At 42.8% G+C, this 144,179-nt stretch overlaps 1 protein-coding gene across 1 annotated transcript; it reads left to right on the plus strand.

The window, feature by feature from the left end:
• The first annotated feature begins 489 nt into the window (after positions 1–489).
• HS3ST3A1 (heparan sulfate-glucosamine 3-sulfotransferase 3A1) lies at positions 490–90,673 on the plus strand. Its single transcript, XM_019944127.3, has 2 exons — positions 490–1,103; positions 87,911–90,673. The coding sequence occupies exons 1-2, from the start codon at positions 505–507 to the stop codon at positions 88,530–88,532; spliced, it is 1,221 nt and encodes a 406-aa protein (XP_019799686.1). The 5' UTR covers positions 490–504; the 3' UTR covers positions 88,533–90,673.
• The last annotated feature ends 53,506 nt before the right edge of the window (positions 90,674–144,179 follow it).

Consider the following 144,179-nt stretch of genomic DNA (forward strand, 5'->3'; position numbering starts at 1 on the left):
GGAGGCACAGTCCCCGCCGCGGTCTGCAGCGCACGGAGCTCAGCGGCCTCGGAGCCGCACGTCCCCTCACCGGGACCGAGCGAGGGATGCGCGATCACTGAGCTGGGACTCCCGCCGAGAGGCCGTTTCGGCCCGGGTTTGAGACGCACGCCTTCGCCACCGCCGCCGACACCCCCATTCCGGCGACTCTCGGGGACCGGGGGCGCCGAGCGCGGCCCCGGGCTCAGGACTTGGGCGATTCTCAGACGATGGTTTCTTAAGCACGGCACCACGTCCCCCTTCCCGCCCCCTCGACCGGAGGCTGGGATCCAGCGCGGGGCTCCGGGGGCTCCGTCTCCCCGAGGAGCCTCGGCTGCCGCCGCCCGGGCAGCTCGCACGGCCGCAGGGGCGCAGGGCGATGTGGCCTCCGGCCAGCGCGCCGGCCCCCCCGGAGGATGCCACGGCACCTGGCGAAGTCCCGGCCTAGCATGGCCAGCGCGCTGCCCGACGTCGCCTCCGGCTAGGATGGCCCCTCCGGCCCCGGCCGGCTCCCACCCCACCTCGACCGAGCCGCTGTCCCGCAGCATCTTCCGGAAGTTCTTGCTGATGCTCTGCTCCCTGCTCACATCCCTCTACGTCTTCTACTGCCTGGCCGAGCGCTGCCAGACCCTGTCGGGCCCCGTCGTGGGGCGGTCGGGCGGTGGCAAGGAGGCGGGGGCCCCGGGTCGCGGCGTCCTGGCGGGAGGCGCGGGGGAGCCGGTGGCGTGGCCCGCGGTCGCGCGAAGGAAGCGCCTCCTGCAAGTGCAGCCGTGGCCGAGGCGCCGGCCGCCCGCGCTGCGGGACGACGGCGAGGTGGCGGCCTGGGAAGAGGAGACCCCTGGCCTGGCGGGGAGTCCCGGCGGCTCCGGGGCCGGGAGCAGCGTGGCCGAGACGCCGCCGGGGACCCTGGCCCTGCTGCTGGACGAAGGCAGCAAGCAGCTGCCGCAGGCCATCATCATCGGCGTGAAGAAGGGCGGCACGCGGGCGCTGCTCGAGTTCCTGCGCGTGCACCCCGACGTGCGCGCCGTGGGCGCCGAGCCCCACTTCTTCGACCGCAGCTACGACAAGGGCCTCGCCTGGTACCGGTGAGCTGGGGCCGGACAAGGCGGGCAGGCGGGGGCGGCCAGAGCCCGGGGTAGGGGCTTGAGGAGCCCGTGGTGACGCCCACCCAGTTCATCGCCCTCCCCGGCTTCATGCAGAGGGCAGAGGGTCATCGGTAGTTGTCCTTAAGATGAGGGGTTTCCTTCCCCACCCTGCCTTCTCCCGGGGAAGAGGGAGCGGGTCGGAGGGAAATTTTGGCCTTGCAGATTTTGTCTTTAGTTCTTGGAATTCCCTTTTCCCCAAATAGCCAATCTCATCATTTTCTCCTGCTTTGTGAAAGTTTCCCTGTGCGTAGCTAAAGAGAGAAAAAAAAAGAAACATGTGTCTTCCAAGTTAGAAACCTGTTCACCAATTACTAGATACGTGACCTAGTGGATCCCTTTCCCAAGGAAGCCTGTTTTTATTTCTTCTTCATCTTCTGGGCGATTCCCTGCGGTTAACGCAGGCTTTGCCATCGCCTGTTTATTTATTTACCTTAACTCTTTGCCTAATTGTCCTAGGTAGTAAGTAATATAGACACTGAGTTAAAGTGTCAAGAACTAGACTCTAGGTTTTGGGGAGATATATGTGAGAGCAGCGTGCTTTAAAGATGGCTTCGTTGGCAATAACTTTTGTTTGGGGCTAGGAATGACTTCGTATAAAATGCTTTCTGTATTTGTAGGGAAGAGTACCTTTTGATTCTGGACTGGCAGAAACTTTTCTAAAGATCTCCAAACAATTCCCTTTAAAAATGAGGTAGACAAAATTTTTTGAAAGGAAGAAACGTGGGGAAAAACAGAGATCCTGGTTACATTGTGAAAAACCCTCCTAATACAGTGTAGGAAACAAGTCTGATTTAGGTCTTAATCTTAAACTTACCAGTCTTCTCAAATTCAAACCACCTTTAATAATAGAATAAGCCAAACTCTAATAAATCTTAGTGTCACCTGGATTTTGTTTGCCATAAAATATTGGCCTTTTTTTCTTTCCTCTGAGTATATGGAAAAATAGGCCAGAATTTTCCATTTTATAAAGTTTTATCTTGTTCATTAAATTTGCAATCTCCTTGTTATCTTGACTGAAATCATAGGACAAAAGTTACAATACCATTTAAATATATTTCAAAAGCCCACTCAATTAACCATTCATCCCCAAAAGAGAAATGGATGTGATTTGACAAGTTTATTTACTCGAGGGTCAAGCACAGGAAGCAAATTTACAGTAACCCAACTCATGAGAAAACATTTGGTCCTAAAAGTCGAACTAGAACATTAAACATGTTTAAAACAGTAACTTTCCATTTGTTGGAGAGGAAGACAAAACAACCTTCCCTTACTATAGAATATAGATCATTTAAAATCATCAGCCACTTAAAAAATCCCCTTGTGTTTCTGTCATTTATGTTGTATCCTCTGGGAAGTTCTTATAAAAATGACCTGTTGAATCTGGAAACAACAGGTCCTTCTTCTTAGCACAAAGGCAGCTCTGTTTTTTCCATCAAGGACACAAGAAAGAAGTGATTAAAGACCCCTAAAACTCTTATCTATAGCAGTTTGCATTGTATGTGGCCTGGTACAGGGCTATAAGTGAACACATTTCAAGCCGACTGCCCAAAAACATCTAAGACAATGTTGGACTCAGAGGTGCTATTAAATATGGTGAAACATTTAGTACTAAAACCCTTTATTTTCATTTTGCTATATAGCCTTTATTTCCACAAAGTAGGACTGTTTCTTCCTCTTCCAGAAATGAGTATTTGGGGGCACAGTATATCCACAGAGCTGGATCTTATTTTCCGTTGACCTTTCTGAGCTTGTGTAAGAGAAGGAAGGTTTCAAGGTAACTAGAAACACAAGTATTTAAAAAAAAAAAAAAAGGAAAGGAAAAAAAGAAGAAAAAGTCATGAACTTTGAGGCTGCTGTCTCGTTTGGAAACTGGAGGCATGCTATAAAGTAAATATCTCCTTGGACTGTTTACTTCGGTAGAGGAGTTTTATAAAGCAGTTTATGGTGGTTACAAAAATAACTGCACAGTAGACTTCATGGTTTGGTGAATTTAATTTTCCAAGTGTTGGAGCAGTGTCTTTGTTTTACCATTTGCAGTGGTCTTTTATTGGACGCATAAATTTAAGTTTAAATCAATTACATGGAAAACTATTTAAGAAGTCCAACCTATGGGGCCTGGATTATGAGATTATTTAATGAAACTTTGCTACAGTTCTCTTTCATCTCGGCCCTGAACTTGGAGTTAGATGTTTGTGAAAAAGACTGAAGACTTACTTACCAATGACAAAAAATCACACAGAATGCCATTTAACTATTAGGCACGTTTTAGCTGCTTGTGTTTAGCCAGTATTTTAGGTAAAGGGATTCGGTAAGACCTTCTTGAGTCAGCCCCAAAATTGTAATATAGGGTTTCTAACACACATTTATGACCAGACACACACACACACACACACGAACAGAAAGAAAACCCTAGTATTTGAACCCTGAAGTGAATTATAGAAGAGAAAAAAATTTGTACAATATTTTTTACAATAATTTAAAAAAAAATTTGTACAATATTTTCTCTCATTGACATGGGAGAATCATGATGTCTAGCCTTGTTTTTTCGCCCAGTGAAAATTCTCTCAATTTGTCGTAATAGTTTGTTGTGGCAGCGCCCCCTACCGTCCTGACAACGGGACAGATCTGTTGCTGCTGCGAAGTTGGGAGAAAATCTCTTGGAAACTGAGTTTGAGAGTTAAAAATGCCCGTTGTTAGGATGTGTCAATAAATTTCTCTCTCTGGGAAAAAAATTAAAAGTACTTTATAAACTACATCCCAAGAACAGTGTAATCAATGGTTTCTTCGTTTGGACAAATGTGTAGTAAAGGCCAAGAAAACGAATTTATTTAAAATCTCTAAAAAGGAAGTTATTCTTATTGATTTAAAAATGTCCTAATATTATTCTAAAATAAATGAAATAAATGAACATTTTAATATGCCGGGAAATTTGTTGATGATAATTTAGGACACTTCAGTGGACTTTTCCGGATATGAAACTCCGCTCTGATGGGGTTTAAAAAAACATTCCACATTACTTAATTTAGCTGACATGATATCAGGACAACAAATGTCTGTGGCTACGTGTCACAGGAAAGCAATCCTTCACTGTGAGCGGTTTCCATTTCCATCGGATGTGTGATGGGTTCCTCAAGAAAAGGGGGGAATTGTTTCATTACCTTCAGAACTTTGAGATCTTTTCTGGAAGTTAAGACCAAATGCGTGTGCTGTGGTTCAAGAGCAGGTGACCTTGGAATTCTAAAAGAAGCCCCCTCCCCTACTCTGCCTGTATATCTGCACCAGCTGGAGGCCATGGTTATTTTTCTCCTAAGACAAAAGATAACTGTTTATAAAGTACTTAAAGATATGTGTGTGCTTATATATACTATGTACATATATATATATTTATATATGTATATGAATATAAACGTTTGGATTCTGTAACACTTCAGTCTTTTATTTGGGGACAAGATAGTAAGTGTTCATCATCTAATCTCCTGTGCTAGCACGTATCTTTCCTATATTTTGACTCATTTTCTTTAGTGAGACTGGGTGATTTCCCCAGAGAAGAATGTCGCTAAACTTATTTTACTCTGTAGCATCCAGAAAGATCAAAGATTACTCAGCTTGCAGTTTAGGAGTTGGTCCTTTCCGTGGCTTCATCAGAATGTGAAGTTTTCTGGCCCTTCCTGATCACTGCCTTGTTTATCAAGTCCACGGGAGAGGCAGGCTGAGCAGAGGCACTTCCGGTTCCTATCGGGGGTGATCGGCATCTTGGAGCAGCTGGGAGCAGCTGCAGAGTACCTCCGTGCGTACTTTCCCACCCTCCTGAGCCACCAGCCCTTCTACATGAAGGGTTGGAAGTGAAATTCGAGCCAAGGGAGTCTGGCCACCCATGCAAGGTCCTGGGGACTGACATCCAAAGGGGCTCTGTGTCCTCAGAGGGAAGCCAAGGACCTTGGAAGGGATAAGAGGTGGGGAGGGCGGATCGTGAAGAAGCAGCTTTGGGCCCTGAGTCTAGGGTACATGTCTGTGGTGGGGGGAGGGGAGGGCCCAATTTCTTTCATGCATTTGCTCCCTGGAGCCCTCAGTGACTGGACACTCTCCATCAACTGTGAGGTTGCAAAGAACCCCTTTGAGAAGCTACAAGCTGCCATTTTGTTTGCCCCGGGTTCATCTCCCCAGTAGACCAACCCAGCAGGACCAGTCCAACAGTCTCATTTCTGTGTGTGTGTGTGGCTCACGAGGTTCACGCATGAACCCATACACACATGTATGCAAGAGCAGGTACCCAGTAGGTGGGGAAAGTGATAGAATTGATCACAGAAAAGTTATTTAGTGGTTGGGGAACTTCTGAGCAGCATCAGACACCCAGGGGGAGCAAGGTCTAGGATTATTTAGTCCAGGCATTAAAAACAACAATAGCAAAACCATGTTTGGTGTAGCCTGGAACTGGAATACCTTGTGTGAGTGATTATGCCCTTGTAGTGATGAGGTTTATCAGGTGCTGATGTAGTGTGTGTGGAATGCATGGCCAAGTTGGAGCGAAAGCCCTCCACAATATTGGAATCTTCTGCCTTCCTCTTAAAAAAAATCAAGAAACGCTCTGGCCCAAATATTTGTCTCATAGAATTTCTGTTGATTGGCCCAGAAAGAGTACGTGCCAAATCTGTATTCTGGAGGGGTCATGAGAACAAAATAAGCCTGTGCAATTAATGGCAACAGGGGCTGACCTTACACAGACCAGATGCTCACATCATAGTAGGAGAGTGTCACGGAGCAAACAGACTGACTTGGTATAAACAGCAAAGGCCTGCTATCTCTACGGGATGCATTTGAAGGACTGCACATCACCATTACCATCAGCCACATTGCTGCGCTGGGTTGGGAACTTGATAGACGTAGCGATTTCCCTCAGGGGCACGTCTTCCTCCCCCAAGGAACAGGAACTGGGCTGATAAAGAGCATCCTTTCTCCGTGTGCTTCCCAATGATATTAGACTCGAAGCTTTTAGAAAGTTTGTTTTTCCTTAAGTGATGAATCATAATTGTGGAAATGAGGTTTCTTATTAAAACATATGCCTTTGATGTGTTACCAGAGGAAATTGCACCTAAGTAATATTTTAGCTCCCTAGTCTTTGCATTTTTAAGAATGTCTTAAAAATGTTCGGAAGCACTTTAGAATCCTTGCTCATTTGATACAGTTTAAAAAATCTATTTGGAGGGGGAATATTGATATAGTTAATAAATAAACTTGAGTGAAATGAACTTATGTGAAAGCAGAACGTAGAAACTGAGGAAATGCTGAGTTCAGAGAATTGAAACATCTTCCCAGCTGCTTGCCTCCAATGATGCAACTGCTGATTTTATATATCACTCATGTGGTCATGACCCTTACGCCTCTAACATTTACATTTATTCTGTGATTCCTTGAAAGCTGGATTCCAGAAGTTCAGATTTGCTCAGTTTCAGAAGCTGTCAGATGGCAGTAAATGTGAAAAAGAAAAGGGGAACTGCTTAGTAAGAAGGAAGTTTAGTACTTGCAGTTAGTTTAGTACTTGTGATATTCTCACAAAGGTTAAAAAAAGAAAATCCTCTTCCTGGTCTCTTTTGAGAGCAGCCACTTTGAATGTGACCTGTAGCGCCACCTAGTGGGAGGGAGAGTCAGCAAGGAACTCAAAAGGGTGGACTTTGAAAACCTCATCATGATCAGAGTATATTTGGTCTCACTTTAAAAAAAAAAAGTCATCCTGGGTAGCACTTACAGCCCCTCTGCCTGAGCCGGCTCTTTCAGGCAGGGAGGTTATCCTTTGGAGAGAAATAGAAAAGACCTGCCTTGACAATAAACCTGAAAAAGAAGAGAGAAGTGATTAGGAGATTTATATTAGGAATGTGCGTGCCTGAAAGGAATGCCATATGCCCAGATTAGTTTTGTTAGTGTGTTTTGCCTCTGCTTCTGAAAGCCAGCTTCACGTGAAAACACTCCCAGATGATTTTATTTCAACATCAGTAATGCAGTCTTATTTCTATCCCCGCGTGGTATAGGCTCCGGAAGAGGGTCCCAGGGTTCTTAACAGGCAGCACCCAGAAGCCTGTTTAACCCTTAACACACCTGAGATAAACTTTGGGAAGGTCCACCACGTGGGACAGTTTTATAGGAAGGTGTTTTCGGAGTTCCAACGGGAGACTGTTTCCTGTGACTTTGGTCCAGGGCCTGGCGAGGGAGGGTGAGCAGGTACGCACTACTATATATAGGATAGATCACCAGCAAGGACCTACTGTAGAGCGCAGGGAACTCTACTCAATATTGTGTAATAACCTATAAGGGAGAGAAATCTGAAAAGATTAGGTAGATATGTGTTTATATCTGAATCACTTTGCTGTACACCTGAAACTAATATAACATTGTAAATCAACTATAATTCAATTTAAAAAAAAAAGTAAGGAAGGGGGAAAGGGGAACATGGGAACGCTATGGTGGAGGAACCTGGCGGACCCCACTGAACCAAGTACTGAGGGTGACGTTCCCTAGTTGCCGTGTTGAGATCTTGTATCCCCTGGTTTAAGGCAGGGAGGAGGGCTTCACCTGTGGGGTTTTCTTCCCGTAAATCCTTGACCCCCATCTATCATGAGAAAACGTTAGACCAGCATGAGTGGACGGTACAGCCGCAGAATACCTGACCAGCATTCTTCACAAATGGTGAGATCATGAATGACAAAATAAGACCGATAAACTGTCACCCTGGGAGGGGAAAAAAGAGGCTAATTGCTAATGCATAAATACAGTCTGGTACCGTCGACGGGATCCTGGAGCATAAAAAGGGCATTGGTGGAAAACTGAGGAAATGTGACTGATGTGTGTGGTTTAGTTCACAGTGTCACACCAAGGTTGATTTCTTGGTTTTGATCCTTTACCGGGGTTATGGAAGATGACAACCTCAGGGGAAACTGTCTGGCTGAAGGGGTCTCTGAGATTTTTCTGTACTGCTTTTTTTTTTTTTTTAAACAGTTTTCTTGTCTAGAATGATTCCAAAACCAAAGGGAAAAGAAGACCATTAACAAAGAAGGCAGAGAGTGTGAGGGGTCATCCCGAAACTCTCCACCCAGCCAGCCCTTGACTCCTCTCCTCCCCAAGGCCCCCAGCACCAGCCCGCTGGCTCCCTCCACGCCAGCACCTGTTGCTCCAGGCATGCTGACCTCCCCCTCAGCTTATTGCATAATACCATTGGCTCAGGGCCCCCCTCCTACTCTCTTGTCTCTGAAACACGGACAGAGACTGTTTTGTCTTTCTTTCTCTTCTTTGTGGTTGGCAAGTGTCAAGTCGAGAAGGTATAAAAAGTCACCCAGCCCTGACTGAATCCCTCTCTGCCTGGAGAGAAAACACTTTGACGGCGGTGGCAAGTTCTTGAGAACACAGAGAACTGAAGTAGGGGTCAGAGGAAAATCTGACGTGGGCATCTGGCTTTTTTGCCTCCAGTGTAGGAGGGGCAGTTGTCAGGGCTGGGGAAGCTGGGGAAGCTGGCGATGCGGTGACGCGATGGGGCCGTGCCTGGGGACACTCCTTACAGCTAAGATGACAACACAGTCTGGGTCTTCTGGGTCAGCTTAAATGTTCTACCTGCTTACTTGCCCTTGTGCTTTAACCTTTGGTTTAGACCCTGGCTTATGGGATCTGCCACGGGAACGAAGCGGACCTGGAGCAATCACGGGGTTGAAGGAGAGGGTGGAAGGGAGAACATCCAACCTCCAGAGCGCTGGAGGACAGGACCTGGGCATCCTGGGGGCTCTTCCTGCTGCAGCAGCTAGGCCTGGGACGCCAGCATTATCAGTCTCAGAGTCCCTGTCCAGGTAGCGTGCTGGCATTTTCGGCCTCTGTTGTGCATCAGAGGCTCGGGTTTAATAGAGTCATGACAGTCTGCCTCAAAACATTTCCTTTGCTAGTTTTAAGAACTGTCAAAATTAAAATCAGGGCTTCCCTGGTGGCGCAGTGGTTGAGAGTCCGCCTGCCGATGCCAGGGACACGGGTTCGTGCCCCGGTCCGGGAAGATCCCACATGCCGCGGAGCGGCTGGGCCCGTGAGCCATGGCCGCTGAGCCTGCGCGTCCGGAGCCTGTGCTCCGCAGCGGGAGAGGCCACAACAGTGAGAGGCCCGCGTACCGCAAAAAAAAAAAAAAAAAAAATTAAAATCTTATTTTTACTTAAGCAAAACAAAACAATACCTGGTACGTCTTGAGACTCAGAGAAATTAACAGTACTTCCTCTTAATCGTTGGCTCACTTACCTTGGTCGCATCTGTCTTATGAACCTGTATCGTGCAAAGGACAGGCTACTAAATGCTTATGTAGATAAAAATAATTTCCGTGATTTAATGCCATTCTGGGCTTGTTGTTTGACATTTTCCCATCTTAGTTGGTATAATGCTTTTCTTCATGCATGTTGAAACTTTTTAAAAATAGCAAAATATTTGAACCCTGCAAAGTACATTTGACGAAATCTGTCATTTTAGTTTCTGTTTCATTTATTTTCACTCTGATTTTTGTTATTGCTTTCCTTCTTCTAACTGTGGGCTTGGATTGCTCTTCTTTTTCTGGTTCCTTAATGGGTAGAGTTAGGTTGCTTATTTGAGATTTTCTTTTTGCTTAATGTAGGCATTTGTCACTATGAACCTCCCTCTTAGAACTGCTTTTGCTGCATCCCATAAGTTTTGGTGTGTTCGGATTCCATTTTTGTTTGTCTCAAGATATTTTCTGATTTACTTTTTATTTTATTTATTTATTTTTGAGGTACGCAGCCCTCTCACTGTTGTGGCCTCTCCTGTTGCAGAGCACAGGCTCCGGACGCACAGGCGCTGAGCTGCCATGGCTCACGGGCCCAGCCGCTCCGCGGCATGTGGGATCCTCCCGGACCGGGGCACGAACCCGTGTCCCCTGCATCGGCAGGCGGACTCTCAACCACTGCGCCACCAGGGAAGCCCCTGATTTACTTTTTGATTTCTTCTTTGGCTCATTGGTTTTAAGTAGGATGTTGTTCAACATCCACATATTTGTGAATTTTCCAGTTTTCGGCTTGTTACTGATTTCTAGCTTCATACCATTGTGTTCAGAAAATATACTTGATATGATCTCCGTCTTCTTAAATGTGTTAAGACTAGATTCGTGGCCAAGCATATGATCCACCGTGGAGAACGTTCTGTGTGCATCCTGCTGCTGTTGTATGGAATGTTCTGTATACGTCTGTTAGGTCTATCCGGTCCTAACTATTGAGCATATAGTTCAAATCCAATGCTTCCTCACTGGTTTCCTGTCTGAATGGTCTATCTGTCATTTTAGATGTAAGGTAATAATAGCTGCATCTGTTGAGCCCACACTGGGTGTTGCTAGATTTTACTGCATGACCTGCTGCATGTAGTCTGGATACTTTTTTAATATGACTAATATCATTAGGTAGGTCCTATTATTTACTACTTTTATAGCTCAAGAAACTGGGGCTCAAAAAGATGAAGTAACTTGCCCAGGGTCATATAGTCAAGTAAATAGTAGAACTAGTGCTGAATCCAAGTCCACCCACCTTATACCAATGCTTCACCGCTGGGAAGCATCATGTTCTCAGATGGAATTGCCCATGTGTGGTTCCTGCCTAGATATCCAGCCATCAGTGGCTCAAAGATGGTAGGGATTGAAAGCCTGTCCCATGTGATAGAAGGACTTGGACATGTTTGATTCTGGGCCTTAGACGTTTAGTTAAAAACTAGGCAACATATCAACATAGAGTTGACAAAGCGAATTTTTAAGTCTTTAAATATCCTTGTGAGTATATTGGCCTATCTGGAATAACTAAAACCACCTCTACTTTTTGTGTAATTCTTTTTTTTAAGAAATAATATAATCTGATCACAGAGCTCATCTTATTGATCATATCAGAAATCCTGAGCCATTCAATTGATTTTTCACCCACCCATTGAAAAATAATCACCGTGAAAAGAACCTCTTTGTTTAGTGGTCCAAATGAGCAAGTTTCCTCCTTCTAAATGGCTGCATGGGGAAGCCAAGATATTGTCAGAGACATATGAGAAGGTGGCTGGCTGCTCCTGGAAGTGGGGCAAGGTGAGTTGGTGGTTGTACCCATTCCCTGGTGTCTTCAACTTTGTAGGAAACCCCCAACCAGCCATGGCTGAGTCATGCCAAAGTCCATCTTTCTCACTCTTTTCTGTATTTGCCCTTTATTTTTTAACTTTTTATTTTATATTGGAGTATAGCCAATTAACAATGTTGTGATAGTTTCAGGTGCACAGCAAAGTGACTCAGTCATCCACATGTACTTGCACTTTCTGATAGACACTTTTTTTCTTTAGAAATGTTAATATTCCCAATCAGGCCATAGCCCAATTTTTAGCCCCAGGCACTCTTCTATCTTCATTATTATTGTTATTAATAATTTTTATCTAATTATCCTGCCAACTGGTCATTAATAATGCCAAGCTCTTTACTGTACTGGTCGGATCATTGCCAAATAAGGCATGGTTGTTGATTTGAACTTTTCTGGCTCTAACCAGACAGAATCATAAACCGTAAAGGAAGTTGGAATTAGAAAGTATCTCAGAGATTGTCTTCTGCCTATGAGAAAACGGTGCCTTGCCCAAGGTTAAGCTAAAAGACAAGAGCTTAGAACTTCCATTTTTCAGGGTAAAATTCTGGAGACTACAATTGGGAAACCATTGCATGCTCTAAATTACATAAATATCATTTTGGAGGATTTGTATCGATGGCAGAATTATTCCAGAGAATGGAACAATTGATAGCATTATTCTTTCTCCTCCCAGAACTGGTGAATTAAAGTATTGAATTGAATTTGGTCAGTGATCAATTCATCTTTAAATTGGTGGTTTTCATCTCAGATGTTTTCCCCAGTATTTTGATGCTTATGGACTTTGGAACCCAGCTAGCATGATTGGCCTGTGGATCCTTGTAAGTAATTTGTGTTTTACGGTTGTTACCTGATTGTAAAAGATTAGTGGGAGAAATCCAACTACAGACAGAAAAAAAGTTTGCTTTTTCTCTCTCGAGTGTTCAGAGTAGGAAGTAATCAATCAAATTATGGGAATAAAATTCCTTTTCCCTTTTTCAGAGTTCTTACTTGGATTAGAGCTCTCCTTTCAATAGGAAATATCAAAGTTGCCAGGCTGGTTTGAATGACAAATTCAAAAGTGGTGTGTTTGTTACGGTCGTAAATCTTTGCAGATTCTCCTTAAGCTCAGGTATTTAAAAAGGGAACTGAATTAAGCCGCAACGAAAGTTACATTCCCAGGGCTAACTGCTGCGCCCCTGGTCACCTTTCTTAACTGAAGCCATGTTTGCTTGCAATCGATGTTTTGAAAAGTTCTGGCGGTAAGAAAAGGCTGCAGTGATGAAGTGATTTCGTTTTACAAACAAAGCTTTTGAGTAAACAAAAACTGCCATCTGGGTTTTTTCTTAATTTTCTGGTGGACTTTAATTATTGTAGTTTCTTTCATCAAATGTTGTGGGTTCTTCTTAAATAAAGGCCGCTTGTTTTTCTTTCTAATGAGGCCTTTCTGTTTCTTCTTGGTGTAGGAGGACTTGAGATTACAACAGTATCTGTTAAAAAGGCTTTCCCCAAAGCCAGAGGGTCTACTAGAATGCCTTGCTAGGGTTTAATGATGGAAAGAAAACACATTGGATCTGTTTTATATTTATATGGGGCGGGGGGAGTTCATGGGGAGCTAATGCTTGTGATGAAAATTCTTGGGATTTTCAGGTGCATTTGCCCTGTGGCAGAGGGTGGCAAGTTGGAAGCAGACATTGGAGAAACCATTTCTCAGCTCCAGCTGACAGTTACCAAGAAAGAAAGTAGACTCATGATTGCCCTGCCCTCTGATTTTTCTAAAGAATCTCGGGATACTGATTTTTTAAAAAACATATTGAGAAATAATTAACATATTAAAAACCAAAACTAACACAAACCAAAATTCTGCATAGAGGGAGTAAATCAATTTCATCTGGAGGAGAGGGGCTGCTAGTTTATAACCTTTGGCTTACAGTGAAGATCAGAGTTAGCAACAAAAAGCTGGTGTGTATTAAGAGATTTTCAAACTGTGAATCCCAAGACATTAGTGTATAATAAAACCAATTACTATTTTTTTAATGGAAGGGGCTATAACAGGATAAAATAAGAGAGCGAATCCCAGGTAGTAAGCTGGGCAGATATTATCTTGACAAGCTTGGTTCAGGTATGTACATACATAAATAGATCAGTGTGTGCTGAAAGATTGGATGTAAACGTAATTGTTATTAGTGGATTTCAATAGAAAAAAGTTTGAAAAACACTGGCGGGTGTGAGCAGAAGTCCTGTGTGAAGAGACTAAAGTGAACGTGCTTCAGGGTCCCTCGAGAAACTAACCTTGGTCTTTTTCAACTTTGTATCTCTGAGCCCTGGAACTGTACCTGTCACAGAAGAGATTCACTCTTTGTTTAATAAAAAAAAAATGATGCCTTAGGCCATGGCTCAGTGATTTTTTTCTGGAAAGGGCCAATAGTAAATGTTTTAGGTTTCGTGGGTCATATGGTCTCCGTCACAGCTATTCAACTCTACTTTTTAGCAGGAAAGCAGCCTTAGACAATATGTAAATGAATGGGTGTGGCTATGTTCCAATAAAAACGTTGTTGACCAAAACAGGCCTTTGGCTCACTGGCCTGGTTTGCAGACTTCTAGGATAGGCTAAAAGCTTCAGATATGTCCCTGGACCTTCCCTTACTTTACTTAGCATGTGAGTATCCACCACGAACATTCATGGGAGGTGCTGAGGGTGTAGCTGAGGGACCCCTATGCGAGGTGCCGCTCAGAAATAACAGCTCCTCGAGGCTGGATGAAGCTAGAAGTGTCCATCCCAGGCAGTGACCAGTGGGAACTTTTTGAAATATGCAGACTTGTTCAGCAGGTGGCATTCCATGTAAAGGTGATTCCTATGCTCAATGACAAACGTTCTACTTTGGAAGAGACATCATATAAACACAAATCGGCAGTCTTTGGTCATTGTTTTTGCAAAAGCTTAATAATGCATTTTGCGGATTCCTGGACTTTGTCTCGAGTACCTGTTTAGTTTACATGAGCTTCCCCTGCTTCTCCATTCTTCCGTCTGTCTTTTGGACGCTTGGGCATCCTGTGATGGGGTCACCTGACCTCTGTCCTGAGAAGCAATCCCACCCAGCAGTTTCAGCCAACAGTCTGAGTTTGCAGCTGAAGAGTGAGGTCTCACGTTGGGATCAAAGTGTCAGAAAAGATTTTTGAGACCATTCAGTAACATGTTTAGGGAGTTTGGACTTTATTCTAGATCAGCGTTGTCCAAAAGAAATGTAACGGGAACCGCATATGTCCTTTTAAATGTTCTGGTAACTTCTTTAAAAAAGTAGGAATGGGGCTTCCCTGGTGGTGCAGTGGTTGGGAGTCCGCCTGCCGATGCAGGGGACACAGGTTCGTGCCCCGGTCCGGAAAGATCCCACATGCCGCGGAGCGGCTGGGCCCGTGAGTCATGGCCGCTGAGCCTGCGTGTCCGGAGCCTGTTGCTCTGCAACGGGAGAGGCCACAGCAGTGAGAGGCCCGCGTACCACAAAAAAAAAAAAAAAAAAAAAAAAAAAGTAGTAATGAAGAGGCAATGTTCATTCTAATAATATTTTGATTGAAGCCAAGTTGTCTGAAATATTATAATTTCACCATGTAATCAACAATAAAACATTATCAATGAGACATTTTGCATTTTTCGTCCAAAATCTTCCAAATCTCATACGCATTTTGTTTTATTTTTTGTTTTTTTTTTGTTTTTTTTTTTTTGTTTTGTTTTGTTTTTTTAATTTTTTTAACACTTTATTTTATTTTTATTTTTTGGCCGTGCCACACAGCATGTGGGATCTTAGTTCCCTGACCAGGGTTCGAACCTGTGCCCCCTGCCTTGGAAGCATGGAGTCTTAAGCACTGGATCGCCAGGGAAGTCCCTCATATGCACTTTATGCTTGCGGCATTTCTCAATTCCGAGTACCCACATTTCGAGTATTCAGTAGCTCCCTGAGGCCAGTGGCTACCATATTGGGTAATTACGGCTCTTGAGGCAGGGCCGGGGAGGGGTTTTGAACGCTTTCCATAGAGAGCTGATTCCGTAGACGTCCTCTGATTCTGCCCAGGAAACCCAGTCCGAGGTGGCATGGGAAGGGCGGGGATGCACACCAAGCCCCTGGTTGTTGAGTCTCAAGGACAGAGATGGAGGCTTGAACTAGAACAGGGCCATGGCCATGGGAAGTGGTGGGAAGGAGATTTGCTGGACGTTTTGGTGGAAGGAATCATAAAACTTTGTGTGGGATGCTAGCAAGGAGGAAAGGGGGAGAAACTGGAGAAGACTGGAAGATTTCCAGCTCAGGGATATTTATGATTAACTGTGACTGTCATAGGGAGGGACACAGAAGGAGTTAACAGGTACCAAGGGGAACAGACAACTTTGTTTTGGCACATGAAGCGGATGGAGCCTCAAGGTGGGCTGGAGCACACAAATAAGGTCAGGCTTGGGACCCCCGTAGGCCTGGTGGCTGAGGCCGTGCCAGCGTCACTGTAGCCGAGATACGAAACTGTGCAGCAAGGACACAGGGGAGGGAGGGAAGGGCAGGAGCAGGAAGACATGGTTATGTTCTTGCCCCAAAGAAGGACCGTTTCTACAGTTTATGCTGTGCACATGCAAGTGTTTAGAGGGAAAGGTACTGATGTTTGCTTTGAAACACATTCAGAAGGATGAGATGAATTGATGGATGGGTAGACGGATGTGTAGATATGTGATAGTAAAAGTGCAGAAAAATCCCTATTTAGAATCTAGTTGGTGGGTAGATGGGTGTTTGGTTGTACAATTCTTACCAATTTTTGCCACGTTTAAAATTTTCATAAGAAAATGTTGGCAGTAGCAGGGAGGAGACGTTTTCAAGGTCAGTGGTATGAAATGCTACAGAAGGTGTGAATAGAGGTCCGAGACCAAAGAATGTTTGTCTCGTCAACTAGGAAGTTATTGGTGACCCTGAGACCAGGTGGGCTATGGCGTGTGACAAAGCAGGCAGTGTGTTGATGGGTAAAAGAAAGCTACTCGGAAGAGGCAGAGAGTGTGATGAACTTCATCCATGTGTCTGCCTGATCTTTGCTGTCTCCCCCTTTTTCCTGGATTGAGTTGGCCAGTGGGGTCCTCCTGCTTGCTTTGTGACCATTATGGCTGGTCATCCGTGTACATAAAACTTCCCTATATAGAAAGGAGGTTTTTACAGTGTGTTTAGTACGTTTCTGTCCTGGTTACTGCATTTGTGTGTCCTGTTTTCTGCGTGGATGTCGTTACTTAGGCCTGGTGGCTTGATCAGCAGTTCCTTTATCACAAGGTCTTAGGAAAAAGCCTTTTTTTTTAAATTGCAGACTGTGCTCTTTGGCTGGATGCTTAAAACTTCCTGCGTTAGTTACTGAGCACAAGTAGCATCTGATAGACCTGTTTAAGTTTCTTGAACATTCTGGTGAAAGTGTAGTGGCTAACTTTCAAGGTAGTGCTGTACCAGCCTATTCTAAACTCCATTGCAAGGCCGGGCAGCAAAAGAAACTTGCTTTAAGAATCTCCTTGAAAACTCACTTGAAAATTCCCTGAAAGAATGAGGACTTGTGAATGCTTTGTGTTTTCTCTCACCAACACTGAAATTTAAAGTTTCAACCATGGATATTCTTTCACTGGTGACATCTTTTTTTTTTTTAAGATTGATTTTTATTTATTTGTTTATTTATTGAGGCTGCACCGGGTCTTAGTTGCGGCACGAGAGCTCTTAGTTACGGCATGTGTGCGGGATCTAGTTAGTTCCCCTACCAGGGATCGAAGCTGGGCCCCTGCACTGGGAGTGCGGAGTCCCACCCACTGGACCACCAGGGAAGTCCCCATTGGTGACATCTTATTTCTTCTCTAGGAATACCAAATTGAAGACATTCTTTGTAATGCTTCTAATATTTTCCTTTCTTTTCCCTGGAAATTTTGCTGCTGCTGAGAAAGCATTAAAAAAAAAAAAAGAAAAAAAGGAAAAAGGAAAAACCTGAGAAAACCAAACCAACTTATTCCTACTGTCTGACTCACAGATCTATTGCTTATGGGGGAAAAAAATTGTTTTTGTAGTGTTTGTTTCTCACTTAAGTCAATGGCAGTCATTTCTCTCTGATTCATAGAGGCTCTTAGGGAAAGGACGTGAAGGACATTTCAAGTTGAAAATTGCTTAAAATAAGGGGACTCGCGTACCTAAAGTTCAGAAACTATTTTCATGGCATCTCTCTAGGTTTAGTCTTGGAGTATTGCAAATAATTCATCTATTTCACCATGATGGTCCTTTCTAGTCCACTCAGAAATTGAGGGTGGACCTTTAAACAGCCTGGTGGTGAGATTTGGAAAGTATAAGGGAGGAGGGAAGGGGGGGGTGAGACGTCCAGAGAACCGAGGAACTCAAAAGCTCGAGGGTTTAAGTGTAAACAAATGACTGCGTGAAATCTTCACTCATCTAATATCCTGATTAAAATGAAGCAGGCCACCGTGTCGCCCTTTGCATTTGTGTGACAGAACTGGAGAACTTTTCATTGCGTGGCCAGAGGGCTGCATAATTGCAGCAGTGGCGAAAATAGAAAACTAGAAGGGGAAAAGAAAGAGAGGCACTGCTGAGCTAATGCTTCAGAGGCCACCAGTAAAGGGGCCGAGAGACCCACGAGGAGGGGCGTGGGGTGGGCAAGCGGGTTCAGACCTGGCTCGGATCTGGCGCTCTTGATGTTTTCGGTAGATACCTCTGGGGACTTCTGTGAGTCCTGAAATTCTCAGATGTGGAAATGTTCGCACCTGCCCCTCCTTGTGTGTCTCCCCGTCCACAATCCTTCCTGTGGCCATCGGTTTCCAGTAAAGGTCCTCATTATTCTGTCCACTTGATCTTTCTCGAAAAAGAGCATCTCCCCACATTCGCGGAGACTGAACGGCTATGTGCCTTCACAGGAATTCACATCATCTGCGTCTACAAAATTAACGCGTGTCTGAACCTTGTGAACTGTGCAGTCTGCTTGCGTATCATCAGTGTGTCTGCTGGGGGTTACTATCTACGACAAACAAAGAGGATTTCAGAAAAATATGACAGTATTTCAAATATAGTTTCTTGAATAGATTATCGATTTCTTGGGGAGAGGAAACAGGAAAATCATGAGTCACATGATACAATGTATGAACAGGGGTATGCAGATGTAAAAGATGATTATTATGAAATACTTGGAAATCTGTTGGACGTGAAGTGTCTCATTCCATGGCCAATCCCGTGATGGTTCATCAAACTACATCAAGGGTTAGATTATATATATATATATTTTTTTTTTTATATATATATGTGGGTTTTTTTATTGACATATAGTTGATTTACAATGTTGTGTTAGTTTCTGCTGCACAGCACAGTGACTCAGTTATACATATGTATACACTCTTTTTCCTATGCTTTTCCGTTATGGTTTATCCCAGGACATTGAATTTAGTTCCCTGTGCTCTACAGCAGGACCTCGTGTGTCCGTTCAGATAGATTATATTTTGACTCTCTTCTTTCAGGCATTGTTTCCCCTTCCTTCATAAAAGAAAGCAAATAAATAATAGTTTATGTAAACAGCTCCATTAGTACATTGGCTTGAACATGGGATGTATGTGTACCTATTGTCATGATCTGCAGCACAGTTTTAAAGGTTTGGGTGAAATCGTTGCCCTTCAAAACAGTAAGTTCTTGAAATTGCATAATAACTAAATATGTAAACAATTTCAATGTATTGATGTGGGCGTCTGATTTCTGAGTGCCTCTTATCAGAATTTTGTAGAATGCTAGCTCCGTTTTGAAAGCGTGGGCAAAATCATTTTCCTTAAATAAAGAAAATTCTTTTCCTTACTCCCAAGGCCTTAAAAATCTGAACTGTTGAACCCAGCTTTGAGTAATGATGTGCTATACTTTGCCAACTGAGTCGTTTCCCCTTTTATCACATCCATCAGAAAAAGGAAGTGTTCTGTTGGACAAACTGTGTCCCAGGAAGGCCTTTTTGTGCGTGTGTTTGTTTGCTTAAGTCAAGGTAAGTTTAAAATCAGAGGAAAATTTCATATTGTTCTCAGGGGATATTTACAAGTTTGAGTCTGTGGGTTGTATTCTGTCGGCACAGAAATGCTAAGACAGTAGTTAAAGGAAAGAGGAATCCGTAATCAGAGGAAAGTAATGTGGACTGTTTAATAGTGTATGTTCACATAACAGTGATGGAAATAAGACAGATTTGCAGGTTTTTTAAGACACAGCCACAACAAAATGTAAAATGTATCAAAAACAGTTTTTGAAAACTTGAACTATTTAGGCTCAGAACAGTGTGACCGTATTTACTTTTATGATATTCAATTCCTGTTTGAGTTTCACGGACTTTGTACTAAATCTCAATTCTCTCGGCACTGAACTTGCTTGTTCTCACCCCCAAATAAATTATCTAATTATTAAGAAATAAGTACACTATCATAAAATCTCACTATTAGCATTAGAAATGACCTCCAGGTCATCTGGCCCAATACTTATCTGACAGACCAAAGTATATTAAATGAGTCCCATAGCTGCTCTAGTCAACAAATAATCTTCTGATACGTCTTCAAACACTGACGTAACCTGACTTATTTGAAGGGTAAACTATTTAGTCAGTTCTTGGCTTCTTTTGCTTACTGGTTGCCAAGCAGAATCTCATCTATTTATTCTTTATTCACGTGACTAGTTGTTTTGAGAGAGTGCAGAGGGTGTAGACCACTTTAGAAAGAGGATTTTAGTAGCTCATATTCACGTTTATTTATTTATTAGAAAGATGATACAGCAGTTCTGCTAGAGTGATTGTTTCGAACACGTTGAGTTTGTTCCAGTGGAATTCATAGTTTAGGAAAGCGTTTGCGTATACTGCCAGTTTTAGATTTGTACGTTTGTAGCTCGTGTACATTTTCATCAGCAAGAAACACTAGATGAATGCAGAAAACTGCACTCAGCTGAAGTGAGTCGTGTAAGAACACACACACGTGCACACATTTGCACACATGTGCCTCAACTGTCCACCAGCCACCTCAGCTCAGAGCCAGTTCTGAGTTACATTCATCTACATCTGCTGAACAGTCCCATTTTTGATAACCTGCTTTCCACCACTTCGCAATAACTCCCAAGCTGCAACGCTCCCAACGCGCGATTCCACTAGAAAACTTCAGGGCTTTTTCAAGGTCAAGTGTCATGTGTTTATGAATCACTTAACCAGTTGAAGTGTGAAAACTGGGGTACTGTTATTATTGGTTCCTACCTTTCAAAAAATGTGCCACTGATAGATTTTGAGAGTGTTGTAGCTTAAGTCCATTTTCCCCATAAGCTCTGTGGTTTTTATTGTGTGATTTTACGTAGTGGAGGGATTTTAGGAATGCATATGTTGGAGTTATAGCACAGCTGACTGGATACCATTACAGAAAATGTAGCAAATGCAGTACAGACAAGCCTTGTAACCAATGTGATGTATTTCCTCTCAGGCCTTTTACTATGTGTCACATATTTTTTAAATTTGTTAATCTAATTAGGCTCAGGGCACATGTACAATTTGTTAGAAATTTTATCATTGAGGAATATCATATAAACATTTTCTAACTATATTGTTAGACCTTTTATAAATATTGTAATGACTTCTAAATCCCCTTTTAAGAATGTATCATAATTTACTGATCATTTGGGCTTTAGGCACTTTTTAATTTGGGGCTCTTATTCACAGTGCTTTGATGCATATCTTTGTAACGCGTTTTTTTATGTTGAATGCAAGTTGCTTGGAATGCTCTGCCAGAAATAGAGTCACAAGGTCAGAGGCTGTGAATATTTGATACCTATCGCTGAATTGATTTCCAGAAGGCTTGTGTGAATTTCTACTCCCAGCAGTATTGTACAGGTAGAAGTGTGATCAAGTTTCTCTGTTTCTGGGGTTCTAAAACAACAGAGAGACAATTTCATTGGACTGGGAAAATGTGAGCCCTGTATCCACAGAATCAGCTGCTCTGCTGCTCACATGTTGCCTCTGCTGGCTCTTGCCTTGTCCTTAGCACCCTGGCTTCTTTTAAACCTCCTTCTAAAATGTCCAGATGTGTTGGTTTTCTAATCCTTTCAAGGAATGTCCATAATACAGAGGTCCAACTGTCCATCTCCTAGGAAGGAAAGTGTCACAATGGGATCTGGAAACTGGAGACGTACTCCTGAACCCACCAGGTGATGACTTGATTTGGGACAAGTCTGTTCCCCTTGGTAGGACCTCAGTTTTGTTTTCTTAAAAACTGGGTTTGACTCAGTGTTTTCTGAACATATTTGGTCATCTTTAGAGATGTGTTCTCAAGGAATCGTAGAGGTGAGGAAGACACGGTGAGGGGGTGAGGTGAAGAGAGATAAAGGCGGGTGAAAAAAAATCTATCCAGCAGCATTCTGTTACTTAGGAGAACACTAATCTTCAAAACAGCATTTTGTTATGAAATATTTCAGTATATAGTAAAGTTGAAAGACTTTTGCAGTAAACACCCATCTGCTCACTACCTCGAGTCTGTTCTTAGAATTTTATTGTGCTCATTTTATCACATAGTTTTCCATCGATGTGTCCTCTGTGCACTGTGGACTCTCTTCTGTTTGCACGGTCCCTTAGGGCATGGTGACTCTCCTCAGACAGGGCCTCAGGGCCCTGGGAAGGTTGGGGTAAGTTGCCAGTTAGTCACTGAGACCACTGGAGTCAGCAGATTGGTACCCAGCGCCATCTTGGATGTCCTCTGAGGGAGAGTTTCTTCCTGCAGCTTCACAGAAAAGAGCTTTTGCTGAAATGATGCATCAACTGCACAATATAAAATATAAGAATAAGGAGACTGAATATAAAAAGGCACAGGATCTGTAGATCCAGATGAGCAGAGTTCATCAAAGCAGTCTCCAGTGGAGGCTATATGCCTCCTTCAGTGTTGCCATCACCCAGAGTATTTGGGGGGATTTTTTCTTTTGGAATTCCCCTCAGGACTATACAGCTCATAAGAAAACTGGCTTTCTTGCTCGGAACAGACAGACGCAGGTTAGACTAGTGACGCTACTCCTCCAAGCCACCCTTCGTCCCCCTTTCTCCCTCTAATCCCATCTGTGGCTACTGTTCTCAGCACCCATGAGCTTGTGCGGGCTGAGTTTCCTGTGTTTGCAGACATCTAAGGAGAGAGCTTTCATGACAGCAAGCTTCTCTTGTCTCTCTGTGACGCTGAGCAGCTCGCCACCAAATAAACGCTTGTGCTTGTTTCTTTCTCTGTAAAATATGGCCAAGAATTTTCACCAGGCTCAAGTGGGAGGGTGGTTGTGATGAAAAAAAAAAATGAGATACTTAGGAACCCCAAGCTCCTGTAAATACATGAAAAACACATGGGGTAAAATGATTTTAAGTATCATTTTATGATATTGAAATAAAAGTCATAAGGAAAAAAAAAAAAGACTGAAAGGAGATCCAGTAAAATGCCAGCATGCTAGAATTAGGGACCAGCGATAATTTCCTCTTCCTGTTTTCCAAAATTGTTTATACGGTGGTACTCCCTTTATCATGAAAAAGTGTATTAGGACTAAGCATCTGTTGTTCTCATCATTTTAGGACAAAAAGCAAGAAATGACTTTTGTAGTAGGTAGTGGAAGAAGGAAGCAATCCGTCATTTGGGGGAGAAACTGAAATCTCGCAGAAACGGACCTTCTTTGCCTACGAGTAGTACTGACTGCTGATCTATACCTTCTGTAGCCTAAGAACATTTGTTTACTTTGCATCCCTGGATAACAGCTGGGGTCTCACAAATGTGTGGAGAAGATTTGACTGTCAATGATTCTAGAAGATTTTATCACTTGGAGCTGTGAGAAGACTTTGAGAGGTTAGATTAACCGTTGGCTAACCTGCGAACTCCTGTCTTCCGCACTGTGCCACTTCCCAGGCGGGATTAGTGGCACCCGGAATAGAATTCCCAGGGCCCAGCTTCCGTGAGCAGGAAGGTGGGAGGAGCGAGGGACAGCTCAAGCCCCGTTTTAGGTTTTTAAGCAGAGAATGCGAACACCAGCGAGGTCGCGAGGGCAGGCGTCCTGGAAGTTCTTGGGTGCGCTCTTCAGAAGTTCTGTTTTGCCCTTTTCTTCCCCCCACTGTCTTTCCCAAGGGAAAGGGATCTGCATCAGAATTTTACTTCCAGTCTAGTTTCCTGCATTAAAATTTCAGAGGCTGCTAGTTGTGAGAAATGGACATCTTAAAAGTCATGGCTGGTTGTACAGAGAAAGAGGAACCGGAAGAGTTGGCAGGACGCGGCCTGGGAACAGGAGTGATGACTCATCGAATTCATTCTTGGGTCCTCTGTGAGCATCAGGCTTTGGGCAGGTGTTGCATTTCAGGGTCGTCTCCTTCGGAGGGCTCCTGTGCTGTATGCATCTGCCGTGTGTTCCTGCAATGCACGGAGATGCTGTACGCTTAGCCTCTCCGCTCGTGAGATGTGGGACTAATATAGCCTCACCATGAGAACCTTTATTTATCTCAGAAACACTTCCAGTGATGAGAAGGACTGAGCTGGGGAAAGATATGATCCCCTTCCCACCTCCCTTGGCCACTAACAATAAATACACAGGAATGTTGCAGAAAATATCACAACCACCACAACAAAAACAAGTACCCCCAGCCAGAGTCCAAAGGCAGGGAATTCTCCTGCCAGAGCAATGCAGGCCGAGGCTGTGGTACCCACAGAGGATGCCCAGGAGGGAGGGCCCACAGGCAGAAGGCCGGGGTTCTGGGATGCGGCCTGTGTTTGCCAGGAGAGACAAAACGGTGGCCCCTACATCTGCCAAATGCCGTGACAAATGCCCTGCTCTCTGTCCTCGTGGCTCACCTATCAAGCTCAGGAGAATGTGGCCAGGAGGCTTGCCTTCTCAACAGGTTTTTGGACAAAAGAAAAAATCACCCACAAAAACTTAAAACCGCAGTTCTGTATGTTGGCATGTGGTCTGAGTTTATACTTCCTGTGAAGTATAAACTGAGAAGTATAAACTGTGATTTCACACACTGAGAAATCAACATAAAAACTGGTCTCAGGGCCATTGAAACCCCTGGTATCTTTGGCAGACCAAAAAAAAAAAAACTGCTTTGGATTTTTTATAACTTGGTTCCCAGGAGAATTCCCCAGAATGAGCAGCCAGGATGGAGGATGAGGCCACCATTAGCAATTTCAATCACTTGAGAAAAGAAATCAACCATGAGTGAGAAACAGGGGACTCAGCAAACCCCAGAAAGACCTCAGAGGCACAGCACTTTGAAAGGTGTTTATAACTCGTTTTAAATTATTAGAGAAATTTTAAAATATATAAAAGTCACAATGAAAAATTACAACAGCATAAAAAAGATTTGGAAAAGAACCAAAGAGAATGTGAAAAGAACAGTAGAGTTGAAATTAAAAACTCAATGGATAGGCTAAGCTGCAGATTAAAATAGCAGAAACAAACTTAGTAATAACTAAGAGATCAGTCTGATAGGTTTACCAAACAGCAGAACCAAGCAGCTGGAAAATATTAATAACTAAAAGGTTTGATGAAATTACCAAAGAGATAAAGAGGCAGAGAACTAGAAGAGGGTGGTTTCTAGGCACAGAGAATAGACTAACCTAGGTCCAAGGTACATTTAGTAAGACATCCAGAGAAGAGAACGTGGAGAACTTTCAGATAAATAAAGAGTTAACTACACACAGGCTTTCACTGAAACAACTACTAAATGATATACGTTAGCAAGAAAGACTGAATCCGTAAGGAAAGCATGATGTAATAAAAGCCGTGTAGAGCCAAGAATTGGGTAAACATGCTATAGTACATCTAAATGAGCAAGGATATAAAATTAATAAAAGGCATAAATTTGTTGGATTGTTAATGAGAATGAGGTGAAGGGTAGTGTTGATAGTGAGAAGGAGAGTGATATTCACTTTAGATTTTCTTAAGTTAACCATCATGCAAACCATTTGCATGTAACCACTAAAAGAATAAAAATAACTTCAAACTGGAGCGATGGTAAAACAGTATAAATAAACTCAGTCAACCCAATAGAAGTCAACAAAGTAGCAAAAAAAAACCCCATAGAATAGGAACAAGAAAACATAGGAATAGACGTAGAATCTAGAAAGCATCAAATAAGATGGCAGAAAAGAAGTCCAAATTTATAAGTAATCAAAATAAATGTAAATGGATTAAACTCAGACATCGAAAGATTCTCGGATTGGATAATTTTCTCAGAAACATAAGTCTCTGTCAGAAAGAACCTGGATCTTTGGAGAAAATTTCTACTCCTTTCAAACTTCCGCAGTACACCGCACTTCTAGTATCTTCTACACCAAGGCATTAAAATACACGTCGCTGTGCACAGGCTGAATAAAGATCAGTGTGTAGAAAAAATATCATTAACACGTGTCCTGAGGTGCCGCTGATGGAAGAATGGCTTTTCTTGGATTAACATTAAAAGTTTCCTAAAATCAAACCTAAACTCTATAGTTTCCTACAGAGCAGTGGTGATGCAGCTTTTTGGTCAGGGCGACCCGTCCACGTGTTTCATTGTGTACCAGTACATTGGGCCATGCATTCAACAGTAATTGAGGAAAACTGTACGCCCAGCACCAGTGCTAATAGTTGCAATTTTGTGATTTTTCACTTGCCCTCTCTCAGTTGATGAAAAGCATTTTAAGAGTTCAGAGACATCTGCTCAAGACAGGAAGGAGCTCCAGCCATGTTCTTTGGGGACACATTTCCATAGCCAGAAAGAGAGAGGACAGAGCCTCGAGTCCGGCATGGAACCCGTGTCTTGGAGGAAGGTCATTTTGTGATGCTTTGCTGAGCCAAACGCCTTTGTATTAGTGATTCCTAGAGGTAGAGCTTGAAAGAACCTTCTGAGTTTCCAACCCGCCAAGCTGCTATAGACATGAACAAGCTAAATGCTCCCTGCGCTGGGATCGGCAGATGAGCTGGACATCTGTGCCATTCACAGTTTGCCCCAGATTCTGACTTCTAGATTACCTACACAGATCCTCCTCCGGTTGCCCTGGTTCCAGCTGACGTAACGTCCTCCTGCATCGCGATCCGAACACAACACTGGTACCAGCACACAGACCCTTCAGGTGCCTCAGAGCGCAGAGAATTCGCCATCCTGTTTCAGTAGCGTCAGTGCCCTTCTAACCCCTCCACTTCCCTGGGCCCCACCGTTAGTGTCTTTCAGTACCATTGCCCCCCTGAACAGATGACCTGTGATCTCACTTTTCCCAGGGTTCTGGTGGCCCGTCCGAAAGGTTCATCACTTACTTTCCGAATGGGATCCATGCATCCCTGGAGGGAGGAGGGTCTGGTACTCGTTTGGGGAAGATGGGTTCCCCTTCCCCTGCCTTCCGTCTGCACTGTACATCACAGGTTGTATCTTTCCCACGTCCAGTGCAGCCCTGAGGATCTCGGGGGTCTTGTCGTGGGTCGCATGGGGTTGATTTGACTCCTTTACCCCTACCAAGCGAGCAGCAACAGCGGGCCCACTGAGCTTCGCAGGCTGTGTACCCACTCCTCATACACAATCCCCTTGTAGAAGAAGCTCAGGCCTTCCAGGCAGCCGAAGTTAGACAAAAATCACCTTTTCTGTGAGCTCAAATACAGTCCTGTCATAGTAAATCTAAGGTGGTTTGCGGTCGCAGGGCACGTCGGCTGGCTTCATAAAGCCTGGGTCCTGGAGCCCAGCTGGCTGCCTTGATGTTTGACTCTGGATGGAGTTTGGCCCATGGAAGTGTTGCCAGCAGTTTCCATCGATGTAGAAAAACAGGACTTACAGCCCATAAATTCTCTGCCTGACCGGGGCTGGGGTGTAGGGCGGCGATGGAGGGGCCTGGGGGGAGGATGGTAAAGCACTTCCTTCGGGGTCATGTTTCTCCAGTTTTTGAATCTGTCTTTCACACTGGACATTTTTATAGGGCCATTTGATCCCAGGATGTAAGAGAGATCAGAGGGGGTGGCAGGGGGCGGCAGTGTCAGGAATCGGATAGGGTTACGGTCCGTGAGTCCCCGGCCACCACACTGGTGACGGGATGTGCAGTGCTCACAGAAGGGCTTGGGGTGTCCGTCAGAGGCAGCTGGGCGTGTCCCTGCCTTCTGCAGAGGGAGTTACCCTGGACTCCTCCGGGCCAGGTCTGTGTCTCATCTGCTGGCACGCGGTACGCCTGCAGGCGGCTGGGCACCCCCTGTAACAGCGAAGGGTCTTTCTTTCACTTTAACATTTGCTTCCCGTTGCTTTTGTTCACTGAAAGGATACTGTCTCTATATACATAACGGCCTGCCTCGGGGCACCCTGTCCTTCTGCCTGAATGTTACACTAAAGTGCCTTTGTTCAGGGACACATCTGGACCCTGTCCACCTGTGGATGGCTGCAAGGAAGAAGAAATTAACATATCCCCTCGCTGAGGCTGGCCATTCCAGGGGATATTTGCGAAACGTATGGCCTTTTTACTTTACTTCCTCATCTCCTTCCCCTCTCTGTGCTATAAAAGAAACTGGCATCCAAACCCCCTGAAGGTCGTTTTTCGGAGACGCTAGTCTGCCATCTTCTCTGTCTGCGGGCCAGTCACCTCACCTCCGATTCATTGGCCTGTCGTGTGGCCAGCAGAGCTGGAGACACAGCCAAAGACACTGCTGGTCTCAGCCACGCAGGACAGGGCTGGAAGGCCTCGGGTGGAGGGCAAGGGGGCGGAGTCCGATCCGTCGTCGGTTCCCATTTTTAGGTTTTTGGAGACAGGCTGAACAGACTGCTGGTTGGTCTCTGCTTGAGGAGCCAGCTGTCCATAAGGGTGGACCTTGCACCCTGCTTTGGCAAGTGTGGGGTCCTCCTGCCGCCGAGCTCGCCAGCGCAGTGAGAACCCCATCACGGCCAAAAGCTTATCCGCGGAAGCTGCCTTCAGCACAGACCAGCACACAGCGTTGCCACTTTGCTTCGGGAGCCTCCTCTTGTCACCCCTGTGATGGGGACCTTCGCTCTTGCAAAATGCACAGCGTTCTGGGTGCTTCTGTGAGCGAAGGGCTGCTGCCTGCTGCTGGGCCCGCCTACTGGTGGGATTCCTCGGTGCCTCGAGCTCGCTGGGAGGTCTGTGGCCAGTGCGTTTAGGGATGCTTCTGGGCTGGCAGCATCTCAGGGAGAATGCCTGGGAGAGAGTCAGCAGTGGGGAGAGAAAAAATGCAGACTAGCATTACCTCCTAAGACGAGAAACTTCCCACTTGTGGGAAGTGGACAAAAGTGCCTGGCTGCAGCTAATGTCCAGGCTGCCGTCCCTCCAGGGCACTGGGTCCTGGGGCTGGCCACTTTCTAGCGCCCCCTGGGCAGCTGGTACTACTGATGCCCCGGCTCTCCGATCTAATTGGTCTGAGCTGGACGCCAAAGCATCTGGGCGTCCTGTAAATGGTCCCAGGATGATTCTAATGTGCGTGAAGGGTGGGGCTTCTGTTTGGATGTGTTAGTTACAGGAAGGAGGGAGAGGGAAACATGTGTTTCTGGTCTTCTGCGACTCTTCTACGGCCACATCCCCCCACAGGCTGAGCATTTAAGTTCTCTTGCTTTGCTGGATGACGCTGCTGGAATTTGTCTGAATTTCACCAGCCTTTTCTCAGCCGGTGAACTTGAGGAATGCCACTTTAATTTCCCAAACTTTGGTGTATTTATCATTTAAAAGAAGAAAACATTGAAAAGAGTTCTCTTGAAGCGCTGAGTACTTTAGTTCAAAATCAGTTTCTCTATTAGATACCTGTATCGCAGTTTACTTTGAGTGAAATAGAGTTGTGGTATTGAATCATTTAGAGAGATTTATCCTTTGAGCAAGGGAGCTATATTGTTTTGCCCTGGAAGAGGTCAGCTCACTTTAGCATAAGCATAATCAGCAAAGGTATCCAGACTAATGGAGACCTTATGTTCTAAACCAAAAATCGAGACACGTTGTGACCAAAAAAGAAAAAAAAAAAAAAAAAAGCCTTAATGTTAAACGTCCTGAGCGTGGCAACTGTATTCTGATTATTTAGGAGAATGACTTTTGTTCTTAGGAGATATATGTGGAAGCATCTAGGGATGAGGTGTCACTATGCCTGCAACTAACTCTGTTATAGTTCATCAAAAGAATATATACATTTGCACACACAGGAGCACATGTGGCAAAAAGCAAAAACAGTTGGTGATTCTAGGTGAAGAATTTAATGGGCAATTCACTCCGACTATTGTTGTAACTCTCCTAGAACTCTGACGTTTTTCAAAATAAAAGCTTATGGAATCAAAGAATTGACTAAAAATAAGTCGGTGGCCCAACTATAAATGAACTCCTTGAAAAATGAATATTGTTAATTGCACAACCTAAACAAAAAAAAATCAAAATCTGTATTTGCCTGTTGTTCATCAGTTTCCTCAGTTATCTTAAGGCTGGTGTGTGCTGACATTCTGTGCCTAGAACGTGTCTAAGGAAATGCTGGTCCCTGTCAGCTGTTCGTTGAAGCTATCTACGGTCACAGTGTGTTCATTTCCAGAATTTTATAAAGGGGAAGGATACCATAAACATAATAAATTGCTTAAAACCTTTTTGCGTATACTGTAGCTATATAGAGATATGGGTAATATATATGTTAATCTCTCTTTAGCTGTAAGTGTAGTCTAGAACTAAAGTTTGGATATACAGTTGTTTGAGTTCCTAGATATTTGGGGGAGGGACCGTCCACTAATATGAAATGACCTTCCCCAGCTTTGCTCGGTGCTGGTACCCAGCTGAGGGGCTGGGGTGCTGAGACAAAGATGCTCACGGCTGGTGATGCCACACTGAGCATCCTGACCCGGGGCTGCAGCACCCAAGGATGGGGCGCTTTTCCACATCTGCATCAAGGTGCCATATGGGCAACAAAGAGGTTTTGACTGTTACCATTATTCAGTGCATTTGCCCTTAAACTCTGATTTATTTGGTGTCGCTCTCCTACTTAATTTGTTTATTCATTGTTGCTTGTTCAAGTTCTTTGCCTTAATTTTACTTTTTAAAACCATTTGATGCCACCTTGTTTTAGGTATATCTCTTCAGAGCAAATCGTTGCTGGGTTTTTTACAATACGTGTAACAGTCTGATAGGCTGAACCCACTTTTGTTCATTGATGAACAAATGCATGAATGAACATTCATTCATGTATCTGTTCATATAAGCATATCGTATGTTTGGACAAACGATCATCCCATTTCATGCGTTTTGTTGTCATTGTTACTTATTTTTAAACTCTTCTTTTTCTACACAGACTGTTTTTTGTTTTTTTTTTTAAAGAAGATGTTGGGGGTAGGAGTTTATTAATTAATTAATTTATTTTTGCTGTGTTGGGTCTTCGTTTCTGTGCGAGGGCTTTCTCCAGTTGTGGCAAGCGGGGGCCACTCGTCATCGCTGTGCGCGGGCCTCTCACTGTCGCGGCCTCTCTTGTTGCGGAGCACAGGCTCCAGACGCGCAGGCTCAGTAGTTGTGGCTCACGGGTCTAGTTGCTCCGCAGCATGTGGGATCTTCCCAGACCAGGGCTCAAACCCGTGTCCCCTGCATTAGCAGGCAGATTCTCAACCACTGCACCACCAGGGAAGCCCAGACTATGTTTTTTATTAACTTGGCTGAAGTTTATCGTATTCTTAATTCTGCTAATTTTATCATTAATTTTTTAAAAATTGAAACTATATTTCTCTTATAATGAGAATATGGAGAGAGAAAGTACCGATTTACTTTCTGAAAGATGAACTGATATTCTTGCTTTTATTTCCTGCAACACTTTTTCCACCCTGTCCCATTTTTTGTTTTAATAATACTGGTAATAGCTAATATTAATTCAGAATCCATATGTTCTAGGCTCTAGGATGAGAGATTTGTAATTGTTGTTTCACATAATTGTTACAGTTATCCTTGGAGGCAGATATCACTGTGAACCTTGTAAGACAAAGGGAGAAACTGATTCAGAGAGGTGCTGCAATTTTCCTAAAGTCACACAGCCATTAGGTGCTGGAGTCAGGCTCGGAACACAGATCAGTGTTATCCCCGAACTCAGACCTCAAACCGCTAATATTATATCCCCTGGCATCTTATTATTACTTTTCATTAACCTTGTCATTTTTTCAAGAGCTATTTTTGACCTTGGCATTTTATAAACTTCTTTATGACAATTATTTAGACTTCTGTATTTAGCTTATTTGATGATAAAGCCTTTTATTCTCTGATCTCTCCTTTATTCAGTTATTTTTTAACGGACATATACAATGTCAAGCATAGAAATAATACAGTTGATCTCTCATGTACCAGACCTGACCTTTTTCCATATTTGCTTCAGACATAGGTAGAGATGGATATAGATGTTTTTCAAAGATATAAACTGGTGTCGTTTCATGTCAGTTTCCTTGTGTCCCTGTTTGATTCCAGCCCCTATACTCTGTCCCTTGTGGTTATCTTTTTTTAAAATCATTCAGTTGTATATTTTTATTTTTATTACTGACGCATACCATAAATAACTGCTCTCTTTTGTTTTTAAAATTTATGTAAGATATTTGAACATTTTATTTCCATTTATCCATGTATTCATTGTAGTACTTTAATATTTCAGCATTTCATTATGATTCTTTGCATGTCCAATATAAAAAAAAATCTTCTCTTAAATGAAATCTTGGTAAATGTTAGCTTTCCTGAGTCACAGATATTTCCCCCCACCAAATTCCGCAGAAGCTGATTTCTGCTTTTATGGTATTTCATGCTGTGAAAGAGATGCCTTAGGCAACTGTTGTCTTGCTTTTAGGTAACTTGTATGATTCTGTCTTTATTCTTAAAATTCAAACTGTTTACCTGGGTACATCATATGTTTGCCCCTTTTCAGTAGTCGTCCTTGTCCATGGTAAACCCTTTCTGTCTCAAGATTCAGGGTCATGAGAGCTTCATCTGGAGCAGCCCATCCCCACATCGTGAAGCCCTGGTCTCTGTTTGCCCTTCCCCCTTTTCTGTCCTTTTCTCTCCACAACTTTTCTCTGCAGCCTAAGAGGACACAGAGTCACCTTTGGCCTCCACAGTGATGATGAACTTTTCTACCTTTGTATTTTTCGTGTCTTTTAATGATTGTCCTGTTTCCCTTCCCATTTCTGTTACCTTTCAACCCACTCCTTTTTGTAACTTTTTTTTTTTTATCGAAATATAGTTGATTTACAATGTTGTGTTTCTGCTGTACAGCAAAGTTCCATTATGGTTTATTATAGGAGATTGGATCTAGTTCCCTGTGCTCTACAGTAGGACCTCGTTGTTTACCCACTCTATATATAATAGCTTGCATCTGCTAATCCCAAACTCCCAATCCATCCCTCTCCCACCCTCTCCCCCTTGGCAACCACAAGTCTGTTCTGTACGTCTGTGAGTCTGTTTCTGTTATGTAGGTAAGTTCATTTGTGTCATATTTTAGATTCCATATGTAAGTAATATCATATGGTATTTGTCTTTGTCTGACTTACTTCACTTAGTGTGATCATCTCCAGGTCCATCCGTGTTGCTGCAAATGGCATTATTTCATTCTTTTTTTCTGGCTGAGTAGTATTCCATTGTATATGTGTACCACATCTTCCTTATCCATTCCTCTGTCGACGGACTTTTAGGTTGCTTGGCTATCGCGAGTAGCGCTGCTGTGGACGTAGGGGTGCACGTGTCTTTTTGAATTAGAGTTTTGTCCAGATCGATGCCCAGGAGTGGGATTGCCGGATTGTACGGCAACTCTTTTCATCCACTCGCTCTTTCTGAGCCTCTCTTTATCCTTACTATTTCACAATTTATCTCTGTTTCCGTAAGGTCCATATTTAAGTTTTGTGGGCATATCGGGCTAATACCTGTTAAAATTTACTTCGGGTTTTGTTTATTTGTTGTAAATTTTTTTTTCTCTCCAAAATGTACCTTTGTAGTCCCTTTCTATTTAGGGCTTTGTTCCTTTAACTTTGTGGCTCCTCTTTCTAGAGCTGATGTCTGTTGTTATCTGTTGACTCGTACTTGAACGCTCAAGGTTTTATTCAGGCTTTTCATTTGCGTGAAAAATAGAGTGTGTGAATCACCCCAGATAAACAGGAGGGTCAGCTAATGAAAAATCCAGTCTCATTAAGTGATTCGGCAACTGTGAGCCGGAGGGAGGAGGTGGCGTCTCACAGGCCCTGCCAGGGAAACGTTCCAGCCTGTCCCCCAGCCCCTGTTCATTTTGTGACCCTGCTGAGCTGCGTGGCTGCTTCTGACGTGGGCTTTGGCTTCTCGGGACTTTGCTGTTTTTGTCTGTTTTCAGCAGAAGCATGCTCACGCGGTTTGCCTACAAGGAGGTCACTTACGAGGACATCACATAGTTTAGTTTACAGATAAGAAGGCACGGAGGGCGGACAGATGCTGGAGGGAGGTGACATCTGTGGCGGGGACAGCGTCTTTCCCCACCTCAGCAGGTCTGGAAAACCTCGATGAACTTTTCCTCTTCCTGCTTGAAAAACAAAGCCTTTGCCTTCTCTCTCTTTTGGAAGAAGGCTGAGTGCGCTGCTAACTAGGTCGCCCTCATAGGGTTGGGTCATGACAGTCCCTGAATCACTGGCACTCAGCGCGGTCAGGGCTGTGCAGTGACCCCTGAGCGCCCGGCGGGTGGCCGCATCCCAGGGACATCAGTGCCACGTGGGGCCTTGAGCAGTCAGATGGCGGCTCTGGTCACGGCTGTGTCTGGAAAAACTTCGCGGATTTGCCATTCCCCTTGGAGCACTTTTATTTCTCATTTTTATTTTTTAATAAGCCTGATGCATTGCTAATTTACTACTAAAATTGGAACCAGTAGAGCAATAACTGGCAATTACCGCTTTGAGAACTTCGAATTTCCCTGCTGCTTTGCTGCAGTCCGTGGAGGGCTCCAGGCCGCTTCAACTGCTGGACTTGGGCCGTGGGCTTTGCAGCTGGACCTGCGAAGCTCTGAGCCTCAGTCCTGCCTGGAGCACAGGCTGGCAACTCGATAGAAGCTCTCAGAAACAAAGCAAAAGAAAACAAACAAGCAAGAAAACCCCAAGGAATAAACCTGTGATCTGTCGAATGGATAAGATGTCTCGTTTATGTGGCAGGAAGTGTCCCCAACGCTGGTTAATTTACCGAGAAGGTTCTTTTTTGTTTGAATCTCTGATTTTCCTTGGGGTCTCCAGCCCCCATACTTGCTGGCGATCATATCAGAGGCTCCGTTTCCTTATCTCAGTGTCTACTTTCCGTTGTAGATTCCTGCCTGGAGTTTTCGTAGGAAAATTATTAGATCATCCCTTGCTCTGAAGTCTCTATCTGTAAGGGCTTCCAAAAGAGTAAGATTCCTCCTGGGTATCATTTTAAGGGAAATTTGATAAAGATGTGAGGGGTTAGGCCAAGATGGTTACAGTTTTAAAAGGAAGTACCTGAAAGGGTAAGGGGAGGAGGTTAGGGATGATGAACTTAAAAAGTATATATATTTTGGGAAATCAACACTATTTCATGTGCCTGGGAAAAATGCCAGAGCGTTCAGAAAGTAGTATAGCAGCCGGCCAGGGGCACTTCAGGCGAAATACCCCTTTTTTAAAGCAAGGAGTGCTGTGGATGGCAACTTGATCGGTGAGGCATCATCTCAGAGATGCTTAGGGAGATCTGAACTGCTGTTTAGAATTTCAGTACCTGGATCGTTTCTTTAGAACGTCATCTGATCTGGACAAGTCGTGAGGACCCTGAAGGAACCACAGGTAGAAAAGATCTTTGTTTTTTTCAATGAAGAGAGAAAACATAGTATCATCAGCAGAGAAATCCGTATCAGCGCACTCGGAACCTGCAGTGATGCCTCAGGACGGCTCCTGCCGTGAGAGCTGCTTCTTCCCACAGGCAGCTTCTCTTGCACGGGGTCCAGGAGGTGCTCTCCCGGGTTTCCACCCACCCGCTACACCTGCTCAGGCAGCATCAAGTTTCCCATCGTGTGAACTCACAGCACCCCAACTCTCTCCTGTCTCCCCACCCCTGCACGCTTAGTGTCCGCGTGGAGCTGGAGGGGGCACTGGCACCAGTCTCTACTCAGCCTTGAAGACACAAGCCAACCCCTTGTTCATAGGGCTCTGGATTTCGTGTGTGCCTTTGGGCCACAGTGATGCTTACTGAGTTGACTCTGCTCTGTGGGAAGAAAGAAAAAAGGAATTTAAATTAAATCGATCATAGATAGTTAGGGAGATTGGGATTGACATGTACACACTGCTATATTTAAAATGGATAACCAGGGGACTTCCCTAGTGGTGCAGTGGTTAAGAATCCGCCTGCCAATGCAGGGGACACGGGTTCGAGCCCTGGTCGGGGAAAATCCCACATGCCGCAGAGCAACTAAGCCCGTGCGCTACAACTGCTGAGCCTGCGCTCTAGAGCCCGCGAGCCACAACTACTGAAGTCCGCGTGCCCAGACCCCGTGCTCCGCAACAAGGGAAACCACCGCAATGAGAAGCCCGCGCACCGCAACAAAGAGTAGCCGCTGCTCACCACAGCTAGAGAAAGCCGGAGCGCAGCAATGAAGAACCAGTGCAGCCAAATATAAATAAATAAATAAATTTATATATTAAAAAAAAAAAAGGATAACCAACAAGGACCTACTGCATAGCACAGGGAACTCTGCTCAATATTATGTAACAACCTAAACGGGAAAAGAATTTGAAGAAGAACAGATACATGTATATGTATAAATGAATCACTTTGCTGTACACCTGAAGCTATCAGAACATTGTTAATCAGCACTACTCCCATATAAAATAAAAAGTTTTTTTTTAAAAAGTTACTTAATCATGGAAAAAGCCAGCATGCCTTAGTCCCAGGGGAACCAAATGTCCAAATGACACCAAAAGGCCACCTCTCTAAGCAATTGATTTCAATCCTCTCTCTGCTAAAGGGGAAGCAGTATTAGTCAGTAACCAAATAATCTGAACGGGGTTACTGGAGGTTCTGATTATTTGCTTTTGCCGCAGAAAGATTAGATGTGGGAAGCTCTTTACCCTACTCTGCAGCTTCCATTCCCCCTTCTCAAGTTCAAGGGCTGGAGAAGAGGCTGGAAGAGGGAATGTTTTATTTTTTATTTATTTATTTTTTTTTAAATTTTTATATATTTTTTAACATCTTTATTAGAGTATAATTGCTTTACCATGGTGTGTTAGTTTCTGCTTTATAACAAAGTGAATCAGTTATACATATACATATGTTCCCATATCTCTTCCCTCTTGCGTCTCCCTCCCTCCCACCCTCCCTATCCCACCCCTCTAGGCGGTCACAAAGCACCGAGCTGATCTCCCTGTGCTATGCGGGTGCTTCCCACTAGCTATCTACCTTATGTTTGGTAGTGTATATATGTCCATGCCACTCTCTCACTTTGTCCCAGCTTACCCTTCCCCCTCCCCATATCCTCAAGTCCATTCTCCAGTAGGTCTGTGTCTTTATTCCTGTCTTATCCCTAGGTTCTTCATGACATTTTTTTTCTTCTGAAATTCCATATATATGTGTTAGCATACGGTATTTGTCTTTCTCTTTCTGACTGACTTCACTCTGTATGACAGACTCTAGGTCCATCCACCTCACTACAAATAACTCAATTTCGTTTCTTTTTATGGCTGAGTAATATTCCATTGTATATATGTGTCACATCTTCTTTATCCATTCGTCTGATGATGGACACTTAGGTTGCTTCCATGTCCTGGCTGTTGTAAATAGAGCTGCAGTGAACATTTTGGTACATGACTCTTTTTGAATTATGGTTTTCTCAGGATATATGCCCAGTAGTGGAATTGCTGGGTCGTATGGTAGTTTTGCTTATAGTTTTTTACCTTTCTTTGCCTTAATTTGCACTTGAAAAAGTCCCCCAGACCTGCCAGAAAAGTTACTAACAAATGCAGTACTGAATCATCATGATGCTGAAGGTCGATTGGGGCACTGCCGCTCCAGCCAGTGGGCAGAGTTTGGAGACAAACACATTTCAGTACAGATGGGAACTCTTTGTACAAATAAGATTACAAATGAGGTGTCAGAGCCAAAGCCATCCACCTAAGAAGAGACAGAAAGGACCCCCTTCCCACCCTCCCCACATCCCCTTTCCGTACACCCTTGAGGATGCTTTCACAGGGAGGCTGTATCGATCAGTGTCGCAATCGTATTTTGCCCTGACGTACCTTGGCACTTGGATTGTAAGTACCGTGGTCAGCCAAGGGAAAATTAAAGTGTTCAAAACCAAAACCAGCAGTTGCCGGTCAGACAGCCATAAACTCAGGCCTAAATCAAATCAGTTAAGTGCCTGTCAGTCGGATAAGACAGAACTTCCTTCACTTTCACAAAGCGTACAGCTTAGTTGAATAAAGTAGACTCAGCCCTACAAAGTTGAATAGTAATTCTTGGGTTAAGTCATATATGAAAAACAGAAAAGGAAATGCAGGAGGCAAAGAGGTCGTTATGAGAAAGTTGCATGAAGGAGATGATTGGATCTTAATGGAGAGGGTTTGGTAAAGAGTGAAAATTTAAGAATGGGAAAAAGTTTAAGCACAGCATCAAGACAGAAGTGAATAGTGAAGATAGAAGTGAAGTTTGTTTGTTTGTTTTTCAGAGACAGAAATTCATCAAAGCACGGAAAATAGTTGGAGCCTGAGAGCGAAGGGCGCTGGCTCAGGAGTTTACAGTTATCTGTGGTCCTCTGAACAGGGCAGGGTGAGGTCCAAGCTGTTCTTTAGGACAGTTCGTTGGTGCTGTGTGCATGGTAGAGGGTGGAAACCTATCAAATTAGGAGAGGACGCTGCTGGAGCAAATGAACGGTGATCCTGCCTTTATTTAAAAGGTTGCTCATTTGTTTGTGATCGATATTTTTTGCATCAGTTCTGATTTCTTAAAATATTGCATTAACATCTTATTTATCTTGATGACTGAATTTTTTGTGCCCCCTTAAATTGCATACCAGAGGAAAATCTCTCACTCATGTCACCCTAGTCCTGTCTTTGAATAAATCCCCCGATCTGAGCTTCTCTGTAAACAAAAGTTGAGAGTAAGGACCAGCTACCGTCAGAAAAGGACCAATGGATGTGGTTCACTGTGAGGAATCAGTGTTAGGGGCATCCCCTGAGGCCATAAGATGGTTGGATGGTGATTCATCTGGTACTTTTTAAGTTATTGGGCTGGATGCTCTGGGTGATGCAGACAGATCAGGAGACGGTCACGTCCAGGACCGGGGTCTCTTCCATGACCTCACGGACACGGTGATGCAGCTCCAGGTCCAGGATCCACATTCACGTTCATCCGTGTCCGGAGCACAGTTGGCTTATTTCAGAGGCCACGTGACCACGGAAATTGGGCCCATTGGAGTGGGATAGAAAACATGAAAACTTCTTTCGTGAGGAGAGATGCTTAGCCCCCAAGACTAGAAAGGAAAGAAAAGCTTTCTGGGGTGGTGATGGCAAACCAAGGGGAGAGGAAAATCCAGAAATGAAAGCCTGATGATAAGCAAACCCTGGGATGGGTTACTGGGGGAGTTGCTCCCTGGAGCGAGCAGAGGGTCGATGTCTCCATGCCTTGTCCCCGACCCCTCATGCCACTCTCATTACCTGGACACTCTCTGGTGTCACTAAGATATCAGCATTACTTAGGCGTATCAGCATTGGCAGGTTAATGATGTCTGGGGAAGACGCCAGTGTTTATTCACGGGTGATCTTGGGCAGTTGTCAGACTCCAGCCTGGAGATAAAGATGCGGGCACTGAGGAAGGCTACCCCTCCTGGCTGCCACTTGACACACGCGAGCCGGCTATTACCAAACTGATTATTGCCATCATTAATAACCCATCCATCAGCCTCGTTTACCCGAGATGGCCACATACATTCATCTCGTCATAAACAATTATCTGACAAGGGCACCGAGAATTGATGTTCTAGAGGGAATTGCCCGACTTGGTCCGCCACGAGATGCAGCAGGCTGTGCGCCCCCCCCCCGCCCCCACCGTTAACACTGTCCTTTCATTAATCAGATTAGAACAACAGCCCGCGGAGGGAGCATCGTGTCAGAAAACAGTGTCCAGTCAGGGGTCCCTTTGTGTTGCCCAGCTCCGAGGCTGCATTTCTTTTTTAGAGGATGAGGCTTTCAGGTCCCCTTGGAAAACCCCCGTCTTTGCTCCTCCAGTCACCCGCCCATTTATAATAATTACTCGTGTTCCGAGGAGCCGGGTGCACGGAGGGGCTGGGGTAGTGTAGGCGCCATCTGCTCCCTGTCGCTCACCTGAGTCACAGTTTCCTGACCTCTCTTCTCCACGGCAGCAGGAGCCAAGGGGAGCCAGGAAAGAGGCAGGGGCTGTGCCGGACGTCCAGGGCCTGAGGAGTGATGGATGAAAGCATGGGAGACAGCAGATCTGCTCCCGGGCAGACGGCCCTTTCCTCCAAAGGGTGACTCACAGGAAAGGCAGTTTTGCCCGAGTTACAAAGGTCATCCCAGACCTTACCATGAAGGACTGACATTTCTTTCTCTCCATCTACAGCTGATACAGATCCCATTACACCTATTTTGGAAAACAGAACCCTCTGTCCAAGTTCACCTCTGCTTTTTCTTCCTCTTCTGATGTAATACAAAAGTTTAGGGTTTGGTTTGTAAAGGAGTCTAGATGATTGCCTTTTCAATAAACACTTTCAAAAATAAATGTTTATATTTTTAAAGCAAGCCCAGAGCAAAAAAAAAAAAAAAATCGTCATGGATACCAAATCCACAGATGCTGAAGTCCCATACCCAGCCCTGCTTATCCTCGTTTCCACGTCCATGGATTCAACCAGCCGAGGATCAGGTAATACTTACTGAAAAAAATCTTCAAGAACCCCACAGTTCAAACCTGTGCTGTTCAAGGGCCAACTGTATATAGACGCAGGCAGGAGGCTGCAGGTAAAGATTCATCTGATAGTTTTTAAGTGTTTGTGCTGATGCTCTGGGTGAGGCCGACAGGAGCATACCTCGGAGATACTGCGGGTTTGGTTCCAGACCATCACAACAAGGCGAGTGTTGCAGTAAAGCAAGTCGTGTGGGTGTTTTGGCACATAAAAGTTATGTTCACACTGTACTGTGGTCTATCAAGTGTGCAAGAGCATTATGTCTAAAAAGCAATGCACATACCTTACTTAAAAAATACTTCATTGCTAAAAATGCCAACCAGCATCTGAGCCTTCAGCAAATGATCATCTTTTTGTGACAGTAACATCAAAGATCACTGATCACAGAACACCCTAAAAATGTAATAATAATGAAAAAGTTTGAAATACTGTGGGGATTACAAAAGTGTAACACAGAGACTTGAAGTGAGCAGATGCTCTTGGGAAAACGGCGCCGTTAGGCTTGCCTGAGGAAGAGTCGCCACAGACCTTCAACTTGTAAAAAGTGCAAATCGGTGAAGCGCGATAAAGCTTCGTAGATACAATGAAATGAGGTGCGCCTGATGGCCCGAAAAACATGTGGTGGTGGTGATGGTGATTAGTTTTTCCCATTCATATCGTGCTTCACTAATAGTCTTTTTTGATTCTCACAACAATGGTACTTGCTCTAAAAAAAGGTTTTGGAAACTGAGATGAAGAGATGTTATGCAGCTTGCCAAGATCATGATCTGGTTAGTGGTCAACTTTGATGAGAGGTCTCCTTAGTCCTACTTATACCACTTAACGTCATCATAGACTCATAGTAGTCTGACATTCTACATGATGCTTCAGAATCCTGACAGATGATTGTTTTGTGAAGGGATCTCATTTCTCTCTGTATATAGCTCATTCTTCTTTTGAATAGCTTTAGCCACTAAAACTTCTTTTTTATAATTGAGCCCAAATCTTTAGCTTTATAATTCTAGCAGATTCTGGATTTCCTCCTAGGTACACAGAGAAAAAAATTAGATTCTCTGTGTAGCAGCCCCTCACATAAAGACAGTCCTAATGTCTCCTGGAAACTAATCTTTATGCTGATTTCCAGGTCTTGCGGTTATATGGTACTGTATTAGTCTGCTAGGACTACCGTAATAAAATACCACAGGCTAGGTGGCTTAAATAAGAGAAATTAATTTTCTCACAGTTTGGGAGGCTGCAAGGCCAAGATCAAGGTATCAGCAGGGCTGGTTTCTCGTAAGACCTCTTTCCTGGCTGCAGATGGCCACCTTTTCTCTGTGTCCTCAAGGGGCCTTTCCTCTGCACGTGCATCCTTGTTGTCTCTGTCTCGTCTTATAAAGACACCAGTCCTTTTAGATTAAGGCTCACCCTTATGACTACATTTAACCTTAATTACTTCCTTAAAGGCCCTGTTTCTGAATACAGTCACTTAGGGGTTAAAGCTTCAACACACAGACTTTAAGGAGCCGCACTGAGCGCATAAACAGGTACAGTTAGGTCAAGGTTTTCATTTCTTCAGCATACTTTATTACATATACCGAGAACAGAGAAAACCAGCACCATCCACAGATGGAGAAAGGCCTGCACCTCCCTCATTTGAACAGCCTTCGGAATTCGTGTGCACCGAACGAGTGCCGTGTCAACAGCCAACAGAGAGCCGTCTGGCCGTGATGCTCGAAGACTCAACCTAAATCAACGCTGAAAATAATCAAGCTTAGGACTCCACCGAGAGAGGAGAGTTCTCCCGGAGCACGAGTCTCTTGGAACTGGCTGTTCTGTTATAGCACAGGATGTAAAATCGGAAGAATCAGCCTCTCAAATCTCAAAGAAACCGGACTCAGGCCTTGATTCCTTATAATATGTTTGGGAAGGTGGAGAGGGTAATTATACACACCGGCCCTTCCATTCCCAACATGTATACCAGGAGTGAGTGAGACAGTGATGAATTACCCAGGGTGAGGTTAGAATAATTTAATAAGAAGAGGTGGAAATGTGGTCTTTAATTGCTAACCTTTTGAGCTGTGGCTAAAATCCATTAATAGAACATGGATTAAGAAGTCCAGAGTGAGATCACTCAGCATCTCCCCCAACAGTGCCTCACACTGGCACTTGGGTCAGAATTAACATCTGAGAATTCTTTCAAACTCTATGGCTGGATCTTTGTTTCATTTTTATTTTCTCCTGGCGTGATTTCTTTTGTCGTCTTAGGCTCTTTAGCCCAGAGATAGGAAATGTTGGGCATCCGTTCAACACTCACTCAAACTACAGGGTAGAGCTATGAAGGAGGCCTTTGGGGATAGGCAGGGTCAGTCTAAATAGTTCATATCGTAGATTTCCGTAGAAAAGAGTTCTTTTGCAGCATCGGTAGGGAGAACTACATCACAATATTTAAGTAGATTTAGCAAGATGTACAAATCCACATGTGTTTCTTTAAGCGTAGTTTTCAAATACTTGGTGACCTTAGAACTCTGGGTTCAACTGAAATTTTACACTGAGGTAAAATAGAACAGTACTGGTAAGAGCAAGGTGCTCTGCCTGAAGAAAGGATGTGAAGTCGCAGAGACCCAACGGAAACGAACGCCAGGATCTTCCAAGATAGATCGAATGCCTTTTCTCTGGGAGGTTCTCATTCTACAGTGAATTTCTCCTGGACCACAGAGCATGTGGGAGTGGAAGCTGATCGTTAAGTAGTAAATCACACCTCTCCTTAAGTTTTGAAAACTATTTTGAAAATGATATGTGGTCTTCCAACATAAATGTAGGGATTGAAAGAATCAGATTTTCCCCACAGCAGGAGCTTTTAAAACTCTTTGACTCTTTAAAGCAAACTGCTGAAACAAGGTATATTTTATCAATTGACCATGCATTTTTTAATCCATCAAATCGATAGTGTTGAAGATGGCAGGGACCCTAGAAATTGAAATCAAATGAGATAATGACATAAAAGTGCTTTGTAACCTGTAAAACACTTTGCAAGAATAAGTGTTGATGATGATGTTTACTCCTTTTCTTTAACATTCCTTTGATGACCAGCCACTGAACCCCTTAACTGGAGCTCAGAGAATGGAAAAATATCTTGCCCGATGTTGAGAAGCTAGTCGGTGACACAGATAACACTAGAACAGTATGGATTGTTGCCTGAGGACGATTTGATCTATCAGAAAAGCTCGGTAATCAGAGGCAATCAGAAATTTAAAAGAAACCATTTACTTTCTTTGTACAAAATTGCATTTCATCTGTACCGGAGATGTATCGCAAGGAGCTAATTTCTGCTGGAACTCTAAAGATGAGTCTGTCAGTCTCACCAGCAAGGCTCAGATGTTTTCGTGGAGGGAATTTGGGTTTATTTACCTGAGCCCAGACTCGGGAGCGGGGCGGGTACCCTTTCTTTATAGCTCTTCTGTGGTAAGTTTGGAACGTGTAGAGTGGAATCTCATCTTATATGATTCGTGCTGAGCTTTTGATATCAGTGAGCTACAAAATCAAAATGGTCTCTGAGAATCCTTTAGACCCATAGAAGCCCAAAGACAAATCATATATTATTTTTCTTCCTGGACATTTGGCTGAGATATTCTTTTTCCTGTGTTGTTGGAAGCCAAGGTCTCTTTTGAACTAAGCAGGGCAGCATAAATATATTATACATTTCGTTCTCTTTCTTTTTAAAATTTTATTGGAGTGTAGTTGATTTACAATGTTGTGTTAGCTTCAGGTGTACAGCAAAGTGATTCAGTTATACGTATACATGTATCCATTCTTTTTTTTATTTAAACCTCATCAGTCTGTTTATTCATAGCACTCTTACAAACTTGTCGTTTTATTTATATTTTTTTGAATTTTATTTTATTTAGTGTTTTATACAGCAGGTTCTTATTAGTTATCCATTTTATACATATTATTGTATATATGTCAATCCCAATCTCCCAATTTTCCATTCTTTTTTAGAATGTTTCATTCTCTTTGAGAGTGATTAGTTGAGTACGTTGAGGAATTGCATGGGATCTGATTCCACTATACAAGTTTCCTACTTTATCCACAAATTGACTCCTAGTGATAGCACTGATGTGTAACTCAAATAAACTTGAAGTGAGGATATAATAGCAAGTATGCGGTGTTGTTTAAGGGAAAAGGTGTTCTTTGGCAATGCGTCTAACCTGTGAAGCGAAATCATAGAGAATGACCACAAATTCCCCCAGCTGACCTTTAGTACCCTCCCCTAAGCTAGGACCTCGGACTAGAAGAACACTGGGGGTTGGTCTGGGGTTGTTTCCAACAATGGCCACAGACAGCTCCTCCCATCCATATTTGTTCATCCATTTCTCCCATCAAGAGGTGGAATCTAATTATTTCTTCTCCCCTTGCATCTGAGCTGGCCATGTGACTTGCAGGGGCCAGTAGAGGGAGGCAGAAGTGATGCCATGCCAGTTCCAGGCTTAGCCATGCAAGGAGCTGACGGCTTCTGCTTTTGCTCTCTTGGCGCCCTGAGCCGCCGTACAAGGAGTCCAACCCTGCTGGAGAAAGAGGCTAGCCAGCCCCCAGCTCTTCAGTCTCTGCAGCTGAGGACCCAGACGTGTGATGGAAGCTATGTTGGTCATTCTAGCCCCAGCTGAGCTCCAAGATGAATAAAGCTAAATGAGTCCAAATGACATCATGTAGAGCAGAAGAACCACCTAGCCAAGCTCTTCTTAAAACACAAAATGCTTTGCGTCACTCTAAGCATCGAGTGCTTTGTTAAGCAGCAGTAGCGAGCTGAGACAACTGGCCGGGAGATTGCTGATGGACTCTGGTTGATAGACGCTTCCCTTCCTTCTGATAGACTCTTCTGCTCTTTTGTCTTCTGATGCTGCCCAGACTCTAGGTGAAGAAAAGCGAAACAAAAACAAAACATCTGGGACTTCTCAGTGTTAGACCCTGCAGAACTTCCCTTCCACCCAAATGGGGCTGAAGGATGGGGCTGGAGGACCTGGCCCCAGTGTCCTGATGTGACTCCCAGCTTCGTAGGAGTGGTCACCAGTGCGGGTCACAGTTTTATGAATTTCACATTCCATGTTATTTTACTGGTGCTTTGTGTTCAATTCTCATGGCAAAGGAAGACAGTGACAGGTGACACACACTTTCTTAAGAATACAAACCCTCAGGGAGAAGGGGGTAGTGATAAGGACCAGAAATGGGAAATTAGACACTTATAAGGTAAGGTGGTGGGGGGATGAATTTCAAGGAAAAGAAAGTGCTACCATCAAAATATCAAGAGACAACTTCGGTGGACTCGGAAAATGGTGAGTCCATGTCTCCTGGGCTACTCAGTGGCCAATCCAGGTGGTTGGAGGTGAATCACTGAGCCATTTCAGGGAACAGTAAAAGAAGTTTGATAAACAACAAAAAGGTGGAATCACCGTCTGTAAACACAAAGGGTGACTTAGCTATGCAGTACCACAGTGAGCTTCATTGCATGAAATTGTTGCTGGTTGTCTGACGATTAAGTGGTCAGACATGTCACTTCTGTTGGATAGAAAAACACTATAAAATTTATGTGTCACTTGAAATACACAAATGTAGCACTTACAGGCCAAACAGATATTTTTTGGTAGAAAACACTCTTTAAAACCTTGGCAGGGCAAAGCAATCTGCTAAAGAATGTTTATTGCATTTGTTGAAAACTCAGTTAAATTTGGCGATGTCACCTAAGTAAACACTGAAGTCCAGATTTTCATGTTACTGAAATGTTGATGGCATAGAGCGGAGGCTGAAGAAATAGAGGATTCTTATTACTTTCAGTACCTCAGGATAACCTTCTACCTGTGAACCACAGGAGAATGCTTTCCCGCTGTCTCGTCTCCTCTCCCCTCCCCCCATCCCTGTCTGGTACAAGAGGCATCTCTACCCTCAGTTGACAAGTGTCTGGTGGAAGTTTTATAAGATTTTTCAGCGAGGCATAAGTCGTCTTTAATACTTGAAAGGGAATTGAAGGGAAGGATTCAATTACTCATGTGAAAAATGAACCTTCCACCCAAGGTTTGGCCGCTGCTGGTGTGCTTGTTTTAAAGCTGAATTATAGGTGCAACGATACGTTTGCCAGAGACACGGGCATTAATTTTTCTCAAGCCGTTCAAGATGCGGAGGACAGAAGCGGGGGGGAGCAGAGAGAAAATGAGATAGTAAGAGTTTCACGCTGATTTATTCACCTTTGTGCAGAGTAATGGGGACAGGCAGGGGACCACTCCAGGAGCTGTGGAGGGAAGGATTGCAGGGCAGCCGGCCAAACAGAAAGTCATGTATTGTTGTTCTTAGATGATATAACGTTGCTTTATTTCTCTAGCTGCTTTATAAAAATACATACGCATAAAATATGCCACCGATGCAGTCATATGAGGGCCGTGCTATTTATCCAGGAAACAATTGTATCCCTAACCTGCCTGTCTGTTAGCTCATTCTTTTAATAAAGTTAAACTGGGTCTGTGCAGAGCAGAGTGGAGGCTGTGATTCCAGTGCGTTCGAGTCGGGCAGTGCAGAGAGATTGGTTCACAGCCCGCCCTGGGCAGATGGATGGATGGGTGGATAGATGGATGGATGGGTGGACAGATGAGTGAACGGATGGATGGATGGACAGATGAATGAACGGATGGATGGATGGGTTCTTGGGGCACAAAATTGATGCCACGTGTCTGTGTAGGTGAGCTGTCCCATGGACCTCAGGTGTGGTGACTGTCCAGATGGGAGGAGCACTGGACCAGGGATCTGGGGAGTTCTCCCTCAGTCAGTAATTAGCTCCGTGCAGGACCAGGTGCGTACCTTACGGGGCGCAATGCAGAGTGAGAATGGAGGGGTCCTTGTTAAAAAGTTATTGCGAAGTTTTAGGTGCAGCAGCAGAGCACTGAGCAGGGAGTGGAGCCCTTCTGAGCGTGCACCCTGTGGGGTGGTGGGTCTGATGCCCGCAAAGCTCATCCCGACCCGGTGACGAGTCTGAGACGAGAAGCTTTTGCTCATCTTGAGGTTTCGGTTTTCATGCCTTGAATGGTTTGGACGTGACTGTCAGCTTTCACCTTGGCCGGGGGGAGCATCGGTGGGATGAGTTAGCAACACTATTATTAAGTAGGATCTTCTCTCGAAGAAGAGAAGAAATTCAAACCTTAAGTCCGAAGGGCCTCTCCCTATTCTGTTCTGCAAACCATGCATCTGTGCAGAGAGGTCTGTGGACCCTCGTGGGTACCCAGAAGGTGGGGAGCAGAAAGCTTGTGGCCGTTGTCTTGTAGAGCAAAGGAGAACTTAAGTTAAAAAAGAATGTATTTTCTCATATCTACAAAATGAAACCAAGTCCATTCAGTTGCATTAAAAATTAGCCTAAAAGTTAGCCTAAAAAATTAGTTTTTTTTTAAAAAACAACTTAAACCTCTTTTTTGGTCCCCAAGCAGAAGTTTTAAAAACTAGCATAAGCTGATTTATCTTGGAATAGACTTTGCAGCCGACTTTGGCAGGTTTATCTATTTGGAAAGAGACCTTGAAACCCGAGCGCCTTCTTTAAAGCTTGTGCTCTGAAGTTGAACTTCTGGGTTATTGACAAATGAGAATGGGATGAGGTATAACTTTTCTGGCTTGAACCATGAAAGGGTCACTGAACCTGAGCGTACAGGTTTGGTGTGTGAGCTCCGAGGAACAGCACTCTGCACGCCGCAGCCGCACAGTGGGTGACTCTGGGGTTCTCTGCGTTCTTTAGAGAAGGTTCTGGAGTCAGAAAAACATGCTGATATTTCCGTTTTTGGTCTTGATGAGAGAATCTAAAATAATTCTGTAGATCTGTTCTTTTCTCCCTTTTTATGCCCCAGAGAATAGATAGTGGGTCAGTACATTCATTTATTAGCATAGGGAAAGCAATTTGACATCAACGTGCCATTTCGTATGAATGAGTGTGTTTCTGACCTAAAGATGTTTTGCTTTTTTTTTTTTTTTTTTTTTTTTGTAAGAGCAGAAAACCTAATTTGGAAGAAGCCCTGCAATGCAGTTGGCCTGCTTTTTACAGGTTTTTCATTTCACTTTCTATTCATCCACTTAATAAATACAGTGGACCTTTGTTATTCACAGATTTGTGTTTGTGAATTCGCCTACTTGCTAAAATTTATTTGCAATCCCCCAGTTTTCACTTGCAGCGCTTTCGGGGTCATTTTTGGACACGGGCAGAGCACAGAAAACTTAAGTCGCCCTGTGTGTGTGTTCCCACCTGAGATCACAAAAAAGCAACGCCTTGCCCTCCCGTTTCAGCTCAGACTGTGAACAGATGTCCTTCTGGGGATCTGTTTAGTGCCATGCTTTTCTCATTTTCGTGCTTTTTGTTGGTGATTTCACTCTTTAAAGTGGCCCCGAAGCGTAGAACTGAAGGGCTGTCCAGTGTTCCTGAGGCTGCGAGGTGCCCTATGGAGAAAATCCGTGTGTTAGGTGAGCTTCGTTCAGGCCTGAGTTAGAGCATGGCTGGCTGCAAGCTCAACATTAATGAATCAACAGGATATATTAAGTGAGGTGTCTTTAAACAGAAACACACATAAGACAAGGCGATGTACTGATTGATTGATGAAAATGTTGTGACCAGAGGCTCATGGGAGCCTAACCCTGCGTTTCCCCTAGGAGCATGATTCAGTATTTTCTGATTCAGTGTTTGTGGGATGTTGTAAAGTGCCTGGAATAAGGAGAATAGACTGTGTGGTTGAGAGCCCACCTGTTCAGGGGAAGGATGCAAAGTGCAGTAGAACACATCGCATCCTCAAGGAGTGTTTAATGACAGCACCGACCATTCGTGACTCCTCATTCCAAGTACCTTAAATATATCATCTTTAGATTCTCTCAGCAGCGCTGCAGATAGGGCATTAAACCATTTATAGGAGCAAAGACTCCGGCTGGCACAGCTACGAAGTGGCACTCACAGATGTCACTGAAAATAACCTGTTACGTCTCCTCCGTTTTCATCATGAGTCAAAGCAAATACGGCCACCCTATTGCTTACCAGTTGCAAGTATTTCTTGGGCATGTTCAATGCCATCACGGTTATAAGGCCACGGAATCTGCCTCCGGCATACGCTGCTTTTCGATGTTCTTATCCTCTGCTGCCCAGATGTCCCAAATCCCACACTTTTGTCCGAGGACCGTGGAGAATGGTGGTCTTTCCCCATCTTGAGTATCCCATCATCAGAGAGCCAAGAATCCCTTAATTCTCTCGTGAAGTCTGGCTCTCCAGATTCCTTTTCTCCCTTGATCTCTACTTTGTTCCCCTTCTTTTCTGACCCCTCAGGCTTTGGATTCTCCTAGAAATCTCACTTTCGCACCATCTTGCCTCTGTCTCCTCGGTGCCAGGACTTCTCCTTGCTCCGGAAGTGTAGCCTTCTTGTCCTGATTTGGGGAGCTATGGCTTCTTCTTCTGGAACTTGCTTCTGACCCCCGACAGCCTCGGGACCATGCCTTTGCCAAGTTGAAGTCTGAACTTCTGAGCGCTCCGTTTGGTCTTTGTTTTGTTCCTCTGAGAACTACAAGAGTCCATGTTGGTCCCCCTGTTACAGGACAACCAGGTCTTTTGCAAATATGATCGTAAGTGAACACATGGGCAGGGAACACTTGAGCTTGCACGGAGATCTCTCGCACGCAGGAGCCCACCTTCGGCTGCCCCTCCTCTGTCCTGGAGAGCAGTGGCCGGGGAAGTCAGTCGCTCACTGGTGAGCTGGGCCTCCTCCGCCACAGAGGGGGCTGTGTCAGCTCATCTGGCTGTACGGCTGATTGTGTTTGCAGAGAGGCTTTTCAACTCTAATTACAGCCGCTAATTCAGGCCTGGCCTTCTGATCATTCATCTTTTAAGTGTTCAGCTTCTGAATCCCATTTGGTTCCCTGTCCCCCCTGTCCCCCCCCCCCCCCCCCCCCCCCCCGCTTTCCTCCCAACTCCCCTTGATGTGGTCAGAATAGTTAACTCAGACAATTAGTAAGTGCTGAATCATTGAGTCAGTGAATGAAGCGAGTGTCTGTGTGAGGTATACAACTTCCTGAGTGGGTCTAACGGAAGCCTAAAGAGATTTTCCACAGATTCATGGGTTTTCAAAGGAGAAATTTGCATATTAATAAGAAGCTGTTCAGACTGATTCGCTTAATGTGTTTGAAGTAAGTATAATTAAATGTCAAGGGAGATATATCATGAAGTAATGGAGCTGAAGCCAATTTATCAAAAATAAGGCCTAGGGAGAGACATTTCAAATAATAAACAGTTCTCCAACCTTCCTTTTTAAGGTGATTTGCTTAGTCTGGGCCAAGATTTACATGTTTTTTGAGACTCGAACAGAGTGGGGTGTGGGGAAGAAGAATGGACATTTTTTTCTCTTGAAGTTTATAACATTCAAGGCGGTCTCTCCTGCCTGAAACATTTTAAGGGAACAAAACCTATTTATTTTTTCGCTCCGATATTGGGATGTGGGTGGGACCAACACCCCCACGCCGCCCTCACAAGCGCTGCCACTTGCAAACTCCTGTTCTGATGAGAGGGGATGTCACGCGCGGGGGTAGGTGATCACCCAGGAATTGCACTGATGACGAAAACTGGTTGAAAATGGAAAATGCAACCGTGGGTTCTAGATTTTGAAGGCGAGCTATTTACTAATGAGTGTGTCTAAGGAGCTGGCCATTCTTTGAACAAACTCAATCCATGCTTTGCTTTGAATGCACTTGGGAGAGAAGCCATGATAAAATTACACAGCCGTCTTTTGGTGCTTTCCTCCCTAAGTGTTTGATTGAATGAGTCAAGACATCCAGACTTGGGCAGTAGATGGATTCTCTCGAATTCTGGGCGACACCAAGTTGACGTCGGGAAGAGCTGCCTGACTGGCTCAAGTGGAAATGGGTCTTGATTCTGTTTATCAGAATAGGTGGCCAGTGGGCTCGTTCCTGGGCAGGCTGGAGTGAGCACACACTCACTGGCCCTCCTCAAAGAGATAGGGAAGAGAAGGCCTTGACTCAATGCTCTAAAACCACTGGGTGGAAGAGAGGAAATGCCCGCCTCATCCTCGTCACATTTACAAAGCTTTAAATGCGTGTCCGCGTGCAATGACTGCACATTGTACCGAGCGTAGCCGCTGGCAAGTTCAAGCAGAGGAAGCCATGATTCAGGGATATAAGCTGTTTGAGCACCATTTAAATTTTGGTGGGTAGCAGTTGCCTCCAAGTTCCACAAAGCGAGCTCCCCTTGAGGATCCTTGAGAATAACCTGTTTTGTCCTGTATCTGAACAGATGCGTTACTTAGGGCCTTTTAAAGTTGCTTAATGTGACCCACTGCCTTTGTAACAGCACTGCCGATCTGGGGTTCAAGTCCCAACACTCCTTCTTACCCCCAGGTAACTTGGGACAAGTTGTTGAATCTCTGCACACTTCAGTTTCGCCATCCGGGAAGTTGGAGACCATAGAGATAGTGTATGTGAACTATCTTGTTATTATTGTTGTGATTTTTGTCATTTGACCCATGACCTCATGAAGCCATCATTTCTGGACCCATCATTTGTAAACATCCTTTGCACTTAAAGTGACTGGAGACATTGGACCCGGCAATTTCCTCTTATTTTCAAAGCCGAAAATAAGAGCTGTATTTTGGGTGGGATTGTGGGTATCTAACCAGGAGAATCCCCTGGGAACTTCATGTTGCATTTATTCAGAGCAATAAAGAGGAGGGCATTTCTTCCCCTGCCATCAAGCCCCTGGTCGTGTCCCTTTTCCTAATGACAGATTTACCTTCCAGTGTGTGCATGTTGATAGATAGATTACAGTTCTGGTTTCAAATGTTCGTACAAACCTCCTGCCACCTCTTAGTCTATAAAAGAATCCGTGCTGACTGAATGAGGGAGGGCGGGTGTCCAGAACCCACCTGCTTGACCCACCCTCTCACCTAGTAGGGTGTCCCTAACACATTTCCAAGAAGCCTGGAGGTTTGTGTTCAGCCTAGTTTGAATGAACAGTTCATTGGCTTGCATTTTCTCTAGCTGTGTGGGACAGATTTGCATCATTTTTTAATAATGTGCAATTTTGATCACATCACCGAGACTTCAGGGGAACACAGGAATATTGCCCTGGGGTCACAAACCCTAAGACAACTCTATACAAACGTTCCTTAATTTTGCAGAATAGGAAGTTCGTTCAATAGATGATTGTTTGGCAGCTCAGCAAACCATAGGCCTGGAGCTTCTCATTTATACCTTCAGTGTGTGCTTCCAGCTTAGAGCTTTTCTTTTGACCACAGAAACAGTAAATTTAATATTCCCCATCCCACCTTTCACTGGACCTTCCACACCATGACCGGTTGGAAGGACCATGCACATACCTGGTTGGGAGTGAAACCCCTTTAACTTTACCTTGAGTCCTGAGGCACCAAGTTCAAGAATAAAAGATGGGATTTTGTGAAAGCGATGGTGTTGTTCACTACTGTCACGTTTCGATAGCAAATGCTTTTGAAATCCTCAAAGTCAGCCTGCAAAATGTATTCCCTATAATGTCACTTCTGTAGTGTCTGTGGGTGTCATGAGGGCAGGAAGATTTTGTGGTCAGATATGAATGGGAAATGGATTCAGCAGACTTAAATGGTGGTCTTTTAAGGGTTTTCCCATGGTGGACTTCTAAGAGCTGTGTTTCTAAGGTTCAATATGACAAGTAAATGGGATTTGTCATGCACAGTGTCTCCCTCATGACAGTGAAAACCCAAAGGACTGTGTGTTCCTTGGAACAAAGTTTGGGAAATGCTGTTTTGTTTTTATTACAGCAAATTGTGATTTATAAAATGAAAACTTTGTTAGGACGGATGAACTTCAGTGTCAGAATTTGATAACGGTCGTAAGGAAGTTATTTTGAGACCCAGGGGGCAGGTCCTTTTTTTCTCCTGAATAACTAAAAAGGGATCGGAGTATTAACTGCCCCTGAAAACACGGGCCTAGAGACTGAATTCTCCCTGATAGATCGATGTTACGATATGATTGATTTTGCCGTAACGTGGGACAAGCAATTCATTTCCTCGCTGACAAAGAGCTGGTGGTCTTCGTTCAAGGAAGCCACCTACACAGAGGTAAAATATCTTTTTTTTAGGGCTGTCGAAAGTACTGTGCTATGGAATTTCCCGTATTTTATTGCTTTGGGTAGCTCGTTCTTCTCCCAGGGTTCCCGGTTCCCTATGTCAGAGTCTACAAACCAGTGGCTGTATGTACGGGGCTTTTGTGACAGCTCTATATCTTGGGTCCCGTGTTTTCCAGCCTTACCTTTCCGGCCCACCCTCCGGCCACCACCGCTGCACACACGGAATACTCCATTTCCAGGCACTGCCCGTGGTCCCACGTCCTATATATTTATATCGTTGTGCCTTTGTGCACGCATCCATCCCTCTGCTTGCAAGGCCGATTTTCTTCTTTTTCTACCCACTCATTCTTCAAAGGCGACCTCGAATGCCACTTCCTTCGTGACCGTGCTTTCCCCCATGGTTGGAATCATGGCATCCTTTCCTGAGTTTTATGCCATTTTGTTTACAGCTCATTCCCCATCACCCTTTGGGTTCTCCTTCTCCGGGAAGCAGATCCTGAGAAGGAGTTAGGTGTATAAAAGATGTCTTGGAGAGAGGCCACCTGCGGAGGAAAAGGGAAGGAATCTGGGTTGGGCAGACCCAGTGTAGACCTGACAGTCTCTGCCAGCCGCAGTGGGAGACCCAGAGCAAAGATCAGTCATCAGAGGCGTCCCAACTTGGGCAGACAGGGCTGAGCCCCCAGGCTGCCTCCTTGTCCAGGCTTTGACGGAGAGACCCCGGGAGCAGAGCCTGTGCTTCGCAGTAAGATGGACCCTAAGGGCTCAAACGACTGGGACCTGGCAGCTGGTCACACAGCCAGGCTGCAGGTCCTTGCATGAAAGGGGATCAGAGTAGTTCATCTCTGTGTCTTCCATCTTTTTTGCTGCTAATCAGAGTTTTTACTCTTTGACCTACATATACCCAGAATATGAGGACCGGAAAGGGCCTTTAAGGGTCGTGCACTGGAGCCCCTGCATTTTACAGACGAGGAAGTGGAGACACCGTCTTATGACTTCCTTCATTCTAGGGTCCATTCTGAACTGCATCTCAATCAGAATCTACTAGATCAATCCACCCACTCCCATTCCTGTTCCTTCATTCCAGTGACATTCAAGCATCCATTTATCTGGCCGCCCCGGGAGGCACCGCCTTTTCCTGGGGGCCAAGGAAATGAATACTGCTGGACGTCAGGGAAGGAAATGAGGAAATTACTTGCGATATCGGCACTAGGCCCAGTGGTCCAGTTACACATTAAAAAACCAAAACAAAACTGTATTGACACTTCAAATATTAGGCTTTTGTGACTTGAAGTCCCCAAACAATTAGAGGTCATAAGGGGAGCTGAACCCACAAAGACACGTGAGCCGCAGCAAGAGCTGGGAGTCTGTGGGCAGCTGTTTGTTTGTAAAAGGAGGAAGATCAGTGACAGAATGGGAGTCGATTGTGGCAGAGTCCCGTCCTATTTGTCAGTTGCTCTTCCTAGAAGCTGCTGGGCTCCGAGGCCTTAGGTGCACTTGTGCTTGGGGGCTGGGGGCTGGGGGCTGTGCACTGGCGGTGGGCACAGCCCCACCTTCCCCTCCCAAGGGGTCTGCCCCACTCTTGGGTGACAATTGCGCCTTAATTACCAAGCCCAAAGCAGGTGATGTCTGTCTCCTTGGTCCTGAGGGCTCTTGATGACTGAACTCCCTCAAAGGAAACACTTTCCACATCAATAATTAAACAGAGCAATTAGGGGAGTTTAAAAAGTATAATTAGGCAGAATCCACTCTGTGTCTCTCGAGCATCCTCTCTCTTTATCGTGCCCCATTCCCTCCCTCCCTCCCCCTAAAGTGTCACTTTGTGGACATAGAAAGCCTTTGTTTCGTATTTTTTTAAAGCCCAGGCAGAAAAGGGAAAAAAAAAAACAAGCAGTTGGAAAGGATGGACGTGAGCAGTGGTAGGTGAGGGCAGACCCAGACTGCCGGTCTCAGCTCTCTCTTTACAGCTCCTGGGGCTTGAGGAGTGGAAACGGGCAGGTTGTTTGGGGTGGACACATGCAGAGGGGCAGGAAGTCCCTGGGGATGGGGCCCTGGTCCCCAGAACAGTGAAGCATCCAGCCAGAAGCCCAGTGTGGTGGAGGTTCCCCAAGGGGCCCCCGTAGGAAACCACCTCTGTCCGTGACCTTTCCTTCACTCCCTTCTTGTCCGTCACGTGTCCTCCGGTGAAGGAAATGAATGTGCTCAGGACACTTGCCTGAGCCTGCAGTTGGGCAAAACCATCTAACTCAAAGCCTACTTGATAACAAAGTGTTGAACGTCTCCTATAATGGGTTGAGGTGAAAAGCAGAACGGTTGTCTGGGTCCACGATGGCTGTTAAGCGTATGGGTGGTTCACCCTTGTGATCTCGGGGCTGGCTGGGAACTATGGCTGCCCTGCCCAACGTCATGAGAGGGCATCGTACCTCCTGTCGCTCCACTCCCTTGGGGAAAGATCCACATTCAAAATTCCAAGTGCGGGGACCTCCCCGGCAGTCCAGTGGTTAGGACTCTGCACTTCTACTGCAGGGGAGCACGAGTTTGATCCCTGGTCGGGGAACTAAGAGCCTGCATGCCACATGGTGTGGCCAAAAAAAAAAAAAAAATTCCAAGTACAGTTTCCACTGAGTGTATATTGCTTTTGCAGGATCTAAAGTTGAAAAATCGTAGGCTGAAGCATCATAAATCACAGACCATCTATATCCCTGAAATATATAATCTACTGAAAGACACAAGTCACCAAAACTGTCTGCAGGAAACACGAAGGACATCAGTTATTGAAAGGCAATCCAAAGTAAATTAAAAACAACCAAAGAAAAGCAGACAAAATCTTACTGAGAGAAAACTGTTAGAGGTTTCTCCATGGAAAAGTATGCTCCTCTGTTATCATTATCCAAGGCACGGAAAATACCAGCCTCACCATGGGGAGTTGTGGAGGGCGTACTTTCCCTGGGTAACAGAGGTACACCATGTTGTCCAGTCCACCAGCCCTCACACCATCCTTACCCACATCTTTGCAGCATTTGATTTTTGACATTGTTGGTCAGGACTGCTTTTTAAAAGGTTTTCCTCCGTCCCCTGTTTCGTTTTTCATCGACACTACCCTCTTGCTCCCCTGCTTTGTCCCATCAATTGTTATATTCTTTGTTTCAATCACCAGATCCTGTTTCCTTCTCAAGAAACTAACCAGATTCTTTTTGTCTTTTCCTTCTTTTACCCACTTTCTGCACAACTACACGGCCAGATCTTGACATCACTTTTTTCTAGAAAGGAACTAATGTCAGAGGAAAGTGGACAAAACTTCTCTTGATCTTCTGCTTGATTCTAGAGTCTCAGATGACTCTACAGTCTTCGATGCTTAACCCTTGAGATCTAGTTCCTCCTCTCTCCTTTATGAACCTGTTGGCTTGTATAATGTCTCACTTTTGACCTTACCTCTTGCCTCTGGTTCCTATCTTGACCCACTTCTGATTCATTTCCAAACACTCAGCATTTCTGCCTCATTCCAGATGTCTATTTCAGCTTGAGAACGTGCTCTGCCACCGCCTACAAAACTTCACTTGTGTGTTCTGTGGTGATGTGGCCCAAACTGGGAGTAATATGTTCTTCTGTGCTCACTGTTTTTGTTTTTGGTGAATCTATGAAGCTTGACTCATAACAGCTTTGGTTTGTGAAAGATTATTTTACCACTGCATACTTGCTTCAGTTTTTATGTGTTTACGTCAGGCATCCCTAAAGAGCAGATATCATTTCTTGTATGACTTGATATTCACCGACTAACTGTGTGATCTGCCTGCAAAGTTAGACTTAAAGAAACATCGTTTAATGCATGGTCTCCTAAAACAGATGATAAACCCTGAAATGGCAGCGTTTGGATTCACACATTTTCTTTCAGCCCATAGTCAAGACTCCCTAATCTGCTGGATGACCCACAATGTTTTGTTTTGATAATTTTGTAAATCTAGAGTGGAGATAAATCAGCACAATTGTCTTAGTAAGGTAGAAGACAGAGTGCCCATTTGTTGTTGAAATAAAGCCATGTTAAATTAAAAAGAACCCAGTAAAAAACATGCAATAAATTTTTGAAGAAAAATTAGAGATTTTTAAGTGGGAGACTAATACCCATCTCCTAGCAGAAGCACAGATAAGTAATTGTTTTTGTGAGGGTCAAGATACTCTATCAGCATTTTTCACTTTTTTTTTTTTTTACCATGACCCACGTTATTTACGTGCATATACATACAAACAAAATGTGAAATACATGTTCAAGAAGGAATGCTTTTGGACTTCCCTGGCGGTCCAGTGATTAAGACTCTGCACTTCCAATGCAGGGGGCGCAGGTTCGATCCCTGGTCAGGGAACTAAGATCCCACGTGCCGCGCGGCACAGCCCAAAAATAAAAAATAAATAAATAAAAATAAAACAATAAAACAAGCGCTTTTCAAAAAAAAAAAAAAGAATTCTTCTGTGATGCTGTCTGGTGATCTCTATCCTTCCTATTCTATTGAGGTCTGTTCTTTTGAATGCAGGTGGCAATCTTCCAAAGCAGTGGTTCTCAGCAGGGGGAGATTTCGCTCCCCCAGGGGATATTTGGCAATGGCGGGAGACATCTCTGTTTGTTGTCCTGCCGCAGGGGCTGGGGGGAGGGTGCTACTGGCATCTCGTGGGTAGAGGCCAGGGGTGCTGCTCACGTGCTACACAACCCGGGTAAGCCCACCACAAAGAATTATCCATCCTGAAATGTCAGTCGTGTTGAGGCTGAGAAGTGCTGATCTGAAGCTTTGTGCCCTCAGATCTAAAAACACTTCTCTGCTAGGGTTACCAAGAAGGGGGAACACTGCCCCTAATAATATGCCAAGGTTCTTCCAAGGGGAATAAGAAGTACAATTTTTGCCTTTAAGGGCACCCCACAGAATAGACCCATTTTTCCTTACTTTAGTGCGTGGCGTACTCTTTCTTCAAGTGTAGGTCAGCTAGTGAGACTTAGGTCTTCAAGGCCACACAGGGCACTTTGAGGTTAAAACACTAATGAATGCTTCTCTAAGCGTCCATGGAAGCTGATTCAGCACTCAGGGTGATTAGCAGGGTCGGGTTAGAGCTAATGAGCTTCGGGTGCCCGTAGTTGGTATTTGAGCTTAGTGGGGCATTAAGACCCAACAGCCCTCAACTTCTTTCTGACCTGCTTGGGCCTCTATTACTTCAAAACCCAAGAGGGAGAAAACTGCTGAAATGGCGGTTTCTTCCCCATCAGGCTAATTACTTCCTTTCCCAAGATGAAGACTATATTTGGAAGGGCTAAGACATCTGAAAGCAGAGGACATCCTGCCCACTGGGGCAAGGAAGCAAAGGCCCTTTTTGTGCCCCTCAAAAGAAACAGGCGCTTAGCAAAGAATCTGAAAGCAGAACCCAAAGTGGAGAGACTTGGAATGTAGTCTGTAGACCAACCCGGCCAAGAAGCAGGTTGTGACTGAAACTCAGAGGCCTGGATTTGGGAAGGGTGCCTCTGCAGACAGCTGCTCTTGAGTAGGAAGGAAAGATGCCAGTGGGACCAGAGAAGTTCAGCAGGATGCGTGTGAAAGATGGAGAATTTGGAAGGAAGCTGATGAAGTTGCTTTGGGTGGAGGGTTTAGGGTGGTCTCACCAAGCCCTCATCAAACTCAGCATACAGGATGCGGTTCTGGTTTTTCTATGAATAAGCGATGCCTTTTATTTATCTAGATGGAAATATGTTGCCTGTCCTTCAGCATTCTTAGCTATAATCACTGTGGATTGGCTCCACAGACGTGCACTGGTTAGGAAATATTCTAGAGGTTGCTCTGGCCTGCAGTCTTAGACTTCTGTTCCTATTTGGTTAGTAGAATGTTGGGCAAATTATTTTGCATCTCCCAGCCAGGCTTTTGTAATATTTAAATGTGTGGTTGGACTGGTGTCATCTATAAAGCTTTGTTTCCCCTTGAACTTACTATGGACTTAAGAGAGTTGGATAATGATAGAACTGGTCTATTACGGCAGATTCTACGTATCTCCACCCAAGCAGAATTAGAAAATAAAAGCATACCACGGAAGGGGAGTTAGTAACGAATTAAAACTTCCCGATTCTAAGAATTATGGAGAGTGTCAGTAGCAGTGGTATGTAAACCAGCTCTGCCTTCATTGATCCTTTGCAGGCTTCTTACTGTTAGGAAGGCGGAAGTGGGGAGATGGTGGCAAATGACTGAGTTTGACTTTTACGGTGGGGCACTGACTGTTTCCATTAAGTGGAGGAAGAGACTGAGACAGAAAGTAAGACACTTACGGGTCAGATAATTGTTAGGAAATGGAACCAGATGCTTCTGGTTTAGTCCCCAAACTTGACCCGTTTTTACACCATTTCCCCATCTTACTACCTCTGCATTCTGTACTTCACACCAGGGGATGGTCCTCTGATATTTTGGATTTTAGTTACTGTAAATGCCTTACAGGCAGTTAACAGTATTTGTTGAAGCTTAATGTGGGGAGGAAAAATCCAACCACATCCTATGAGTCTGTAGTGACTTTCTCTTCTTCTGGACTTGGTCACGTTTAAACAATAGCCGTATCGTCTCCCAGACAGGCGGCATGAAGGAATGAAACAACTATGCACACCAGTAGCCGGTATTTAAAAATATCTCGTTTATTTTCATCATCTGAAAGTCCAAACTAGATCAACCTCAAGGACTTTAAGAGATCATGTAGCAGGTGGCCATTCCTGTGGCGAAAAATAAACTCATTGCATCATCAGCTTCACCATACCGAGCACCTTCAGCTGGTTTGCGTGTGTGTAGAGCATCTTGGGTAGCTCTAACAGTGTCTCATCCTGGCTTTTCCCATTCCTGGGAGACACAACCATTATCTCGATGACCTCACCCCAAGCAGGAGCTACTTGCCTGTTTACAAAAGAAAAACGGGCTAAAATAGAGGTTAAGTGGCTCCTTCACTGATGTTCGGACCATCAGTGTTGCAGGCAAGAACCAAAGACGACCATTCGAAACCTTTTGCAAACAAAGCCGGTGCTGTAACCATTTAGACTTCATCTTAAGGCTCTCAGGATTAGGGCCTATTTTCTTATCTACTCTGCTTTTGGCGTTTTAAGAATAAGTTAAAGGAAAATGAATCAAATCAGAAGGTGCAACTCTATTTCTTAGAAGGTACAGCAGTACTTTCGGCGTTGGAAAGTATAAGCTGACCAACAATTCCATTCCCTAGAGGTCACCACTGTTAGTAGTTTGGTGTGCATCCGTCCAGATTTTTGGTAAGCCAGTATTATACACAAATACATCACATCAGTTATTATGGCTAAAATCATGTTTCGTAACATTACCGTGAAACCTCAGAGACATACCGTTGTTTATCTGACAAGGCTACGGGGTTCCTCTGATCCGGGCTGGCCTGAGGTCGCAGCTGGCCTTACTCATGTGTGTGTGGTCAGCTGTGAGTCAACCAGATGACTGTCCCGATCTCTCCTGGGTCTGCTCGCATGTCTGGGGAATTAGCTGGCCGAAGGCTGATCTCAGGTGGTCTTTGCTGAGATAACTTGGTCACTCAATGTTACTCCAGTTGTCTTCCATCCTCCAGAAGGCTCATCCAGACATGTCCTCACAGAGGTGGCCAGGCACGTGAGAGGAACATACAGGAGGTTTTTCAAGCCTCTTCTTGAAATAACTATACACTTGCTAATGCTCATTGACCTAAGCAAGACACATGGCCACTCAGTATCCAGGCATGGGAAGATAGATTCCACCTTCATGATGAAAAAGCTGCTAAGTTCATGGCAAAGGGCCGGGAGAGAGAGAGGAATGAAGAATTGGGGCCGTCAGCACACCCAGCCTAACAGTCAGTGAAACGTAATGAACACATGAGCAGTTTTTTAATTGCCTGTTTTTACAAATATGAGATAGTATTCTATCCTACCATTTTATGGCGTATACAATATTGAAGACCCTTCATAATTTGAAACAGATATAATTCAATCTTGTTAACCTTGCAAAATGTTCCTTTATATGAATATACCAGAAGTTTTTATCTAGTTCCCTAATTTTGAGCATGTAAGTTGTTTTCTGTTTTGGGAACTTTGGAATAGTGCTGCAGTGGACACGTTTGCATAACGGTTTGTGTACTGACACTGATATTCCAGTAAATTGAACCTGTGGGATCCTTCTTTCTTTATCTTCCAGCAAGACTGAGCAACTTGTAATCCCCTGAATGTGCCCCCATCTTCTACGCCCCCATGTTTTCATCAAACACTGTTGCTTCTAAAATCCTCCTCCCTCTTCCACTTGACCAGTAAGATACAGTGACACCCAGGAGAAAGTGAACCTGCGTATAGCATCACTGGTGATTGGCTGCCAGCCTCCCTACCAGACGCACCCTGCAGTATCTCAGGTTCACAGCGTTGGCAATTGAGCGTTGGCAATTCCAGTCTTCACTCAGGCACCGCTGTGCCTGTGAAGCCTTCTCTAAGCTCCTTGGGCAGACTGGTACTCCTTCTCTGAACATCTAAACACTCCCGTTACAGTCATTTTCCCAAACACGTTTGCTGCTACGTCTTTCTGTCAAGAGGGTAAAGCTCTCCGAGAGCAGGGATGTCGTCTTTTGAGCCTCATAGCTCCATTTCCTAATTGGGTGCTTGACCAAAGTAGGCGCTTGACAAAGGTTTGCTAAGTAAAAATCTTACACTTGGGGGTCAAAACTAATGGTAGCCATATCAAAATAATTTAATAGATACTTATTTGTTCAGTGATTCAGTAAATATTTATTGAATATGTGCAGTGAGTTGGATATACTTGAAATGAGAAGCTGGCAAGAATGTTGTCAGCGTGGCTTCTTGACGTCGGATGGTGTTCTGAGAGAGTCTGATGAAATTTCAGACTTTTCCCTCAGAAAAATAGGTATATGTACTTGTTCCCATTTTTACATACACTTGCAGTGAGTTCTCTACTTCCTGTATTCAGTCTTGGGACCTCGGTTGAGAACCTCTACCTCCAGTTGATAGGAACATGACCCCATGTCAGACTTAGCTCCACGAAGGACAGATTTGGGGGACTTGGGGTTAGAGCATCCGTCATGACCCTTCCCCCGTCATAGGCCTTAATTCTCACTTCATGACAAGTGTGCAAGTGGCCAGAATATGGAATTTTCATATCACTATCTTTATATTTTAGAGACCTTACCTACCCCTAAAATATTTTTGGAGACTTACAGATATATCAAAGGGAAACATCTACCACAAATAGGTCTCAAGACTCATTTGACATTACTTAACCATAATTCTGTGTAAATACATAGATATGTTCTATTTCTCGGAGGAGAGAGAGTTCAAAAATTCACTGGATAAGAAATATGACTTCTGCATCTTAAAAAACACTTAAAAATAGTATTTTTAGATTAAATGAAACAGCAGTATCCCATGCAAAAGAGTAGCCAGAATACAAACTTTTAGGAATAATGTCAATAAGAAGTGTGCACAACTCGCCTGTACAGGTCTTTACTGAGGATTCATGAGCTGTGGCGAGGCAGCGCTCTTAGGATGCTAAGAGCGTAATTCATGAAACCAATGGATAAATCGAACTCCATCAAAATTAAAAACTTCGACTTAGCCAAAGACACTGCTAAAAGAAAGGCAAATACTTCATCGTATCACTCGTGTCCAATCTAAAAAAAGTCAAAATCATAAAACAGAGAGTAGAAAAGTGGTTACCAGGGGCTGGGGGGGGTGGGAAAATAGGGAGAGGTTGGTTCAAACTCTCATTTTTAAGATGAATAAAGTCTGAGGATCTAACGTATAACTGTAGTTATATGGTGTGACTATAGTTGATAACAGTGTATTGTATAATTGAAATTTGCTAAAAGAGCAGAACTTAAATGTGTTCACCGAGAAAAAAGAAAAAGAAAAAAATTGAAAAAAAGAAGTTTTCAAATTTAATCTTTACTATTTAGTGCAGTAATCATGAAAAAAAGACAAACTACAGACTTGGCAAATATTTCCAAATACTGTATCCAACAAAGGACTTCTAGCTAGAATATATAAAGGACTTATAAAATTTAATGGTAAGAAAATAACCGAATTTAAAAATGGGCAAAAGGTTTTAACAAACATTTCAAACAAGAGGCAATTAAGCAAATGAAAAGATGTTCAAAAAGATGTTCAGTATCATTAGCCTTTAGGGAGATGTAAATTAAAACCACTATGAGATACCGCTACGTAACTGTCAGAAAGACTAAACCAAAAAATTAAAAACCTGACAGTACTAAGTGCTGACATACACTGGAGCAAATGGAACCCTCATACATTGCTTTGGGAATGCAAATTGGTATCGCTAATCTTTAAAACAGCCTGGCAGCTTCTTATAAAGTGAAATGTCTACTTATCAAATGCCCTGGCAATCCCACGCCTTGTTTAACCAAGAGAAAAACATATTCACACAGAAACCTGTGCCAAAGATCCACAGCAGTTCTGTTCATAATTGTTGAAAAGTGGAACCAACCCAACTATCTTCCAACACGTGGTTGGATAAAGAAGCTGTGGTCCATCCATGCAATGGAAAACTACTCAGCAGTGAGAAGGTGCAAACTGTTGACACATGCAACACTTGAGTGGATCTCAAAGGCATTGTGCTGTGTGAAAGAAGCCAGTCTCGAGATGTTGTATACTGCAGGATTCCATTGATAAGATAGTCTCAAAAAGACAAAATTGTCATGAAAGAAAACCATTCAGTGTTTGCCAGGAGTTAGGGGTGAAGAAAGGATCCCTTACCTACAAAGTGACAGCACAGTATTGAAGTGATCGAACTGTTTTACATTCTGATTGTCACCATGGTTACACAAATCTAGATATAACTGAATTTCATTGAATCATGCTTTGAAAATGTCAATTTTACTATCTGTTAATTTAAATATAAAATAAAAGCTTTACTGAGGAGTATAAAAGAAAATCTGTATAAATGAAATTCATATCATCTTCTTAGATTGACAGACTCAATATAGAAAAATGTCATTTCTTCCTAAATTAGTCCTTACATTTTGTGAAATCCCAATTCCAATGGAAATGAGGAGAAGAGGACTTGATGAAAATATTTGATAATCCTTTAGTCCATTTGGAAGAAAACATTTAATAAAAAATATTCAAGAATAGGATGGGCAATTTCGTGTTAGATTTAAGACGTTATCATAACATTACAATAATTAAAAGACTGCTTTACTAGTGCCAAAATAAACGTAGAAAAGAATATAAAAACTTAATACACAAAATGAAAGTTACACAGGAATTTGGTATATGAAGTAGGTGGCATATCAGTAATGGATAAAAATCTGTAATTTTTAATAAAGAAAAATATTTAGAAGTCAACCTTAACAATAATTTAAAATGGATTCCAAAATGAATAAAATTTAAATCAAAGATGGATACTTGTTTATTTAATATTTATTAAAGTAAGGACGACCTTAGAAAACATCATGAAGGAAAAGTCACAAAGAAAAAGATCGAGAGATTTAAAAACACTTAAAATATCAAAAACACTATAAACAAAAAGGAAATGAGAAAGGATAAACCAGAATATTTGCTACATAAAAGAAAAGGTATAAATAAATTAATATAAAGGAAATACTTAAAATCTAAGAGGCATCTCAGTAGAAAATAATAGACAAAAATGCATAACCAGGTAGTGTTTTTAAAAGTAGCTTTTCTAATGAATGTCTGAGAAAATGCTCACTAGCTTAAAATGTAAGTATTAAAATATTTAAAAATCATTTCCATGTTTGTTGGAATTAATTATGCAATATCATAATACACAGTATAAATGAATGCATTAGAAGACATATTTTAACATACGGAAATAGAACTGAGATATCTAAAGTAACATATTCAAATTCAAAGATAAAGTTTAAAAATCTTTATGGAAGTCCAGTTTGCAGTATGATTCAAAAACCTTTAAAGTATACAAACCTTCCTTTATACGTCAAGGGAATAATTAAACATGAATGAAAATGTTTAACTTTGGAAACAACCTAAGTATCCAATAATAAGGGATTCACTAAACACTTTACGGTGATTCATATAGTGGGTTACTGCACAGTCGTTTAAAATGAAGTCGATGTGCATTTAAGGTCAGGAATTTCCTGTTCCTCAGTGCAGAAAAGCAGTTCAGAATGGTTTACATACAAAACGATCTCATTTCACAAATGTTATAAAGAATTGCACAGAATAGCCTGGATGGATATACTTCAAGGTACTACATCCGAGTGTAGAAGAATTTTGGGCTTCTCTGAATTTTCTCATTTTTCTACAATGTGCAGTTTGTGCAATTTTGTGCAATTCTTTTTAACTTGTGCAATTTGTAAATTTAAAAAATTTTTAATTAAAAAAAACTAGTCCTTCTGGAAAGCAGCTGTTTTTCTCCGTGATCTCACCCTGCAGCCTATAGTGTTTTGTTTCCTTGAGCCGATAGGCGAGAGATTCCTTCCTGGTCCATCACAGGGATGTAGTGACAGCACATCTGTGGCATCTCTGCCGTAGGAGGACCACCTGGGCCCTGTGAATTGCTTCCTTTCGAAAGCCCAGTTCCTGGAGGCCCTCAGGCTTGTTTGGAGCCAGAGCCTTGTCTGTCTGCCTTCTATTTCTCTGTGATTTCTTCTCCAAGCCCTGGTACATCCTCTTCTGATCCACCCTTAACGGGTCCCTGGACAAAACTACTCATGGAAGCCCCACATCCCATATGCACCTAAACATTTCAAAAGTGATAAATCAAGCTAATAAACTGTTAAACATAATATATTCTATTTTGACAAATATTCCTTCATGACAACAAAACAGAAAAAAATGTGCTTAAATCTATTGTTTTTATATGTCTGAAAGTTTTGGCAAAATACCGGAGGGAACTCGATTTGACTGTTATTGCTCTGCTCGGTGTTCTGTGCATGGACCAGTGACGTGTGGGTGAGTAATAAAATGGAAACACACACACATCATGAGCAATTATCTCTTCTGCAGTACAATTCATTTCTCCTGCTTAATTTCAGCAAAATACTAAATATGTTACCATCAAGATTTTCATAATAATTTTGTTCTGGTGGCAATAATGATCTAAAGCAGGGGTTGGCAAACATTTTCTGAAAAGGCCAAGGTCAGAAACATTTTAGAGTTTGCAGGCCATCTGGTCTCTGTCACAACTGCTTGGCCTGCTGTCCAAGTTCAGAAACAGCCGTAGACAATAAGTAAGCAAACAGGCATGGCTGTGTGTCCATAAAACGTTACTGATAAAAAATAGCTGGATTTGACCCATGGGCCACCTGTGTCCCTGTTGCAGGCTTTTCCCCTTCTTGGTGGCACATCTGGCAGCCACGCCGATGGTGTGGGTCTAACAACCCTCACTGGTTGCTCTCCTGAAGTTTGTTCTGTCCGTTTGCCTCACTTCACGATGACGCCATAAATTTGGAGGTTTGTTTTGTGTCACCAGAGTGAGATGATTTTGGAAGTTCTGTTAGTGAGACAGGATGTGGGTCGTTTTCTATTGTTCAAACCCAGGGAGGCTGATGGCAGGGTCCTGATGGCAAACTTCAGAAAGAACGTCCAGGAAGGCCAGGGCCCCAGACGCTGCGAAATAATAGCTTCACGTCACCTTTCCTGTTTTAAACTTGAAAGACCTATTGATGAGCACCCACTCTGTGTCCAGAGCCTAACAACCAACCAACAGACAAAAAAATCAAGGAAACCAAAACAAAAAATGCACCATTGTCCAAATGTAACATTGTCTAAAATGGCAGGGTTTTCCTCATCATGCCCTCGGCCTGTCTCTCAGCTGCCTCAGTGTCCTCAGGTTGTGGATCTCGGGCCAGGAAAGCACGGTTCTTCCCTTATCTGCAGCGGCATGTATGCAAAAACCTGATGATTCCAGGCTGATGAGAGGGCCCCATCCACAGTGCCACAGAAGCTGATAGCGCAGCTCTCAGACCAGTCGTTTATAAAAACCCCTGTCAGGAGCCAAGATGCGCTGAGCTGGGGGTGTGCGGGGTCGTGGCTGCAGAGCCGGGACAGCTGCCCGCCAGCCCCGACCCGGGCCCCGCCCACTCTGATGAGGAATTCCACATCCCCTCTGGATTGTTGATCTTAGAACGTGGTTAAAAGTACCAGATAGGATGAAGGACAATCAGTTCTCCCTTTAATTAGGGCTCGTATTTAATGCACCTTTCCTGCCTCAGAAGTACCACGAGGGAATTTCCCCTGCAGGGATGAACTTTATTTTTTAGGGAGTTGAAACTTCAAGGTGGTCAAACCCTGAGCATGCTGTATTTCTAGAACTGGAGCAGAATTCTGTATCATGGAAAGAACAGTGAACCAGGGCTCAGGAGACCACAGTGAAGCCAAGCCTCGGGTCCAGCTGGCTGCATGTCTTTTCAGAACTTCCCGCCTTTGTGAAACCACGGGGCTGGGGCGGGGGCTTCTGAGACCCTCCCAGTTCTGGTGATGCTGCCCCACGGGACAGCCCAGTCTGCCAGCTTCCTTTTCTCCAGCTCATTCTTTTTGTTTTTAGCTTTATTTTATATTGGAGTATAGCTGATTTACAATGTTGTGTTAGTTTCAGGTGTACAGCAAAGTGATTCATATATCTATTCTTTTTTCAAATTCCTTCCCCACATAGGTTATTACAGAGTATTGAGTAGAGTTCCCTGTGCTGTACAGTAGGTCCTTGTCGATTATCTATTTTATGTATAGTAGTGCATATATGTTCCTCCCAAATTCCTAATTTATCCCCCCCACCATGTTTCCCCTTTGGTAACCGTAAGTTTGTTTTCTGTGTCTGAGTCTGTTTCTGCTTTGGAAATAACTTCATCTGTATCATTGTTTCAGATTCCACATGTAAGTGATATCATATGGTATTTGTCTTTGTCTGTCTGACTTACTTTCTCCAGCTCATTCATTCTTGATCTCTTCTCTCTGTCTCTCTGTAATCAATCTCTCTCTCTCTCTCTCATACACACACACACACATACACACACACACACACACTTCTAAGGGTTTCTAAATATTTTTCAGGCTGTAGATCCTGACTAATTTAATCACAGTTTATCTCTGTTTTCTATGGTCATTTTTTATAACTAGATTTGGAAACATTCTTTAAGACATTTCTATTCTAACTGAATTTAGATGTCCCCTCCGTTCCTTGAACATGTGAGCTTCTCATTTCTCTATCTGTGGTTCAGTTGAAATGAAATCTCAAGGTTGCACTTTTCTCAAGCTTGCCTAGATGCCAAGTGTTTGGAATCACTGCGTATCTGAAGATGGTATTTGGATACTACTTTCAATGAAGTAAAAACTGAGCTCAGTCGAAAGGTCTTGTTCTCTTTGATCTTCCGTAAGCTCTGGGCCCTCGTTACTGAAGTCAGGGCCCAGCTCCCCCTCCGTCACCTTCATTCGTCAGCAGCCCAGTTATTATGCTCTTTCGTTCGCCTTTCTGTGTGAACGCCTGTGAAGTACTTCCTTTATTCTCAGATTCTAAAGCATTTTGCTCATACATTTCAGAGTGTAGGTCTCTACCAGGACCAGAGCTAGGGCGAGGCATCGGCAGCACACAGGGTGCAGAAGTGGAGGAGGTGCTTCCTCTCTGGGTAGTGCAGTGTGGAATTCTTCGCATCTGGGTAGAACAATGATTGTCCCTTTCTAGCTTGAAGCATAAAGAACATCCGACATCCAGAGACAGACCCACCGTGGACAAGTGGCCACTTCCTATGTTTTTCTCAGGCTCCGATTTTCTTATAGATTCTGCCGTTATCATTAGCGGGTCTGTGCATTTTAGTGTTTAAGGGGGTGAGGGCTTTCCTTCTGGATGTTCTTTGATAGTTTGTTAGGACTTTGGGAGAAGCTCTCAGTTCCCAAGAGCCAGACACTATGTTAAAACAGAGTTTGGGACGCTGTAAACAAGGTTAGAAATGATATTTTAAATCTTACGAATACCTGAGTTTCCCAATGAAGTGAACTTAGAAGGAGAAAATCAGAGGGTGAAGCGATGAGCCTTGGAAGTTACTGGTCTATTTTTACACTTCCTAAGAGCCCACGAATGAGAAAAATTGTGGAATTGCTTGGGAAACTCTGAGGTCCCACACAAACATCAAGGATTCTTGCTTGAATTTATGATCCCAGATAACCCTTGCCCCTTCCCTTTCAGGGCTGCCCTTCTTTCTGACCTGAGAGATGTGTTTTCTGCCCTTTCACGGGTTACCCCAAATTATCAACCAAGAATTCTTGACTCTTCTCCTCTCAGTGCCAAGGAACACTGTGTTGCTTTCTTGAAATAAGCTTGTTTCCTCTGTCATTAAGCCTGGGGAGGGTGAGAAGCATGCCTTTCTGTCCGTTTACTTGATTGTTCAGAGGTTTAGAAGGAACCTGCCATCAAGGGCACTGGGAAACGTACCTGCCTTTAAGTTTGATGCTTGAATATCTTGACGACAGTTTGCTTATTAGATCTGCACATCCAGATTCGGTCAGTGTGGGAACCGGTTCAAAAACAATACATCCTCCTCTCCCACAGAAGCCAACTCAAAAAACAATGGAAGGGAGCTTTCTTTCCAGCCTCACAAGGCACGTTTGGTGGGGGGGGGGGGCGGGGGGGGGGGAAGGGTCCCGCATAACAGCAGCAGGAAAAGAAATATCGATGTGGCTGGTCCTTGGCCCCAGGGATGCAGGCCCGACAGCACCGGAGTTTGCTTTGCTTCCTCTGCTCCAAGCTCACGCCACCAGGGCCCCCGGGAACCACCTTCATGCCGTGGCCGTGAAAAGAGCATGTTTCCCTTCGAATTTTCTGCTTTTGCTGGAGGCTTCCAAAAACAGACACATGGTTCTCTTTGGTTGCAGAGACTTTAAAACAAAAAGAAAACTGTATGTGTACACAGGCCAGATTTATTTATTTCTCAAGGTAAATTACCTTTGCCTTACCACTCAGGTCCTTCTCTTACAGAAGAAAGCCTTTGAAAAACATGTCTATTACCTGTTTGCAAGATTCCAATGATTTATACTCTGAGATGAATAGGGAAGTAGTGCATTTAACATTCCTATGTTTTGACAGAACGTCAAAGATGGCTATACCATCCACCCAGCGACTCTTGCTCATGCTGCCTGGGTGTCTGGGACGGTGGAAGGAGTGTGTGCTTTAGAGCAGAATAGACCTGGATTTTCATTCTGTCCCTTTCACTCATCGCTGTGTGTCTTTGGACAACTCACGTTACCTCTCTGAGTCTACTATCTCATCTGAGAAATTATGCCAGTAATTCTAGCTTTTTGCTGTTGTGAGACACAGGAAAGGATACATCAGTTCTTGGCCTACGGTAAGCGCTTAGTAAGTGCTCATTTGCTTCATCATGTTCTTCCTAAGACACTTGGACTTGAAACCCTGTCTGCCCTGTGTGTGTTATTGGTAACAGTGCCCTATCTGGGAACCTCACCTTCTAGCAGGGACATACATCTCCTTTTGATGTTTTGGGCACAGAGGACGCGTGGGACAGAGATGGGTCTCCTTCATCCCTGCCCTCTTAAAGGCGGTGACAGCACTCAGCTGGTGGACTTGCTGGACTTTCTGCTAGCTCCAGGCAGGAGGGACGTGGCCAGGACAGCCTTCGTCTGAACCAGCCTGACCACCTTCCCTAGGCATCTGTCATGGGAGCCGCGTTCTTTCCGACCTCATTGATTCTGAAATCAATTCTGTTGATGCAGAACTGCCCTGCTTAATGCTTTACACAGATCTCCTTTATTTGATTGGTGGAGTCACACTTCAGAACAGAGCAGCAAGTGTGACGCTGTGCAGAACTTTGAATTTGACAAGTTACTAAGGAGTGAAAGCCCTGAATCTGCATGGGACCTGAGAGGTGGGATGGCCTTTGAGAGGTGGAGGGCGGTGGTCTTATTTTGCTTATGAAGAAACCAAGGCCCAGAGAAGTGACGTGACCTGCTCAGGATCACACAGCTTTTAACAGCAGAATCAAGACTGAATCCACATTTCTCTTCCCAGTTTTGAGTGTCCCATAAGACTGTGGTTTCTTCATGGAAATATGTGATCCATCTGAGCCGTATTTTGGGATAAAGCCAATCATGTGTTGTCTTTTGTCTCCATTAGAATTCTCAGGCAGAAATCTTAACTTAAAAAATTAGCCTCGGGCTTCCCTGGTGGCGCAGTGGTTAAGAATCCACCTGCCAGTGCAGGGGACACGGGTTCAAGCCCTGGTCCAGGAAGATCCCACGTGCTGCAGAGCAACTAAGCCCGTGCGCCACAACTACTGAGCCTGCGCTCTAGAGCCTGCGTGCCACAACTACTGAAGTCCGCGTGCTTAGAGCCCGTGCTCCATAACAGAGAAGCCACCGCAATAAGAAGCCCGTGCACCACAACAAAGAGTAGCCCCCGCTCACCGCAACTAGACAAAGCCCGCGTGCAGCAACTTAGACCCAACGCAGCCAAAAATTTAAATAAATAAATGTATAAAAAAAATTAGCCTCAACTCTACTGAAGGAGAAACTTACATTTTTCCCCCTTTTTTAAGAGGAAGGGGGCCCTACTTATTCCTTGAAAAGAACTGTTTTGGGTTTTTTTTTAAAGTAAAATTTCTATCATTTTCCACCTCTAAAGCTTTGGGAACACGTTTGAAAACGTGTTCCGTCCATAAGTCAGCTGTGCAGCCTCCTCCGTCCTCCCACCAATGTTCCTCTTGTTCTCACCACCTTTTTCTCTCTCACCATCAGCCCCCAAACCCAGGGTCTTCAGCTCCTCAAGCCTGGATTACACCGGAGGAGCCTTGCAAAATATCTCACTACCTGCACGATTTTCCTGATCTGTCCGGACTTGTGCTCCGACTCAGATTTAAATCTATCACTGACTCTAATCACACCCTCACACTTGCAGCCTCATTTCATACAGTTCCCCTGTTTCAAACAAATTTCTTCATCTGTGTCCAATTCAGAGTCTGGGCCTTTCAGGCTCTTCACAGCTACCCTCTGGGTGAGTTTCACACGTCCTTGGGTTCTCCATCCATCCAACTGGCTCCATCCAAGTCACCTCGGGCATACCCTTTTCCCATCCCTCTTGTCTGCTGACTTCCTCTCATCCGATGCAACAGAAATAACCTGGCCGTAGGCACTGGGAGGACTTCTGTCACCTTCCATATACTGACTGTGGGAACGTGGACCTGCAGCTTTTCCTCCCTGAATTTCAGCTTCTTCATCAGAAAAATGGGGGAGCATAATGCCTATCTTAAGGGAGAAAACCATTGATAAGATGTTTTGCAAGCGTAATATATTCTTCAGGTATCTCTGCTTGTGTCCACACCTTAGAGACACATCTTCCATGATAACGTGAACCCGGTAGTGCTTATAGCACTGGGAGAACCTCGTTTGGGACAGAGGCCAGGCAGCTTCTGTTCTGATGCTTACCGGGGGTGCGGGGCAAGAGGTCACTATAAGGACCACTGGTTCCTAGAAATGGGAGCTCAGTTCCTTTGCCTTTATGACCTAAACGTCCACAAACTGGAGATGTAGCTGGTTTAGCAAATGCCCTTGTTTGAAATCCATGTGTTCCTTGGAGAATTATGGAAAATTGGTCCATTTATTTTTTTATAAGTGTCGTAAACTTTTTTTTAACATCTTTATTGGAGTATAATTGCTTTACAATGGTGTGTTAGTTTCTGCTTTATAACAAAGTGAATCAATTATACATATACGTATGTTCCCATATCTCTTCCCTCTTGCGTCTCCCTCCCTCCCACCCTCCCTATCCCACTCCTCCAGGCGGTCACAAAGCACCGAGCCGATATCCCTGTGCCATGCGGCTGCTTCCCACTAGCTATCTACCTTACGTTTGTTAGTGTGTATGTATATGTCCATGACTCTCTCTGCCCTGTCACATCTCACCCTTCCCCCTCCCCATATCCTCAAGTCCGTTCTCCAGTAGGTCTGTGTCTTTATTCCTGTCTTACCCCTAGGTTCTTCATGACATTTTTTTTTCTTCTTAAATTCCATATATATGTGTTAGCATACGGTATTTGTCTTTTTCTTTCTGACTTACTTCACTCTGTATGACAGACTCTAGGTCTATCCACCTCATTACAAATAGCTCAATTTCGTTTCTTTTTATGGCTGAGTAATATTCCATTGTATATATGTGCCACATCTTCTTTATCCATTCGTCCGATCATGGGCACTTAGGTTGTTTCCATCTCCGGGCTATTGTAAATAGAGCTGCAATCAACATTTTGGTACATGACCCTTTTTGAATTTTGGTTTTCTCAGGGTATATTCCCAGTAGTGGGATTGCTGGGTCATATGGTAGTTCTATTTGTAGTTTTTTAAGGAACCTCCATACTGTTCTCCATAGTGGCTGAACCAATTCACATTCCCACCAGCAGTGCAAGAGTGTTCCCTTTTCTCCACACCCTCTCCAGCATTTATTGTTGCTAGATTTTTTGATGATGGCCATTCTGACTGGTGTGAGATGATATCTCATTGTAGTTTTGATTTGCATTTCTCTAATGATTAATGATGTTGAGCATTCTTTCATGTGTTTGTTGGCAGTCTGTATACCTTCTTTGGAGAAATGTCTATTTAGGTCTTCTGCCCATTTTTGGATTGGGTTGTTTGTTTTTTTGTTATTGAGCTGCATGAGCTGCTTGTAAATTTTGGAGATTAATCCTTTGTCGGTTGCTTCATTTGCAAATATTTTCTCTCATTCTGAGGGTTGCCTTTTGGTCTTGTTTATGGTTTCCTTTGCTGTGCAAAAGCTTTGAAGTTTCATTAGGTCCCATTTGTTTATTTTTGTTTTTATTTCCATTACTCTAGGAGGTGGGTCAGAAAGGATCTTGCTGTGATTTATGTCATGGAGTGTTCTGCCTATGTTTTCCTCTAAGATTTGATAGTTTCTGGCCTTACATTTAGGTCTTTAATCCATTTTGAGCTTATTTTTGTGTACGGTGTTAGGGAGTGATCTAATCTCATATTTTACATGTACCTGTCCAGTTTTCCCAGCACCACTTGTTGAAGAGGCTGTCCTTTCTCCACTGTACATTCCTGCCACCTTTATCAAAGATAAGGTGTCCATATGTGCGTGGGTTTATCTCTGGGCTTTCTATCCTGTTCCATTGATCTGTCTTTCTGTTTTTGTGCCAGTACCATACTGTCTTGATTACTGTAGCTTTGTAGTATAGTCTGAAGTCAGGGAGCCTGATTCCTCCAGTTCCTTTTATCGTTCTCAGGATTGCTTTGGCTATTCGGGGTCTTTTGTGTTTCCATACAAATTGCGAAATTTTTTGTTCTAGTTCTGTGAAAAATGCCAGTGGTAGTTTGATAGGGATTGCATTGAATCTATAGATTGCTTTGGGGAGTAGAGTCATTTTCACAATGTTGATTCTTCCAATCCAAGAACATGGTATATCTCTCCATCTATTTGTATCATCTTTAATTTCTTCCTTCAGTGTCTTATAATTTTCTGCATACAGGTCTTTTGTCTCCTTAGGTAGGTTTATTCCTAGATATTTTATTCTTTCCGTTGCAATGGTAAATGGGAGTGTTTTTTGATTTCAGTTGCAGATTTTTCATCATTAGTATATAGGAATGCCAGAGATTTCTGTGCATTAATTTTGTATCCTGCCACTTTACCAAATTCATTGATTAGCTCTAGTAGTTTTCTGGTAGCATCTTTAGGATTCTCTATGTATAGGATCATGTCATCTGCAAACAGTGACAGCTTTACTTCTTCTTTTCCGATTTGGATTCCTTCTATTTCCTTTTCTTCTCTGATTGCTGTGGCTAAAACTTCCAGAACTATGTTGAATCAGAGTGGTGAGAGTGGACAACCTTGTCTTGTTCCTGATCTTAGTGGAAATGCTTTCAGTTTTTCACCATTGAGGATGATGTTGGCTGTGGGCTTGTCATATATGGCCTTTGTTATGTTGAGGAAAGTTCCCTCTATGCCTACTTTCTCTAGGGTTTTTATCATAAATGGGTGTTGAATTTTGTCAAAAGCTTTCTCTGCATCTATTGAGATGATCATATGGTTTTTCTCCTTCAATTTGTTAATATGGTGTATCACATTGATAGGTTTGCGTATATTGAAGAATCCTTGCATTCCTGGAATAAACCCCACTTGATCATGGTGTATGATCCTTTTAATGTGCTGTTGGATTCTGTTTGCTAGTATTTTGTTGAGGATTTTTGCATCTATGTTCATCAGTGATATTGGCCTGTAGTTTTCTTTCTTTGTGACATCCTTGTCTGGTTTTGGTATCAGGGTGATGGGGGCCTCATAGAAGGAATTTGGGAGTGTTCCTCCCTCTGCTATATTTTGGAAGAGTTTGAGGAGGATAGGTGTTAGCTCTTCTCTAAATGTTTGATAGAATTCGCCTGTGCAGCCATCTGGTCCTGGGCTTTTGTTTGTTGGAAGTTTTTTAATCACAGTTTCAGTTTCAGTGCTTGTGATTGGTCTGTTCATATTTTCTATTTCTTCCTGATTCACTCTTGGCAGGTTGTGCATTTCTAAGAATTTGTCCATTTCATCCAGATTGTCCATTTTATTGGCATAGAGTTGCTTGTAGTAATCTCTCATGATCTTTTTTATTTCTGCAGTGTCAGTTGTTACTTCTCCTTTTTCATTTCTAATTCTATTGATTTGAGTCTTCTTCCTTTTTTTCTTGATGAGTCTGGCTAGTGGTTTATCTATTTTGTTTATCTTCTCAAAAAACCAGCTTTTAGTTTTATTGATCTTTGCTATTGTTTCCTTCATTTCTTTTTCATTTATTTCTGATCTGATTTTTATGATTTCTTTCCTTCTGCTAGCTTTGGGGTTTTTTTGTTCTTCTTTCTCTAATTGCTTGAGGTGCAAGGTTAGGTTGTTTATTCGAGATGTTTCCTGCTTCTTAAGGTGGGCTTGTATTGCTATAAACTTCCCCCTTAGAACTGCTTTTGCTGCATCCCATATGTTTTGGGTCGTTGTGTCTCCACTGTCATTTGTTTCTAGGTATTTTTTTATTTCCTCTTTGATTTCTTCAGTGATCACTTCATTATTAAGTAGTGTGTTGTTTAGCCTCCACGTGTTTATATTTTTTACAGATCTTCTCCCGTAATTGATATCTAGTCTCATGGCGTTGTGGTCAGAAAAGATACTTGATACAATTTCAATTCTCTTAAATTTACCAAGGCTTGATTTGTGACCCAAGATATGATCTATCCTGGAGAATGTTCCATGAGCACTTGAGAAAAATGGGTATTCTGTTGTTTTTGGATGGAGTGTCCTATAAATATCAATTAAGTCCATCTTGTTTAGTGTATCTAATTTAAAGCTTGTGTTTCCTTATTTATTTTCATTTTGGATGATCTGTCCATGGGTGAAAGTGGGGTGTTTAAGTCCCCTACTATGAATGTGTTACTGTCGATTTCCCCTTTTATGGCTGTTAGTATTTGCCTTATGTATTGAGGTGCTCCTATGTTGGGTGCATAAATATTTACAATTGTTATATCTTCTTCTTGGATCGATCCCTTGATGATTATGTAGTGTCCTTGTCTCTTTTCATAGTCCTTATTTTAATGTCTATTTTGTCTGATATGAGAATTGCTACTCCAGCTTTCTTTTGGTTTCCGTTTGCATGGAATATCTTTTTCCATCCCCTTACTTTCAGTCTGTATGTGTCTCTAGGTCTGAAGTGGGTCTCTTGTAGACAGCATATGTAAGGGTCTTGTTTTTGTATCCATTCAGCTAATCTGTGTCTTTTGGTGGGAGCATTTAGTCTATTTACATTTGAGGTAATTATCGATATGTATGTTCCTATTCCCATTTTCTAAATTGTTTCGGGTTCGTTATTATAGGTCTTTTCCTTCTCTTGTGTTTCTTGCCTAGAGAAGATCCTTTAGCATTTGTTGTAAAGCTGGTTTGGTGGTGCTGAACTCTCTCAGCTTTTGCTTGTCTGTAAAGGTTTTACTTTCTCCATCAAATCTGAATGAGATGCTTGCTGGGTAGAGTAGTCTTGGCTGCAGGTTTTTCTCCTTCTTCACTTTCAGTATGTCCTGCCACTCCCTTCTGGCTTGTAGGGTTTCTGCTGAGAGATCAGCTGTTAACCTTATGGGGATTCCCTTAAGTGTTATTTGTTGTTTTTCCCTTGCTGCTTTTAATATGCTTTCTTTGCATTTAATTTTTGACAGTTTGATTAATATGTTTCTTGGCCAATTTCTCCTTGGATTTATCCTGTATGGGACTCTCTGTGCTTCCTGGACTTGATTAACTATTTCCTTTCCCATATTAGGGAAGTTTTCAACTATAATCTCTTCAAATGTTTTCTCAGTCCCTTTCTTTTTCTCTTCTTCTTCTGGAACCCCTATAATTCGAATGTTGGTGCGTTTAATGTTGTCCCAGAGGTCTCTGAGACTGTCCTCAGTTCTTTTCATTCTTTTTTCTTTATTCTGCTCTGCAGTAGTTATTTCCACTATTTTATTTTCCAGGTCACTTATCCTTTCTTCTGCCTCAGTTATTCTGCTATTGATCCCATCTAGAGTACTTTTAATTTCATTTATTGTGTTGTTCATTGTTGCTTGTTTCATCTTTATTTCTTCTAGGTCCTTGTTAACCGTTTCTTGCATTTTGTCCATTCTATTTCTAAGATTTCGGATCATCCTTACTATCATTATTCTGACTTCTTTTTCAGGTAGACTGCCTATTTCCTCTTCATTTGTTAGGTCTGGTGCATTTTTATCTTGCTCCTTTATCTGCTGTGTGTTTTTCTGTCTTCTCATTTTGCTTATCTTACTGTGTTTGGGGTCTCCTTTTTGCAGACTGCAGGTTCGTAGTTCCCGCTGTTTTTGATGTCTGTCTCCAGTGGCTAAGGTTGGTTCAGTGGGTTGTGTAGGCTTCCTGGTGGAGGGGACTAGTGCCTGTGTTGTGGTGGATGAGGCTGGATCTTGTCTCTCTAGTGGGCAGGTTCACATCTGGTGGTGTGTTTTGGGGTGTGTGTGGCCTTATTATGATTTTAGGCAGCCTCTCTGCTAATGGGTGGGGTTGTGTTCCTGTTTTGCTAGTTGTTTGGCATAGGTTGTCCAGCACTGTGGCTTGCTGGTCGTTGAGTGAAGCTGGGTGCTGGTGTTAAGATGGAGGTCTCTGGGAGATTTCCGCCGTTTGATATTATGTGGAGCTGGGAGGTCTTTTGTTGACCAGTGTCCTGAAGTTGGTTCTCCTACCTCAGAGACAGAGCCCTGACTCCAGGCTGGAGCACCAAGAGCCTTTCATCCACACGGCTCAGAATAAAAGGGAGAAAAAGTAGAGGGAAGTAGTAGAAGTATGAGGAAAGAAAGAAGGAAAGGAGGGAAGGAAGGAAGGAAAGAAGAAAGAAAAAAAGAAAGAAGCAAAGGCAGCAAGAAGGAAAGGAGGGAGGGAGGGCGGGAGGAAGGAAGGAGGGAAAGAAGGAAAAAAGACAGAAAGAAGATACAGTAAAAATAAAGTATAATAAAGTTATTGAATTAAAAAATTCTTATTTAGAAAAAAAAAGGGACGGATAGAACCTTAGGACAAATGTTGGAAGCAAAGCTATACAGACAAAATCTTACACAGAAGCATACACATACACCCTCACTAAAAGACGTAAACGGGGAAAAATCATAAATCTTGCTGTCAGAGACCACCTCCTCAATTTGGGATGATTCGTTGTCTAAAGGAGGGAAGGAAGGAAGGAAGGAAAGAAAGAACGAAGGTAAAGTATAATAACGTTATTAAAATTAATTATTAAGAAAAAAAATTTAAAAAAAAACCATGGACGGATAGAACCCTAGGACAAATGGTGGAAGCAAGACTATACAGACAAGATCTCACACAGAAGCATACACATACACATTCACAAAAAGAGGAAAAGGGAAAAAATCATAGATCTTGCTCCTAAAGTCCACCTCCTTAATTTGGGATGATTGGTTGTCTATTCAGGTATTCCACAGATGCAGGGTACATCAAGTTGATTGTGGAGCTTTAATCTGCTGCTTCTGAGGCTGCTGGGAGAGATTTCCCTTTCTCTTCTTTGTTCTCACAGCTCCTGGGGCTCAGCTTTGGATTTGGCCCCGCCTCTGCATGTAGGTCGCTGGAGGGCGTCTTTTTTTTGCTCAGACAGGACGGGGTTAAAGGAGCCGCTGATTCGGGGGCTCTGGCACACTCAGGCCGGCGGGGAGGGAGGCGCGGGGAGGGAGGCGCACGGAGTGCGGGGCGGGCCTGCGGAGGCAAAGGCCGGCGTGACTTTGCACCAGCCTGAGGCCCGCTGTGCGTTCTCCCGGGGAAGTTGTCCCTGGATCCCGGGAACCTGGCAGTGGCGGGCTGCACAGGCTCCACGGAAGAGGGGTGTGGATGGTGACCTGTGCTCACACACAGGCCCCTTGGTGGAGGCAGCAGCAGCCTTAGCGTCTCCCGCCCGTCTCTGGGGTTCGCGCTTTTAGCCATGGCTCACGCCCGTCTCTGGAGCTCCCTTAAGCAGCGCTCTTAAACCCCTCTCATCGCGCACCAGGACACAAGGAGGGAAGAAAAAGTCTCTTGCCTCTTCGGCAGGTGCAGACTTTTCCCCGCACTCCCTCCCGGCTAGCCGTGGTGCACTAACCCCTTCAGGCTATGTTCAAGCCGCCAACCCCAGTCCTCTCCCTGCGCTCCGTCCGAAACCGAAACCCGAGCCTCAGAGCCTCAGCTCGCAGCCCCGCCCGCCCCGGCGGGGGAGCAGACAAGCCTCTCAGGCTGGTGAGTGCCGGTCGGCACCGATCCTCTGTGCGGGAATCTCCCCGCTTTGCCCTCCGCACCCGTTGCTGTGCTCTCCTCCGCGGCTTCGAAGCTCCCCCCTCCGCCTCCCGCAGTCTCTGCCCGGGAAGGGGCTTCCTAGTGTGTGGAAACTTTTCCTCCTTCACAGCTCCCTCCCACTGGTGCAGGTCCCGTCCCTATCCTTTTGTCTCTGTTTATTCTTTTTTCTTTTGCCCTACCCAGGTACGTGGGGAGTTTCTTGCCTTTTGGGAGGTCTGAGGTCTTCTGCCAGCCTTCAGTAGGTGTTCTGTAGGAGTTGTTCCACGTGTAGATGTATTTCTGGTGTATCTGTGGGGAGGAAGGTGATCTGCACGTCTTACTCTTCCGCCATCTTCAAGGTCCCCCCTCCCTTGCTGCTTTTAATATGCTTTCTTTGTATTTAATTTTTGACAGTTTGATTAGTATGTGTCTTGGTGTGCTTCTCCTTGGATTTATCCTGTATGGGACTCTCTGTGCTTACTGGACTTAACTGTTTCCTTTCCCATATTAGGGAAGTTTTCAACTATAATCTCTTCAAATATTTTCTCAGTCCCTTTCTTTTTCTCTTCTTCTTCTGGGACCCCTATAATTCGAATGTTGGTGTGTTTAATGTTGTCCCAGAGGTCTCTGAGACTGTCCTCGGTTCTTTTCATTCTCTTTTCTTTATTCTGCTCTGCAGTAGTTATTTCCACTATTTTATCTTCCAGGTCACTTATCCATTCTTCTGCCTCAGTTATTCTGCTATTGATCCCATCTAGAGTCTTTTTCATTTGTTGTGTTGTTCATCATTGTTTGTTTCATCTTTAGTTCTTCCAGGTCCTTGTTAAATGTTTCTTGCATTTTGTCCATTCTATTTCCAAGATTTTGGATCATCTTTACTATCATTATTCTGACTTCTTTTTCAGGTAGACTGCCTATTTCCTCTTCATTTGTTTGGTCTGGTGGGTTTTTATCTTGCTCCTTCATCTGCTGTGTGTTTCTCTGTCTTCTCATCTTGCTTATCTTACTGTGTTTGGGGTCTCCTTTTTGCAGGCTGCAGGTTCGTAGTTCCCGTTGTTTGTGGTGTCTGTCTCCAGTGGCTAAGGTTGGTTCAGTGGGTTGTGTAGGCTTCCTGGTGAAGGGGACTAGTGCCTGTGTTCTGGTGGATGAGGCTGGATCTTGTCTTTCTGGTGGGCAGGTCCACGTCTGGTGGTGTGTTTTGGGGTGTGTGTGGCCTTATTATGATTTTAGGCAGCCTCTCTGCTAATGGGTGGGGTTGTGTTCCTGTCTTGCTAGTAGTTTGGCATAGGATGTCCAGTTCTGTAGCTTGCTGGTCATAGAGTGAAGCTGGGTGCTGGTGTTAAGATGGAGGTCTCTGGGAGATTTTCGCCGTTTGATATTATGTGGAGCTGGGAGGTCTCTTGTGGACCAGTGTCCTGCAGTTGGCTCTCCCAACCTCAGAGGCACAGCACTGACTCCTGGCTGGAGCACCAAGAGCCTTTCATCGACACAGCTCAGAATAAAAGGGAGGAAAAGTAGAGAGAAAGAATTAGTAGAAGTAGGAAGAAAGAAAGAGAGAGAGAGAGAAAGAGAGGAAGAAAGAAAGAAAGAAAAAGAGAGGGAAAGGAAGGAAGGAAGGAAAGAAAGAAAGAGAAAGGAAGGAAGGAAAGGAAGCAGGAAAGAAGAAAAGGGAAGGAAAGAAGGAAAGAAAGGAGGGAGGGAGGAAGGAGGGAAGGAAGGAGAAAAGAAAGAAAGAAGATACAGTAAAATAAAATAAAGTATAATAAAGTTATTAAAAAATATTTAGAAAAAAAAAGGGACGGATAGAACCTTAGGACAAATGGTGGAAGCAAAGCTATACCGACAGAAGCATACACATACACCCTCACAAAAAGAGGTAAAGGGGAAAAAATCATAAATCTTGCTCCCAAAGTCCACCTCCTCAATTTGGGATGATCCGTTGTCTATTCAGGTATTCCACAGATGCAGGTACATCAAGTTGATTGTAGAGCTTTAATCCGCTGCTCCTGAGGCTGCTGGGAGGGATTTCCCTTTCTCTTCTTTGTTCTCACAGCTCCCGGGTCTCAGCTTTGGATTTGGCCCCGCCTCTGCATGTAGGTCGCTGGAGGGCGTCTGTTTTTTGCTCAGACAGGACGGGGTTAAAGGAGACGCTGATTCGGGGGCTCTTGCTCACTCAGGCCGGGGGGAGGGAGGGGCGCAGAGTGCGGGGTGAGCCTGCGGCAGCAGAGGCCGGTGTGACGTTGCACCAGCCTGAGGCCCGCTGTGCGTTCTCCCAGGGAAGTTGTCCCTGGATCCCGGGAACCTGGCAGTGGCGGGCTGCACAGGCTCCCCAGAAGGGGGGTGTGGAGAGTGACCTGTGCTGGCACACAGGCCGCTTGGTGGCGGCAGCAGCAGCCTTAGCGTCTCATGCCCGTCTCTGGGGTTCGCGCTTGTAGCCGCGGCTCGCGCCCGACTCTGGGGTGCGCGCTTTTAGCCGTGGCTCGCGGCCGTCTCTGGAGCTCCCTTAAGCAGCGCTCTTAAACCCCTCTCCTCGCACACCAGGAAATAAAGAGGGAAGAAAAAGTCTCTTGCCTCTTCGGCAGCTCCAGACCTTTTCCCGGACTCCCTCCCGGCCAGCCGTGGCGCACTAACCCCCTTCAGGCTGTGTTCACGCCACCAACCCCAGTCCTCTCCCTGCGCTCCGACCGAAGCCCAAGCCTCAACTCCCAGCCCCGCCCGCCCCGGCGGGTGAGCAGACAAGCCTCTCAGGCTGGTGAGTGCTGGTCGGCACCCATCCTCTGTGCGGGAATCTCCCCGCTTTGCCCTCCGCTCCCCTGTTGCTGTGCTCGCCTCCGTGGCTCCGAAGCTCCCCCCTCCGCCTCCCGAAGTCTCTGCCCGCGAAGGGGCTTCCTAGTGTGTGGAAACCTTTCCTCCTTCACAGCTCCCTCCCACTGGTGCAGGTCCCGTCCCGATTCTTTTGTCTCTGTTTTTTCTTTTGCCCTACCCAGGTACGTGGGGAGTTTCTTGCCTTTTGGGAGGTCTGAGGTCTTCTGCCAGCATTCAGTAGGTGTTCTGTAGGAGTTGCTCCACATGTAGATGTATTTCTGGTGTATCTGTGGAGGGGAAGGTGATCTCCGCGTCTTACTCTTCCGCCATCTTCCCCTCCGCCCTCTGTAAGTGTCGTAAACTTTTTATTGAAGTATAGCACCATTCAGAAAAGGACACAGATCCTGGCATACAACTCGGTGACTTTTCACAAGGTGGATACACTTGTGAAACCAGCACCCAGGTCCTGCACTGGGATATTCCTGACTTTCCAGAAGCCCCCTGTGGCCCCTTTTGGTCACTAAGCGCCCCCCTCCACAAAGGCAACAGCTGTCCTGACATCTAACACTACAGGTGGGTTTTGCCCCTGAGAAGCCAAGCTCATCTCTCTTACCAGAACCAGCCAGTCTCTGTCCTTCCAGAGAATTTGGCTTTGCCAGCTCACAGCTCGCACATCAGCCTCCTTACCATCCAGACCTCCTCAGCAGGAGGCCTCAAGCGAGCATGTGTGTGGACGTCCCAGGAACACGCCCGGGGGTCTCTGATCTCCCCTGGACCCGAGTTATCTGGACGGAATGGGGTTCTCCCGACTGCTGGGAATTCTGCACACTGGGCGTCACTTTCTTAAGAGCAGTGCTTGGGTGTGTTCCTTGTAGAAATTTTCGTGCTGACACTTCGTTACAATCCAGATTTCCCAAGCTCTTGGCTTGATTTTTCTGGCGAGATTGGAAAGGTTATGAGTAGCACATGGTCACCCTGCTGGTAGTTAAAAAATCAGAAGCACTGTAAACAAAAAGGAAATGAGAAATGACACAGGCCACAAACATTTCTGATCTCAGCTCCATAAAATCTCATCATGATTATATTCCCCTTTGGTCTTGCAAGAGGAAAGCAAGGCCACCATCTTCTTCAGGTACCTCATGCTAGTGTTTAATTACCTGCAAAGCCAAAAAGATTCATTTATCTAATTCAAGTCTATCGATGCAATTTGAAGTCTTTGCCCTCTGGGTGAGTTCTCTTTTTAATAAATCAGGGTAAAACAGACATAATATTTACCATTTCAACCATTCTTACGTGTCCAGGTCAACAGCGGTAAGTACATTTACGGTGCTGAGCAGTCACTCTTCAGAACTCTTTTCATCTGGAAAAACTAAAACTCTGTCCCCATCAAATACGAACTCCTCGTCCCCCCACCCCCAGGCCCTGGCGATCACTATCTTACTTTCCGTCTCTGTGGATTCGACTCCTCTAGAGACCTCATACAAGTGGAATCACACAATCTGTGTCCGTCTGTGTCTGGCTTACTTCACTCAGCATAAAATCCTCAAGGTTCATCCACGTTGCAGCAGGTGTCAGAATCCTGTTCTTTTTTTAGGGCTGAATACTACTCCACTGCATGGAGAGATCACATTTGCCTGCCCATCCAGCCCTCTATGAATATTTGTGTTGCTTCTACTTTTTGGCTATGGAGAATTCCTTTTGTTCTTTGGGGACAAAGAACAAATGTGTGGGACACACCTGGTAATAATCCTTCATTTGCTTGTAAAACTCCTTCTTCTCCTTGGAGAAAACAAGTAAGCGTCTCTAATTTTTCTTTATTATTCTAGTTTCTACCCATTTCTCCTCTCCTATACTTACTATAAATGTCTCCAAATTCTTTTCACTATGGAGAAGTGAATGGAATAGCCAATACTGTTTGCCTGGAAATTAAGGCGTCCTAGGACCTCCCCTTCCCATTGTTCAGTGGAATTTCTCACCCTCCGCCCCAGCTTGTCCTTAGACAAACCTCAAATGTCTTATTGCGTACACCTTTCTGCTCCCCTCGCATGCCTGGTGTTTCTGCAAAGCTCTCATCGTACTGGGATGGCTCTTTCATCGCCCATCCCAGGCCGAGCCCTTGCACAGAGCAGAGTCACAGTACATGCCTCACTCTGGTAAGGAAGGAAGATTTCTAAGTTTGCCTAAACACCTCGAAATACGATATTCCAAAGTACATGTGCATTTTGTTTTATGTGATAGAGGATCTCCTTTCTGAACGTTAAAATTCAAATTGCAGTAAGAAAATGAATGTAGAATTTAAAAGGGAGATTGCTCTTTAAAGAATTCTGTTGTGAATCCTTTTACCAAACAACTGTGCTCTACAATGTAAGCCTCATTGAGGATTTATTTACACTTGTACGTCTTTGTTTTTGAGGAAAGTAGACTGCAGAGAGTTCATAGTTAACCCGACTCCCCATCCCAATGGGGATGCTAAACCCGTCAGCTTTCCTCATCCTGTAGATGACAGTAATTAATGTGTTTTTCCTCTGAAATCCTATTTTAGCTGCTTCCTCTTCAAACTCCTCCTATTTTGGATAGCTCTTTTTCCTACCCTACTGAGATAATTTAAAATATGGTTTCTTTTTTCAGAAATATTGGTAATAGTTCCTCTGGAATGGCACATTCTGCAGCTCTAATCTCTGCTGAAAGGCTACTGGGGAGTCTGTGCTTTTCCCCAGGGCCAGAGGGCAGGAAGGCTGAGATTACCAACCAGTAGCTCCCACGTGAAGTATGTTATCTCTATTTTACTGGCCGAAATATGAGGTCGAGTGGTTAAAAGTCAGAGATGATAGGGAAGGAGGCAAGAATGCTGACTTTAAAAAAAATCACCAGATACTCCTTCTTGTAGTTTCAGTGATGCCTGATGCCTGCTTTTACAGTCCAAAACTTTTTCACACCTTTGAGCCAATTTTCTTCACTGAGATAGTCCAACAGTTTCTGGATAGATCTCCTGGCTCATCTTATAAAAGTGTAACTAAACTTCCAAAGTAGGTTGGTCTAGCCTATTTCTCAGTTCCATGAAGGGAATATATATATATAGTGCGTATGTATATGTATATACAGTGGTGAAATCTGTGAATTCATGTCACGCAGTGGCTCCAGCATTGCGTCGGCAGTAAAGACAGTCTGTGTCTCCCTTGTGTCAACACTGACCTCCCTGGTCTTTGCTTTATCCTACCCAGACCTTCAGGCATTTTAAGAAATGGGGAATGGGCACACATTAAAAGTTCTTTTGAAAAAGGAATTGCAGATTTTTAAAACAACAAAGAAAAAAGCAACAGAAATGAGATATCTAATTATCATTTCCCCCTCCAAAAAAAAGTAAAGATAACTTGACTGAAATATCAAAGAAGGCAAAAGTGTGAGAAAACGTGCGTCATTAAACTAACACAGCACCAGTGGCTTATGGCCACAACTGTTGAGGAATCTGTGCCGGGCGTAATGCAGATGGGCACCAGAGTGTTTATGAACCAGTTGATATTATGTCTGAGATAAACTTCAAAATAATTCATTTAGAAAAATATTAATTGCCAAAATTGACACAAGATGAGGCAGAGTATTACAAAAAACAATAACCACAGAAGAAACTGAAAAGATACTTGAAGATTCTAATCCCTTTCTTACCCTCTACCCCAAAAGTACCAGTATTAGGTGGCTTTGTAGATGACCCATCAAATTTTGAAGGAATAGAAAATTATTTTGCTATTGAAACTTCTTTAGGATATAGAAGAATATGAAACATTTCTCATTTTATTTGTGGAATAATTCATGTTCTCAGAATTGATTAAGCTATTGATCAAAAGAAAAACTACAGGAACATCTCATTAATGCATATGGATGACAAATCCAAAGCAAAATAATGATGAATCAAGTCTAGGACTATATTGAAAGAATAATATACCATGATCAAATAGGGTTTACTCCAGGAATAAAAGTGAATCTAATATTAGGGTACTTACCAGTTTGGATCAGTGGATCAAAGGACAAAATACATTTTGTCATTGCAATAAATCTCCCAAATACATTTATCTAATATTGACTTGAACAATGTCTATTTCTTATAAAACTTGGAATTAGCAAGACGGTGCCTTAAAATTAGAAAAAAAATATATATATGTATTTCATATATATAATAAATAGTGGCTTTAATGGCAGTACACTTTTGGAAGGATAAATAGGTTTTATCTCTCCTACTCACAGTTTTGGACTGGCTTCGAGACCCATCACTTCTCAGCAGGAACGCATGCTTGAGCTAGGTAGCAATCTCCGCTCCATCAAGACTCCAACAGGATTTCTTTTTTCCACAGGACAAAGTGATTCTAACATTCATCTGGAAGATAAACAGACAAGAATCATTAAGAACGTTTTGAACAACAGAGTCAGAATTTACTTTGATATACATGAAAATATACCATAATGTGATAACTGGGCCAATGGAAAGAGGAACCAAGATACTCAGACTACTGGAAGGATGGCATTTGAAATTATTAGATAAAAGATGGATTATTTCATGTCTTGTTACAGGAAAATTCAGGAATTATAAAGAGAAGTACTTTGTGTACTATGCAATGGTATTATGTTGACTGTAACTGCTTTGTTAGAAAACTACAGAAAGGGCTCAGGGTATTTTAACACCATCCCATAGTCATACAATTGTGTTTATTACACTATCCTAATTCACCTAAAGAATTAGATCAAGGTTATTTTCTTACAGCCTTGTGGGTTGATAATTATAAAAAATAAAAATTACACAGCGCATATTCTATGCCAGGCACTTTTCTAAGCTGTTGAGGTAGATGAATACGTTTAATCATCACAACAACCGTAGGAGATCGGTAGTGTTATTATTTCCCATTAAGTACATCCGCGAGGAGCCAGGGGTGCACAGCCTTGCGTCTGTGCAACTTCTCCGCGATCACGGTCACACATCTAGTAAGCAGAGCAGTTAGTACCTCAACTCAGGCTCCGGGTCTGTAAGACCCTCCCTCTGCTGGGAAGGAGCTCGCGGTGGCAATCAGGGGAAGGCGCTCAGTTTTCAGGCCCTAACGTGCCTTTCTGCTCTGCTCAGGGACCTGATGCCGAGGACCCTGGAGGGGCAGATCACCATGGAGAAGACGCCCAGCTACTTCGTGACGCGCGAGGCGCCCGCGCGCATCTCGGCCATGTCCAAGGACACCAAGCTCCTGGTGGTGGTGCGGGACCCGGTGACCAGGGCCGTCTCGGACTACACGCAGACGCTGTCCAAGCGGCCCGACATCCCCAGCTTCGAGAGCCTGGCCTTCAGGAACCGGACGGCGGGCCTCGTGGACCGGGCGTGGAGCGCCATCCAGATCGGCCTGTACGCCGAGCACCTGGAGCGCTGGCTGCGCCACTTCCCCGCCCGCCAGCTGCTCTTCGTGAGCGGCGAGCGGCTGGTGCGCGACCCGGCCGGTGAGCTGGGCCGCGTGCAGGACTTCCTGGGCCTCAAGCGCATCATCTCCGACAAGCACTTCTACTTCAACCAGACCAAGGGCTTCCCCTGCCTCAAGAAGGCCGAGGGCAGCGGCCGCCCTCACTGCCTGGGCAAGACCAAGGGCAGACCCCACCCCGAGATCGACGGCCAGGTCCTGCGGCGGCTGCGCGACTTCTACCGGCCCTTCAACCGCAAGTTCTACCAGATGACGGGCCACGACTTCGGCTGGGACGGATAACCTTATAATTTAAAAAGAAAAAAAAATATCAGAAGATAATATATTTTTTTACCAATCGGTAGAGAAGAGGCAGTTTAATATTTGCGCTGCTGATATTTCAGTATTTTTGTCCCATGAATGTTGTTAAAGAGATTGTTCTCGAGATTGTTCTCGCCTCTGCCCTCACCGTCATGTACAACTGTGCGCGCAAACATCTGGAGAAACAAAAAAGGAAACGTGCACGCATCTAACTAAATTCTCTCCATTTTCACTTCATGTTTTATAGGCACAGTTGTTATGAAGTATGAGCATCAGCTGCCGTGAAAACTCTTAAGAAACTCCTGAGGGTATAGCTCGTGCTCTCTCTCCTTTTTTAACAAAGCCCGGATAAGACTGATGTCTACCCTTATGTTTTTCTCCCTTTAGTTTTTCTCCTCTGCCACTTTTTCTTAACCCCTTTCCCAGTTGGTGATTCTGTATGTTTGCACATCACTTCCCAGTTACCACAGGGCTTTCAAGTACAGTGTCTTTCTTGATCCTTACACTCAGATGTGATATACTAACATAATGCACGGCGATTATTACCCCCGGTTTACAGATAAGGAAACTGAGTCTCAGGGAGCTTAAGTGATGTGTCCTAAGGCCGGATGGCGGACTATGGACAAAACCTTACCTTCCACTTGTTCCCTATTTTGTGCCACTTTTTCCAGTGAGAATGGGAAAGGCACAGACAGCCTTTAGAAATCGTTAGCTAGTTTGGGGACCAACAGAGAGGGTTTCCTGTTGCTTTCTAAGTTCTAGGCTAGCCTCTATGGCACTCAGACACCTTACACAGTTGTACTCAAGGAAACCACTCTGTCTTGAACACAACATCTTTTAAGAGCCAATCTTGGGTTGTTAAAGCACCCTAAGACATGGATATCTCGACTCAATTGAAGTTGAGAGAAATTATTGGATCCTTGTATGGAGAACAAGATGGCCAGTCACACTAGGAGTACAAGGTGTGGTAGGAGAAGAATTTACCTATTCTTGTTTTGACTGTATTTTCCTTTTTTTCTTAAAGAAAAACCCACTTCAGTAAGAGCTTACAAATATGAATCTCATTTTACAAACCTCTTTTTTAACAAAGAAAATCTGCCTCTCTTTGTAGTATCTTATTTCTAAACTTGCAGCTAGTACTAAAAGAAGGTCAATCAACATCTCATTTACAAGGCCCCAATTTTTCATGGGTGGAGGGAGGGCTGTCACTTTGTCACTTTATTTTTCCCCATTTCCTCTTTGTACCAGTTATAACCTCATATTCGTTAATATTTGGAAAACAAGAAGTGCAGATATGGGTAAAGTGGTGATTTTTCCTCTTCTCCCATCTGTTTCTGCCTGTTCCCCATTTAGATAGCTCAAATAAATCAATAGTTTATTAAGAGTATTCCTCTCCTCTCTGAGTGGGCATTAACGAGATTAGCATTAATGGGAATTAAATTGGTTTAGAGAAGAGCACATATGCACAAACTATATAAAACATTCATAATTAGTCTGTCAGCAACATTTTTATTACAGGTTTAAACCCAAGAGGAAAATGTCTCCAATCTCATGGAAATTTTCCATATCTGCTAAAATGTAAAGGACCAGCCACTCCAGTATTCTAAAAGAATATTCTTCTCCAGTGTTGTCAATCAAAAGAAACTAAAGTTGTTTTAAAATATGCAGTTTCATTGTGCATTTGACATAGATGCTGCATCGGGTGAAGTACATATTTCTTGAGACGTCTAACACGGGATTAAAATGAAGGAAAAAAGTTTAAGTTTCTAGCTATTCTATCATTGCTCTAAATCTCTGGATTTATTAATTCTCTTTTACGGGGGTTAAGTAAACCCCCAATCCAGGTCCCCTTTCCCAGCCGACAGCCTTCCCTTCTAGGCCCTCAGTTTCCCGATGCTACAGCCTGTTTTTTTGTTCTACTTGAATCATCACTACCAGCAACAAGAAACGCATTTTAAACTCTTTTCGTCTTTTCTCTTAACTCACGTTTGTGCTTCTGACTCCCTAATAAGCATGTGCCGGACCTTCTGCGAAGGTGGCTTTTGCACAGGGACACAAGTGCATCTGACAACTGTATTCAGCAACCTTCATCTTTTTGTGTTAAGAAATAATAAAAGAACAGAATTGAGTGCAAAGAACCTCTTCTTGCATGTAGATTTTTTGTTTGGTCATATGATTTTTAAAATGAATGACTACAGAGCATTCCAGGAAAGCCTTCTAACTTCTAAGATTTCATAAGAGTGGTAGAGGTTTTAGATCCCAGCCAAGTGTATAAAGATCTTGGGTCAGTGTTACCTCAGAACAGGAATTTTCCATTTCTGCCTTTATGTGGTACTTCCTCTTGTTGTACACGGACTTGGCCTCGGATTTCGTTCGTCCATTTGGCTACATCAGATCATAGGCTGTGCTCTTGATTTGAACATTGTAATCATCCTTCCTCCAAGCTCACCCCTCTTAGAGAACAACCAGAGGTCTACAGCTTCATTCTGAATCGTTTGCTTTTGAGGCCACACCTATAGTGTATAAATTCTTCCAGTAACTAAGAAATTTTAAGGGAGATTAATTTTGTCCTATTAACTATAGATTAATAAGCTTCTAGAGAACAGATATTTATTATTCCAGAAGTATTAATCCCACTGTAATTTTCTTATTTTCAAAAATCCTCAAAGTTAGAATAAACCTGAATGGTAATGCGGATTAAATCCCCATTTGGCACTTGAGTCCTTTCTTTAGCTGGTTATGCAGGGGTTTAAAACATTGATGTGTCTCTAAATTAACTCTTGATTTTACAGTTGTAAAGAGGATACGTTTCTTCTAAACACCTGCATCCTGTTCTGTCAGCTGAGACCTGCCAAATCTGTTACCCATGAAGATAACCAATATTTAATATGTGAATAAATGTGTCTATAAAGCGATAATAGCTTATATTAATGTAGCAGATTACCCTAAGTACATCTTCTCCCCTTAAACCAATACCTACTCTCCACTTACATTCCACCGTACAGATCAAAAACTAACACTTAAGACAGTGGCTCTCAACGAAAAGCAGTTTTTCATTCCAAGTGATGTCTGGAGATATTTGGGGGTCCCAAGCATGGTGGATTATAGATGCCATCTAATAATGTACATGAGAGCCTTCATAACAAAGTATTATCACACCCAAAATGTGTGATAATTCTTTGTTATCACACATAGACATCAGCACCTCAGTGGTGCTGAGGTTTCCAGTTGACGAAGAAGTACACCAGTTACAGCTAGTCTGTGTCCAAACCAGACTTTAATTAAGGTTTGGCTAGTAATTCTTTCACTCACCGCTCTAGGTTTTCTCTTGAAAACCTTTCCTTCTCTAACTCTGCAAGTGACTCCACTATAGTAACTAGATCAGTGTTTAAGGGTGTGCTTTGTCAAGAGAAGTACTAAAGAGAAGCATCGCTGAGCTGGGCTTTTTACAACTGAGATACAGGAGCAGCTTGTAACAAATGGATCACTGCATTTCTGGGAAGTGGAATCAGTCAGCTTCGGGTGGAAAAATGTCATTCTGATAAAACATTTCTGAAGTCTTTTTCAAGTTCAAGTCTTGCAGCTTCAGTTTGCCTCCATGAGAGTGCCATGACAGTATTTCTTGTCACCTGACACAACCAAGTGTCGAGAAATAGAAGTAAATGGCTCGACTTCTGTAAACCAGCTAAATCCAGATAGATGTGCTATGGTTTACAATTGGCCCTGAATGGCTGAGTAATAGCAAAGGAAGATGAATTCTTACTGCCACATTTTCTAGAAACCCCAGGTCTTTGTATGGGCCCACCACAGAATCAAGGAAGAGACAATCGTATGGTTCCCCAAATTAAGAAAATATGGCTCACCGTCCAGTGAAAGTCTTAGTGTAGAAATAAAACACCCACCTGTTCTCCTATTGCATCCTGTAATCACTGAGGAAGAAGGGGACTTTAAAAACCCAAACATCAAGAAACGTCAGCGCTACTGCAGAATTTATGGTCTTTGAAATATCTTCGTTGACGTGAAGACAGATTTGCATTCAGAGCCTCAATTATATGGTGAAAACCATGGACAGGGAAAGTACAGACCTGTTTGTCACATCATGAAATTGTGGAATGGCAGGTCTTTCGTTTAAAGCTTAAAGAAATGAATTTTGGAAAATTACAAGGCAGTGCAACCTCAAATACAGAGTAACAAAATAATGGATTTTCGTTACGTCAGGAGGAAATAAAACTGAAAATAGAAATTGCTTCTAATATATGAATCCATCGTGGGACATTTAGGATATTTAGTTAGTATGTTTCAGGCTATAACCCTAATTATCTAGTTAAATTTCCAACAGTTGGTTGTGTTCTTTTAATAGCTATAGGCTCAACATCTTAATTCTCCTCTAATTTTACTGTCAAAATAAAAAGTAACAATACAGAGGGATCATACATTCTGTTGTGAGTCCTTTTCATCCCCCAGTTCCTGGGTCTGATATTTTAGGTATATTCGAAGGATCACATGTGATGAGAAATGGCATCCTTCGTTAGCTCCTCCTGGCTGGTACACAATGAGGCCAGATTCCTAGGTTGGCGCTAACTGATAACTCCTCAGGGGCATTCAGGTTACTGTCTGGTCTAGACGTTGTCCAACTATGGTCCACGTCCCCAAAGTCACTTTATAGTAATCATAAAGTGTTTACCATCCTTGGGGGCTTGTTTTCATCACAAAGAGAAGTGATGTGCCTTTTCCCCTCCTACCTCCTAGACCCCCGCTTCCTTCACTTCTCAAGTAACTTCTCCCCCCATCCTGCCTGTGTCCGCTGCTCCCTTGTGTCCTTACGGGCTTAACCCTACTGGTCTAAGTTCTGCCCTCTCATCAGAAGCACCATACTTGATGGTGTCCACTTCACGCTTCAGATTCGTGGGGAAAACCTTGTGGTCCACCTGGGGCAACTGCTCTGAGCTTTAGCTCTACGGAAAGTAGTCTGTTTATCTGATGTAGACACCCAGACAGATGCAGGTCAGATGAGTTTCATTTTCCCAGAGAATACTTGCATTAGGAAAACAGGGCCCAAAGGAAGATGGATGAAACAGAGGTGAAAGTTGTGGGCACATTTTTGACTGGAGCTGGAGGTGTTCTTGGAACCTCCCAGGTTCCCAGGGCCCTGCCCTTCATCCCTGACCTGAAGAACCAGGGTCAGCAACTTGGCATTCCACTCCTGAAAGGTTGTCTGCCTCTGGTCTGGGCAATGGCATTTTCCTCCCACCTGTTTTCCCACAAAGCCTTATCTAAGCTCAGGTTTCTTTATTTCAAGCCTGCAACAGCTGTTCAACTAGGGAACAGTAGGAAGCAAGAAAATTTTGCAGTCATTTCACTGCAGTTTTTCAGAGGGAACAGAGTTCCTGATGAGTTACTATCAACTGATACCTTCAGAGCAAAACATAGTTCTTGTTTCAGACCACTTGATCTTACCCCTTAAACCCCAGATCAGTTGTACTTTGTCATGAAAAGTCCAAGTAAATATTCTAGAATAATAATAACTTACCTTTATATAGAATGAGTCAAAGCACTTTTATACTGTATTTAGGCCTGAACAGTTTTTTTCTTCTTTTTCTTTCTAAATTAAAAAAAAAAAAAAGTTTAGGCTATTACAGCTCTTCAGCATTTCCAGCGAACTCCACATTTCCCCTCAACTGAATAACTTACAAATATCTTTTCACCCCTTTTTTCCCACCCTTCTTACTTCCATATCATCTTTCTTCTAGGTGACCTTTTACCCTGCAATACTTTCTTGTATCAAAATCTTTATGCCAAACGTCATCTTGCATCTTTATTTTTTGGGTTCCTGCCTTTCTTTTCAATGAGACTCTTAGTTGTCACTTTTCCCTTTTTGTAACCATCTGGCCCCAGAACGATACCTTGTTTTCATTTCCCAACTTGGCCTTGACTCTCCCTTCTTTGATCTACTTTACCTTTTCTTAGAGTGTGCCTTTTCATTTTCGGAAAAGTCCTCTTTAGAGAAAAATCCCCTTCCCACTAGCGTCTGAGCGTCTGGAATTGAGAACTTTCTTGGGGATGTAGCTTTCTGATCCCTTCTTACCCACTAAGATGCAAAAGCACCGAACGGCATTGGCTCCCAACTGTGAAATGATTGTGTTGAACACGTTTAGCTCTTCCTCCATCTAGCTGTAAATAATGAGCTCTTTTTCAGACTCTTTGGCCTCTGCTATTTGAGTAAAAAGTTCCGTATGAGCTGAATGATAAACTCCGCTAGCCTGAGCCATATATAATGAATACACGGAAAAATTGGAAGCAGATCTCTTTTGACCAGCATCATCCTGTGTCCTAAGTTAAGCTGCAAATCTCCCGTGTGATAACAATGCCCAGAGTCTGTTTCCCTCATCAGTCCTTCGATGTGTGTCTCTAGCTCTCTCGCCAGTCTGTTCCCTGCTTGTTCAGGCCCATTTATTCCTACGACATTTTCATTATTTAATTGACTCTGGCTCCAGTTTCTCTAGCCTGATCGTCATCCTTTTTACTGTCCCCTCCTTTATTTCTCCTCTGGCCACTGTGATGTCTGCTATGTGTCTAGAACTGTGCTGAGTCTGCCTTTGCCTGACCCTTCCTAAGCAGCCCTTCTCATTTCCTACATTACTTAAATTTTTTTTCTCCACTCACTGTTTGAGGCCAGGGATAGAGCCGTAATGATAAATAATATGATTATATAGTCATTAGATTTATCTCACACTTCAAAGTTAAATATGCCTTGAAAAGAATCCATGACCTGCCCACTCCATCCATTTTCTTAACCCTAGCTTCCTTTAAAAAAGAAAAAAAAAAAAAGATGTTTCATTTCATCAGCTTTTTCTGTGCCTTAAAGATGAAAACCCATGTCCTGTGGATTATTTTGTGAACAGTCTTGATTTGACCAGAAATGATGAACTCTTGCATGAATCATTCAGTACCACTAAACCTCAATTTTCTCATTTATTTTAAAAAATGCACAGGATAAACTGTACTGTCAAGCTCAGTCCAACTGAAATGTCTGGAAACATTTTATGGTTGGAGCTGTCACAATTATTTTTCTTCTGTCTCTTAAAATGCTTATCATTAAATCAATTGCTTTACCTATTTCCCATAGGCCACTAAAAACTGTGACCAAAATTTGCTTTTATTAATAAGAATCAGTGCTAGCTGGCCACCAAACCTTTCCTTCCTCTATCACTTAGCTGCATTTGTCAATGTCGGAGGAGTGATGACTGCCCTTGAATTGTGTGTTTCTTCCTATTTTCTCTGCAATCCTGGCATTCTCACTCCTTGACTGTAAGGCCGTTATCTTTTCTGGATTCTGAAAAAAAAAATTCTGTTTAAAAAAAATGGTCCTAAATTACCAATGGCATTTTTTATGGAACTAGAGCAAAACATCTTAAAATTTGTATGGAGACACAAAAGACCCCGAATAGCCAAAGCAGTCTTGAGGGAAAAAAACGGAGCTGGAGGAATCAGACTCCCTGACTTCAGTCTATCCTACAAAGCTACAGTAATCACGACAATATGGTACTGGCACAAAAACAGAAACATAGATCCATGGAACAGGATAGAAAGCCCAGAGATAAACCCACGCACCTATGGTCAACTAATCTATGACAAAGGAGGCAAGGATATACAATGGAGAAAAGACAGTCTCTTCAATAAGTGGTGCTGGGAAAACTGGAGAGCTACATGTAAAAGAATGAAATTAGAACACTCCCTAACACCATATACAAAAGTAAACTCAAAATCGATTAGAGACCTAAATGTAAGACCAGACACTATAAAACTCTTAGAGGAAAACATAGGAAGAACACTCCTTGACATAAATCACAGCAAGATCTTTTTTGATCCACCTCCTAGAATAAGGGAAATAAAAACAAAAATAAACAAATGGGACCTAATGAAACTTAAAAGCTTTTGCACCGCAAAGGAAACCATAAACAAGACGAAAAGACAACCCTCAGAATGGGAGAAAATATTTGCAAACGAATCAACGGACAAAGGATTAATCTCCAAAATACATAAACAGCACATGCAGCTCAATATTAAAAAAAACAAACAACCCAATCCAAAAATGGGCAGAAGACCTAAATAGACATTTCTCCAAAGAAGACATATAGATGGCCAAGAGGCACATGAAAAGATGCTCAACATCACTAATTATTAGAGAAATGCAAATCAAAACTACAATAAGGTATCACCTCATACCAGTTAGAATGGGCATCATCAGAAAATCTACAAACAACAAATGCTGGAGAGGGTGTGGAGAAAAGGGAACCCTCCTACACTGTTGGTGGGAATGTAAATTGATAACAGCCACTATGGAGAACAGTATGGAGGTTCCTTAAAAAACTAAAAATAGAATTACCATATGACCCAGCAATCCCACTACTGGGCATATACCCAGAGAAAACCATAATTCAAAAAGACACATGCACCCCAATGTTCACTGCAGCACTATTTACAATAGCCAGGTCATGGAAGCAACCTAAATGTCCATTGACAGACGAATGGATAAAGAAGATGTGGTACATATATACAATGGAATATTACTCAGCCATAAAAAGGAACGATATTGGGTCATTTGTTGAGACGAGGATGGATCTAGAGACTGTCATACAGAGTGAAGTAAGTCAGAAAAACAAATACCGTATATTAACGCATATATGTGGAACCTAGAAAAATGTTACAGATGAACCAGTTTGCAGGGCAGAAATTGAGACACAGATGTAGAGAACAAACGTATGGACACCAAGTGGGGAAAGCTGTCGGGGGAAGGAGGGGTGGGATGAATTGGGCGATTGGGATTGACATGTATACACTGATGTGTATTAAATTGATGACTAATAAGAATCTGCTGTATAAAAAACTAAATAAAATAAAATTTAAAAAAATTTTTAAAAAAAGGTCCTTAATAACAGTTTCTACTTTGGGACTATCTTGATCCATCCATTTTGGGTCTTTAATTTACAGACTACCTCCCACCTTGAACGATAAAATATAGCCATAAAGAAACTCATTCATGCTTGTGTTAACCATATCCTTCATCATCACTTTGATCTGGTCCAGACAGACCATGCTTTTCCTTTGACATATGCTATTTTCCGTGGATTTTCTATACTCTGGCTTTTCCCACCCCCTGCACCATTCATTCCCTGCTTGCAAAGGAAGAAGACAGAACCTCACTCTGTGAATCCTTTACTACTGAGAAAATGCACCATTGACAACCATTTGGAAATGGGGACCATACTTCTTGCCTCTTGATCAGCAATACAAATGCCTTCTGAGTCTAGGGTTTGCCCAAAGATTATCCTCAAGAGACCAGAAAAGGCACTATCCATTGTGCCTAAGGGCCTCATAATTAAATCCAGTTGGCATGGATTTGTGGGAATTTACTTAGTTTCCAAGGATCTTTTGAACTCTTTTTAAAAGGGTCCTTAAAAAAATTTTTTTTCGGTAAAGCACACATAAAATCTACCATCTTAACCACGCAGTATATAATCCGGTGGCGTTAAATACATTCACAGTGTTGTCCTGTAACAGTCACCACCAACCACCTCCAAAACTTCATCCTCCCAAACAGAAACTCTGTACCCATTAAACAATAACTCCCCATCCCCTTCCGCCAGCCCAGGCTGTGTCTATCCTGTTTTCTGTCTCCGTAAATTTGACTCCCCTATACGTACCTCATGGTAGAATCATATAATATTTGTCCTTTTGTGTCTGGGCTGTTTCACTTACAATGTCTCTAAGGATCCTTCCACATTGTGATGATCCTTTATTTTTAAGGATAAATAATATTCCATTGCATATATATATATATAATTTCATTTATTCATCCATCTTTTGAAGGACCCTTGGGCTGTTTCCGCCTTTTGTGAATGATGCTGCTATGAACATGGGTGTACAAATATCTGCGAAAGTCTCTGCTTTCAATTCTGTTAAGCATTTACCTCAGAGTGGATTCCTGAATCATAGGGTAGTTCTGTGCTTAACTCTTTGAGGACCTGCCAGACATTTCAATAGCTGCTGCACCATCTTACATTCCCACCAGCAAAGCATGAAATTTCGAATTTGTCCACATCCTCTCCAACACGTGTTATTTTCTGTTTGATTTTTATTTTATTTGAATTGTTTTGATAATAGCGATCCTAATAGATGTGGGGGGAAAAGGATGCCTTTTTTCTATTCTTATTCCTTAGCTCAAAATCTTTGTTTCTGGCCTTTTCCTTCTTCTTGTCATTCTTCTTGGGGCTTTTAATTTTTTTTATTTTTTAAATACATAGACTTGTTTCTCATTTTCCTTGCCCTTTCCTGACCTTTTCACCCCTCTCTGTCCCTCAGATGAAATCAGCTTCCCCCTTTTCGTTCCACAACAAGACCCAACTCATCCTCTGTTTTCTTCCACGGCTTCCTGGGCTTCTTCCCAACATTCCCCTTCCCAGAGACCCTCCTGATCATCTGTCCTGCAAGCACATGGCGGCTTCATCTGGATGGATCCTGATTCCCCCAGCTTGTCTGGCTTTTCCGTTCTGGGCTCTGGAAGGCGACCAAACGGTACCTCCTTCTTGTCCTCCCAGTAGCATGGGGCCAGGGCACACAGTCAGCCACAGGCACACGGCCTTCCCCGAAACCACGTTCAAATTCACCTTGATCTGAAGTGCTGCAAGGCTCTTGCTTTATTCCCCAGCTCCCCTTCCTCATTCTCATCATCTGCGTCCGGCTGGCAGCTGTAACTTACAGGAGAGGCTGATGGAGCCGTGTGAGAGACAAGGACAGCCCAGTGCAATGGAGACCATCCTCTGAGCTCCATTTGAAAGGAATGATGACGATGTATTTTAATTTTAACTGGCAGTGCCAGATCACCTCACATCCTTCTTAAGCCCGTCTGAGCTTATTTTCTAAGTCTTTAATCCCGAGGGTCTGTGTAAATTATTAGTTAAGAGCATGGATATTTGATTTGAATTCTAGATTTATTACTTTCTAAATGTATTAATTTATGAAGACCCTGGGAAACATACTTAAGCTTTCTGTGCCCCAGTTTTCTCACCTGTGAAGAAAGGATGACAATAATAGCACTTAAAGCACTGACTTGACATGAGGGTTGAATTGTTATGTGAGGCGCTGATATCCATGCCTGGCGCACAGCAAATAGGATGTAAGTTTCAGCCTTTCTGTTTGCTACTGTTTAGGAGTATTACAGACCCCCTCTCTTGCTTTTAGGAAATGACTGTTTGCATGAACACGTTTACATACAGGTGCATCCCTATCTTCCTATGCATTTCCAGGTCTTTTTGCACAGAGATTATGCAATTTGGGATAACTGCACTCCATTTTAAGGTTATTTTACCCTGAAATTAGAAGACTGCTCTTACACTGGAAGTTTCCAAATCCCAGAGGTGGAAGGAGCAGGGAGTAGCATAAACCCACTGATGGAGTCTGTGTTTGTGACCCCTCAGTCACCTCCCCCGCCTCTATTTTGCAGAAACAAGTCATGGGCAGGAGGGAGACCACTTAGGCTTGCCCACTGTAAGTCATCCTACAGAGAACAAACCCGTGGGGTTACTTGGTGGAGTGACCTGTGGGTCTCCCCAGGGCAGGGCCGGAGCAGACCCCATAGCCTCATGTCCCACTCTCTTGTGACTGAAATTCCTAGGGCTCCTAGAGTCTCACTTTACTCCTCAGGAAGTAGAATAGATGGTTTTGAAGGCTCCCACCAGCTCTAAACAAGGATAAATGCACGTTCTGTCAAACCTGAAAAGATGATCGCTTGGCTAACCCTGATGATGACACATTTTAATTGTGGCCACTTTAAAGTTTGCCCAAGACTTTTGACACCAAAGGCTAACTTTTTTCTTGGGAGTCAGAGCCCCTGAAGGTGGATATTTTCATGTTCATCACCGAGTATCCCTCATAGCCCCTAAGTTCAATGGTTCTTCTTCAGTACTACCTTTGCAACTACATGGCAGAGTATTTTCTTTATTTTAAGAATTATTATCACCGGCCCAGTGATCCAGCAGATTTCCTACTAGCCTATGCCACACCCCACTTCTGCAATCATCTGGTATGGAGACAACGTAAATTCACATTTTCTGTTTTTATTACAAGAGGAAGAAAGATGATGGTTCGGAAGTTTAAAATAGTGATAAGTTTAGGGAAAAAAGCCTAATGAGAGATGACTCATATACTGGCAAGGGTGTTGTTCAACCTCTTCGACTATAAACTAGGTTAATAAAACTGGGATGCTGTGTCTATCAGACTGTTTTGAGGTCATGGAATTAATTCACGATTACAGTTGCAAAACCTCAATATGACAAAAATGCTCTTTAGCAGCACTTCTATAAGATGAAGATATTTGCCAGGAAATAGGACTTAGATGCTATGAAATAAAACTTTACAAGTCTCCCGGCCTTAGAGACTAGGGCTATTAGCATTTTATATATCTATCAAATTGGTTAAACAGTTTTAGCTTCCCTGACTTTCTGAAATTAAAAGTTGGAATTTTTCAAGGGTACATCTGGGTTTCCTATAGATTTCTGCAAACATATTAAGGTTCATAAAAAAACAAGCAAATTCATAGTTTCCCTTCATGGTTTGGTTCCGTTAAGCCAATTGTACATGTTTGTTTATTTTCTTCCCCTGGAGAGCAAAGGCAACTGAAAGGAGACCATTGGTGGTCGTGGATGTTGATTTGATGCAATTTATTTTCTCATGTTTGTTGAAGTAGAAGTACATATATGCTGTATTAAGGGGGCACTCTATTTGAAGTTCCAAGTTGTTTGGTCGTATTTGATGACAATTAACTTTTAAAAAAAAAAAGCCTTTCAAAGCTCCTTTAAAGTATTTTTCTCTGACAGTTATCAAAAAGGTAGCTTTTATGTGCTTTAAGTCTTTAAATTTCTTTTTTAGTACTGCAAATTTTACCCCATCTGAGACAACTGACCGTTTCCTGTCTCTGAGGGAATATAATTTCTTCTTCTGTTTTCAGTCCATCATTCTTGATCAGTTCTTACAAAAGCTGCTAAGGTCTTTTATTCAAAATGGTTCTCTGAGAATTTTCTTAATTCTTTAACTTTTCTACTCTAGTAATTCAAACTAGACACTGTTTAATGTATTAATTACATTTAATGTATTAAGACTCGCTGTGACAAAATTACAAAAAGGAAAGTTAGAGGCAATAGTAACAAATTTAAAATTTAAGCTTAAGGGAATTCCCTGGCAGTCCCCTACTTCCACTGCGGGGGGCACGGGTTCAATCCCTGGTCAGGGAACTAAGATCCCGCATGCCATGGGGTGAGGCCAAAAAAAAAAAAAATTTAAGTTTAAAATTGGAAAATCCCATTTTAAATGTATTTATTAAATTTGCACCACTGCGCCAGGTTTTCTATCTCTTTCTATGTAACATAAAATATGTATGTTTTCTGTGATAAAGGTTTAAGGAGTTTAAAACATCTGTCTTCACATATTTTGTTGGACACTTTGTGTTCCGTGTTATTTCTGTTTTTAAAAAAATATTGTGTTTGTGTTTTATATTGTATGTAATAAACGGCACCCGTCTCATACGATACAGGGTCTGCTGCTGTCACTCACTGGTGCTTCTTTATAGGACATTCCTTATTATTTTACACGGAGATTCAAGTAAAGTAATTCTGATTGGGGGCCAGTAGCTGGTGAAACTCTTCTTTGAATCCCCAGCCTCCCCACCGTGGACCGTCCGTCAGGCTATAATGGTATTTGACCCAAACCTCCCAGGACGGATGGGATTGTTGGGGGTGGTGTGAAGGCACGAGAAAACACGGTGCCGCCACAGAGAAGCGTCTCAGGATACATAAGCTAATGAACTGATTTACTGTTTCAGGTCCCTATGGAAGGGCCAACGGAGATACAACGGCACCACTGTGGGGATGGTCTTAACCCCTCATCCACTCCCGCCTGTACCCACAGAAGATGCCATTCTTTCATCTTAGTGCTCTGATGTACGGAACCCCGATTCCCCTGAGAATCCTCCCCAGCCACATGCTTTGGGAACCTCCTACCAAGTGACTGAAGCCCCTGCATGTGATAACCCTATTTGCCATCCCTGCTCTAGAATTCAGGGAATGAACTCTAGGAATAAAATGGAAAAGTGAGGCTTGGAAGGGAAGATGGACAAGATCCCCAGGGTCTCGAATGATAACTTACTCTTTTATAGTATGTCCAACTTAATCACATTTCAGCTTCCCAGACCTACAGCTGAAATACAGGCGCCCAGCAGATATCTGGGTTCCCAGAGATCGCAGAGTCAGACGATAGTGTTTTCAATTTGCTTCACTTTCCTTTGTTAATAGGGGTATTAATGACATCAGATCTGTAGAACTGTTTTAAAGATTCAATAAAGTTGCGTGCATCAGGTTCTGAGAGCAGGGCTTGGCCAGTGACAGGTACTTGATAAACGTGAGCTGTCACTGACATTAACATCACTCAGGACCAAGCAGCTCCCCTCCTAGTGAGGTCTGGGAGGCGCCTCTGACCACCAACATGGCCTCTCTTGTGTGGGCTGGGAGGAACCCCACCCCTGCTCTAGGGACAAGCCATGTGAAGGAAGTGGCAAACTTGCTTCCCTCTAAGTTCACCACGTCACGTCAGAGTGGATACGTCTGCAGGGTCTACAGCATTGTGTGAATCGTAATAAACTTCCCCAAGGCAACCCGATCCCGGCCCCTCACTGCGCTTCCCGTTAACTTTTACTTCACCTCCGAAAGACCTTCACAGGAAATGTGGTTTTAAAGTGTTGGAGGAATTTGTCAGCAGGGAGCTCTTTAGTTACAGAACTCAGGAGAAGTAACCAGGGCAGGAAGTACATCTGTTCCACAGCACCAGGCTGCCCTGGTGGGTACGCACCTCTCCAGCTCAGGGGAACTCTGCACACCCGCATCCCGTATAACCGCCATCTGCCCCAATAAATCCCGCACCTACTGCTAGTTAAAACCAGCGGCGTCCTGGGATGCAATGCTTGATTCATCAGCCACTGATGAGGCTGGGAATCCAAAGACCTGTCCTCTCTTTCCTGCTTCATTACATTCAAGAGCAATTAAGAAAAGCTATGTTGTCATCACACGCCTGGCAGTAAATGCCGGGTCAGTGGGTGAGGCTGTAGCCTTGAAGCAAAAAAGGGTCAGCCGCACTACACATCTTCAGGATGAAGCTAACGAAGGTCACTGTCACAGGCTTGCTTGCCTATCTGTGTCTCTCTTTTACTGTCTAAAAATAAAAAAGGATGGACACACTGACCTCTTTCCAACAGAGCAATGGAAGTCGGACCCAGCTGGCCCTCAGGGACCTTCTTCTTGCACAATGGATCATGCTTTATAGTTGAGATTCTTAAAGGAAAGTTGCTCTTCAACCTGACGTATGGCTCAGGGGCCAGGAGTCTGCCGACAGGCATGAGAGGCCTCCCAGATTTATGAAGTGTTCTGAGATTCCAACTTCCATTCCAGGCCTCGTGGGCACATAAATTCCTTCTCCCTGTGCGTCTGGGTGATGCCCTGTAGCATTCTGAAGGGCTGTAATGGGGAAGGTGGGATGACATTAAAGAATTCGGCAAATCACAGGGTCTTTTTTTGCCTGTGCTCCAAGCAAAAAACATTTGAAAAGGAATGAAAGAAGAAATACCTCAGTGAAATCAGTGATTCCAATGATTGCCACTGAAAAACATTCTGCTTCAATCCTAATTATATCCACAACCCACACGACCTTTTTCATGAAAAATAGAAGATACATTAAATTTTAAAGCTTTCTAACAGCTTAGGATTTCAAAGACAGCCATGCAATTTGATCATTTCCCAACCCCCTGGACCCAAATCCAGGAATTCAATATGATTGGCCAGAGGCATAAACAAAGGCACAGCACTGTCAATTAAATGTTAACTGCCATGCAGAAAATCTCAGTTAATTTTCAATTTCATTTAATCGTGGAATTCAACAAGATCTTTGGAGTTAACCATGGTAGCTTCCTGAAGACCTAGACAAAGCCCCCAAGTGGTCAACCTCGTCCTTCTCTCTAGTGGTCACATCCTTATCTCCTTGACCTTCTAAGGGAACAGAGGAGAAGACCCCTTCGACCCCTCTTATTCTATTAACTATTTGGAGGTAAAGAGAAATCCTAGATGGACTGACTCTCCATGAGGAAACGAGGGTTCTTGACTTTATTCTTGTGACTTCAAACTCTATCCATTGGCACATTAATGAAATTTTATTTTCTTTGTAAGGAGTGGAAAGAAGAGAGCCTAGTACTTCTAGAAGTTGTTGGATGCCAGTACCAATTCCATACTTGATTCAGTCCTGGCTTTGACTTCCGGATGTCAATTCAGACCTGGCTTTGTGGACTCTGTAATTTGCCTAATGCCACTGGAATGACTTTCAAACTCATCTCACCTTCCCCACCTTCCCTGTTTCCTAGCACACTATGCCCCCAGCCACGACCTCTTCAGCCCACCGGCCACTGAAGCTGCCTGTTCTTCTCTTGTTCCTTGTGACTTACCTGGGAACCCAGTACAGAGAGCATGAGGCATTCACATTCAAGAACTGGGGCTCCAGATGTGGGGGGGAAGGAATGAATACCGTTGTGTTGTGTAGCATAACTGGGCTCAGCTCAAGGGTCGGAATGAGACACTCTTCCCGATGTTACTGCAAACCACTTGTGATGTGAGGGCAGACGGGTTTAATCCAACTCATAGAGCCAGAATGTAGAACAAAGAAAGCCCTAGCTCTGGCAGGAGGAAGGGTGAAAGTGTGCAGGGATTTAGTGCATGCCAAACTCACTGTGATGGGGGAATGACGAGGGTCAGGTGAGAGAAAGCAAAGAACCAAAGGAGATAAGACACTGTGAAAAGAGCATCACCCAATGGGGCTTGGGAAGAGATGAGGGCATCCAGGTTGTGAGACATGAGCTGACTTGGTCAGTAAGGCTCTACTCCTTAACTCCTGGTTTATTTCAGAAAGATGTTCTCCCCAGCCGGACATCGCTCAAACAATCCCCGAAGTTCCTGGTGGATGGAATGACTAATCCACAATCCATGGGCAGGACTGCGCATATCCTGCCCAAATGAGTAAATCAGGAAGTTGCATTTTTTCTCACTCTGTCTACACAATTGTAAATTCTTCAGAAATTCTATCCGTGGGGCAGGGGTGGGAGCGAGAGGAGGACCCCAAAGCTCATTGTTATTGCTCCCTTCCCATCTTGTATCCATACACACGCACACCTGCCTCCCGACCTCTTGTAAATTAACTATGCACATCTATAGATTTGGTTTTTAAAAAAAATACTTAGGAGATTATGTGAAGAATAGGGATTAGTTACTGTTTCCTTCAAAATACTAACTTTGGACCAAGGGGAAGTTCAGGAAGAAGATACTCCTATTCTCATTCTCCCTATTACTGGAGAACGATGTTTTTAAAAAAACCAAACCAAAACAAAACACTTTTCCCGTTTTATCGATATGTGACATATAACTCTATTAGTTTAAGGTATATAACACAATGATTTGATAAATGTATATAATGCGAAATGATTGCCACAATAAGTCTAGTTAACATCCATCACCTCGAATTGTTACACATTTTTTTCTTGTGATGAGAACTTTTAAGATCTACTCTTAGCAACTTTCAAATAGACGATACAGTATTGTTAGCCAGAGTCACCGTGCCATACATTACATCCCCAGGACTTATTTATCTTAAAACTGGGAGAACGGCAGGTATTTTTGAAGAAAGCTGGACTGAGATGGTAGGTCTGCAGGAGAGAGAGCAAATTCTGAATGGGGAAGAAGGAAAATGTAGATCGAGTGAAGTCCTCTCATGAGCTGTATACGTGCACTGGTTTAAAAAAGGGGTGGGGGAGGGTAGACAGATTATCTTGGAATAAAATCAGCCTCAGAATAGAACATGTGTTGGGCTGGTGCGCAGCAGTGGAGTCTGGGGCCCAGATCTCACTCTCCTAACTCGACACCAGCACAAAATGAAGCATTCTTTAAAGTTTTGTTGCAAAACCTGTTATAGATGTTGGTGGTGACCTAAAAGTGTTTAAAAAAAAAAAAGATCGGGCTGCTTTAAAAGGAAATGTGTTCTCCCAGGAAGGAGGTAAAGACGGGGAATTCTTTATGTTCCCGTTATAGGACACCTGTCGGGCGGATGCGCTCCCCTTCCATCTCCCCCTGACCCCCGGGGGCGCGGCCCGGCGTGGGGAGGGAAGGAAGGGCGAGCAGGGAGGTCTAGAGCAATTCAGGAGACCTCGTGGGAGCATAAATGCTCCAGAAAGCCCTCCAGGGGTGACCTGGATAGAAAACATCTAAAAGCCCTTATTGTCCACAGCCTAAAAGGGGCTGCATTAAGACAGTTTCTCTTCTAAGCAGCAGGGAAGGCACCGCTACAGCTCGATCCCAGAGGCACAAACATGTCCGGCTCCGTTCTGGGTGTTCAAGGGTGAGCAAACTTCCATCTGAGAGCCACGAAGGTCAACAGTCAAGAGGAGTTGATAGGAATCCCTGGCTAACACTTATTGCTTGCTTATCATGGGTTAGGTATTATTCTAAGTTCACGTGCGGGTTCACTTAGTGTTGTCAGTAAGCTCCACGTTCGTTTATGGAAGAGGAAACCGAGGCCTGGGGTAGCTAAGGGCTAGTTGAAGTTTTCGAAGGAGGCAGGCGATGGAGGGCGCGACACACCAGACAGTCTGGCTCCAGAGCCTCTGACCCCACTGCTCCGCCACCTCTGCCTTCTGACAGGTCCATCATCGCAGAGGGCTTTGTACTTGAGCGTTTCAAAGTGAAATGAGTCATGTTGGGAAAGCATTTCTAAGCCGTTCCTATAGACGCCGTGTTGGATGGTTTTACGTCACTTTTGGCAGCCACCCCGTGATGAATCTATTCCATTTCTTTCATAAGAAAAATTTTCATAAGGAAAAACAGAAAGAAAAATTTAATGAGCGAATCCTATTATCTCCTCCTTCTTCAGGGATTCATCCCGGCTTCGCATGGTCGTAGGGACCATCTTTCCCCGTGGCAGATACCCAGGGCCTGGCAGGCTGTCCGGGCAGAGCTAACTTACCTCCAGAGCTAGTGTCATACGGCTCCCGTATGCTTTTCATTGATGCCAGATGTCACATGCGTTGTCATCTTTTAATGAGTATGGCATCCTGATCAGGAGAAGTTTCAATGTCAGATTGTTTCTGGATGGATCAGCGAAAAGGATCCTGTTTCTCTCATGTTCCTGGCTTCACCCTATCACCACAGTCATCTTCCAGAAACTCCCTCCTGGTCCAAAAATTTCATTAATTCACTATTTGCCTTGCCATAGTCTGTCTGTATTTTTTTTCCTGATGTTATTTTCTGTGATTCCTTCCTTCATTTCCTGCTCCCCAGTTTACAGTCCGTGCCTGCCTGACTCTGATACACTGGCTCATGCTTTCTGGAATGTTCTCCTGTTGTCCTTCCCTCCTAATTTCTCTGCAGGTCGTCATATTGTGACCCTTTCAAGGCCCAGTTGCAGCGCTGTGTCTTTAATAATCCCTTTTCCAATCACTCTAATCACTCTAAGCTACCCCACCCTTCTCCAAGCCCTTCGTGACACCTGACAATTTCTTTGTTGTTCTTTGTATACTAGCTATTTATATACTAAACTTATATTCCTAGATTGCAGTTTCCTTAAGCGCAGGACTGGTTTCACTCCGGGACAGAAATCGAGGCAGACCCGGGCACTGTGATGAGGACACAAGGGAAGGCCAGGGTCCAGCTGTTATGGCACCAGACAGGCCCCTCATTTCACTGGAAGAACAGCTTCTCCCCCTCCACAGAGAAAGACTGAGGGCGAAGGACTCACCTTGTCTGTGTTTACATTTATATGTTTTTCCCGATTGGACCATTTTGCCACCACGCCGTACAACTGCCCCTACAGGAGGTGCTCATCAGAGATCACCCTAGACGCTCCACACACAGTTGCTTTGAACCAAGCACTAATCCTTAAGTGAATCAGTGGTGATCCGGGAAGTCCAGTTGGCTTTGTGAAAGTTTACTTTAGCCATAGCAGCTTATACAGAAAATTCCTAGCGAGGGTCATTTTTCTTCAAAGGTGTTAGATTCCTTCTCTTGCCCAGCACAATAGAATCTGCTTTCCATCAAGGCTGCATGAACAAGTCATGGTTCCCAGTTTTGCATTTCTCTATATTGTGGCCAAACATAAGCAGGATGTCGAGGATCAAAACACGAGGGTTTGGCCTGTCCCCACTGCCTGTTCAACATCTTGAATGGCTAATGAATGACTCTTCTGACCTGTTTAGTCTTAGGCTGGAGCTTAAAGTACATTATGTCTGCTAGCTTGGGCTACAGCCAGTCATTCCTGCCCCCTCCATAGCTCGGATCGAGAGCTCTTTTACTGCCTGGGCTGGCTTGAAGAATACAGGTCAATCAGAAGTTCCTGGGCCTGTACCCATCACACAGCTTTGTACAACCAACCAACAGGCCCACGCACCAGTGGTGTGCTGGAACTGACCCCTACTGGCTCACTAGAGCCAACAGCTTGCATCTCTTCCCAGCTGCATGGACACCACATTCAGTGATGTCATGCTGGTACCTTGAACTCAACCATGGTGAGAGTATTTATACTGTGGAAATTGGCAAACGCTACAAATATGGTCTTTCTTTCCCCCTTCCTTCCTTCCTTCCTTCCTTCTTTCCTTCCTTCTCTCTTTCTCTTTCTTTCCTTTCTTTCTTTCTTTCTCTTTCTTTCTCTTTCTTTCTTTCTCTCTCTCTTTCTTTTCTTCTTTCCTTCCTTTTTTTTTTTTTCCTGAGGGAGCTGGTTTACCAAATGCCCCTGAAGCAAGCCCATCACTACTCCTAATGACAAATATAAGACAGAATACCTGCCCACAGGGACATTATCCCATTTCTCCTAACACAGAAAACATATCCTGTCTCTTTGAGGCCAAGTCCATATGAGGAAGCTGAGGCACACAGCTGATTGCCCCAAGGGAAAGAGCACTAAATGGAATCCCAGAATCACCTAGATTGGCATCCTTAGTTCCACCCAGGTCTGGCCTTAAGGTACCAAATTTTTCTGCCCCAAAGAGTCAGATGAACCTAAGCCAGATGGGGGGGGGGTGGTGAAAGTCAAATGGACTGATTAACTTTTTTGAAAGGATAAATGAAGTCAATAAATGTTTAGAATAGAAAGAGCTGCTTCCACTCCAGCCTCTAGTACATTTCCACATCACACTGGCCCTAATGGGGAGTGACAGCTGATGAAAGCTGCTATTCATGGTCATCTGAAACAGCTTTTCCTCCCAGATGAAATTCAGTGTGGCGTGAGTCTAAACACGCAGACCGAAGGCTGGGCGAATGTATTCCCCAGGTCCCCGAGGGCTGGCAGAGGCCACTCTGTTTGCGAAGGGGGCTTCCTGACTGGGCATCAGACAGGCCCAGTGTAAACAATAGGGGTCTTTGTGCCCCCCTATGCTCAGGCCCAAGAGAGTGGTCCTGGCCCTAGACTCTGCCCATCTCAGGCCCTCCTCTTTGTTTATAATCAGCAGCAGGCACTCAGGGTGGCTTGAAGTTTGGTGACTAGTATTTGCTACCACCATATGGAACAAAGCCTGGATTTATCCTCACTGCCTTCCAGGTGAACTGTGTCCCTGCAGGGAGCAATGTCGGGGTGGGCAACACGATGCTTCAATTCTGAGATGGCTATTCTGCCTTCTTGCCTGGAAGAACCAAGAGCACATGCACGTCTAGCAAAAGGACTTCTTGTACGGAGTACAGGGATGCTGGGCTATCCCAGCAAACTGTAGGACTGATCTACAAGCCTAAGGCAAGCAAAGACCCCTTGGAACAAGAAGCCATGGCTTCTACTCCATGTCTTGCCATCTGACACTGACATGACGTTACAAACATATGGTTTCCATCAAAACAGAGTTGGCAATACTCCATCAGCCTCAGGGAGCCAGGACTTAGAAACCAGGGCAGCTAGTAGCTTAGGAGCGAGAAAGCTGGGCACTTGGAAGGCCTCTGGGCATCTGGGCCAGGAGGGAAGTCCTTCTGGAAGAACCAGTACACAAACCCCACGAGGGTGAGCACTGGGCAGAGTGACAAGATCAAGAGTCTAGGGTTGAAAGAAATCTTATTTAGTCCCATAACTTCTGCCTCTATCCTGAGTCACCTGTCAAGATGGTTCCCCTTCTTTCTTGCTCTGAGGTTAACTACCAAAAAGATGGCTGCAGGGCCCGGCAAAGAGAGATGAAGCATATTGTGCATCATGCTGGCAAAATCAGGCCCTCGAGCTAAGTGAACCAGAGCAAAACATCAATGTTTCTCTCTTTGTGTTTCCTGACTCCTGCCCCAGCCCCAAGACCCCTGGGGAATGAACACCAATCTCAGGCCACAAACTCGCCTTTCAAGACATTACCTTATTATCTCTAGCTGATCCTATTTTCTCTTTTAAGATCCTGTGCCACTGGGTGGGACAATTTTTTCTATTCCTTTCTATCCCCAGGAACCTAAAACGATGTATAGAAACTCAAGAAACAAGTCATTGAATGTGTGAATTTGGGGATTCTCCCAATTCCTATAGCATTTTGTATTTCAGTTTCTTGCCAAGTGCCAAGGCAGGTGTGGGTGGGTGGGTGGGTGGGTGTGTGTGTGTGTGTGTGTGTGTGTGTGTGTGTGTGTGTGTGTGTGTGTGTGTGTGTGTGTGTGTTTTGAGGATGGAGTGTCTATCCCTCCGTTGCTGTTGGTCAGAGCTGGCATTCATTGTCTTATCTTTCCTTGGTCCCAACATTTCTCCAGTTACCTGACCATTCAGCCTGCTGCTTCATCCTCCTTGCCCCAGACAAAAGGCCTCTTCATACACACCTGTTTAGCTCCCACTCAGCCTTTTCTGTGTTTCTCTGGCAGAGGGGAGAGGGGTGCAAGGCAGACATTCAGCCATTCTCTGGTGCCATTCTTGAGACTAAAGACTCTGAGTCCTTGAGACACACCTCACGGCCATTTCTACTCTACAGCTCCAGCGTTCTGCTGAGCACCAGAGGGCAGGGTTTTTATCTCCCCAGGCTCCACAGGGAAGAGACGCAGATGTCGCGGCCTTACTTCTCCAGCTTACCTGGCACGATTACCCTGCTGACCTGCCTGAGGACCAGGTGAGCCTCTAACTTCCTTTCTCTCTTCTAATGAACCTCTCTCCTCCCAGCCTTTGAAATCTGCCCAATACACAGGCAGGATAACTCAGCTGTTTATCTACCTCTCATTTCAGGGAGATATATGAAAACATCTGCTGGACCATGTATGCTCTTGAAACTCCGAATTTTGAGGTCCTTGTGACTTAAAATTCTTTTTCTAGTAGACCACTGTTCCTGCCAGGAGTTTCCAGAATCAATTTTGATCCAAAGCTGACTCAGTTCTTCTTCCTTTTGGCACAGCTGCTGACATATCCCTGTCCTGATACACCGACGTGTAATGTTCTCTCTGTCCTGGGGAGAGGAAGTCACACCGTAAAAGAGGAGAACCTTCGTCTGGTATTTCCAAATCGCATCCTGCGTCATCTGCTGCTTTCGATCAGATGGATGCAACAAGCTTCCTAAAGTTAATTGTCTGTCCTGAAGCTGCTACTCCTGTGACCCCAAGGGTCCCTCAGGTACATTTAGGGCAAGTGACATATATTAGCTATGTTGTGAGAATAAAGGAGACTGAAAAATTAGGATCCTGCCAAAAAGTTTGGACAAAAAGGAAATAGGCTGTTTATCTGCTGTCTTTCTGATGGGAGCGTCTTACAACGTACAATGGCACATTTTACTGAGGAACACCGGCAGGGTCTCCCGGCTGTCCGTCGTCTTTGCATATTATGGTACTTAAAACCAATAGGGAGGGGGCTTAGATCCAAGAGATATTTTGCATTTTTCCAAGGTGTGTGGATTTCAGGGTCTTGTCCCAGAGGTGGGGAAAGGAAATGCAGAGGTTTCTGCCAGATTTCCTTTCTCTTAGAGCTTCGGAGCGGTTCAGCATAAATAACCAAGGTTTCGCCCTGTATTTCAAACCCCTTACATGTCATTTATTACTGTTGCTGTCTTGCACTGTCGGGACATCCATCCTGTGCCTTGATGGCCAAGAAAAGGACTTAAGTGTCTCACCAAGGAGTTGCCCAAGTGTGTCAACAAGACTTTTTTGCCCTGATATTCCAGAGCAGGTGGGATATGGCTCTCAAGACACATGTGGGTGTGTGTGTGTGTGACTGAGTGTGAGTGTATGTGGTGATTATACCTTGATGGCAGGAAAATCACTCTTTCCAATCCTCCCAGAATCTCCTCAACACTACTTGACATTTTTCACTTCATCAACAGAAAGGCTGAATGCATCTGATTTATTTGATCTAACAAGAATATGCAATAAATAAATATATATATATATACACACATACATAGAAAGTATAAAGTAAAATTTCAACCATTTGTATTGTTGTATGAATTCATTTTTCAGAAAATTCCCTTAATGTACAATAGACATTATACACTAGGTAGCACGGATGAGAAAGCTGAAGCCAAGGGAATGGAATTACTTATCCAAAATCTTCCGCTAGTTAAAGGCAGCAGACTGACTTCCATGGAAATTCTTTTCCCACTTTATGAGTTTAATCAGATTTCTGGTAGCCGGAATAATGGGAGCTAATAGAATAAGGATTTTAATATGGCTTTTACATGAGAGCCAAGAATGAATTTGAGTGGTGAGAGTTCTAATTTGGGTGCAAAGGTTAAGGTTGTAGAAAATGCCAGAAGGAAGCTTGAAGCCACTGGCTACCAGGAGGTGCTAGAGGGGTTATGTAAAGAGGAGTGTGGGTGGGGAAATAGCAGAGATAAATTTTTGTGGGTTTTTTATTCAACAGTTATTTCAACTATGTTAGTTACACTCCAGGCATTCGTGATGGGAATACAAAGATGAATAAAACATGACCAAGTACAATTCAGATGTAGCAGCGTATGCATGTTTCACCCATCTTTTACGAAGTTCAACTTGATTTTTACTGTTTTCCTTGCTTCACTAGAAGGTTTCATCTGTCTTACTGGGGGCTGGGGCTTAAGAAGGAGGATCAATTCCTGCCCCACAGAGAGCGGGGACTTGGAAAGTAAAGCAGTTGTGTGTGTGTGTGTTAATGGTTTAGGTAGGATAAGACAGATGGAATATTTATCTATTTCTGATATGCCACCAAAAAAAGAAAAGAAAAGAAGGCTATTGTGTGGCAGATGCAGATGTGTGGGCAGGGACCCAGAGGAGAGGGGAAGAGTGGGAAAAGGTGAGGAAGAAACCGAGGGTGAGGGTGAGGGTGAGGGTGATGTTTAGTTTTAGGGTTAGGGCTCTATGAGCAGACCCTACAATGGAATTTTAAGTAGGAGAGGTTTGCTGGGGCAAATGCTGTTTCTCTTTCTATAAAGGCGAGGTGAAGCAAAATTTATTGAGGATAATAGTCTTCAGATCCGAATGCAAGTGTGACATTTATGAAAGGAATTAGGAAGGGAAGGAAGAGCCTCAAACTGCAGTGCAGCCCGGAGAAGGTCCTCGGATGGGGAGTCCTAGAGCAGAGGCTGCCCATTACAGGGGCTCCACATTGGTAAGAAATGGCTTTCTTCGAGCCCCTCTCCTGCCCCTGGCCACTATACTCCTTCCTCGGTCGGAAGCAGCCTGGGAAGAGGATGGCCTTGGCACACGTGCCACAGTGGATCCAAGGTGTGGCAGCTGAAGGCCATCAGTCCCCCGCTCTCCACTTAGCAGGCTCCCCCAAATCACCTGAGCCATGCACCTCCATGGAGACCACACCTGCTGGTCCTCAAGCCAGGAGCGGGGCCCAAGCATAGACTATCCCCTGGAGGGCCTGGGTGAGGAATCCAAGGGCTGCTCTTGCTTGTGGACGCTGCTCAAGTGCTTCAAAGCTGTGTTGGATGAGAGGCTGTGCTAGGCAGCCACCCAAACCTCACATGAGGGGAACTTCCCACCCTCTGCACCAAGAAAGCCCTTGACGAATCCAAAAAGGAGTGGAGATGTACATATATGTGTATACATACATACATAATGTAGATGTATATAAATATGTATGTATCTATAACTGGTTCACTTTGCTGTATAGCAGAAAGGAACACAACATTGCAAATCAACTATATTCCAATAAATTTTTTTTAAAATAAAAGATAAAGAAAGCCCTTGACAGGTGTCTGGAAGAGGAGTAATTCCTGGCCCACGTGACGTACCTTCCCCTAGTCTCCTACTAAGTGAGCACAGCAGTGGGGCGGCCGCTGTATATGCACTGGGGGATGAATGAACTCCCTGGAGAGCTCACACAGTAGGCTGTGGACAACCCCATTTCAGCTCTTCACACTTTCCACATAGACCTGGGAAACCAGGTTCTCTGATCTGACAATGGGATGTGATGGATGTAGAGTCAAGCTGAAGGAAAGTCAGTTTAAAATACCTTTAAATACCTTTGAGAATCATGCCCTCACTAAGGTTAGGGTAAGCAGTGATGCCTGAGAAGATGTCTGCTCCCAGGGTTTAATTAATGATGTAGTGACGCAGTAGTTCTGTCCTGGGGGTAGAGAGAGGGCATGAGATTCCTGGTGAATGAATGCACTCCTGATATGCATCGGTCACAGCTCCTGGGTTTCTGAGTACAGGGCACCATGGGGATCGGATGAAAAGCGTATATGGTCAACTAGAAATCCTTTATCAAATGCACAGGTTACCACAGCGCCACGTGCTTCGTGAGAGTACATCCACCACCATCAAAAAGAAAATTACATGTTTTAGAGTAATAACAGCAGTCATGCCGTGTGCACTCAAAAAGCTATACTTGGAGACAGAGAGTTCTGAATAAATAATTGATGATTCTGTCTGCTGAATGCACAGTGGATTTTTTTGCATCATAAATAAATGAGCAACCTTTTATTTATCCAGCGAGACCTTCCTGAGTGCATGCGGAACATCATTCTTGTATCATCGTGTTCATTTACGGGCTAACCAGCTGTTTGCGCTCTGTGGGACGGTGAAATGGTTCATACAAATGAAAAGAGCAAATAAGTGTCAGCCACAGGTACTGCGAGGGCCTTGATCTGATGATGTTTTATGGCATTTTCTTAAACTTCGCACGAAGAAACATGGAACGTTGTTTCCTGGAAGATGGGTTTTGTGTATCTGTATTGGGAGTAGCAATGTTTTGTGAAGTTCTCACTTTGTGCGTGGGCTGCAAATGCAGGACTCAAGAAGTGCATCGTTTCCTCCTGGGCATTCTGCTTGCCACCACTGGGTGGCAAGTTTTGCTTTGCTGCAGCTCTATGGGCCACACAACGAAGCTCATGCTTCAGTATCGGGGAATTAGATTTTCCAATCAATTAAATAAAATAGCATTCAAGGATTCAGTCAAGCAAATTGTAGCGGTTTGAAAACAGTCCTGTGAGTTTTTGATTCTCTTGTCCCGGAGAGATAGGGTCCACATCCCCTCTGTTGAATCTGGCCAACCTTCATGATGGGTCAGTCCACAGGCTATGGTGGAAGTGATGCCACGTGACTCTGGAGGCTGTCATATGAGAGGTACAGCTTCACCTGGTACCCTGGGCACTCAAGCTCTAAACAGCCGGACACAAAGTCCTTCCCCTGGGAGGACACCATGTCATGAGGAAGCTCAAGGCAGCCCATGTGGGGAAAACACATGGAGAAGCTCTTTAGACTAAACCAAGACAGAGAGATGCCTGGCCAGTTCCTGTTTGACTGAAATGAGAGACCTCAAGCCAAGACTGCCTATTTGAACCTTCTCCAAATTCCTAACCCACAGACACTGCCAGAGATAATAAAATGTTTACTCTTATTTTAAGCCACCAAGTTTTGGAGTGGCTTGTTAGGCAGCAGTAGAGGACAGGAATACAAATGAATCTAAACGCACAGAGAATTACAGACATAGAAATTACTCACCAACTTATCTTAACTTAATTATCATCTACTGCACAGACCTTGTTCACGATTATCCATGCCATGGTGCATGAATGACAGCACTCACCTGGGATTTTGTTTTGTTTTGTTTTCTTCCAGTTTTATTGACATATAATTGACAGAGAGCACTGTGTAAGTTTAAGGTGTCCAGCATAACAATTTGCTTTACATACATCACGAAGTGACTATCACGGGAAATTTAATGATCATCCATCATCAAATACAGGTGCACAATTAAAGAAGTAGAAAAAAGAAGTTTTTCTTGTGATATAAACTCTTAGGATTTACTCTCCCTTAACAAATTTCATATATAATGCATAGCAGTGTTAATTATATTTATCATGTTGTACGTTATATCCCTAGTACTTATTTATCTTATAACTGGAAGTTTGTACCTTTTTAAAAAAAATTTTTTTTATTGGAGTATAGTTGATATACCATTGTATATGTTGTGTTAGTTTCAGGTGTACAGCAAAGTGAATCAGTTATACATATACATCTATCCCACTCTTTTTTAGATTCTTTTCCCATGTATCGCCTGGGATTTTGACGCTTCACCATGTGTCAGGGTTTATAGCAGTCTTTTTTTTTTGCAGCGTAAGGCCTTCACAGAGTCTTTTCAGAGATTTCTTCAAGCCTATAAGAAAGTGTGCATTTTCCTTTCTAATTTCCCTGCTTGCTATTCCTGTATCCATGTAAGACGTAGAAATTGCAATCTTTCCCCTTCAATCATGTGCCCTCCTTCACCAGTATTCTAACTGGTAACTATATTATGTACTAGATTAATTTAATTACTTAAGAAAGAATCCCTCCATATCCATCCAGCATTATATTAAAAGGGTTATACACCATGACCAAGTGGGACTTATCCCAGGAAAGCAACGGTGGTTCAGTATAGGAAAATCAACCAAAGTAGTAAGCATATTAGTAGAAAGGAGGGGAAAAAAGCAAACGATCTTCTCAATTGATGCAGAATAACCTTTGACAAAATCCAACAATTTTTCATGATAAAAACACTCAAAGAATTAGGAAAAGAAGAAACCTTCCTCCACCTGGTAAAGGGCACTTACGAAAAAAACACATTTAACGTCATACTCAATGGTGAAAGACTGAAAGCTTTTCCTCCGAGATCGGGAGTAAGACAAGCAAGTCCATTGTGTCCACCTCTTTTCAACATAGTACTAGGAGTTCTAGTCAGAGCAATCAGGCAAGCAAAAGAAATAAAAGCATCCAAACTGGAAGGCAGAAGTACAGCTATTCACAGATGCCATGATGTTATAGACAGAAAATCCTAGAGAACCTATTTTTAAAAACCCATTACAGCTAATAAACTAATTGAGCAAAGTCATATAAGATTAACATGCAAAAATCAGTTGGATTTCTATATCCTAGCAATGAACAATCCAGAAAGGAAATTAAGAAAATGATTTCATTTACAATAGCATCAAAAGAATAAAATACTTGGAAATGAATTTAAGGAAGACCTAGATACTGAAATTGACAAGACACGCTGAAAGAAGTTAAAAAAGACCTAAATAATTGGAAAAACATCCCTGTTTATGGATTGCAAGACAATATTATTAAGATGGTAATAGATCCAAGGCAGTCTATAGATTCAATGCAATTCCTATCAAAATCCCCATGGCTTTTTTTTTTTTTTTGCAGAAATGAAAAACCAATCCTAAAACTCATATGGAGTTGCAAGGGATCATAAATATCCAAAATAGTCTTGAAAAATAATAAAACTGGAGGACTCACACTTCCTTATTTAAAAATTGACACAATCCTCATCATTCTCCAAGGCCTCTAAGGTGCTTTTCATCTGGCATCTTTGATTACCATCCTAGAAGTGGTCTCCCCACCTATATCCTCAGGTACTCTGAACCTTTCCTAGAGCCTCTGTCAAGTTTTACCTACTTTTATGATCACTTGTGTACATGTCTTTTTATCTATCAGGCCAGGGTGTAGCGTAGTATGAAATTCAAGGTCCCAGCATGACTTGGCATTAAGCAGTATATATCCTTGCAAACAACACAACTTCTCTCTGAGCCCTAGTTCCCTCAACTTAATGCTGGTAAAATGGTGCTACATTACTGGTTCCAAGGCAGGAGGTATATCAGAATTACCTGTGTTGCCATGATTCTATGAAAACCGACCGAATCAGAACCTTCAAGGTGGCGTGAAGTCCTGGCATGGGCATCTTATAAGCTTTTCAGGTGCTTCTAGAACATGCCCCTGGATCCCAGGAACCAGAGATCTTGCCTGTCTTGGCTTATTGCCATCTCTTTAGTTTTCTAGAGGGAAGCAAAGCTCGGCACATAGTGGTGACCCAGTATTTATATGAATGAATTAATAAATGATCCCTAAGGCCCTTTCCATCACAAGTATTTATGTCTCTCACCTTGTTCATGTATATATCCTCAAGGTGCTTAAACATAGTGTCTTGGCTGTATTAGGTGATGATTGAGTATCTGTTGAATTGAACTAAAGTCAGAGAGTTAATCTGAGGCACAGAAGCAGAATTCTGGGAATCCATCAGGTGACAGCAGAAACTTTTCTACTCCATCTGTAAGAGAGACACTGTGGAGGCATAAAAATCCTCCACTGAATGTTTTTGGAGATGTTTTTTAAAGAAAGTGTTTTAGTGCAATATGATTTCAACTCTTACTCTGACAAATTTGATTTCTGCCACGTTTCAGTTGGTTTCATACGGAGTCCTTCTGTATCCACATTGTCATGAGGCCTCCTGGAGCTGCTCTGTCTGCACTTTATCTCTACACCAGTCCTTCAGGCTGAGGCACTGGAATAGATGTGGGATGCCTGAAAACCAGAGGACCATACAGTGGTGGGGAAGGCATGGGGGGGTATGTGGTCCAGCTTGGTCCATACTGGTTCCCTCCCCAAGATGAAGCAGACCCGCCCCAAGCATTGCTCCCCGCAAGAATGCCCAGCGAAAAGGATAACTTAGAATAGGCATCCTTTGATCCAGCTATTTATACCGCCTCATCTGCTAGACTACGACCGTTCCAGGGCTTTTAGTCCTATTTCCAACACGCCCTGTCTTTAGACTACAGCTTGAGGCTTTACCCTTTAATAACCTCAGCTTGTTATCTGTCTTTCAAAGGCCCTGGGAGAACCTACTTGATAGACTCAGGTTTCACAGAGACTTCAGTTCAATCTCTGCATTTTAGGGAGGATACATTAGCAGGGGAAAAAAATTCATAACTTCCATTTGCTTCACGTTATCTGATTAACAGGCAAGAGAACCTGCACACATTAAGAAATATTAGACACGTGTCTAATTTTCGTCATCAGTTTGAGAGATCAGGGAGCTGTGAATTCAAACTGTAAATATAAGCAGTCTTAGCAGAGTTGAAGCCGGAATGTGCCCTGAGGGGATGGCTGGATGAAGCTCGCGTTTGTTTGCTGGGTTTATGGATTTTGTTCATTTGCTGTTTGGTTGCTGGCAGCTCTTTTATTACAAGCAGCTGCCTTTGTACGGAGCAGACCTTCCAGTGTGCATTTGCTGACTCCCTGACCTCAACTGCTGACCACGCTGCTGCCAATCGTTGGGCTCTACACACCTAGAAAGAGCCGCTGTGAATCGAGGAACCGAGGCTTGAAATTTCTGTCTCCCTCACAAGCCCCTGAACTTCAGGACTTAGGATTGTGCTAAGCCGCTGATAGTCAGCCACCCAAACTACACGCTTCTTCACTCACTCAACAGTTACTCACCGAGTGTCAATCACACGCCAGGTACCACTACCCCGAGTATTGGGGATGTATGAACCGAAAGAAAAGACCTGGTCTCATGTCCTAAGTGGTTTTACCACATTCAAGGGAGACACATGACAGATATGCAAAATAAGAGTCTAAAATTAAGCATCAATTAAATATGAATTCAGACTCTACTGATTCGAAACTTTGAGGTTCTAGATGTGGGATAAACTAACATTTAACTGAGGACTATTTGAAGAATATATAACTTACTTATGGGAACTCATGTTTCGAATTCTGTCCCCAAAATCCAAACTAGTTATTCTTAAAAGTTTGTTTGCACTTAGATTACTTCACCTGTTGTCACCTTTCCATTTCTATGGATCTTTTTTAAAATTAATTTTTACTGGAGTATAGTTGATTTACACTGTTGTGTTAGTTTCTGCTGTACAGCTAAGTGAATCAGTTATACATATACATGTATCCACTCTTTTCTAGACTTCCTTCCCATTTAGGTCACCACAGAGCATTGAGTAGAGCTCCCTGTGCTATGCAGTAGGTTCTCATTAGTTATCTATTTTATATATAGTAGTGTATATATGTCATTCCCAATCTCCGAATTCATCCCACCTCCCCGCTTCCCTCTTGGTAACCATAAGTTTGTTCTCTACATCTGTGACTCTACTGCAAATAAGTTCATCTGTACCATTTTTCTAGATTCCACATATAAGTGGTATTACACAACATTTGTTTTTCTTTTTCTCACTTACTTCACTCTGTGTGACAATCTCTAGGTCCATCCACACCACGGCACTATTTCGTTCCTTTTTACGGCTGAGTAATATTCTGTGGGTCCTTTGAGGTTTGGGCAGAAGGGGAGGTGGGGCTTCTTGCACTTGTGTCTGTTGTTTCCTTAGTGAAAACGACCGTTCTAGGTCCCTCTTCTCTTCCACAAAACTGATTGGCACCACAATGGAAAGGCTTGGAGGCTTCAAGCCCTGTTTGGTGCTTCTGTATGATGACACCACAGGGTCTCAGCCTGACCCAGGAATTTCCATTCAGAGCTGGAGACTAAAGGAGTTTTCGCCTAGCGGGTAACGGAAGTCCCTGTAAGCTGGCTAAGAAAATGAGGCCGAACATGCCATGTCTTTCCACCTTCTGGGCTGCACTGGCTCTGAATGAGTGCGAAACAGTCTCAGAGAAAATGAGACCAGTGATCATAACAGTCATGGAGATTAATGCGCTGCTTTCCTAGAACGAGACTGCAAGCTGAGAGAGTGATGAATGGATGGGAATGTTCTTGAAGGCGGAACATTTCGTAAGGTCGTTATCATTAACACGGCATCATCCTTTCTGTGAGTCTCATGCTGAACAATAACGTTCTCATTCCCAAATGCAGCACCATAAAAATGTATCTTTGAAATTTATGCCATTATATATCAAATTGATGACGAGACCCAAACAAAACTCACCCACAATCACAACACTTAATGCCTTTTAAATGCAGTTATGGAAACAGACGGAAAACAGCCAGTGTCTGCTCAGCACAAGGATTTTCAAATTTGATACAATAATCATAAGTTTACGTTTCTCCAAGCACCCTTCCTAATGTATCAAAAGCCACACAGAATTTAAATAAGAGAGTCAATCATCTAGCAAATCTGATTTGGAGGGAAAGGTTTTTCATTAGATTGTTTGGGGAGATTTCAGCCTGATAAAACTCCCATTCTCTAGATTCAAAACCCAGACAATGTTTTGTTGACAAAACATTCAAGCAGCAGGTTATTACAAACAACATCAAGGAACTCATAATCCAGCATTGAAGAACTTCTCGGAAGCCATAACAACAACAGAGGCAGGAGTTGCAAAGTGTGAAATCGTTGGTTTTCGGAAGCAAAATCAAATGGTAAACACTCAGGAGGCTCTTTCTATTTGGGTCTAATTAGGCAGTTTTCTGGGTGCCATCAGAATCTGGGGGAACAATCTGCTCCAGAGAGATTCAGAAGAGAAAGTTCTACAGAGCATCACACCAACTCATTGGGCAAAAGCCTTTAGTTGACCAGAACACTCACGTGAGACATGCTCCAAGCCCCTCCCATTCACAGACCCATCACAAACATACAACTGATTCCTGACTTGGTTTGCCAGAGGTCTTTGTGTTAGATAATATTGGAGATCATGGTCAAATTCTTATTCTCTATTTCCTACTTCTGGACTTCTGGTAGATTGCCATTTTTAACAAGGATAGCAGGATCAGTAACAGTAATAATAACAGTGGTACCAGCAGTAGCAGACAGCAGCAACAACTGTGGCTCTTGAACAATACAACATATGACTACCATTAGCAAAATTAAAAATAAAACCAAGGGACCAAAGATGATGAGGTAGGAAAGTTTCACTGTCCTTCAGTGAACCCGTCCCCACACAGTGTCTCAGCTTGCGGGGGTGAGGCTCTGGGGTACAGAAATGGGACAGGTCTTTTGAACCCCAAAGGATGAGAACCGTATCTGTCCCATGTCCAGGGAGCAAGCCTGTGAGTGCCGCTCCGTGGCTGGGGCACTGGGCTGTAGGGCAGGTGACCTGCTCTGAACACAGGATGCACACCTTGGGATCCTGATAGCCAGCTGTCCAACCTGTGCTGATAACATCCCAGAGTCAGGAGGATGGACCGGTGTTGGCAGCCGAGGAAGACAGGGAAGGGTTCACATTGCCTTGGGGGACCTGGGGTCACCTCCGTGTTTCACAGGTAGGATATAATTCCTCTGCCCATGGTTTACTTTACACTACTTGCTGTAGGAGATATCAGCATTTGTTCACCACTCCATTTCAATTTCCTTTTGGAAGAGCACTTCATCCTACTCTCTACTCATGTAGCGTTGTCTCTACCCTCAGGAGAAGACCATGCCCTAGGCTAGGTCAGTCAGCACATCTTTGCCCCCATCCCTCTCTCCCCACTTGTTGGTCAGTTCCAGGACGGGGATAACACAAGTCAGGTTAAACAGACCTGGAGATTCTCAATTGTGAGGCTTTCGTCGGATCTATGGGAGAATCAACTCTTCTCCACTTCGTCTGAGACTGAAGCTGTGGGGACTGCCACCTATAGCTGAGCCCGGAGCCCCAAAGATAAGCACTGTGATTCTGGCCATGTGACAACAACACTGAAATAAACAACACCTAAAGCTCGCTCTACCTCCCAAATTCCCCAGCCTCAGAGGAGGCCAGGCCCCCTCCCAGCTTAAACCAAAGTTAGGTTGGGGTGGGGTCTCCATCCCTCATAATCTAAGGGCTGTAACTCTGCCAAGGAAGATGTGGGGTTGTCTTTCTCAATTTGTCACTAATAGAAATGTTAACGTAAACAAACACAAAGAAGTTGTAGTATGTACTTCTTTTTTTTTTTTGCCACACCACGTGGCATGTAGGATCTTAGTTTCCCGACCAGGGATTGAACTCGTGGCCCTTGTAGTGGAAGCGCGGAGCCTTAACCACTGTACTGCCAGGGAAGTCCCTGTACTTCTTTCTCCTTCATGTATCCTTAATCAATGGAAATCACTCTCCCTTACTAGAGTGTAAGCTTCTGGAGGGCAGAAAGCAGGTAGTCTTTGTTTCCCTCATAGAGTGTACTCTCCAATAGAAGTTAAAGGGTTTTGTTTGCTAAGCACCGTGTCAGGGAGACGTGTGCAAATTTAAACGCAGAAGCCAGTTGAGCTGAGTTGTTTTGGATGTTAACACACTACAATTTTCTTTTTTGGGAAGAGAGATGGTGAGAAACTCAGAGATGGAGAAGAACAGACAGAAGCCAGCAAAGGTGGAGACCCCTTTCTGTAATATCCCTTTGCAACCCCCCAAACCTTAGTAAGATTGAAAACAGTCTATGTTTCATGGGAACTGGAAGCCGTGTGGAATTATAGGAATGAGAAGACAGCTCCATGTTGGGCTGTATTTACCTGTAAGATTCTACAATACTGGATAATTCCTGGACTTAGATTATGAAGTACTTCTTCCTTTCGGGGGCTGGACCTCCATGATCTGTACAGCAATTACATTACCAGCTAAAGCTGCAGGGAAAGTGACTGGGGAGAGGCCCCATCCATCTACAAGAGTTTACTTTGGCAAATTACCCTCCAGGATGGAAAATAGCCACAGGCCAAGAGGCCGAGAGAGCCCTTAGTTATTGTTTCTGCCGTTGACCTCTGTGCTCCAGAAGACATCCCAGAGGAAATCAGACTCCCGGGTCAGCTCAATTGCTTTTTTGAGCCTCACCCATTTAAGTGATTACTCCTGTTCCATGCCACAAATCACAGATGAAACAGAAAGGAAGAGAAATTTTTGTCAACGTTTTTCTGAGAAGAGTGTGTTCTCACAGTTAGAGACAAGGAACAAATCAAGGCTTCACTTCAGTTAGTCAGGGCTGATCCCCTGCCCTAACAATGCCCTTTCGTGTCTACTACCTTTTAAAATATGCAAACCTTGATTTTTCTTTTTTTTTAACCAGAACAATCTGATGGCTCATTAATAAACTACAAGCCCAGGGAAGGGCTGAGTACTTGGAAAAAGATAAATCGTAATTAAAAAAAAATACAAAGTCTGCCTGGCAAAGAGAAGTCAATGGGGCCAGAGGCAGACCTACATCCCGCCACACGGAGTTAGTGTCTCTCTAAGGAGCCAGGTCGCACCGTTACAGCCAGCCAGGTTCAGGCAAGGAGCAGAGAGGTTCCTACCTGGGCAAAATAAACAGGTGCCACTGGGGCCGGACACCTCAAAGAATGAAAGCTAGACATTAGAAATCATCCCTTCCCAAGCTGAAAAAAAAATAATGCGAAAGAGGACATTTGGGGGACCATTGGGAAAATGTGAATATTGACTGCATGGATTAAAACAATGTAAACTTTCTTAAGAATGGTTTCTATTGTGATTATGTAGGAGATTATGAGCATTTTTAATAGATACATAGTGAAGTGCTTAGAGTAAAGTTTTAAGTTGTTTATAACTTACTCTCAATTCAAGTGCAAAAAAATTCCTACATATGTAAATATAAGGTAATATAATATGATATAAATACACACACACATACAGTCATACATATGTAGAGCGAGAACGAACCCAGGAGAACTCAAGAGCTTCCCTTCCAGAATTAAAATATATATGAAATGCTGGGGGAAGGCTCATGTGAGTGAAATTAGTATTGTTAAAATTAAAGGAAAAAATTCAACTCCACTTATGTTCAAATCTACACAAAAGACAATTCTCTTATTTGTGAGATTTATAGAATTTAAATTTTTCTCCATGTTGCTTTTAATCATATTATCCTACTCTTGGGCCAGTAGTAAACACCTTAAAAATAAAATTGTAATGGGATTTTTAGATACCTGTTTCAGGCAGTGAAGCTCACGGAGCAGTCTTAGGACCAGTTCTGATTTGCTATATAGTAGGAGATTGTGAACCAGTCAAAAATAACTGGTAAAAAAAAGCAATGAGATCATTTCAAAAAAAAAGCCAGGCAAAAACAAAGGGAAGGACAATCTCTGTGTGTATGTGTGTGTTTAAAAGGTAGATGAAGCAGTATTTGTTAAAGTTCCTATTATGTGCAGAGGATTTTACCTCATTCATTCATTTTATCCTTAGAATATCCATGCAAAGCTGGCTTTATTATACTCAGCTTACACATAGGAAGCTTAGGCTCAGAGAGGTTAGGTAGCAGATCATGTACTTAAGAGCCAGGATTCAAAGCTAGGATGGTGCTCATGTTCCTATACCAGCTCAATATTAAAGGCATTGTCCAAAGGCCCGTAATTCAGTCCCTCAAGTGGCACTTGAGAGTCACTCAAGGGAAGGGAGAACAGAGGAGCAGAATGGAGCCTGCCTCTGTGCTTAGGCACCTCTGTTTGTATGGGAGGGGTCCTGGCCACCCAGGGGTGGGCTGTTGGCTTTTTCTCTATCCCCCATCAGATTCTCTGTTCTTTCAACATAGACAGAAAACTTATATGCTAAACAAGCCTGATACAAAAAGGAAAGAGGACAGTTGATCTTCCTCCTTTAGGTCCTAAAACATATTCATCAGTTGTCTTTTAAACCAGGCCTCCACAGACCTCGTTTTTGTAAATAAAGTTTTATTGGAACACAGACACAACCATGTTTGTGCTATTGCATGTGGTTGCTTTCATGCTACTACGGCAGAGCTGCGTATTTGTAACACAGACCGTAACACCCACTTTCCCTTTACAGAAAAATATTCACTGTCTTTCCCTTTACATAAAAAGATCTAAACATAATGATCAGTCTTTCCATCTCTAATGCAGAGACTCTGGTGGTTTCCATTTCTAAAAAAATACAAGTACCCTTGGATTACCAAAAAAAAAGTCAATACATTTTTAAAGGCTGATATACTACGATACATTCTCTCATCGTTGTCCAATAAAACTGAAAATTAATATTTAAAATGAAAGCAAAAAACCCCTCCAAATCCACCAAACACACATCCAACTACCTATAAATCTATCACTACTTTTTCTTTTAAACACTCCTGAGTCAAAGAAGAAATAAAACTATGTGAAAGAGTTTCCTGAGACAAATGGTAACCAGATGAAAGAAAATGTCCCATTAAAATAAATGAAGAGGGACTTCCCTGGTGGCGCAGTGGTTAAGAATCCACCTGCCAATGCAGGGGACACGGATTCAATCCCTTGTCCGAGAATATCGCACATGCGGCAGAGCAACTAAGCCTGTGTGCCACAACTACTGAGCCTGTGCTCTAGAGCCTGCGAGCCACAACTACTGAAGCCCGTGTGCCTAGAGCCTGTGCTCTGCAACAAGAAAAGCCACTGCAATGAGAAGCCCGCGCACCGCAACTAGAGAAAGCCCGCAGGCAGCAAGGAAGACCCAACACAGCCAAAAATAAAAAAATAAATGAAAATAAGTAAATAAAATAAATGAGGATAAGATAAAGATAAGCTACCAAGGAACGGTAGACCAAGATAAGCTAAAGATAAAATATTTTGGAATAAACATAACAAATACGCAGACAAAATTCTTATGAAGGATCTAAAAAATGCTTGAAAAAATGGAAGCATTTATTTGTTCTTCAATAAGAAGACTCAATATGATTGTAAAGAAGTCTATCTCACATACATAAATTTTGAAATTTAATGAATTTCTTTAATTTTGATACAATTATACAAAATTTCAACTGTAAACAAACCTGAGACTATTCAAGAAAATTTGAAAATAAAATGTAATGAAGGATAATTACCTCCACCAAATAATAAAACATATTATACAGCTATAATTGTATCAGGCAGTGTCCAATCAGGAAAGAGAAACCAGTTATTTGAATGGAAAAAGTTTGTTATATGTCAAACCAACAGTCCTTTGCACACTGTGTACATACAAAGACATTTCTTCAGAATCATGTCTGTAGTTATTTAAAGAGCTTGTTTTGCTTTTGCCTCTATCTTTGAAATTCTTGTTTGGTCTGAAACCCTTACTAATAAAAAGATAGTCCATTCTTTAAAGTCATACACCAGACTGATGATTCAGTGGTTCATTTATTTCTCAGCTGTGTACTGTTGTGCTTTGTTGCTCAGGAATTTTTTATGTTTTACAGTTACCTGATGGAGCTTAAAAGAAATAAAAGGACAAGGAAAAAACCTTTGGAGACAAAAAAAACCAAAAAAGAATTAATAACTATTACTGGGCAATGGCGTAAGAAAGGATTGGCTAGTAAGAAGTAAAGATAAATGTAAAGAATATAAGCATAGTGCTGCCCTGGTGGCGCAGTGGTTGAGAGTCCGCCTGCCGATGCAGGGGACACGGGTTCGTGCCCCGGTCCGGGAAGATCCCACATGCCATGGAGCGGCTGGGCCCGTGGGCCATGGCCGCTGAGCCTGCGCGTCCAGAGCCTGTGCTCCGCAACGGGAGAGGCCACAACAGTGAGAGGCCCGCGTACCACAAAAAAAAAGAATATAAGCATAGCAGATATAAGGAACGCCCACTACCCCTAGAGCTCAAGTAGACCACCCAAGAAAGAAGTATCACCGCTGTCTCCACCTTACACACACACAATCATACTGAGCTGAGATCCAAACCTTCTTGAAGAAAGCACTAGAAAAGGACAGATCAACATCACCCACAAAAGTCCATGCAAAAATCCCAAACATTACTTTAACAATATTTAAAATGTATAATACGTTGTGATCAGTGGGTTTATCCCCAGAATGCAAAGTTGGTTTAACTTTCAAAAATCAATTAATGTAATTCGCCATATCAACACTCTAAAAAAGAAAAAAATATATGATGATGTCAATAGACACAGAAAAAGCATTTGACAAAATTCAATATCCATTTCTGGCAAAAATTTTCTAGAAACTAGGAATAACATGGCATCTATGAAAAACCAACAACTAACATCATACTCAGAAGTGAAAACTGAATGTTTTCCCCTAAGATGAGAAAGAAAGATTTCTGCTCTTATCATTTCTATTTCACATTGCACTGAAGGTTCTAACCAATGCAGTAAGGCAAGAAAAAGAAGTAAGAGATATCAAGATTGTAAAGGAAGAAGTAAAACTTTATTTACAGAAAACATAATTATCTATGTAGAAAATCCAGTGAAATCTACAAAAAGTCTACTAGATCTAGTAAGTGAGGTTGGCAAGGTTGCAGAATGTAAGATCAATACATAAAATCAATTGCATTTTCGTATACCAGTAATAAACAGTAGAACATTTAAATAAGTAGTACGTATTTATAACAACATAAAAATATGAAACACATAATGATAAATCTGAGAAAAGATATGAAAGAACTGCATCCTGAAATCTACAAAATAAATCTGAGAGAAATTAAAGACCTAAATAAATGGAAATACGTACATTGTTCATAGTTCAGAAGACACAATACTGTTATCACAATTTTCCATATAGTGATATGTAAATAGATTCAATGCAATTAAAGCAAAATCTCAACAGACATTTTCCTTAGAAATTGATAAATTTGTTTTAAAATATATATAGAAAGGCAAAGGATATAGAATAATCAAAACCCCCTGTAAAAAGAACAAAATTGGAAGAATAACACAACCTGATTTCAAGACTTATTAAAAGCTAAGTAATCAATACAGTGGAGGACTGTCATCAAGATGGGCAGATTATTGTAATGGAACAGAGAATCTAGAAATAATTCCACACATAGAGGGACAACTGATTTTTGACAAAAGTACAAAGGCAATTCACCAGAAAAAGAATAGTCCTTGCAAAAGATCAATTGGTGGTAGATCAATTGGATATCCAAATGAAAAATAAATGAACATGAACTCTGATCTGTACCATGCACCATATAGAAGGTTAACTAAAAATGTATTATATTCCTAGGTATAAAACCTAAATTTTAAAATGTCTAGAGGAAAGCATATGAGAAAATCTTTGTGTCCTTGGACTATGCAAAGATTTCTTAGATACAACAAAATCATAATCCATGAAAGAAAAAAAACGATATCAGACTTCATCAAAATCAAAAACTCCTTTTTGAAAGATATCGTTAAAAGAATAAAAAGACAAGCCGCAGATGTGGAGAAAATATTCACAAAGCACAAGTCTAATACATCTAAATATAAAGAATATACAATATTATAATATAGTCTTGTATTCAGAATGTATAAATGACTCTCAAAACTTAATAATAAGAAATCAAACCAAAAGAAAGAGAAAAGAACAGAAATCAAACAATCCCACAAGTAAATGAGCAAAAGATCTTAGTAAACACTACCAATGAAGATATGTGAATAGCAAAGAAACACAAGAAAAGATACTCAAAGTGACTAGTCATTAGTGAAATGCAACTAAAAACCACAATGAGATAAATACCTATTAAAATGACTAGAATTAAAAAGACTGACCACACTAAGTGCTGACAAGGATGTGAGGAAACTGGAGCTCTCATACTCAGCTGCTGGTGATGTCACATGGGATAACCACCTTGGAAATCAATTTGAATCAATTTGAAATTTCTTAGAAAGTTAATCCTACACCTAAGAGAAAGGGAAGCATGTGACCAGACAACAGTTTGTCACAAATGTTCATAAAAATGGAAACAACCTAACTGTCCATCAATAAAGGGACAGATAAACAAGTATCAGATAAGTATGATGAGTGAAGAAGCTAGACAATAAACACTACATTCTGTACTCTCATATTTATAAAATTCAAGACAATGCATAGTAATATATGATAGAAACCATCATAGATAGGCGCTGAGGTGAGGGAGGGACAGTTACCAAGGGGCACAAAGAATGTGATGGGCGTGTCCATTATCTTGACTGTGAGATGGTTAACAGTATAAACAGATGTCAAAAGCTATCACATTGTATACTTCAGACATTTGCTGTTTACTGCATGTCAATTAAAGCTGTTAAAAATATCATAAACAGAGCCAGATACAAAAGATATAACCAGTAAAAAATTTTGCAATATATGTGATAAACTATGGGCTATTTTTTTTGTCATTTACAAAGGTCATAGGAATCACACTGGTAACATATTTCTAAGAAACTTAAAGATTGTCTGAAAAAAATAAACAGGAAGTTTTAAAATAATCATCAAAAATAATAGCTGATGAAAAGATGCTTACCTTCACCTAGAGTTAAAGAAATGCAAATTGGACAGGAGATAAAATATCACAGTTTACGTACTAATCTGGTAAAAGTTTGAAATTTTGATATATCCCATGGTCTGGGATAAAACAACCTCTCATGCACTGTTAGAAGCAATCTATTGATAAAACATTATTTGAAGGACAATTAAGGCCTTATGTATTAAAATTAAAAGTGCATCAAGTGTAAACCCAACTATTCTGTGTGAATTTTCTCTATGCATATACTGGCAAATACATGTTGAGTATAATGATATTTGAGATGTGAAAACTATCAGCCATTAAATATAAAAACAGCCTTTGTGTTTGTCAGCAACGAGAAGGTGGTATAGGTTATAGCACCACATAGCTTTCAAAAGAAAGATGTTAAATATGCTGATTTAGACAAGGTGTGGGATGTATATTATTGAAATGAGTGAGGTGTAGAACACTGTATATCTAAATGACTCAGTTTGTGAAAAATTACAAAGTTTTCATAGACACATACACGGTATGACCCTGTGCATAAGAATCTTCACAAAGGATGACAGAAGAGCAATAACAACCAAAAAGCAGTTTAAAGTGATTAACTCTGGATCAAGGTTAACTCTGTAATTCTATGTATGGTTTCAAGTTTCTTTCAATTTTTTTAAACCAAGTTCTATTACTACTAAAATAGTAATAATAATTTTATAACAAAATTAGAAAAATGAATACTTGAATCTTAAGGTTAATTCATACCAAACTTCAGATAGTTGAATTAAAAATTGTCATTCTTGATATTTAAGATTATAAAAAGAAAGTATCTGGATAATATGCAGAATGGTTCCCAAACCTGATTGATGTCAGTATCATTATTTCGAGGCTACAGCCGTAACGTGGTCTCTTTAGGGATGTTATGACTGTTTGGCTACTTCCCTGCTGTAGTGGGAAGAGGGTGATGGCCTTTGGTCTGAGCACAAGTCCCAGCCCTGCCCTCACGGGCCATGAGACCTTGGACAATACCTCTCAAACCACAGGTGCCTCACCTGTAAAGTGGGAACAGTAATCTCTGTCACAGGAGCGTGTGAAGATTGCACAGAAAGGATGAAACCTATTTTTACTCAATCAACGGGTCAGATAAGAGATGTTCCTGGTTGCCTGAGTGTAGTGTCTTGGGAGGATGGCCCTGGACGAACTGTCCTATTTTTTGTTCTCTGAGTTGTCTTTTAGAAGAGTGAATGTAGCTGTTTGGTCAGTGTTTGTGTGTATGCTTTTTTTTTTCTGGGCAAATATTGATTTTTCCTGCAAGAGACCATTTGTAAGAGAGTAAATAGTAGTCATATTCATAAATACCCGATGAAATACATTTTATGCATGCTTGGGCTTGAGTGATGGAACAACTGGTGTTACGATGCGGAAAGGAAATCAGAACAGGATCACGGAAACTGAAAGGGAAATGCCATTAGAAGTTTCCCAACAAAGTCCCCAAGAGAGGGATGCTGGCGACCCATTTTTCAAGGTTGCCTTTTCCTTGGGGACCATTCAGCATGTCACCCAATCTTTCGGTCTGATGCACGAATGGGACTAGCTAGATACACCTCTTCTTGCAAGATATTGGGGATATCTGTATCAACAGTAGCACAGTGCATTTATAAACATCATCAGATGTATTATTCACTAGGCGTTTATCGCCTGGATGTTTTCTTAAGACAGAGGAGGAGAAAGATGCTTTCCATGGGTTACGGGAGGAAAAGGCGTGGAGGAGAAGCAGCAGAAGGCTCTCCTGAGTCCTGACCTTGGGGAGAATTTCTTCCAAAACATAGGGGCCTTCGGAACGCAGCAAAGCACGGATTTCTTTAATTTGCCGGGAGAGAATTTTCGTATTTTGAGAACAAAGAAAACCAAGTGTAGGCTACAAATCTGAGAAGAAATCAAGAAATACATCTCAAGGAAAATCCCCTGGGGGTGACTACGATCGGGTCGCTTCACCCACCAGGCGGAAAATCTGAGCAATTCACTGATAAGAGTCCCTCAAGTCGCAACACAGGTTAATCCATTCCTGATGCTATTCCGTGGAAAAGGAGATGATTATCCAACATGTCCTGCCAAAGGCATGATTCCTGCAGACCCGGATGCTCACCTCACCACCCCGGCCAGGCGAGAGGCCCTGGTTGGGACCCCAGATCTTTCCCACCAAGTGCAGAATTCCCCCTGGGTTGGCTCGGCTGTCTTAATTCCTGCTAACTGATGGTAATTTTGACCAATTTTGTGAGTTAACAGGACCGGCCCTTCGAAATTTCTTCTGGCCTTCATGCAATCTATTACGGCACTTAAGCTTCTGCCTTCTACATAAAGCACTCCAATTTTTAAAAACAAACTTTTAAGTAAAAAATGACAGGGTTAATTATTCTGAAATATGCTGTTTGCAGCACAAACTCCATAAAAGAGAATACATGATTTAGTACCCCATCCAAGACAGCACTGGTTTTCATTTCTGCACAATCAGGGCCTAAATCTGTCACTCACTCCCTTATGTGCGCTGGAAATGGTTTTATGTTCCATCTTACTTTAAATTATACACATCAAGCTCATAATGGGACACAGTCTACTTTGTTGCCAAAACCTGCTAGGTTAGATTATCTATTAAACTCTATTTATTTTTCATGACAAACAAGAAAAATGACAAAGCAGCTACTGAATGCCCACTAATGAACACCAAATGCCTCCAGAGGTCTCCTCCCTACATCACACTCATTTGTCCAGGAGTCCAGTTAACTTCCTCTTTGATGCTTTACCTCCCCAAAATAATCCTAAGAAGAAGCAGGTTTTCATAAGCTACCGGGGACTGAGCTGGTTACCATCTGCCCTCACGTTCCGACTCTGGGGTCAAAAGTTGGATTCCGCTTTGACATACATCATTTTGTTAAAAGGAGAAAAATCTCATGTCCCATTGAAGCTCTTAGGGGCCAAATGAATGAAATGAAGTATCAATCCTAAATTAGTAAGAATCACCTTTGGATCCACAAGCAGTTCTAGAAAGGGTTGTAGATGAAAATATCAATAGGAAATAGCCAAGATAAGGACAGAGTTTCCTAAGAATCATACTCAGAAGATGCAAAGGGGCATCTGGAGTTAATCTGATCAACAACTGAGATTTTGACAGCACTGCAGATTTTTATGTGTTGTGTATTTTTGTATATTTGTTTGGAAATCTTTCTAAGTTCTTTTTTTAAAATTAATTTTTATTGGAGTATAGTTGATTTACAATGTTGTGTTAGTTTCTGCTGTACAGCAAAGTGATTCAGTTATACATATATATATATTCACTCTTTTTTTAGATTCTTTTCCCATATAAGCCATTACAGAGTATTGAGTAGAGTTCCCTGTGCTATGCAGTAGGTTCTTAACAGTTATCTATTTTACATATAGTAGTGTGTATATGTCAATCCCAATCTCCCTATTTATCCCTCCCAGCCTTCCCCCTTGGTAACCATATGTTTATTTTCTACATCTGTGACTCTATTTCTGTTTTGTAAATAGATTCATTTGTACCATATTTTTACATTCCACATATGATATTTGTCTTTCTGTCTGACTTACTTCACTCAGTATGACAATCTCTAGGTCCATCCATGTTGCTGCAAATGGCACTATTTCATTCTTTTTTATGGCTGAGTAATATTCCATTGTATATATGTACCACATCTTCTTTATCCATTCATCTGTGGATGGACACTTAGGTTGCTTCCATGTCCTGGCTATTGTAAATAGAGCTGCAGTGAACATTGGGGTACATGTATCTTTTCGAATTGTGGTTTTCTCTGGATACATGCCCAGGAGTGAGATTGCTGGATCATATGGTAGCTCTGTTTTTAGTTTTTTAAGGACCTTTTTTACCTTTTTGGCACCAGGGACCAGTTTTGTGGAAGACAATTTTTCCACGGATGGGGGCGATGGTTCAGGCGGTAATGTGAGCGATGGGGAGCGATGGGCAGTGGCAGATGAAGCTTCACTGGCTCTCTTGCCCGTTGCTCACCTCCTGCTGTGTGGCCCAGGTCCTAACAGGCCTCGGACCTGTACTGGTCTGCAGCCTGGGGGGTGGGGACCCCTGCTCTATACTGTTCTCCATAGTGGCCGCACCGACTTACATCCCCACCAACAGTGTAGGAGGGCTCCCTTTTCTCCACACCCTCTCCAGGATTTGCTGTTTGTAGATTTATTGATGATGGCCACTCTGACTGGTGTGAGGTGATACCTCATTGTAGTTTTGATTTGCATTTCTCTAATAATTAGTGATGTTGAGCATCTTTTCATGTGCCTCTTGGCCATCTGTATGTCTTCCTTAGAGAAATGTCTATTTAGACCTTCCACCCATTTTTGGATTGGGTTGTTTTCTAAGATCTATTTAAAACCATCCCTATTGTGCCATGTCAGGCACAGCCCAGTCAAGGTCAAATCCCAGAAAGCACTGGTGGTACCCGCTTCCCAGCTGCCTTCTAGAATTAGATCTCTGGATGTAGAAAGATGTCCATGGGACACTGAGATTTTAAAAAGCAGTGTCCTACCTTTTCCATAGCATAGCACAGAAGAGATGGAGAAGAATGGCTGTCTAATCCCCTGGTCCCTGTTAATACAGACCCTAGTCAATGTGGCAAACAGAGAGGGAAACACAGACTGATTTTCTTGCAAGAAGATGTCGGGAGGACACAATGATAGAAAAGTTGAGTAAGTTTTTAAAAATCAGCTCTTTTGCCTCATTCCCCAGATGCTAGTTTGTTTGTCTCTCGGTCTTAGGCTGTTGGTAGTGGTGAATGTTTTATTCTTTTTCTTCATGGGTCTTTAAACAAGAAGTGATGGGTGTGACAGCCAGTTGCCATTTTGAACTGGAAATTCAGAATGCTCTTTTAGCAATAGCACACTGATTTCATTTGGAAGTATGGGTTTGTAATAGATCCTTTGGTGCTGGAACGATCTAGGCAAAAACATAGTGCAATTTATCTTTTGATGGTATCGAGTGAATCATGAGACAGAAGTAATGGAAAAGGCAAAAATCTATAGTGCCTAGCCAGACAACATGCATTTTCTTACCCTAATTGAAAATACGAAAAAATGTTTTCGTGGGTACTAGATGGGCTTGGGGTGTTTGTGTGTGTGTTTGCAGCGTGAGGATGGCAGACAGTATGAAGCAAATAAAGCGCTTCTATAGGCTTGGAATATTCTGGCCTCGAGAGAACATTCAGGAAACAACCTTTCCCCACTGGCTTTATCATGCAGCATAAGTCTGTTAAAATAATTCCTGCACTGAACTCTTTCATGCATTGCTGACTGGGCCTCCTGCTTTCCTGTCCATTCCTCACACAAGGTGAGCCGAATGATAATAGCCCAGATGAGGCTATGGTCATGGCTTACTTCATGAGACTCAACACGGAAGATGGTTTAATTGAGCCACATCCTGCTCTTAATTTGAATTCACAATGTTCAGGACCATTAGGGAATTTTTTTCTATTTTAAATCTTTGTCAGCCAGATAAGTTTGCCAGATACATTGTAGGACACCCAGTTAAACTTGAATTTCAGAAAAACAACAAATAATTTCTTTTAGTGTATGTCTCAAATATTGCATGGGACATACTTATACCCAAACTAGTTATTCATTGTTTATCTGAAATTTAAATTTAATTGGGTATCCTGTATTTTTTGCTGTTGTTGCTAAATCTGGCATCTCCACCTATAGGGCTCTGCATTTGTCAGTTGCTTTTAAATATCAGTAAGGAATAAACCAGGAAACTGTGTTTACCTTCCCCATACCTAGCAAAAAAAACCCTTCATATTTTCTGTAAAAAAAAAAAAAAAAAGGCGTATGACCAAATGGCAAACATGAATTTAATGGGCATTTAGCCACAGTATAGATTCTGCATATGACATCTATTTCAGTGCCAGTTGAATATTACTAATGAAACCCTATTGACAATTTCTATTTTTATTAGAAAATAAGATTATAGAGGTTTAGGCTACATTAAAAATCAGAATTTATTACCTTAAAAGTATTTCTAGTCACACCTCAATTTAGTAAAGTGAAAGCATATTGGAAATGTGTCTCATGTTAATCTCTTAAGTTGAGGAAAGTCTAACTTTAATGGGAAAATCAACTGGTCACTGCCCTGAGACAAAGCCATCATAGTAATTCTCTGTAGGTCATCATCATATCCTGTGAAAAGACAGGAAAACCATGCTCTGGCCTCTTACATTGACAAGACTGACAAGAGCTTAATGGTTATGTGGGTTTTTTTCCTATGCAAAAGCTAAATTGGGATCACAATGATTTGCAAAGTTCTCCCTAAGAGTAACTGCATAGTCATAGTTCAATATATTATATCAGGAAATTACCTATTGTAGCATTTTCACACGTATGCTTCAATTTAATCCAAAAGTCATCAGGGTTCAAGAAAGTTCCTTGTGGATTTCAGTTCCTTCACAAGGAAAGGATAAGTGGGTCCAAGTCTTCCCAATTTAAAAATGAAAACCTGAGTGGCCGTTTTACAAAGAGCTGACCAGGAAAGAGGCCTGAAGTTGCAATCTGCCATGTTTTCCTGGGCAAACAACGCACAGCCCTCTGCCAGCTAGAACCACAGTGACAGGACTGGCTGAGCGCCCGCAGGACAAGCTGTCAGAGCCATGCTCCGTTCAGGCTTGAGGCCCCTCCTGGGGTGAGTGTGGTGTCCAGATGCTGCCCAACGGGCAGTGGTTAGGAGGGGGATGCAGAACACGGACCAAGTTGTCCTTCAATTGGGGGAGATCTATGAAATCTGTGGTCAGAGATATCAAATCCCTCTTCCTGAAGGAAAATGTACCTGAGTGCTTAAGGCTCCTAGTTCTTTTTTAGTTTCTCCTTTGCTCATGCTTTGTGTATGCATGTGTGTGTGTATGGTAAAAAATACATAACATGAGATCTAGCCTCTTAATAAACGCTTCAGTGTACAGTGCAGTATTTTAGCTCTACCACAATGTTGTACTGAAGATCTCTAGAATGTTTTTCATCTTGCATAACTGAAACTTTATACCTATTGAAGGGTAACTCCCCATTTCACTCTTCCCCTAGCCTCTGGCCACCACCGTTCTACTTTCTTCAATGAGTTTGACTGCTATAGATACCTCTTATAACTGAAATCATGCAGTATTTGTCCTTCTGTGACTGGGTTATTTCACTTAGCAATATGTCCTCTAGGTTCATCCAGGCTGTAACATGACAGAATTTCCTTCCTTTTTTATGGCTGCATAATATTCCATTGCATGTATATACCACATTTTCTTTATCCAATCATTTGATAATATACACTTTAGGCTGTTTCCAGCTCTTGGTCGTTGTGAATAATATTGCAATTAACATGGGAGTGTAGATATCTCTTAAAGATCCTGATTTTAATGCTTTTGGATAAATACACAAAAGTGGAATTGCTGGATCATATAGTAGTTTTGTTTTTAATTTTTTTTATCAGATACACCATTTTAAGTTTTCCACCAAAAGTATATAAGGGCTTCAATTTCTCCCCATCCTCACCAATGCTTCTTGTTTTCTGATTTTTTTGATAATGACCATTCTTACAGATGTGAGGTAATATGTCACTGTGGTTTTGATTTGCATTTTCCTGATGATTAATGATGTTGAATGTCTTGGCATATACCTGTTGACCATCTGTATGTCTTCTTTGGAGAAACTCCTATAGAAGTCCTTTGCCTATTTTTTTTAATCAAAGCAATTTGGGTTGTTGTTGTTGCATTATAGGAATTCCTATTTTAGATATTAATTCCTTTTCAGATAAATGATTTCATATATTTTCTTCCATTTCATAGGTTTCCTTTTCACTCTGTTAATGGTTCCACTGCTGTGCAGAATCTTTTTAGTTTGCTGTACTGCCCCTCACCCTTTTTTTTCTTCTGTTGCTTGTGCTTTTGGTGTCATATCCAGGAAATCATTGCCAAGACCAATGCCATAAAGACTTTCCTGTTTTCTTCTAGGAGTTTTACAGTTTCAGGTCTTAAATTTAAGTCTTTAGTCCATTTTGAGTTGATTTTTGTATATGGTGTAAGATAAGGGTCCAACTTCATTCTTTTGCATGTGGATATCCAGTTTTCCCAACATCATTTATTAAGAAACGTTTTCCTCATTTCGTATTCTTGGCATATTTATCAATGACTAGTTGACTGTATAATCATGGGTTTACTTCTGAGCTCTCTATTCGGTTTCATTGATCTATATGCCTATCTTTATGCCAGTACCATACTGTTTTGATTCCTGTAGCTTTGTTATGTGTTTTGAAATCAGGACATGTGAGGTCTCTAGCTTTGTTGTTCTTTTTCAAGATACTGTTGGCTATTCTGTCTTTTGTGACTCTGTATAAATTTTAGGAATTTTTTTATTCCTATAAAAAATGCCATTGGAATTCTGATAGGGATTGCATTGACTCTGTATATTGCTTTGCATACTACAGACATTTAATCAGTATTAACTCTTCTAATCCATAAACACAGGTTATGTTTCCATTTACCTGTGTCATTTTAAATTTCTTTTAGCAATATTTTGTAGTTTTAGTGTACAAGTCTTTTGACTCTTTGGTAATATTTATTCCCAAGTATTATATTCTTTTCTATGCCACCATAAATAGGATTGTTTTCTTAACTTCCTTTTTGGACTATTTGTTGCTAATATATAGAAATGCAACTGATTTTTGTGTATTGATTTTATATCCTGAAACTTCACTGAATTTATTTATTAGTTCTAACAGTGTGTGAAATCTTTTAGGGTTTTCTACAATACTTATAAGATTATGTCATCTGCAAATAGAGATAATTTTACATTTTCCTTTCCAGTTTGAAAACCGTCTATTTCTTTTTTTACCTAATTGCTCAAGCAAGAACTCCTAGTACTATGTTGAATAGAAGTGGTGAGAGTGGGCATTTTTTGTCTTGTTCCTGACCTTAGAGGAAAAGCTTTCAGTTTTTCACCACTGAGTGTGATGTTATCTGTGGACGTTTCAAATATGACCTTTATTATAATGAAATAATTTCCTTTTAGTCCTAGTTTGCTGAGTGTTTTTATCATTAAATGGCCTTGAATTTTGTCAAGTGTTTTCTCTGCAACTATTGAGATGACTGTGTGATTTTTATCCTTTGTTCTGTTAATATGGGATATCACATTGATTGATTATACACTGATTGATTGCAGTCCCCGTAAAACTAAGGCCAAGTACACAAAAGAGAGACTATTACTGGGATGAAGGGCAACTGTTCAACAGTTCATTCCTGGGATCTGTCTCCTTTGCTTTATTTATTTTCTAGATTCCTAACTCACAATTCCTGATTCTAAAGTTTAACGATGTATGAACTTTGGCCAAAGGTTTACATGGTGAAGCTAGGAGTCAAGGCTGCCTGGCTCCAAAAAGCTCACATGAAATTCACACTTTATGTGAATTTGAATTAGGCAAATTTGAAACAGTACAGTACAAAATATTATTTAATATTCATGGTTTATACCCCCAAAATGTACAGATCTCAATTTTTAAAAAACTGCTAAGAATGGCAAAATTTTAAATCTGACTGACAGACTCAATTATAACTTTTTCTGTCATTGCCACAAGACAACAAAACTTTGTCTGATTAAAAAAAATCATCATTTTTGTCAGTATTTTATGAAGTGTGTTACAATTAACATGCATCAGTATTCCTCAGCAATTTTGGTAACCATTCTATTGCTCTTAATATGTATTACTACTATTACAATTTATCATTTAATATGCATTATTATTATTAATGGAGTCCCCCAAAAAAGATCTCCTTTAGCAATATTATCCAAACATTTACTATGTTGTGGTACTAGAGCTGCTGCTGAAAATTGTACCTGGAAATCACTAACTTCTAGAAACATGTAAGTTGTGATAAAACACTATGAAGTAGGTCAGACTATTGACATGTGCTCTGCTGTTAGTTTTGAGAGAGTATGAAGAGAAGCACTGGAGAGATTGCTGAGGAAATAAAAAGCAGTCTTAAAGCAAAAATCTGTAATAACGGTTGAAAGAGTATATGGTCCACAAATTAACTTTGCTCCTCCAGTCCACTTGTGCATGTGTTCCTAAGGGAAAATTAGCCTTGAATTCTGCTAGGTTTTCAGGAATGCAGCTCTTACACAAAGTGCAACCACCCCACATTTTTCATTAAAAGCATCTGACAGTATTTTGCCATCTTGTCCAGTTTTACGAAAGAGTCCTGTGGTTTATCAGCAAGAATGGAATTTCCATGAGGATGAAGATTAATGTAGTCCCAGAACCTAATACCACGTTTGCCTGGAAAATAATAGTATCTAATAAAACTTTGGTGGATGAATAAATGAATACATACACAACCTCAGATAATTTAGCACCATCACCAATCCCAAAGAGTTCACGCTACACATTTCCCTCCAGATCATTTATAAGGGTTTTCATTCCTGGGAAAGATAGTTTTTCATTTGAAGAACTATCAGTTTATCCCTAATCTTGCCTGCCAAGTAACAATTAAACCATTTAACAATCCTTTAATAACCTGAATAAATAAATCTTTGGCACAAAACTGTTTCAAAGGTATCAGAGTCTACCCCCTCTGGGAATTTTTTATACAATGCTTTGCTCTGATGCTTTCCATCTATATTGAGAGTAAATGTAAGAAATCGGTTTTTGAAACTCGGTCCTATGTTCACCATAATAGATGATGAGAATTTGCTAGTTACATTACACAGGGTCCTCTTTACAAGAACTCTCAGAATAAATTCCTTCCTGCTAGTATCAAAAACAAAGCAATTCTCCTGAGCAACTGATTTGCTTTAATCTCTTTGAAACTGTAAACAGTGCAATTGACAATGTTGTTTTTGTTCGTGTGTGTGTGTGTGTGTGTGTGTGTGTGTGTGTGTGTGTGTGTGTGTGTTGGACCAAGGTGATGAGGGTTTAGACCGATTTCTGGCCATAGTTTTTGTTCCTATCTTTGCATTTTTATTGCTTTCTCTTTTAATTTAACTTGTGTTTTATTCATCTCTCCTAAGCCTCTTTGGAACAAGGCAAGATCTCAAATAACATCAAAATAAATAATGTCAAAATCTATCAGAGCCATCAGCTTTTTTTTAACCCTTTGGGGTGAATTAAAACATGCAGCTCAGGACTTCCTTGGTGGCTCAGTGTTTGAGAGTCCACCTGCCAATGCAGGGGACAAGGGTTCGAGCCCTGGTCCTGGAATATCCCACACGTCACAGAGCAACTAAGCCCGAGCGCCACAGCTACTGAGCCTGCAGTCCAGAGCCCATGTGCCACAACTACTGAAGCCCGCATGCCACAACTGCTGAGGTCTGCGCGCCTCGAGCCTGTGCTCCACAGCAAGAGAAGCCACCACAATGAGAGGCTGGCGCACTGCAGCCGAGGAGTGACCCCCCACTCGCCACAACTAGAGAAAGCCCGCAGGCAGCAGAGAGGACCCAGCATAGCCAATAAAAACCCCAAAAAACATGCATCTTGCGCTGGCTGATGAGACAGGCAGGTATTGCTTTTTTACTAACCATGGGGTGGCTTTTTCTAGGCTGGATGACATTTTGTTAAGTACCCAGTAACTAACTTTGGTTATAGGTGGCCCTAACTTATCTAGTATGAAATCTAAGCTCACTGCTCTGTAGTTTCCTCTGGGTTTACGTATTCAGTATTTTGGAGGTGGGGGATGGGTTGGGGCTGAGGCATAGATCACATTACCCATCACTCTAGCTTGGAGGCTGTGTGTCAAAACCACCACAATCTTTCAATGACCCCCTCAGATAGTTGCCATCTAGTCTTTACCTGCTGTATTTATATCTGGGGCTTGACCGTTTACCCTGTGTATTTTCTAGGAATTGACCCAATAACTGATCTGTTTGGTAATTCCCTAGCAAATTCTAAGGCACAGAATACACACAATCTAGACTCAAACCTGCATTCATATCTCAAATCTGTTACTTACCACCTGTGTGATTTTGGGCAAATACTCAACATCTCTGTGCCTCAGTTTCCTCATTTGTAAAATGAGATGAATATCAGGAAGTTGTGGGGATTAAATGAAGCCATGTATATAAAATACTTGTGACGGTGCCTGGCATATGACTAGCAGTTACTGAAATGGTTTTCTTGTGTTATTGTTTATATCGTTTCTATGAGTTCTAACTTTGCACAACACCCATTTAACCAGCTCCCAGAGATTCTAGCTGGCCTCGCCCTTTCTGTGAATATAAAGAGTCTATTATATTTATCCTTGGAGTCCTTTACCAATACTTTCTTAAATTCTTTTTTTTTAAGCATGTCTAATTTCTAGTGTATGCCTTCCTGTTTTCCTCAGTTAGCCTGCCTTTCCAGTTTTGAAAAATGGCAGGAGAAAAACCTATTTTATTTTGCCAGTTGACCATGAAGAGCTGTGTGTGTGCTTTTGTTGTTTTCTTTAAAGTGCCAGGTCTTTTGCTTCCTTGGCATGCCTTTATCCTGGACTTCTAGCAAGCTATTCGAAAAGAGTCACCAGGCTGTCTTAGCTTTTAGACTCTTCCTTTCAATTTTTCCCCTAACAAATGTTCCCACTTGGCCATTAAGCTCTTTTCATGAATAATCACATGAGGCATTTCTTTGGTTTTCCTTCTCCCTCTGGAAAGTAGAAATTGCCCTGACAACTGCTCACTGATGTTTCACCATCAATTCCTTCCTATAAGGCTCCTAAGTCTTGTCTTGGGGCCAAGTTCCACCTATTTCTTTCCATCTGGATTATTCTACAAAGCTGCCTTCTCAAAAACTTTACCTCTACCTGTCTATTGATCAGTTTTTCTACCAACCTAGTTGGATCCTCTTACTGCCAGTTTTTTCATCCACTCAATGAGTATTTGTATTTGACTGTTGTAAATAATGCTGCAATAAACATGGGCATGCATACGTATCTTGGGTGACCCGTTTTCATTTCCTTTGCATATCTACCCAGAAGTGGGCTTGCTGGATCGTAAGCTAGTTCTATGTTTAATTTTTTGAGGAACCTCCATACTGTTCTTCATCACAGCATTATTCACAATAGCAACAATATTCACAATACGATATGGAAACAACCTGAGTCCATCAACAGATGAACAAAGAAATATATATATGAGATATATTTATATATCTCAAATTAATCCATTGTACAACTTAAACTCACACAATATTTTATGTCAAAAGTAACTCAAGAAAAAAAAAAAAAGAAACCAACCACGTATTTGAGGAGCCCCTATGGTTTGTCAAATTCTCTAAGTG

The sequence above is a fragment of the Tursiops truncatus genome, chromosome 20 (genome assembly GCF_011762595.2).
Source record: "Tursiops truncatus isolate mTurTru1 chromosome 20, mTurTru1.mat.Y, whole genome shotgun sequence".
NCBI lineage: Eukaryota > Metazoa > Chordata > Mammalia > Artiodactyla > Delphinidae > Tursiops > Tursiops truncatus.

Excerpts from the sequence above, each read along its gene's own strand:
- HS3ST3A1 (XM_019944127.3), top strand. The coding sequence starts at position 505 with ATGGCCCCTCCGGCCCCGGCCGGCTCCCACCCCACCTCGACCGAGCCG. Across the intron at positions 1,104-87,910 it reads AAGGGCCTCGCCTGGTACCG|GGACCTGATGCCGAGGACCC; the intron begins GTGAGCTGGGGC and ends TGCTCTGCTCAG.